Source organism: Homalodisca vitripennis, chromosome 5 (genome assembly GCF_021130785.1).
Source record: "Homalodisca vitripennis isolate AUS2020 chromosome 5, UT_GWSS_2.1, whole genome shotgun sequence".
Taxonomy (NCBI): domain Eukaryota; kingdom Metazoa; phylum Arthropoda; class Insecta; order Hemiptera; family Cicadellidae; genus Homalodisca; species Homalodisca vitripennis.
In genome coordinates, this window is record NC_060211.1 from 145,376,689 (window position 1) to 145,520,867 (window position 144,179).

Below are 144,179 nucleotides of genomic sequence, written 5' to 3' on the forward strand. Positions count from 1 at the left end.
GGATGAAACATGGAGATACCTTAAAATCAATATAAACCGGTCCCCATTGCCATGGTTTTCACCAAATATATGAGCACAATTTCGGTGACGAAGAAGCTTAAAGTGAAATTGTAGCATATTTTCGACATCTTAGACACATATAGTAGAAAACCAAGTGTATTCTAGTTGGAGATGTTCTCATTGCCTTATTAAGTATACAATTGAGAGCACTGTCATGTTTTAGACTCGATTACAAAGCAGGACGGAGCAACTTAGACTTCTACACATAACACATATTGGGAAGGGTTTATTCTATGCGAATGTGTTGACTTTATGTCCAGTACAACTGTCATTGTATATAACATTTGAAATTTGAAACTGTTTCCAGAACGTTGAATATTTGTGTAATCTGAAGATAATGCTCCTGTTTTAAGAGATAAAAAACAAATTATTGTTATTGACCTTGATCAAATGTAAGACGCTCACAATTAGCGGGAGAGAAGTTGAATCTGGAGCTTCACTTAAAGAAAACAAAGCTTAAAATGGGCTTAGTGTAATTTAAGTTATAATTATTCTACATATTAGTTTGATTTTAATTCCTTATTTTTGTTGGTTACTGTTTGCTTGTACATAATGTTCAACAGTCTTAATCTTAATATTGAAATTGGTCAGGAAAAATTAGACCCGATTTTATAATGATAAAAGCGCAGTCTTCTTGAAAAAGGTTATTTACATAGACCTTTATTGAGCATTCTAGAACATAGTTTAATTGTGTGCTTAATTTAAGGCATACATCCTGGCTTTTTTCTTTGAAGTCAGTAGTGACATTTACCCTAAAAAAGTAATAACTACGGGGGGGGGGGGGGGGGGGGGGGGGGGTGGGGGGGGGGGGGGGGCTGATGACTAATTTCTTTCTTAGAAACAAATTTTTTCTATTAAATTCAAGTAAGTAAAAACTTAGGTTATGTGCTTATTCAAAGCAAATTATCTCTCCGCCAGACTGCTAGTGTCGTGACTGGTGCATGTAAATGGTCAATGAGTGGCGGTAGTTCTGTGTGATCAGGCAAAAGGACAGTTAACCTATTTTTTTAAATTGGTGTAAGACTTGTGCTGTAGCCCAAGTATTTTAAATTTATGTTTTGAACTGTCCTGAGACGTAGAGGTGGTTATTGGGAAGATATTTGCACCTCTGGAAGTATAATGGTAATAATGGCAAGGGACCAGAGTAAATAAAATAAAAGAATTACATAATTATTAGTTTTGTAAGTTATCTTTGCAGCAGTAATCAAAATTTTTCTGGTTTTATCCATTAATAATGTTATATACGGTTTCATTACATCAGATGTATGAGACGGAAAACAGTTTAATTCTCCTTACACGTAAAACGAGGGGAACTGTTTGACAACGGAGTGTAGACGGATGATTCGCCAGGCTCACCCAACCACCATCGGTTGTATTTTTCCGTGCAAGGTACTTTTATTACTTATTTTTGTTATATACTAGGGCAAGAATTTTAATTGTATGATTAAACCTCGTTAAATATATCAATGCACATTATTATACGCACAAGGATAAAAAATATCTTATAAAAACGTAAACTTCTTGAGAATAGTGGTAGAAATTTATGATATGTTTTTTAATAAATTACATACGTAATACTAATTTCTGACAACCCTGTATAGAGGTAATGTATTCATAAACCTTACATATACGATGTTTCATTACTATATTAGATAAAACTCATGGTGGAATTAAAATATATTTATCGAGCAATAAAAGAAAAGATACTGAACACACCGGGTGTTCGTATAAGGAAAATGTCCCATATTGCATTTCAGCTGATACCAAATGGTAACCTAATCAATGCAAAAACATACTGTACACACCGGGTGTTACGTACAAGGAAAAAACTTGTCTATATAGCATTCAAGCTGACACCAAATGGTAACCTAATCAATGCAAACATACTGTACACACCGGGTGTTCGTACAAGGAGGAAAACTGTCTTTATAGCATTCAGCTGACACAAATGGTAACGCTTAATCATATGCAAACATACTGAACACAACCGGTGATGTTCGTACAAGGCAATTGTCTATTATAGCATTCAGCTGACACCAAATGGTAAACCTAATCAATGCAAACATAATGAACACTACCGGGTTGTTTCGTACAAGGAAACTGTCCAACCTGTATAGCAATTCAGATGACACATATGGTAACATAATCAATGCAAAACATACTGAACACACCGGGTGTTTCGTACAAGGATAACTGTCTATATAGCAATTCGAAGCTGACACAAATGGTAACCTAAATCAATACAAACATACTGAACACACACGGGTGTTTCGTACAAGGAAATCTGTCCATATAAGCATTCAGCTGACACAAATGGTTAACCTAATCCAATGCAAAACATAATTGAACACAACCGGGTGTTCGTACAAGGAAACTGTCCAAGTATAGCATTCAGCTGAACCAAATTGGTAACCTAATCAATGCAAACATACTGAAACACACCGGGTGTTCGTAACCAAGGGAAACTGGTCAATATAGCATTCAGCTGACACAAATGGTAACCCTAATCAATTTACAAAACATACTTGAAAAGCTGGGTGTTTCGTTACAAGGAAACTGCCCATGTATCGCATTAAGCTGACACAAAATGGTAACCTAATCAATGCAAACATTACTGAATCACACTGGGGTGTTTCGCACAAGGGGAAACTGTACATATAGCATTTCAGCTGACACAAATGGTAACCTAATCAATGCAAAACATACTGGAACACACTGGGGTGTTCGCAACAAGGAAACTGTACATATAGCATCAAGCTTGACACAAAATGGTAACCTAATCAATGCAAACATACTGAACACACCGGGGTCCGTACAAGGAAACTGTCCATATAGCATTCACCAGCTGACACCAAATGGGTAAACCATATATCAATGGAAAACATACTGAACACACCCGGGTGTTCGTACAAGGGAAAACTGTCCATATAGCATTCAGTCTGACACAAATGGTAAACCTAAATCAATGCAAAACATACTGAACACACAGGGTGTTCGTACAAGGAAACTGTCCCATATAGCATTCTGCTGACATACAAATGCGCAACCTAATCAATGCAAAACATACTGAACACACTTGGGTGTTGTGTACAATGGAAACATGGCCATTTAGCATTCAGCTGACACAAATGGTAACCCTAAATCAATGCAAACATACTGTACAACACCGGGTGTTCGTACAAGGAAAACTGTCCAGTATAGCATTCACAGCTGACACTTAATGGTAAACCTAATCAATGCAAACATACTGAACACACCGGGTATGACTGTCCGTACAAGGAAAAACTGGTCCATATGTGGCATTCAGCTGAACACCAAAAATTGGTTAACCTAAATGCCAATGCAAACATACTGAACACACAGCAACCACCGGTTGTTCTGCGTACAAGGAAAACTGTCCCACTTTATAGCATTCAGCTGACACATATTGGCAAACGCTTAATCAAATGCCAAACATACTGAAACACACCGGGTGTCCGTACAAGGAAACTGTCCATCATTAGCAATCAGACTGACACAAAATGGGTAACCTAATCAATGCAAACATTTACTGAACACAACCGGGTGTCCGGTACAAGGGAAACTGGTCCATTTATAGAATTCGAGCTGACACAAATTGCAACCTAATCAATGCAAAAACATACTGAACACGCTGGGATGTTCGTAAACAAGGAAACTGTCCATTTCTATAGCATTCAGCTGACACAAAATTTGGTAACCTAATCAATGCAAAACATACTGAACACCACCGGGTGTCCGTACAAGGAAACTGTCCATATAGTAACATTTCAGCTGACACAAAATGTGCATACCTAGATCATTGCAAAAACATACTGAAACACACCCGGGGTGTCCGTACAAGGAAACTGTCCATCATGGCATTCAGCTGACACAAATGGCAACCCCTAATCTATGCCAAACATTAATAAAAACGCTCGGTGTTTGTACAAGGAAACTGGTCCATATAGCATTCAGATGACACATATGGTTAACGCTAAATCAATGCTAAACATACCTGAACACAACCGGGGTGTTTCGTACCAGAAAACTGTCACATATAGCATTCATTGCTGACAACAAATGGCGACCTTAATCTATGCTGAACTATCTGAAGAGAGTCTTTTTGTTATTCTACTAGTAGCATTAATAAGTAGAAACATTTGATTCTAATTAAATTCTATGGTTTGAGTAATCCTTTATATATAAGTTGTAAACGTTCATCAATTAAAAACGAATAGTAAAAATTAGTATTATTTTCTCCCAACGGCTACTATTGGTTTATGTTTGAAAACTTATCATCACTGAGACTTTCATTTTTAATGTATTTTTGAAGCTATAAAATTATTTATAACATGTTATTTATACTCGTAATATATTCTAAACGGGGGCTATGTAGAAGAACGTAATCTACCTAAAAGTTGAGAAAGTTTTCTTCAGCTAAGGAAACCATACAAGATAAATTATTGTATTTCATTTAAAAATATTTAAAAATCTCTCATAATTTAGTTGTTACATAGGTAATATCTAAGTATACAGAAACATGTGTTAATTTTCACAACAATACATACTATATAGAGCTATATAGAAATTATGTGTTATGGGATCTGTCGTGTGAGGATACTTATAGTTATACTGAACACTGTCTTGATTTCAGTTTATTGCCGTCACTTTTGAGTTGTTAATAATAGCTCCTGATAAATGTCAGACAAATGGAACAAGTCGGTAGAAAGGTTTATAAAGATACTTCGGGCTTTTAAACTGCATTTCAAAGAGATAATTCTCCAGAACGTCGAAAGCTGGTCTTGATTTTACTTTCCGATAGAAGAAACGAAGTTAGGATTGACTAATCAATGCCATAAACAGACAAGTAAAAACTTCGTTATTCTTTAATACACTTTTCTAATGGCTCTAACTTCTTTATGCAGCACTTCAAATCTGTATTTTCTAACTAATGAATCTCTGATATTAAGAAGGAACCTTTAATTGCTTTATAGTAATCTAATGCATGTTAGAATAGGAGCCATTTATAAACTATATCGGGTTCCAACAAAGTAATATGATGTGTAGAATTGTTTAACGAACTAAAAGGTATCATCTTCCATCTATCAATCCATCGTTAAATTTTAATTATTTTTTAATCCACTAATTTTAAAAGTAAGAATAAATCTCAACGTTAATGAAATTTGACTTTGAGTTAGAATTTATCTCTAATAAAGCATAATACTCTTATCTACAGTTTTATCTGCAGAAGGTATTATAAAGCTTTAAAAATGTTTTAATTGTACTGATTTCTTTAATAAAATAATCCTTTACTGGAGTAACTATGGGGATGCAGTAACTGTTTTAATGAACTTTCCTAAACAGATGTACCATCACACTCTACTATTGACTCAGGTTCCAAGTGCAAACACATTTCACGGCAGTCCAATCTAAGATGTTGATATGTATAAAAACAAATTATATTATAATAAGAAAGACCAAGGACCCGATGGCACCTAAAAAAATGGGTAATGTTATTAATAATCGATAACAGAAGCTATAGGATGGGCAGTGTAATTCCAATTGTTAAAATACATTACATAAAAGCATGTCATATGTGGTACAAAATTTACTTTCAGGGACAGAATGGAAGTATTGTTATTCTAGCTATTGGAATTACCATTTCATCTATTAATGTTGTTTTGTTACTCTCGAGATAATTTCTACATTTTTACAGAAAAGTAAGAGTGCACATTATGGAAAAGGATGGTTGTATACGACGCCTACTACTATGGATTTATCGTACTATTTGGCATAGCCCCTTCTGACTCCCCCTCTGACAAGATACTTCACGGCTATAGGAATGAATTTTTATTTTTGGGCACAACTTTACAAGGACAAACTAGCCAAACTTGCCTATAATTGGACGACTCCTCTTCAGAAATATTTATGTAAGAGCTGACTGCAATTGTGTCCTTTTTATATTAGCGCCTACGGGCTTTCCTGTTTTGTAACTTCATGCTGGAGGGATAATCCTACACACAATTATCCTTCCATGATCTCTGAAGTCATAGTGTGAGAGAAGTTGAGTACACAAGGAACAATTAAGGAACCAGGAAGATTTTGTTTTTTATTTTTCTTCGTGGATGACGACGTTCCTTGCACTAATTACTAATCTGCTCACTTAGGAAAGTTTCTTGATATTCGGCTGTCTTTGGGATTATCAACTATACGGATTTTTATACTTCCCAATGACTCAGATGGTTGGTGTTATTTGACATTATTCACTACAAGATTCTCGGTTTTCTCAATGCAGCAGCTGTCAGGAAATCAGCCTGGAGTTAATGATAACATGCCACTTCATGATGTTATATCTAGACTGGACCTCCGTGTTCACGGACTTCAACACCCCAGCTGCACATCGCACCGTCTTGGGATCTCAACGCACACTACTGTCTGTACAATCAGTTCACTATCATCTACTAAGGTTTGGAAAACCGGCTGCTGTGTATTAAAATGCTTCAATACTTATGGGACCTTATCTGGACATAAGAACCTGGTTCTGTAGGTACCAAGTTGGATCCCTTGTATCTGGGGGAAATGATCACATTGCTATTCTAGATCGGCGTGTGGCCATGCTTGTGGCACAGCGAGGCCAGACCGAACTGCTTGTGCTCGCTCATCACATACATCCTTCGCCCTGACACTTCCCATCCAACTGTGGGAGCACGATCAGCCTCTTCTCTAGGACTCACCTTACAACCACAAAGTCCGCTTCTCTGGTCGGAGGGATCTTCACGCTGGGACCGGCTCTATCATCTCTAAATTGAGTGTGACTGCTCTGTCTTACCACATCATAGTGTACTGCTGAAAGAAGTAAGAGCACTTTACATTGGTGGTCAGTCGAAGAGTATTTAAACTATAACCTACAACAGTAACATAACAAGTCTACCATGGAACTACTCAGAGATCTACTATCAGCTTGGTGTACGCTTCATAACTGAAAATGTATTTTAGTTTTTATCTTCATTATCAAAATTTGTTTGTGGAAAATATCTTTATTCAGTAATTCCATAGCATAAATGTACGTTTTTAATACACTATTTACATGCAATCTAATTAATTACCTTTAAGAGATTTTATATTATCTGAAATAATTGAATTGAATAATGAACGCTAATTCATCTTTAAATCAGTATTATCTAAAACCCGTACTATCTGAAGTACATAATACGGGACACATTATTTACACACAGCAATTTTACACAGAGTGTGGTGCCCTCTGTTTTAAATTATGGACTAATACAGGATTATGACTGTATGTATTTTTATTTAAAAATATTATTATCTTTTTCTTCGATTACGCATTTAAAAACTAATATAACGATTGTTAGATACGTAATTAAATCGTCAGATAATGATATAGAGACAATAAAAATGGTGCTTCTTTGTATGACATGTATAGTATTAATGAAATAATTAATTAAGCTGATTATTTAATTTACTTACTAAAATTTTTATTAAAGATTTGTAATTTTGAGACAGAGCTTTGTAATTTATCATACAACTTTTGGACATAAGGCAAGTTGTTTATTACAGTCCTAATCTACCATTTAATAGAAATTCTTGGGTTGTTACCTAAAGACTCATAATTTAATTTTAGGTTTAATATGTATTTTTTCTACGTGTAATGTTCTAGAATATTATTCCTAAATAATTTTAAGAATAGTTGAATTATGAGTGTGAGAGAAAGTAAAGCTATTACAGAATTGATTGATCAACATTGTAACTAGCTTTTAGAGATAGTCAAACCTCTTACTGAGTTTTAATGAATTGTCAAAACAGGTTAATTTAATCCGCAAACCTACTGAATTTACGTAGTCAATATTTTATCTGTCTCTAAAGAGTAAATCCAATTTATTACTTCAATAATGGGTTTGAATATTAAATCAATATTAGGTACCATTCATCCGGCTAAATTTGGTTAGACGATGAAAATGTAATTTTTATTAGTTAAGGATTAGTAATGGAGCTGCTGTTATTCTTGCAAATAAGAAAAGACGTTACTCGCACTATAACAATATTGTAATGCTCATGTGTTTGTTTAGTGTTATTTGTTTTACCTCCACTTTTAACTTAACAATGAGGTTATATTTTTGCGCATCTGTTTCTAACGAATTTGGCAAATGTATCTGCTGTTACATAGATAGGCATACTGTGAAAACGTTACAAGCATACACAGCGTACGAAACCAATAACGTTCTGTCGAATCAGCATGCTTCGACAATCCTTTGTCCCTTAGCGAGAATATCAGTGCCATGTGCGGTCACACCCCCTTCTATAGTCTTCAGAATGGTATTCTTTCGTTATGTCTCGTCAATAATCACCGCGTCAAAATTTAACAGAAACTGTAAAGTGATTAATTACGGGTACATTACTGTATTGAATTTTTATTTAGTTTTGCCATGCATATTAGTTACATACAAATTATACAAGTTTTCTGTGTCATCCATTCAGCTTAAGTATTAAAAAACAAGTTATAACATCTCATTACAATCATTATGAAGTAGTGAATATTTTAAATATTAATAGTAAAGTTATAAATATTATATTCACTATTTTAAACTTATATTATTCAAATTTATCTACCTATTTTATGTATAATTTATAATTATATATTATCATTAATTAAAATGTTGATGCAAACTGACTTTTCATGTTTTTGTCACAAACTATACATTATTGTTAACTACTAATTTTGTCGTGTGCTATTGCCTGATACATTTTTGACTATACTATATATGTTGTGTCAGTCAGTTAGTAACGATACTTGACGTGTAGATATGTAATTACAATTTATTGGCAGTTTATGTTAAAACGTTTCATTTTATCATTTATAAAAGTCTGCTATCTTAAAGTTGAAATATGATAAAAAACAGATGTCGTTAACATGTTTGAACTGAAAAGCTAATCTGAAAATATGTGTCAAAAAACCACATTTACCTTTGAACTTTTAAGTCAGTTTCATCATTAAGGAGGTCAGTTTATAACAATGGCTTTCTTTCAGTGAAGAATGAAATACCAAGCAATAATCGGGGAATTTGTAGAAAAACAGTTTGGAAAATGAAAAGAAGTAGAGGAGGACATTTAAAACTCACCTTGTTTATAAAGTTTAAACCGAAATATACTAGTTTACCGTAGTATGCAGCTATATGAGAATAATAATCAATATGTACACATTGTATCAGCCATGTTTCAAGACCATAACATAACAAATCATAACTGATGGAGTATATGTAAAGATTATACCAAACAAGTGCATCAATGTTATGTTTCAAAGAAATACGAGACATTTATCACTATCAGGGAGTTTTATTACAGAATATCCAGACAGACAGCACACACACCGTCGCGACGCCCCCCGGAATTGAGTGGGAACCACATATCTCCTGTCCCAAGGCGCGCAGTATATCTGATAACTTATCAGAGCTACATTCTGGTTTTAAAAAGTTTTCAGTTCTTTTTTATGTTCATTACAGCTTTGAATCACAATGTCTGGTGAATAATGTTGCATTCTTCACACCCACAAATACGTGGTGTTTATATTAAGTTATTTTAATTATCTATGCGTGTGAAGCGCTTTTGAAAATATGCATTACACTATGAAATTTAGTTTTATATAATTCTAAAAATTGACCTAGAAAGGTCCCAAATTAATATATATCATCAATATTAAGCAGTTAATCATCAAAATACGGATAACTTTGTACACAAACAATTCAATAGTCAAATTTGCAAGATTGCTTTAATCTTGAAATAATACAGTACGTAGGTTAAAATAATTACTTCTAATTGACATCAAATTAATAATAAAGCAAACATTTAGGAAAATTTTGGTTGACCAGTCATGTAAGTAGCCAACAAGGTACTTTGTGGCTTTCATAAGTTATTATGATTTTGGAATCCTCTTTAACCCTCCGATGGTTTATTGCCGACGCGTCGGCAGCATTAAACGTAACTGCGGTGGTTCATTGCCGATGCGTCGTCAATTGTTTATTTTCAATATTTCATGTGTCCTTCTTTCTCTAAACATGTTGTATTTGGTATCGTTAAAAACAGCTGATTTCGCTCTTCATTTAGTGAACATTCTATGCTCCTGACGGTGACTAGACAAAAATATTACAATACAAAACCTACCAGCTGTTCGCGCCGTCGTTGTTTACATGCGCTCTCGCGGTCACGTTGACTAGTTGAGGTTAGTATTGTGTTCATAGTGATTGAAAATGGATAATTTACATACAAGTGAGATTGACAGAGAGTTAGATAATCATCTAATTGATTCGAGTGATGGTGAAAGTGACATTGGAGCTGAAGATGTGCCTTCGGACTTTGATTTACTGGATTTTTCGTCTGGAAGTGAAGAGGAGTACGTTCGGGATATTGATGAAATGGAAACTTCAGATAGGGAAGATGTGACTAATGATCCTCCAAGCCCTTTGATGCCTAGGCCTACTACCCCTCAAAACATTCCCGTTTTGACTCCTTGGTTACGAGCATATCCACCTGAGCCAGAATTAGATATAGGCCCAAATTTTAGAGTGAGACAACCAGGTCCTAGGCATACCTTACCCAGAAACAGACCACCCATCTCCTATGCATTGCTATTTTTTACTGCTAATTTTTGGATTACTGTTGTTGACCAAACTAATAAGTATGCTAATAAAATTATTGAAAGAAAAAGAAACTCTGGCACGATGAAACGGTTTAGTAGGATTAAAAAATGGTTTGATGTGTCACACACTGAAATGAAAAAGTTTTTTTCTCTGTTGATAAACATGGGTTTGAATGGTGACAGTACTAAGCCTAGGAGGGCTTTTTGGGACACAAGGCGTTCTCAACACAATTCCTTCTTTTCCAAAACAATGGATGTAAACAGATTTGAATTAATTTTGTCTAACTTTCACCTTACAGCTAGAGAAGGAGTTCGCAAAGGTGAGCCGGGCTATGATCCTTGGATCAAAGTAAGATTTTTCTTGGATCATTTCAACAGTATTTTTAAAAAATTATTTCATCCTTGGCAAAATGTTTGCATTGACGAAAGTCTTATAGGTATGAAAAACAGATGCCCATTTATTATGTACATGCCAAATAAAAAACACAAACAATATGGCATAAAAAAATTTGAGTGTTGCGACAGCCAAACAAATTATGTACATCACATTGAGCTTTATAGTGGAAAAGATTATTTAGCAACTGAGAATGACCAGCCTTTTACAGAAAGAGTTATATTTGAGGTCATGGAAAAAAGTGCATTGCTAGATAAAGGTCATCACTTATTTACTGATAACTTTTATACTAAAATACCACTAGCTCGCAAACTCATGGACAGAAATACCTACCTAACAGGAACTATAAATATTAGGTCTAAATATTTACCAGAAACTGTGAAAAAAGCCAAGTTACCTGCTAGGGAAAGTTTATATTTCAGGCAAGGAGATGTGTTAGTTGTAAACTTTAGACAAACAGCAACGCGAAAACCTGTCATTCTCATTTCTACGGCTACCCATGCTGAAGATAAAGTAGTGCAGAGTAAAAAAACTAATATTAGAGGGGTAAAGCCTATTGTTATTCACAATTACAATCAGTATATGGGTGGTGTGGATGCCAGTGATAAGGCAGTGTACCATAACTCCTGCAGCCGCCACACTACAAAATATTGGAAAAAGATTTTTTTCAACATCATTGACATTGCTCTCTTCAATGCGTACGTGCTTTACAAACTAAACACGGACAAGCCTATGCAACGCAGAGATTTTATAATTAGTGTAGTGGAATCTTTGGCAGCAATCGAAGAAGATCCTGTGCATGCTCCTGGTCCTGCTGGAGATGGAAGCCATAAACTTGATAAATTGCCCGGCAAGTCAGAGTGGACTTGTGTGGTTTGCAAACCACTGAAAAAAAGGGGGAGGTCCAGGTTCTGGTGTCCAGGTTGTAATTGTGGAGTCCACAGGGAGTGCTACCACCAACTACAACACTTCTGGAGACCCAAGAAGGGAGGTAGGAAAAGTGCAGCACCTGGCAGTGGGAGTTCGTCAGAATGAACGGTTTCCACAACGTGCACATATTTACTTTTTTGTACATATATTTTTTGTTTTTGTAAATAAGTTCATAAAAGTTGATATTTTCTTATTCAGTAATACACTGGTGTTAAACTGGCTATTTCAGAAATACTAAAAAGTGTTTAGTTTTTATTTTGTAAGAGTGAAAAGTAAAAAGTTTTTTTTACATTTTGCAATTCTTCTTCTTCTCTCCAGAAATGAACAATGACAAATACATGGTAAGTAATTTTTTACCATATTTTATAATTCTTTAAAATTTCCTGAACAAAATGATATATAATACTGCTTACCCAAATAAAAAAATATATTTTTTGGAATTTTTTTAAAAAACGTCTGCAGAATGCACAAAATAGGCTGAACCACCAGGTATAATACAGTGAACCATTGGAGGGTTAATTAAAAGCTTAAAGATGTGATCGACATCGATATTGTGGTAGGAGGGGAAAAACATGCAATACTTTAACTTATAGTTTACGGAGACAATGCAATTTTTCAATATGAAGTGTTGTATTTCAATACTCTTATGTTATTGGATTCAACAACCCTGTTTGATAAGCGGTAATGTAGCTTAAAGTCCATAATATACTTAAATTGTTTGACCTTGACAGCTATTGGAACTGATAATTAACTTCGGTTCATCTTCTTCTAATAATATAAAGTTATTGATATAAACATTAAAATTAAATTTAGCAATTATATTGTTTCATTCCTGCACAAATAAGGACTGTAAACTTTATTGGGGGTAATCGCTTTATTCCTATCAACTATAGAAGAACTGGATTAAATGGGTGGATTTTCCAGTCCTCAAACGATGTTTATTCCATATACAACACAATTAAACATAATTTTGCACGAATTTAATTTTTCGTTTAGATTAGCTTACTCTTCCTAATGTCCCGTTATTTTAACTAATGTTTCAAGAAGCGGAAGCTAAAAATGTTCTCATTGAAAAAAAATATTTTAAAAGAGAACGTTTTAGGTACGCAAGAGAGATATATTTGGGAAAGGAACAATAATGTCAAGGTTGTAATATTATCAGTAATATCATAAATAATAAAACGCTACCGTCCTTCTTCCAAGTTATAAACGTAGATAGTGATTGTCTCCCTCTTCTAATCTAACAGTTTTAGTGTAAACTAGCTTGATTACAGAATAAAACTAATAGGGCGTTTGTATTACACTATTTTTATAATAGATTGTTCTCTTGGAAATTATGTTTCATGCCGGAGTTAAGTACTATAAGTACTTATACGATGATGATTCGATATAATAATAGAATGTCTTACATTTGACATTGTTATATTGTACAAAAATAGGACACTTTCTTTCGAGGAATGAAGTCTCTCATTTTCACAGGAGTTAACTAATCTCATGAAATGTGGTTCAAAATATCCACACATAAAATAAAAATATAAACACCTACTTCTCCCGACCACCATCTTCCTGTTTTCTTTGTTTCATAAGAAGTGCCGTGATACAATAGTTGGTGCTGACATTGGTTTTCTACTTAGTCTTCTACTTTCCTTGTTGGGCGCGACATGAATTGTGTAATTGCTGGGATTATTCTCACCACTTTAGAGTTAAGCTATAGCTGAACTAGTGTGGTATACGCTTGATGTTTTGATGCACAACAGGTTCCGCTGTCAAATATAATATAGAGTGTGGAAAGTTCATCATCACAAATTTGAGTTTCAAATTTTTATGCGCATGTTTAACTTTATGTCTTAGGGATTTTTGATACCTAAGGAAGAAGATAGATTTAAATCCTCAAAACGAAGTGTTCATTTTTGTAGCATGTAACGATCCTACTATCCTTTTATACAAAATCTAATATGAAAGTTTTTTAATTAATTTAAATTCGGGTACGATCTAAGACATATTCTTGTTACTCTACGCACATATTACTGAGCATGTAATCCACCTCTTGGCTGATATATAGTGATCAGTTGATTTATTCTAAGATACGAAGTAAGAGTCCTGTTGCCTTTCTGGCAAGGGTGGTATAAGCTCTTCTAACTTAACAAATAACCAAAGAAAATATAATAGGTATAAAATATAACGATCACGGAAGTAAATCCCATGGAATGACATGTAAAAAATCGAATTCTACGTGTTAAATTTAGCTCCATGCACAATTTCAAGTCTATATGTCAGTTTGTGCTCGAGATATTGTGGGGACCGATGGACAGATAGGCAGACAGACATACAGAAGTTTTTCCAGCCCCCTACACTTTGCAGCAAAAGCTATCGTATTTGCGAAGATATTTCTCAGCCAATTAAAAAATATTATCACTATTTGAATCAATACTCAATCTTTGCCCCTGAGTTCTGTAGCAGAGTGCTACAAAAGCTTGTCCTTCGTCAGTAATTTTTTGTTTAGACCATCGAAGTTCTGACCATCGTATACTCTGACCCTTTTAACACAATCCTAGACAGACAAACTCATTGGTATATATATTTTGCAGGTCAAGTGGCCACCCTCACCTCATGGAATGAGGCCATCCCTAACAACCCATTTGGCCGGAAATGTGAATCAATACAGCCACGTACAATTAGTCTACAAGGTAGTGCCAGATTCGCATACAATTTCATTAGAGGCTATATTATTCGTATAATTAATATTAAATATTCAATAAGTATATTCAATTGCAATCCTCTTCTTTTATCTTTCATTAAATAAAACAAATTCAGATATAGTGGATCAAATATTCTATTCAATAAGCTGGTTCTCAGATAATACAATTGTCTATCAAGCTGTAAGGAAGTTTGGAATGTGAATTCAATATTGGAATATTATTTGTTCAAATAAACACTCGTCGTTATAAAGTTGATTTACAATTGGAGGAATGGCTTTTCAGTGTACTTCATTTTATTAAGTAGTTGAACCTTATAATAACGAAAACTTACCTTTTAAAAATCAATTACGAATGTTTGGACGAAATTAGTTTCTGTATGGATTTAAAAAATAGTTTTGTCTCCTAAATTTATCTGAGATTTGGATAAAAGGAGCATACACAAGGTTTATAATTTTCTTCACTATACATATAGGGTATTGTAATACATATTTTACAATACCCTTTTATGCAGCACACTTCTTTTTTGCAGGGAAACGTCTTTGTTAGCAATTATCCTGTCATCAGAATTCTGGAGAAATTTTACTTTGGTCTGTGCACTTGGCTGCAAAATATCTTGAGTTTGAACTTACATAAGTTTTGAAATTTTCATGAAGCTTCATTTCAATACAGACGATATAATGTTCGATGACGGTGCTTGTTCCTCTCGGACAATCTCGAGAACAGATTGAACTATAGACATAAAATTTCGTTATTGTTTTATCTCTAAGTACCCTTCCTTCTGCTTGTGTGTCTTTCTCATTTATATCTTGAAAATTAATTAATTACGGAATATTGCAAATATTTAATGCAACTTCAGCGAAGTTCTTACACGACCAGTGGTACTACTTTGTATAGTTAAATACTTTTATAAGTAAGCCTTGAGTTAGATATTCTATTAAGTTCAAAGTCTTTCGTGGGCTTCCTGTTTTCACTAATTCTTTGAGTTATACGTGTTGAATGACAAATGCCTCCTCTAATAAACTCTCTACGGCTGAGTTTTAGTAAAACAGAATCCATTATATATTGGTGCATATCACTTCATTGTATTTATTTATTTATCAGCGAAAATGATTAGTTGGCATTATGGCCAACCAAGATGACAACGAGAATATTGCATAGCAAATAAACTTGTAAACACTAAATACAATCGTCTCATGTTTTAGCATACACATACTAATACATTTAGACTAATGACAAGAGTTATAGACTTGAAATGTGTCATGAATCTCAGCTAATCCTCTTACACAACACGTTTTTTAATGGACCGTTATGTTTGGCAATTTTCAAAGCATTTTAGATGCAAAAATCGAAATATGTACACCCCTTTTGTGTCATAATAAAAATTAGTATCAAGCAAGTGGTTTATTTTTTAATTGGATCAAACAAATAACAATGTGTTTATTGGATTAAGATTTGATATAAAAGTTAAATGAAAGAAATATAAAAAATACAGGACACATAAAAGGTAATCCCTATCAAGGTTTACTCATATACCAAGAATACAAGAAATTTATGGAACTAGGAGGTTTCCCTAAAGATGACTTGAAAACTCTCAAGGCTAAAGAGCGAGGTAGTCACTTTTGGGCCTGATTTATATATTTAATATCAAATAATAATTACATATGTTAAAGAAATGTTAAGGGAAACAAACTTTTAGTATTAATGTAAAGAAAAATATTATAAAATTAAAGACATACAATTCTTGAAACAAGCGCTATCATTATTCATCATGGTGTAATAATCATAGGCCACATCATAGGTTAGAAAGCAGAATCATTGCAGTATTCAGTACCGCACAACGTACCAGAACGAGAATTGATCAGAGTTGACCTTGTTTCAGCTCGTTACCCCCCTGTTATTCCTTTGTTTTCCAGTATTTTTTGTCTTGATTCGGTATTGATGGACCAAATAAAGTTTAAGTTTTCATTTGCGACAATAATGGTTTGTCACTAATCTATTCTTACACCTACTATTGTAGGTTAAATTTTTATACTCTCCTATATGTCACTTAGGCTTCAACAAAATCCTAAAGGATTGTACATAATTGGCTGCTTAACAAATGATTTACAAATGAAATGTTTTATAATAATAACTTAATATTATTTTTCAGATCAGATTATGTCAAGAGATGACTTTGATTTAGGAAGGATCTTAGAAATTATATAATTAAGATATAATTAAATTATATTAATATATATATAACCAAGAGTAAAGACTCCGTAATTATGTATTTCAATTCAATGAATCGTAGGGGTTACTACTACTTCTTTACACGAATAATAGCTTATAAAAAAGTTGCATGCTATATAAATTAAAAGTTTAATGTCTATTCCTAATTAACATTCAGTAATGTATCAAAATAAATTTTCGTATATTTACGATCCATGGTGTTGTATTTAATCTTCTCTCGTTCCGAAAAAACTTGCCAACATATTTAAAACTGGAATAATTCACAACATAGAAATATTATAAATTTGGACGTTACGTATAATCGTAAAAAAATAATTATAAAATAAATATAATTATTACAAAATCAGTAAATAGTTGAATAAATTATCTCGTTGTTAGGAGACAATTATATAACATTCCAAAAAGTAACAGTCCTTAGTCTCGTCTTACTTATTTTTTGTTTGCTTATACTGTCTTGGATTAATCGACTACAATAGGTAATATTATTGTTTTGAGGTTTCATGTCCTTAGAAAGTGTGAACATTTTGTAATACATTTCCAACCGAGGAAATAATTTTCATTACATTATAAGTGAAAGTCATATTACACATTTAAAAATATTCAAATTATAAAAGCGAATGGAAAATAAATTGTACTATTCAGCAGAAACGACATATAGAAGATCAATCTGTTTGGTTTGCTATTCGTATCATGGATATTAATAGATAATTAAAATTTAGCAAAATAAATAGAGCAAGTTATTATAATTTCTACTGATAATAGAATTTATGTTTTCAACACAAAATATTTTAATTTTGAAACTTAAAGCTTTTCTGCATTAATTTTTTTGTTGAATTATTAATAATTGAATCCCATCATACCAATATAGTTTAGCTTTAATTAATATAGCAGATAAGGTCGCTTGTGGATTCTTACTATTTGCATATTTTCAAATTAAAAATTTAAATTCCAATTGATTTACAATTTAAAAAGATTGAAAATAAAATACTCTAAATGTGTCACTAAAGCTCCGGGTAATTTCTTATGTTTGATGTATGTAAAATATTTTACTGATTTCGTGTCAGATGTCCCTCTCGTTGTGAATGTTTTAATCCGCTGTTAATAGAATCTGATCAGAAGATACTGTCTACATTCAATAATTCTATTTTTAAGTAATAACTATAAATGAGTAAAAACAAATGTAATATAATGAAAACTAAAATAATAACTATGGTTGCGATCTAATGTAAATTCTTTTAGCTTAAAAATATAAATTTTTAAATTTAGAGACTTCCGAAGGTAAGAAAATATATTAAAAATAAACTAGGTGATTTGGAGTTTTATATACTTTTATGGATAAAACAGAAATAACTTTAATGAATAATTATTTGCCTATTCGCACATGTACTTTGAATATCATAATATGAGATATTTCACTTATTATATGTATTAGACAGGGAACAAACATTTTTATGTTCTAACATATTTGTTTGTATTAAATTTAACTGTGCCAAAATAACGTTTCTGGTCACTAAAACATAAAAGAAGACACGCAGAAGAGAGCAGACGTATGCTGACTGACTGTATATAAGTTGATGTCTACATATCTGTGAATAATATAAGTGAGCTGCTGATGATATTTTTGTTCAATAGTGTACATATTACGGCTATAAAATATAAATTAAGGTATTAAATTCCATACTTATATCGAATTATGTATATTCTCAAACATAACCTCACTTTTAGTAAGCCTAAAACCTATATACAACTCGAAATGGCTACAGTTTGTAGGAATTGCTTACAGACTCTTAAAATGTTAAGAAAAAAAAATTGAATTCGCTGATTGAAATGATTTTTTTACAGTAAATGTTTAAATATGTAAGTTGACAATCTTGCACATTTGAATGACCCACGTCAAGTTTTGCACTGTAATTTATGCTCTGTTGAGCGTAGAAAAAGCATAAGAGTTAAAAGTACTGATAATGTGAACTATCAGGATATTTTATAATTTATTCATTGAATTGAAAAGGTAAATTTAATAAAGTCGGTGAACCGGAACGTGAGTTTTTCTGTTTGGAAAATAGTAATGTATTTATGTAGGTGATATAAATTGCAACGTTTTGTCGGAAAGGAATAATTTATTTAATGAATCCACGCGTACTAACAATAGCAGTAAATGCAATTCATTTTATCTATGCTGCGCAGATTGTGCATTTAAATATTAATTACCATTCTTTAATTATGTCTTAACTTGAGGCGGAAGGAACTAAAAAAAATATATATAAAAGGAACTATATTTTCCAAAGCAATTAATATATCACACGTAATAATGTTTTTACATGTCAACATGGGCTAGGAAATGTATAGTTATTTAGGAAGTAAAAGACAAAATCATATCAACAGAATGAGAAATGAATGATATGTTAATGATTCGAAAGTTTGATTTCTCACGTGACTTATGTTAGCAACGAGTGCTGGTTTTACTATATCATAGACTAGTCGAACCAAGCCTGAGCTAATCGGTATCATATTTGTGTGACGTTTACATTTCAACTACGACATTGAATCCAATTTTCACATTGCAAAAATATATAATTATTACAAAAAAGCGCAAAATAAAATATTTGAGACCTCTATTTATTCCAATAACAATTCTCCTATTTAGGAAGTTGTATGTTTACAGAGTGTTCAAAATATTGTTTAATAAGGTGTTGCAAATCGTACGATGCAACAAAAAGATGTATAAACTGAGAAACGATCATTCCTTACCATTTCCAAGATCTTTATTTAACTCTTTTAAAACATTTTTATAGTTACAATGCTCCACGAATGAACTGTACAATGTTACGTGACATGTTTTTTCTTAAAAATGAATATATGTCAGGTTACTTGGGTAGAGTTAAGAGGTTAATGTAGAGCAATGATGATATTTTTAAAGTTTATTGAAGTCTCTAATTTAGTTGTTTTGTGTGTGTGTGTGCGTGTGTGTGTGTGTGTGTGTGTGTGTGTGTTTTGTTTGTTTATGATTAATGTTTATCAATTTGTACACGAAATGGTAATGTTCAAATAGTTTAATATTTTACGTTTAAGAAAAATCTTGTAACATTGCGTATCTAACTCGAGTATTGTATAAGATTGTGTGTACATGTATTAATATTAAAACCAAGTATGTAATAAAATGAATTAATGTGATGATAGTGTATGTTAATGTTATAGACATAAATAAATTTGCATCGATTCTGTATGTAGATTTTAGGATGTCAATACCTTGTGAAGAATGAAATTTTCTTTTGCAGTTACGTACGCGTTAGCAGCGATTATTGTATAATTTATTTAATATAAACTTTGTATATAGATGTAAATCGTCGTTGGGATCACTTTCATCTTTTTGATTAATATAATGAAGGTAACCCCCAGACGGGCTAAGCCTAGGTAGCCGATTATTTATCAAATAAAATAAAATAATGTGATTATAACTATTTCATTTGGTTTATAGTATTCCTGTTGGTAAATAAAGAATTATTAGAATTTTTATTACTTGATATCGTTAAGTTCGTATTCATACTGTACTGTTTTAAGGGTTTTAAAATAAATATGTTTGATTAGTTTGAATATTATCGATATTTTTGAACTAAAAAAAACGATGGATACTTTAATCAACAATATAACACTAGTTTTATAGACCAATGGACAAAGTACATTACGGATCTGAACTTCACAAAACACATAACAGCGGAATGCAGGTTTTGGAAGATTAAATACGAACAGATACAGTACAATATAAAGGTAAACACTTTATTTGATATTGAAAATAATGCACAGAGAAGTGCGGGTAAGAGAGGAGGCACACTTTGACAACATGGAACATCCAAATGCCGTAATCCAACTGAAATTGGACTTAAATAATTACTTCTTTGTTCCTCTTGGGGCACTTCCATTTCATTGTGATGCTGCGCATTTTGATTCCAATTTTAGTAATTTCCTCTGAAACAAAAACAGTCTAAAACATTATTTTACCATGTGGATAAACATCAAATCTAAGTTACTTACCATGTACTTCACTTATAAACACAATCTAATATTTGTGAAAATATCCCTTTTCTTGCTATTAATTGTAGCTGCTCCTCTTTATAGCAGGAATACAAAATTTTATAATCCGTTTTTAATTTTATTCCAAAATAGACTTACCCCAAATATATTACTTTTAAAGTCAACACTTATTGATTCAACATAAATGTTCATATGTTTTGAATACTTTCCATTCAATTTTTTATTCCTGATAGATGATTTGTCATATATGCTCTTGTTTCGACTTGTTATTTCACATAGTGACATAAGTAACTGGCTGTAACGGAATGATCTTGAGTTTCACCCCATAAGAATAATAACAAACCTGAGACAATTTAAGCCCTTTTTTGTCGTAGATTTATGGAAGATATTTCATTTAATGTCATGATTAATAAGCATTTGAACCCTACTTAGTAATCCTTGTGAAGTTAATATTTTCTGATTACTAAAACGATAAGATTAAATTTGATTATTTCTGAATAGTTAATAAAAACATAAAATGATTGAATTAGTATTAAATATATATTTTAAATCACTTTTAGCTCATAACGATCAATAATAAAGAAGTATGAGTGTTTAAGGGTAAAATTGTTCCTATAGGGCTAAAATAAAGATGGTTGCTGGTATAGCAGGCTCCTAATATAGAGGGGCATTTATTGTAGCTCCTAAGAAAAATTTCAAAAACTGTGGTATGTGAATAGAATAATGAAAAAATATACTTTTAAAGAAACTCACATCATGACTGGTTTTATATGAACCAGGTTTTGATGTATCACTCACATTTACAATCGCCTCATGTAATTTATTTTAATTACTAAATTTGTTATAAGGTGACAAAAAACACCCACAAAATATATTTTGCAAACAACAAAGTTTATTACAAATAACTTACTAAGTATCATGTAGCCTGAATAGAAAAACTAACATATACTATTTTCACGTTTAAACTACAGCACCAAATTTCCAATTCAATTCAAAAATATAACAGTCACAGCACCCATGGACGTGTACAGACACAGTTAAACAAATTTTAACTGCTTTAAGAAGCAATTCTTTATTTACAATTAACCACTTTTTACACAAGTTTGTCTACAAATTATCACAATTAGCCTTATAGTTCTAAGAGTTTAGAAATGACATTACAATTTATATACAGTAACAAATACTAGTACACTAAGTGCACTGCTGTACAATGAATTGCAACTTTTAACCCGTCTGAAAGCTGTAAATAAGTTTGTTACGAACCGTTTATAGACTAAAACAACTGTACATGTACCAGAATGTATTCCAAACAGAGAACAATTCACATAAAGAAATTATAAATTTTTTTCACTTAGTTGAATTATGCTGTCAAAAAAAATTAAAGGTCTTTGATTATGAATCAAATATCACAATACAATTATGTTATAACAACAAATGAGGACATTAAGTAACACAATAATACTATAAATAATTTAATACAACAATAAAAACTGTACTGTACAAGAATAAAATATTTTCACCTTAAGAAGTAACAGTATGTAGTTTTTAATGGTGCAATACACAACTACTGAAGCACCATTTACTACGTAAATTATAGTTCAGTACTGAAAAATGTTCCGAGACTGTTTTCAAAAATATTTCACACACACAGTATGATATTAAATGCTTTGAATAAAATAGAAAAAAAAAATAGCGATTTAATAGATTGGAGATTATTTACAGATGCGAGTGTAAAATAATTCCGTAAGTAGTTTATTTTGATGATATATGCTAAGTGAAAACTCTTAGAGGAAAGCGCAGCATACACATATGGTTATTCTTGTCTGTCAAAGAACACATAGTTAGCCCTTAGGGCTTATAGTAGACAGATCAATTTTTGACCGATTATTGTCATCCTGAGAGTTCAGTGCAGCACCAGACAAGGTACAGTAAAGGACTTTCGAACTATCCTGAGTGGGTCCTGTCCCTCCTCGGCCTCTGTCTTGTCTTTGTCCTGTCTGAGGGTGGAGGCCGAACGACGGACGGAGCTCTGTATTTTGAGCTGACACTCCTGGAAGATCTCGATGTCCTCGACGCGAGGTTCACGGGCCACAGGGGCGGATACCGGCTGGGGCTGTGTCACGGGTGGGGGTGGTGGTCGATGGTTGGCGAGGCAGGGTGGGGGCGGCTCACAGCACCTCTTCCGCTCCGAAGGCTCCAGAGAACTGACGGAGGTCCTGGCACTCCTGCGCCGGAAGCTGACCACGAGCGGACGCTTGCTAAGATCGGCCCCTGGATCCACGTAGCTGTTGCCGCTGCTCACACTGTTGTTGTTCCTGGAAGAACACCGGGAAATGGCGGCAAAGGGTGACCTACCTGCGCCCAAACTGCCACCCCCGCAGCTCGCCAAATCTCCTGAGTGTCGCAGACGGTCTCGACCAAGACACTTTGTCAGAGTACTCTGCCAAAACACAAACATGACACATTTATAGAATTCATCATTCAAGTTTCGTGATTTTTTAATGTAGGTATTTGGAAATAAAGGTTAACATTGTCAACAAATAATATTTTATTACTTTTTCGTAGAATTGAGCCGGTTCAATACCTATATCTCCCCGGCTCAATGTGTGTTTTTATATAGTGTATGGTGTGTGTGGTTTATTGGCTGCAGAGGCCACTGACCATTTGAAGGCGTTTGGCCTTTTCCGGGAGGGTGGCGTCAAGACTCCGAACCGTGGTGTTGTACAAGTTAGGAGTAGCTCCAGATTGAAATTTTTGTTTAATTAAGTTGTTTTGTTAGTTTTACTGAGCTGTTTTCCTTCTGACATGTGCGGCTAAGTTTACGGCCCTCACTGATGAGTAAGTTTTGCTTTCTTTTAAATTTTAGTGTTTTATTTTTATTTTTCAAACTGTGAAGGTTAAGAGCACATGGTTTTCCAAATTGTAGTTTTGCTTTTTATTAAATTTTTAGTACTTCTGGCTGTTAACTAAAATTTTTAAAATTGGCTTTCAAATTAATTCTCTTACACTTTTATTAGTTTTCACCCTTTCTTTTCGGCTTAAATTAATTTTCTGTCTCTCAGTGAGGACCAGTCCTAGGCTATATGTTACAGTTCATTTTTATTCTGCAGCCAATATTGTTTGTAATGTGTCACGTGTTATGTAGTTTTTGTAAACAAACCCAGAGAGACTGCTGAAGGTTCATTTTACTAAATTTTTTTTAAGCCTTTCTGAGAGATGTAACGTTTCTTCGTGTCTTTTAGCCCATAACTCCCCCTTATAGCCTACTTGGTTAATTTAAGGCCTTCTGCCATCAAATTTTAAATTTAGTTTCCTGTTAATAGGCTGCTACTTATGGCCATCAGTTTTTTTTTCTAATAATTAAATTTTTTTTTACCAAGAGTAAAACGCTTAAATTTTTGTTCTGTGACAGAGGGGATTTTCATACTAACTTTCTTTTGGGTTGTTGTTTTGAGTTGGGAATTTTATCTTAAGTGCAGGATGCCCTTCCCCTGCTTTTCACCAATTTTAGAGCCAATTCTGTCAATAAATGTCTGTTTTAAAAATGTTTTAACCAAATTGTTACTATTGGTAGGCTACTGCGTATACCTCAAATAAATTTCTTTATAACTTATTGTTTTAGTCTTTTAAATGGAATATCTTGTTTATTTATGGTTTTTCTAATGTTACCAGCTTCTATATTAAGGTTATTATTTAATTTTTATCAGTAATTGATTGGTCTGTGATATTTTGAAATTTTGGTAATTTAACTTAACTTAAAATTCTTGATAGATAACTTTTGGCAACTTTACTTTTATTAAAATCTATATTGTTTGGCAACTATTTATTATTTATTATTAACTTTAAAAGGGTACTAGGCTGAAACCTGGTTTCAGGGTCCAAGAGATGAGTTGATTTTCTCCTGTCATCTCTCCATCATGCGTGGTCGCAGAGAACCTTTCGCTTTTGCGCTCTGCTGAAGGACGGCCACCATGATGGACAATATCTTCTAGTCAACATCTGTGATACCCTGCTCATATATTTTTATTTATTTGTTATTGTTATTGTTGCCATTTATATAGTTTATATTTTTGTTATTTTAATTTTAAGTTAGTTTTTAGATATTATTTAGTTATTTCTTGGATTTCATTAGGAGCCCGCCCTTAGCCGAAGGATACCGGGTGGAATTGGCATTTCTTGTTTCAAATTATGGCTTTTCTAATTTTTTGTATGCAGGTGCACCTGACAAGGATTGTTTGAGGTATATACTACTGCAGGCACCTTTTTTTTTATTTTTTTATTTTTTATTTATAGCCTATATATTTATATTGACAGGAAGGTTCATTTTGGTGTGAAATTTGTTGAAAAATTTTGTTTTTCTCTCGCTGGATAGGCCTATGTTATGTCATAGTAAATGAACCTGAGTATACTGACCACGGTGTGTTCTTTATTTCACCTAGTTTAGTTTTGATCTGGCATCCCGTTCGCCACCATGGGGGCGCGCTTCCCTGATGGTTTGCTGTGGGTGTGCGAGCGGCGATGTAAGGTTTCAATGGTAGCAGAGCGTGGTTAGCTGCTCTCTCAGCTGTCTCTCAGTTGTTGTTTTGTTTGTTGGTGTAGGTTAGTGTATAATTGCAGGGTATCCTTCTATTAGGTAGCAGGTATTAAGTTCTTCACTTTGGACCTCGTCAGTGTAAGCCCTTAGTGAGTTGAGTCCACTTAGGTTACTAAGTAATTGTTGCGTACGCTTTGTTGTTTTATTCTTGTATTTATTTTGTCTTAATTGTTTGGTATGGCGTTTTCCCTGGTGCCTGAACATCTACGCAAGCCCGAGTTGGTTTTTGAGGTCCTGGCGAGAGGACAGAAAGCCCGAGGGAGATGTGAGGGCATTAAGAGCTCAATTACGGGCTTGTATAGCGTTGGACCGCAGCTGGAATGCAGAGTTCCACATTAATACAGAATTTGAGTTTTGTAAAACCCGAATGGAAGAATTAGAAGACGATATTAATTTTGAGTCACTTCCCATGTCCGGGTCAGCAAAGGCTAGATTGGCATCTCAGCTTTTACATTGGCGTGACAGAATAGTTTTACTTATGTCAGCTCCTAGTTTAGACTCTGATATTAAAAGTTGGGCTTTTTCGGCCATAACAAATTAAAACAAGCCTTAGATGGTTTGAGTGAGGTGCGCTCGGTGAAAGAGAAGGGGGGTACTATTTTACCGCTGTCACTCCAACGGAGGTTCCCACTACTATTACTTTTGCTAACCATCCACCGGCTCTTTCTTTCGAGCCTCCCAGAGTTAGGCTACTATGTCTCCGATGAGTAGTGGCCCTCCTGAAGCGGCTGGTGAGGCATAATCTATAGTTGTGCCTTCCTTTTCTAGCTTTGGCAAAACTGCCCCATCCTTTGGGGAGTGTTTTACAACACTTCCCCCAGAGTTGATGGGCTTGACACTAACTTACTTATCCATTTCCTTCTGGAAGTTTTTAAGCTAAGAGAATTTTCCTGGTATGACAGATGCCATGCTTATGCAGATTTTTAGCGCAGTTTTCCTTAAGGCCGCTTTTTGATCGCCTTCTAGACTGCCTTAAGAGAGGTGCCACTTTTGACCAGTTCCACGCCGAGATCTTGGAGTTCTTTGTACCTGCTCGGGTTAGGGAGAGCGTTTGCGGGTGGAACGCGTTTACCGTCCTCAGGCACCAGACGGTTGAGCCATTTTGTCGGGGAGATACGGGATGTAGCCCGGGTGTTGCGCTTGAGCTTGAGCGAAAACGGAGTTGGTGAGCCTTATTTTTGGAGGGCATTAAACCTGAAGAACGCTCCCCGTTTGATTTTTTGTAGCCGTCCCGCAATCTTTTGCGGATTTTGACCGCCTCTCCATCATCTCTAGAGGGGTTCAGGATGCGGATGATCAAAGGGAGGCCATGTTGGGCATCTTCCTCACTTGCCTCCGGGGGCCGGTCCTTGCTCCGGTGCAGTCTGAGCCAGCGGCTGCTCCTTCCCGTAGGCAACCTCCTACCTGTTATGGCTGCAAGCAAGTGGGGACATATTAGACCGTTTTGTACACTTAATAAAAAAAAAAACTAGTAAGCTTGCGGACGAGTAAGCCCGACTCGTGCCGTAAAGGTAATTTTGAGGGCAAATATGTACCTGATTTTGATGGTAAGGGGGTAGCTGGTTTAATACAGAACAGAAAGAAAGCAGAAAGAAATAGACTTGGGGACAGTTTATCATCGTTGGCCGAGAGGGGAGGTTGCTGCTTCTGGCTGCGCAGGGAGTAAGGGCTGCCCGCTCAACCTGCCCACAACTGGATGTGGCTTGTGGGGAATGTGGTGCAGAAGGCCCTGGTTGATTCTGGGTCAGCACGCAGCCTGATTTCTTTGTCGTTTTTTTGAAGATCTAAAATCCTCTGGGCTAATACGGCACAGGTTGAGCCTAGTTCACTTATCTGCTGGACTGCTTCACGCACATCCTTTACCTATATCTGTAGTGCCCAGATTCACATCAAAATTAATTATTTCTCTTGGGATTGGAGCTTTTTGGTGGCTAAGGACCTGACTTTTTCTTTCATCTTGGGAGCAGATTTTATCGGAAAAACTGGCATGATTTTGGATTTGGCCTCCAGTCATGTTTTCTTTGCTTTCGCCAGGCGGGTGCTCGTTCCCTTTTCAGATGTCGAGTCTCGTGGTGACTGCTGCCTTAGAGATGGAAGATAAGAGCTTGACTCCTCCTGACCAACTAGGACATCTTACGCCGAAAGAGGCTGAGGACATAAGGCAGATTTGTTCCAGTTTTCCTGAAGTCCTAACTGACAAACTGGGCACGACCAATCTCTTGGAATACGAGATTCGTCTTACAGACACCCGTCCTGTACGTTCCCATCCATATAAGCTTGCTCCGCCCAAGATGGAAATTCTGAGAAATATGATTGATGATTTACTTAAGAGTGGGGTAATCGAGCCGTCTTGCTCAAATTTTTCCAGTCCCCAGCGTTTCTAGTGCCGAAACCTAATGGGAAGTTCAGATTGTTCCTGGATTATCGAAAGCTCAATGCTCAGATAGAAACTGACTCCGTGCCTCTCCCCGATTTGCATTCTGCTTTCGACTGGTTTGGTAAGGCCAAGTAATTTCTCCATTTTTGATCTTAATCAGGCATACCATCAGATTCCTCTAAAACACGAGTCCTCGACCTCTCACTGCCTTTTGTGTGCCTTGGAATTTGTACCAGTTCACCCGAGTGCAATGGGCTTGGCTGTGGGGGCCCAAACACTCACCAGACTCCTGGATTCTATCTTTCATGATGTCAAATTTAAGTTCGTGTTCAACTATCTGGATGACCTGCTTGTGTTACAGTGAGAGTTATGAGGAGCACTTGACTCATCTAGAGGAAGTTCTAACTAGGCTGCGAGAGTCTGGCCTTACCGTCAATCCTGAAAAGGTGAGTTTTGCTCAGCCTGAAATATCGTTTCTGGGTCATCTTGTCTCTCTCGAGGTGTTTGTATTGATCCAGAGAGAACCCAGGCAATCAGGGAGTTTCCTCCTCCTAAGGATGCCAAGGGGATTGCCCGTTTTGTGGGAATGATAAATTTTTATCGTCGTTTCATCCCCAATGTTGCTGAAGTGGCGGCCCCTCTGAACTCTCTTAGGAAAAAGGGTGCCAAGCTTGAGTGGGGTGAAGCGCAACAGACTGCTTTTTGAGCAGCTGAAAGAGGCAGTGATGCAGCCTCCAGTCTTGGCTATGCCTGATTTCAGTCGTAAGCTCGTCTTGCAAACTGATGCTTCCTCCTTAGCCGTTGCTGCTGTTTTATCGCAAGAAGTAGATGGTATCCGGCAGCCCATAGCTTATGCTTCACGCACGTTAACCCCTTGTGAGAAGAAGAGTTGTTCTGTTTATGAGCTGGAATTTTTGGCTGTCGTGTTTGGAATTAACAAGTTCAGGCGTTACCTAGAACATAAAGAATTTTTGTTGGAAACCGACAACCAGGCACTTTCTTGGCTCCTTGCCCACCCCCGTCAGCTCGGGAAGATTGGTCGCTGGGTAGTCCAAATTTCTGCCCTTAAGTTCACAGTGCAGCACGTGCGAGGCACCCAAAATATCATAGCGGGGACACTCTGTCACGCATGTATCACTTACCCAACGACCACCAGAATTTTATCAGAGCCGCCCCATGTTGTGGCGTGCTCCTAGACTTTCCTCCTCTGGCATTTTCGGACATTGTTCCACACCAACTTAAGGATCCCGAGCTGACTGCTATCACCAATGAGCTTAAAAACAGAGGTGCCCACCCTCCTTATTTTCTGTACCTAGGTGCTCTATGCTGCCGTGACAAGCAGAGCGGAGAAAACCTAAGTTAGTGCTGCCAAGCTTTCTTGTAAACCGATGGGTCTTTCAGTATTTTCATTCTTCTTCCTGTGGGCGGACATCTAGGAATTCATAAGACCATCGCGAAGATTAGGGGATCAGTTCATCTGGAAAGGTATGGACCGGGATATTGCAGCTCGAGTACGTTCTTGTGAACTGTGCTCGCTAAGCAAACCCGCTCAAAATACCAAGTTGGGTCTTTTGTCATCTGAGGTGGGGGAAAAACCTTTGGAGAAGGTTTTCATTGACTATGTTGGGCCTCTCCCGAGTAGCAAGTCCGGAAATAAGTTCCTACTTGTTTGTGTGGATGCCTTCTCCAAGTTTTGTTTGGTTGTTCCCATTGCGGAGTGCTACCGCGCAGCTCACGGTGCAAGCACTTCGTAACCATTTTTTTCAACACTTTGAATCCCCGCCACCTTAGTTTCCGATAATGGTTCACAGTTTTGTCTCCAATATCTTTAAAAGAATGTGCTTTGGGCACGGAATCCGCCATGTGACTACTTCCCCTTTCTATCCTCAGCCTTATCACGCCGAACGGTTTAATTCGCAATCTTCGATCTGCTCTCATTGCCTTTCATGCGGAAAATCAGACCACCTGGGATCAACAAACTACCTTGGATCCAATTTGCCTTTAATACGGCCCAGCATGAAAGTCACATGGCGGTACCTTTCGAGTTATTATTTGGCTTTCCGCCAAACAACCCTTTGCGAACCTTTGGAAAATTGAGCGATCTTCTGCCACCTCCTGGTACTTCCCAATGTGAAAGCCACTTGGGAGGCAGCCCAGGCGGAATCTCATTCGGGCTAGGGAGTTAGTAAGGAGGAAGTACAACCGAGGTCGTATTGCCAATCCCTTCCAGGTGGAGAGGATCTAGTTTACTGCAAGGCTCACCCAGTCAGTTCGGCTGTGGATAAAAGAGCTGCTAAACTTTGCTAACAGGTGGACTGGTCCCCACCGCATCTTGAAGTTTCTGACTCCGGTGACTGCCCGACTGGGAGATCCTCAGTCCGGGAAGATTTTCAGAAAGGCGCACATATCCCATCTGAAGCCTTGCCGGAGTAATCCGTGATTTCTCTTTAGTCTGTGGGGGAGGGTTTTTAGGTCCAGAGGCCTGATCAACCTCTGCTCCTTCTTCCTGATCAAGGTTTCCTGTTTTCTTCTTTTGTACCCACGCAACTCTTGGAGGGATTTCTTGCCTCCAACTGGATTTTCTTGGTTTTCCTTTCTGCAGACTTCAGGGTTTCCGGTTTATAATTCTTCAACCATTGGGGGGAGAGGCATTTCGTTTGGTTCTTCATTTTGAAGAAATTAACAGAGGGGAGTTCTCCTTTTGGGGGGGGGGGGAGTCTGAGCCGGTTCAATAGCTCCAGATTGAAATTTTTGTTTAATTAAGTTGTTTTTGTTAGTTTTACTGAGCTGTTTTCCTTCTGACATGTGCGGCTAAGTTTACGGCCCTCACTGATGAGTAAGTTTTGCTTTCTTTTAAATTTTAGTGTTTATTTTTATTTTTTCAAACTGTGAAGGTTAAGAGCACATGGTTTTCCAAATTGTAGTTGTAATTGTAGTGCTTTTTATTAAATTTTTAGTACTTCTGGCTGTTAACTAAAATTTTTTAAATTGGCTTTCAAATTAATTCTCTTTACACTTTTATTAGTTTTCACCCTTTCTTTTCGGCTTAAATTAATTTTCTGTCTCTCAGTGAGGACCAGTCCTAGGCTATATGTTACAGTTCATTTTTATTCTGCAGCCCAATATTGTTTGTAATGTGTCACGTGTTATGTAGTTTTTGTAAACAAACCCAGAGAGACTGCTGAAGGTTCATTTTAACTAAATTTTTTTAAGCCTTTCTGAGAGATGTAACGTTCTTCGGGTTTTTTAGCCCATAACTCCCCCTTATAGCCTACTTGGTTAATTTAAGGCCTTCTGCCATCAAATTTTTAAATTTAGTTTCCTGTTAATAGGCTGCTACTTATGGCCATCAGTTTTTTTTCTAATAATTAAATTTTTTTTTACCAAGAGTAAAACGCTTAAATTTTTGTTCTGTGACAGAGGGGATTTTCATACTAACTTTCTTTTGGGTTGTTGTTTTGAGTTGGGAATTTTATCTTAAGTGCAGGATGCCCTTCCCCTGCTTTTCACCAATTTAGAGCCAATTCTGTCAATAAATGTCTGTTTTAAAAATGTTTTAACCAAATTGTTACTATGGTAGGCTACTGCGTATACCTCAAATAAATTTCTTTATAACTTATTGTTTTAGTCTTTAAATGGAATATCTTGTTTATTTATGGTTTTCTAATGTTACCAGCTTCTATATTAAGGTTTATTTTAATTTTTATCAGTAATTGATTGGTCTGTGATATTTTGAAATTTTGGTAATTTAACTTAACTTAAAATTCTTGATAGATAACTTTTGGCAACTTTACTTTTATTAAAATCTATATTGTTTGGCAACTATTTATTAATTATTATTAACTTTAAAAGGGTACTAGGCTGAAACCTGGTTTCAGGGTCCAAGAGATGAGTTGATTTTCTCCTGTCATCTCTCCATCATGCGTGGTCGCAGAGAACCTTCGCTTTTGCGCTCTGCTGAAGGACGGCCACCATGATGGACAATATCTTCTAGTCAACATCTGTGATACCCTGCTCTCATATATTTTATTTATTTGTTATTGTTATTGTTGCCATTTATATAGTTTATATTTTGTTATTTAATTTTAAGTTAGTTTTAGATATTATTAGTTATTTCTTGGATTTCATTAGGAGCCCGCCCTTAGCCGAAGGATACCGGGTGGAATTGGCATTTCTTGTTTCAAATTATGGCTTTTCTAATTTTTTGTATGCAGGTGCACCTGACAAGGATTGTTTTGAGGTATATACTACTGCAGGCACCTTTTTTTTATTTTTTTATTTTTTATTTATAGCCTATATATTTATATTGACAGGAAGGGTTCATTTTGGTGTGAAATTTGTTGAAAAAATTTTGTTTTTCTCTCGCTGGATAGGCCCTATGTTATGTCATAGTAAATGAACCTGAGTATACTGACCACGGTGTTCTTTATTTCACCTAGTTTAGTTTTGATCCGGCATCCCGTTCGCCACCATGGGGGCGCGCTTCCCTGATGGTTTGCTGTGGGTGTGCGAGCGGCGATGTAAGGTTTCAGAATACAAAATTTTAACTAGTTCCAATTCCAAAAAGATTTACTATCATAATTTATTTATTTTAACGAAAGTATTTAAGAAAAACGAAGAAATAAGTTTTGAATGACAAATACAAATAGAAAATGAATTGTAATTACTATAAAATACTATAAGCAGTGCTATCAATGACACAATTATTTGAGTGAAGCAGTAATAGAGAGCTTTTAACGCAAGAAATATGTATTAGCAAGAAATAATCTGTAATTTACGTAAAAAAATACACAAAAGTAGTAAATGTCGGAATGTGGCGGCAAAGACAATAAGGCAACGGCCAGCACAGAAATACAGGTCTCTGACCTGTGCGCAGATGTGTATGGAGCATCTAGAGATCACGCTCCTGGCTCTGGGACATGGGGATCATTCAGGAAGGCACTAGATACAAAAAATCCCGCTACAGAATCGATTCATGATTTGGTTCCTCCAGGAAAACCAACTACTGGCAACTCCGTGATCGACCAATTTGTGTGCAAAACGGATAGTGTTTGTCAGTGAATCCTACCGTACCAATACCAGCACAACTTGGGTATTTCACGGACAGGGAACTGCAGTTGTATGGTTTCCAGACAGTCACGGTGTTCAAGTCCCCAGTCATAGGTATCAGAATGGCCACGTCTAGAGGTTAGGATAGGTTAAGGCGTTCAGCGTGTACCGTTCCCCCAATTACCTCATCCGAGAGTACAAGGAGAAATTTTGAGGCAGAGAACAGTTTCCGTTTGTGTTATAGTGGCCCAGAGTTACTTTAAGGCAAGATCCGGTGAACGAGCATGTCCGTCTGTAACACCCTGATAAGACTTATTCAGGAGATGGCCTTGAAACTTGAAACCAGAAAATTGGGATTCAAAAGCGGACGTACGGAAGACCTGCTTTCGGTGAATGCATTCTAGACATTATGCAGGTTTTGAGCAATATAGGGCCAGTGCTGTTGGTTTTTGGGTGATTGGCGTGTACATTACCAATTTACTATTACACTACGAATTTATCTCCTTCCGTTTGAGAGACAAAGAGCGAGTGCGGCAAATGAGTATCCGAAACCCACTTTGTTGGAATACAGCCATAATTGGCTTGGGAATATTCGCCGACGAGCTAGGTTGACGTCTCGAAGCTTGTGTCAGTGTGCCTGAGTCCACAGACAGGGGGATGTGGTATCTCTTGTATATTCTCATATAGAACGTAATTGCTTCTTAGCAAGGAGAAAATAAGCGTAGGGAACCGCAAGGAGAGAAACCGAGCAGGGTTGGCAGCAAAGGTAGGACGAAGGTACTAACGGCCGCAGGACCTTTCATCTCAACAGAGACCTGAATGCCTGGATTAACTTCAGCCAATGCGAAATTAACTTCTACCGGTGTGAGTTCCTGACGGGGCACAACTACTTTAGTAAATACTTTCACTGAATGGGGAAGGTCGAATCCCTTGGGTGAGCGTACTTCGCGGAGTACGATAACGACGCTCATCATTCGTTCTTGGAGTGCGGGCTTTTCACCGAGCACTGACGAACGCTTGTCTCAACTATCGGTGATTATCCGGCCGACACTGTGGTAGGGTTAATGCTGCGAAGTTAAAACACGTGGAAGGCCGTTCCTGCGTTCGTCTACATTGCTTCTAATGGAATGGGAAGGACCAGTGTGGCCTGATTGAACAGTTTTTCTAGCAATGAATATGAAATTTAATTTTAAGTACAGGAATATATTTAATTACCCCAAAGGTAAATGCTTAACGGTGTTATAATAATTAACCTTATTCCATATATTTTTCAGTAACTCTATAAATATAACAAAACAATTTTAATCAGGATGAAGAACGTAAATACATACATACATTATGACGGGAATTGTATGTAAATGTTCAATATTAGATATATATTTATGTAAAAAAGAAATTCATTTCGCATATATCCTGCAGAGAGACAGGCAGACAATCAGGGAGAAACAAGTTTCTAGCAACCAGACAGACAAAAGAGAAACTTTGCTTTCCCCCTGAGTGAACTCATGGAACTCAATCTTGTGTATGTAGAATTAAGTTCCATAAAATGTATTGTATATAGACCAAATATTTATTGTGATAATTTGCGGATGGTAGGGCTAATCAAAAACTCAGGTAGATCTCTTAAAGAGTATGAAACATCATGAAATACTATATGGATGATAATGATTTTTATTCCTACGACCTTTTTCAATTTTACGTTTTGAGGATTACTTATAACTGAGCTGACCACGTTTCATGTAATATGGTTAGCTGATTATATATTAAAAATTAATATAGATACAATTATAGTGAGCTCAGTATTTTAAATTGTAAAACTATACATGTATATCCTTATTCTACTCTGCAGACGCATGTATTTACAAAAATACTTGTATTCTTCAAAATAGAATACAGCTTACAATACATATAATTTAGTCACTCCTAAATCTTAGCTGTCCTTACATTAAATGGCAGGACTATCTCCAGCATTAAATGGCAATATTGCTACTCAATAACTCCGGCTTCATCGGAAAACCCCAAATATCATTATCAACTAAGATAAATAATAACCAATTACCGTCCAGGTGTAGTAGACAAACAAAAATTAGTGCTCTAGTTCCTGCGCATGGTAGGACTGTAGTGTCTAATTCAGTGCCATATATGAGCTCTATTAAACTGTATAGTGCTAGTCTAATATTCTAATGTGCTAGTCTTGTTAATGATATCCTTTAAAAGTATTAAAATTTAAGTTCAGTGTTTGTTGGGATATTGGATGACTTTGGTATATTCTAGACGATAAATATTCCCGACATCAAATCGGTAAATTTGTCAGTATCCGTGTATTCCTGTGCAATATATAAAATAATTACTGCAAAAAAACACAATTTAACACTTCCGATTAAGTTTTTTCGGAATATACTTATAAAATGAAAACAATTAGGATATTATCGAACTAAAATTTTAAATACGAGTAATAGAATGTATAACGTATTTAACAACCATTGTGTTACAATCAATAAAGTACAAGGTGTTTGATAATCTAATACCCAATATTTATGTTGAGCTAAACAAGAAGTGTACAAAACCTTGACGAGATCTCACAAACAGATTGCTGGGAAGTGTCAACAAACATTCCTGCTAACATGCTACAAACCTCTGTAACAGATGTCCGGCGGCGGTTGCAGAAATTATGTATTGAAGTTGAATTATTTATAGGAAAGGAACCTTATGAATTAAGCTTCCTTTTATATAACCGTCAATAGTTTAACTATACAAATGAAATAAAAAAAATCTAATATGGGTATACATGTATCTAACACCCTGTATATAATCAAATCCAACAATGAAACATTACTTCACCAAATTTGGTATTTCCCATATTTTTAATTTATATTCTGCTATTACTACTACTACTATTGCATATATCAAGAACAAATTCAGATATAGGCTTAAAATATGCAGCAATACATGTTACTTAACACTCGTCTTGCTGCTATCCTTACAATTTTAAATGGTAACGTAAAATGAATTTCACGAAATTAACCAATTTAGTTCTGATCGATAAAACATTTGTCCGTACAAGGTTTGGTTCAGTCATTTTAGATATAGTGTTTTATGTATCAGAAGCTAATATAAAACAAGCGAAAGAGTGAAGAGCCAACATAGTAAATATTGGCGATTACATGTAGGAAATCCGGTGAACATTAACTTCCACAAGGTTTAATTTCGTTTATCCAAAATATTGTTTGTCGCATTTATTGTTTGTCCGGAAATGACAGTGATACGGGAATTCTTTACTCCGTCAAAAATACTGCTTCATAGTGTACCAAAGAGGGAGTTATTTCACTGACGGTCTTTTACTTCTCTATCAAATTTAATAATTATCACAAGTTAATACTTTGTACTATAAAAACAAACAAAAATCTATTTTTAGAAATTATGAGTGTTGACATCTTGTATAATCCTAATTATTACCGTACATTAAATGGGTAATTTAATAGAATCCTGGGATCAATATACTATTTAGAGACGGCAAAGGGAATTCAGTTTTGTTTAAACAATCTAAAATGTTAGTTAAATAATTTGATATTTTAGTAATATTTAATACAATTATACGATGTAATTTAAATATTTATCTAAAAATTCAGTGGTATGATTTCGTCAAAAACTTATTGAATAAGAGGTCTTGGACATTAAAAGTCAACGGTCTTTCTGACAAGGAAACTCTAAATTTTAAATAAAAATAAAAATAAAAATAAAAGTGAAAATGTATATTTTAGATGCTGTAGGTTACTGTTTTATTATTGTTACTACAGTAGGGATACATTAATTATTCGAGTTTGATGGGGTCAAGCTTATTTCGGTTAAGGCGAACTGCCATAAAATCTTCCTAGGAACTCGAAATAGTTTAGTCAGACTTCCATGCTGAATTAATGTATAAAAGGTTTAAATTGAGTGAATTTCAATTTCAATATAATTTTCACCCTATAACAGTTGGATTACGATAAAAATTGTATTACTTTAATGTCCTTGGATAACCTAAATTATGGGAATCGCTTCCCTAGTGTAACGCATATCGTGTTTGTCACTTAATTAATATGTAAAATATTTTATTTCTTGTATTTCATACAGAAAGTCTCATACATTAGAATTCAAAAATTTTTTATTTTAAGTTTTGAACTAGTTTTTATGTCGAAACGTCGTTTCTTGTCTTAAAGGTATAAATCTCATGTTAACAATTATAGTTTTACACGTATCATGTAATATATTTAAAGTAATATAATTATTGTATACATTTATTTAAAGACAAAATGGGTTTTGATATTATATGCTACAAAATTGATATTTTTAACCTAATACATCATTTCCGATATAACAAGAAACGATTAAAAGGATATATGAACAAAAATACAATGAAGTTCACTCTTATTTTCGGAAGGAAACGTTAGTACGTCTTACTGTAGAGAAGTTTTAATATCGAAGGTTATTGCTATCGAATAGTGTAGTTTCAGTGCCAATATTGGACTAGATTGTAAAGCAATACGATATTTTCTATGTTCGAACTTATTTGTAAAGTTTTAAGAGACCCACACTTAAAGTGTACTTTTCTTTTGAACTTTTCCGAAAATATTAACCGTATTTAAATACAGTTAAACTACCTTAGGAACGATATAATACGCATAATCTTATTTACATAAAATTGCTATTTAAATTAAATTGTTAAATACTTCTTGAAAAGTACAGAAACAAACTGTTAGGAATGATTTAGGAACAATATAATACAAAAACTAAACTCTACGTTTTGACGATTAAAATCTGCTCTCTTCTTGAGGTATTAAAAACCTATAACTTATGTTGTTATATTATCATATCATGTTGTTAAATTTATTTTATTGTATGGAATGTTCTTTGCCACACATTTTAGTTTCACATTTGTGTGCATGTAGGCCTATTAACTTATGTATCAGGATTTTTGCCAACTGAGGAAGAGTCAGTACTATTTGAAACGTAGTATTTTATATCTTGAGCATAATATAGCAACAGCTTATTATCTGAAATGTTATCATCTTTTCAAATCATCCAAATAACCAACTAAAGCATATTATTCTATTGAGGATTTACTTCTGTGCTTGTACATCTATTTTTGAGTTGTTTTTACAACTGTCTTTACAGTTTTAGTATTTTAAATCGTGTTATTTTGTTTACATTACTACAGTAAAAATGACTGCGTGGCGAATTTCAAAAGCCAGACTTTTAGTGGAAAGGTTTTGTACAATACATCAATGTTTCAAACTGTGTATGACTTTTTCATTTATTATTATATTGTTATACATTTATATAGTAAGGTTATTATTTGATAGGTGATGCTGTACTACTATGAGCTTAATCGTTTCTATTAAACGTTAAGTAATATCCAGTAAAATAAAATTTATCAAATTTACTTTAAAAATACTGTATACAACCCACTTTAATCGATGATGCAGTTGATGTATAAATAAGATTATGTGAGAGCGTGCATGGTACCATCACCTCCGCGAGTTGTGTATATTGCACATTCTCCGCCAGAATCGAGGAGAAACCGTTCTATTTTTAGATCAAGTACTTGTAATACAAATCACCACCAAGTGGTCTGGAAGCGCATCGTTTTGTCCTCGACTGTTGTTTATGGATACATTCCACTAAAGGAATTTCATAACACGATGTTTGGATATATTGATGTATCGGAGGAACTACTTTTCGTTGACCTTTTGCTTCTCTAACACAAATAAAATATTTTTCTTTAGTTAAAAACAAATTTATATGAATTTCTATTTCTCGTATATCTTGTAATTAATAGTTAGCCTATCTATAAATAAAGAAGGCAGTTCAACCTTAAAACAGAGTAAAGTTCATAATGTTTGTAACAAGTGCAGGGAATGACTTGAAATATCTGATTTAATATTTAAAATAATATTTGTGGTTGATCTTAGTCTGTATTACCTTTTCAGTACTGTAATAAATAGTGAATGTGTTTCATTTTTTAGTTAGGTGAAACCTAATTAAAATTTTAATTCTTTTGCTTTATCACGCAACCAATATGTTTCAGTGAAATTGTCCGAAGTGTGTAGATTGATTTTTTCTAAAGTGCAACTAACGAAATGTACATGAACAGGGAAACTAAAAGAAACCTTTTGTTCAATGTTGGTTTTTCAACAGTCGGATTTATCAGATTCTATTTTACTGGATCGGTAAGACCTAGATTAATCACAATTAGAGGGAGCAGAGCTCTTTCCTCTCTACTAAAATATCATACTTGCTGGGTCCGAGTTTAATCGTTTGGAGGCAACACGACTTTTTAGTTTTGTTGTGATTTGATAACCGGTAACAGGTGATAACTAAAAACACGCCAAGTGATTACCCATCACTTAAAACACGTGAGTATTTATCTTCATTAGTTCTTTCTACTCTCCTGAGGATTGAGGTCGGGTCCTCTTGTATGCTAACAATTGGATCAGTCGTAATTAATATAACAAACAAACTTTTTTGTGTATTACATGCTTACAAGAAATTAACCTGACGAAAAATAAAAAAATCACTAAAAATACGTGACAGAGCAATAGGGATATAGAAAAAATTGGAATTGGCAAGTGATGGGTGTAATGGAATTTGAAAATGTGCCCCCTCACTACACAAGTGCCCCACGCAATCTAGGTGTGATGGATGAGCAGAACAGCAAGCTATACATCACAAGGTGATGGAGTGTCTGAGTTTGGCATACGGGGAAATTTAAATGACTTCCTGATGGCAATAGACGTTGCGATTGATTATGTGTCTAACATGAATGTATGTTTGTAAAAGGAGGTAATCTGTAACCGTCGCCGTGCTACTATATACTTTATGTATTTTATGTACACCTTTACAATTACACTTTTATTTTTATTAATTATGTACAGCCTTATGATAAATAAACGTGAGTGCTACCAAATATGATTTGTAGTTGTCAAAGCCTACCTTGAAGGCCTGTCGGAACTTGAGCGACATGATGTTGTACAGGATGGGATTGATGGTGGTGGACAGATAGTAGAAGATCCCGCTGGCATAAGTCATCACCTTGTGGACCAGGTACGCTGTGTGGGTGGTGTCGTCGCCAGCGAACCCGAACACCGAGTGCAGTCGCTGCAAATGGAAAGGTGCCCAGCAGACGAAGAATGCCACCACCACGGCCACTGGAAACCATCAGATTTTATAAATAGTGTCTGTTTGTACGTTATTGTGACAACTAAAGTGAAACGACAAGCCCAACCCAGAAAATATTTTCCTCAGTAAATTACGGGCTCTAAGTGTTGCCAGTAGCCATTTAGCTTGCGTACATGAGCCTTGAACTATGTAACACTTTATTTAAAATTTGTATCAAATCCGACATGAAAAGGTCTAATTTCAAAAGTAGTTAAGTGTAGGCAAGATTAATTTTTTCTTGATACGAAAAAGCACACCTCCATTCTCTAGAATACTCTACACAATTTTATATTTATAATTATAAATATGTGATGTAAGTAGTCAGCTTTCATATTCTCTTAAATCATTCTCTCGTATTTTATTTTTTATATATAACTGAGAGTTAAAAAACCTATCATTCGTATGGCTGGACGAATTACATTTTCTCCTGTATGTGTGAAAGTCCGCGCGATATTTCGAGAATAAACTGCCCTACACAATTTTGATATGAAGGTTCATTTCATGATGCATAATGGTGCATGTCACTCATAGAGTTTGTCTGAGCGTCAACGAACATTTGTAATTGGTCTTGTGAGTAACTATGATAGCAACGAGAAAATTGCAGGATAAATAGATTTGTAAACACACTAAATAATCTCATATAATATTTATATCATGATGATGTGACATTGTAGCACAAGTAGCCTAGTGTTTTGTCTTCTCGTTGGTGACAATATTATACTGACACAGGCACACAGGTATGAATTAAATGTGATATAGATTTTAAACTATTCATGCAACCTCAACGAAACCTGTTACGCGACAGGTGGTGTAGCATACTCATATCTTGTTTTATTATTTAATAATTTTTCATATGGTTTACAAATCATATAAACGTGAATTAGGTTATAGTCAGTGCATTAAATTATATACATTTTATATTAGCTTTATGCAATTTTAAATGTTTAAACATTAGGGTATAACTACGTGTATAGACGGTATAATATTTGGCGATAGTTAATTATAAATTTATAATTTATATTCTTCTACAAATAGAAGCTGCAACAAGTTTCAAGATAGCCATCACACTCGCAGTTTCATCTGTTATAAACCTTTCTGACTACGAACTCACTCCTCGCAACCAGAAGTCATAATACAAATACAGTAAACCCATGGGTTGGATTGGAATAAGGTTTCCAGGAAACGGGTAGATTGGAAATGCCAAAGCAAAAAAGTTCAAAGATCAACTCATGCAGTAACAAAATTAACGGATAAGACAATGTATAATATAGTACTCTCAACTCTAACTGCAGAATTATCCATAAGTGAACTTACCAAGCATCTTGACGACCCGCTTGGTAGACTTGCTGTGAGGTCCGTTACGCTGACTGCCCCGCACCACCAGGGGCGCTTCCTTGTCACTGAGAAGAGCTCGCCGCCGCTGGGAACCGCCCTCCGTGATCTGGCTGGACCGATGGAGTCTCACCCCAATTAGCACGTACAACACGGTGATCAGCGTCATGGGCGTCAGGAAGAACACCACCGTTGACACGAAGAAGGAGTATGGAATAATCGAGTACTTCACTGTGCACGCGGAGTACTCTTCGGTCTCAATATTCCCATTGTCATCTAGCGGGTAAAATATTCCCATTTGGATAGCCTGTAATAATAATTTAGAGTTTTAGATTGTATCATACTAAACTCAATAAACTGTAGGAATCAAATGTACGTTGGGTATTCAAATTATAGATTATAAAAGCATATAAACAAATATTCTATAAATACATAAAATATAACTTTTGTAGCCTATTTTTTTCTTCGTTGAGAAAGTATAACGAATCAAATCACAAAAGTTTGTAATTAAAAACGCTTTTCTATAATTATGTGTGGATATTCAATGTTAATTTTGAAAATCTTAGTCCTGAGTATAAGCACAAATGATATATTATGATGCAGCCTTATGCAATTTTTCAAACGCAAGTATTTTTAACTTGGGGAATTATAGTGGGATTATACTTTCCAAGATCAGTTGCCAAGATCAGTTGATATTGTAGACACGTGTTTATTGGTATGGCGTTTATTATAGAGATAAACTTGGCATAGAATAGACACATATCTCATAAGTCTACCTCGACCAAAAAGCGTTTTATTCCAGCGGTTTCCATATACTTTTGGTCTAGTTGAGTTTGTTTTGTACTCCTGATGAACAAATTATAAATAGGGCTGAGAAGCCTAATTTTCCCAAAAGATGTTTACGTCCGGTCATATATATATGATACAGTTTGCATCAAGTACCCTATGTAAAATTATTCACATTTGTTCATGAAAGTTGGTTTTATAAGTGTTCACTTAGTATTTTCGATGCATTAGTTGTTCTGAATTTGTGAATGACGCAATATGGTGTGAAATTTAGATTGTAATGTTTTCTTTTTTGTGCCTATTAAACTACTGATCAAGTAATGTCACAAAATTCATTGTAAAGAAATGTTTCAGCTTGTTTCACTGACATTGGCTGAAAGTGTCAACAGATATTTGGTGTTCGTTAAATGTTGATCAAAAAAAACATAAATACTAAATATTTTTCCAAATTCTGAAATATTTCGGAACACTTTTCCGATCTTTTTATCATTTAAAATCTCCTCGAATTTCAACAAATATTTCACAAAAAGAATTAAAAAAATAATCCTGCCATTCTCGAAATTAGTGCTGAGAAACACATTTACCGTATACTTTTGATTTAAAAGAATATAAAAAGGATATTCTAGGTTGGGTTTCATTATCTGCCGTCAAAAAAGGTTTTCTTTGAAATTATGGCAAATCAGTCTGTATTATTATTTAGCTTCCTCAGGCATCCGTAATCAAGCCACCTACATCCTTAATGTACTATGCAACATGTACATCTTAAGAGATATGTTTTTCATCACCATCAACATGGGGAAACGCATGAGATACTGCCACAGCTAGTGCAGATGACTGGAAACAATGAATACTTCGTAATCTTGTATAAAATATCATATAGACAGTTAGTCTCGTTTTGCATTCTAAAGTATCGTTATATCAGTGTCTGATTTTGGTGCAAAGTAAGTTAAACTCATTATTGCATACATCAAACTAATTCCGATTGACTAGTAGTCGATAAATGTTTAGGACTACAGCTTTAATTTTTGTTCACATGAAATTGTGGTTTTAAAATCCTTCCCTTCACGAGTGTAAGTTGAGTAGTTATACCTGAGGCACTGCCAGACACAGGGACAGCACCCAGATGACCATGATGTACTTGACTGCGCGAGACAGCTTGCTGACGGTGTGAGAGAGGAAAGGATGACAGATGGCGACGTATCGCTCGATCGTGAAGGCGGTGATGGTGAGCACCGTTGCGTTCGTGGAGGTCTCGGATGCGAACCCAGTTAGCACGCAGAATGTCTCCCCGAAAACGTAGGGATAACTGGAACATAAAGTAGCTATGGTGGGAAGGGTTGAGTCAATGTGCTTGATGAGTTTAGTTCCATATCACCTTTATTGAACCTAAGGAGACATTGAGAACACTTTTTCAACTGTATTATTATACTGGTTGGCTACTGGGTAAACCAGAAAGGCTATTTTGTGACCTAGTTGTCTAAGATGACAAAACTATGTAAAGCGTTCGTTCATGGAATTCACGTCTATTTAAAGAGATACGTGGATTCCAGATTCCAAGACTCAAATCTGTAACAGGGACGGATTTCAGACTATACACTAAATGGAAGCTAAACTCAACATTCACATGGTACATTGGTACATTACATCGTACCTTCTTGCCTCTATACATTATACCATACATTATCAAATAAATGGTACCTATGGATCCAGAGAGGGACAACACACTATACTCATTTTATTCTTAGAGGATGTTCAATTTTATAAGTTAGGTTGTGAGCCTTAAAATCAGGGTCCTTCCTATTTTGATGTTGCTATAGTAACTAAATATACTGGGATTATATTGAATTAAATTAAATTTCTAATAAGACTATTGTATATATTATTAATACTAATATATGTTAAGAAAAGCATGAATTTACATGCAGAACTATTTTAATCCACACTAATCACTATACAGCGATTTGGTCAGTGGTATTTAGAAAAATGCAAGATTTTAAAACGTGTAGTTTAAATATTAATTGGTTAGTAGGCATAACTATATTTACTGATAATATTAATCCGCATATAGTCGGAAATAAATCTGTAGACTGTTTGAACTAATTTACACGAATATGATACTTACTGAAACAAATAACAAAAGTTCAAATTATCTACTAATTGCATTTTCGAGTCAGTGTACGTATATTAACGGTGGCTAGCTATCAAGAAATTTGTAACTAAATTTAAGTTATACGATATCAAGATAAAACAAAGCTAAGGACGACTGTGCTGTTTTCCTTACCAAAGTATAGTTGTCAAAGTTTAAGGTTGTGGGGAAAACTGAATTTAGCTCATTACTGTATAGCTCCAACTAATTCCGATTGACTACGGAGCCAATTCAGATTTTATGTTAGGATTCTGTCTACTTTCTTCAAACCAAGTTTACTTCAATAACAAAAAGTCTTAAACTTTAATCTTTAAAACTCAATCTAGTTATGTGTCATATATTCATGGTTAATGATTGTAGTAACGCTAATGTTAGTTTTTTACGTATGAAATATCAAAATTTTCTCTACAAATTTGAATTCTATACTAAAATTAGTCCTAATATCGGTAAAATTTCAAAAAAATAGTAGTAAAATCTGAACCGTAAATTTTATATATATCCAGATATATCATTATATTAAATTAATGAAGAAAACTGACTTGGACCAGATGTGATACATCTCCGTAGGCATGCCGGACACCAGCAGTAGCAAGTCCGATATGGCCAGGCTGAAGAGGTAGTAGTTGGTGGCGGTGTGCATGTGCTTGTTGCGGGCCACGACTACGCAGGTGCAAACATTGCCTACGACTCCACTGATGAAGATGATGACGTAATAGACAGTGACGGGCACTACCACCCACAGAGTGTCTCTCTTGGGCCCCCATAGCAGCAAGCTGTAGTCCACTTCACTCTGCTCGTCCTTGCTGCAAGGGTTGGTAACACTGGATTTATTAATCTCTTACAAATTTGACTAAAATTTTAGTTATCTAAACAAGTTATGGTGATAGTTGTTTTTTTAGTTTTCCCATAAATATAAAAAAGTAAAAATCTTACCAAAAGAACAAGGGAGAGACTGCATTATACAGCAAGAGTTGGCAATAGTGATTAAAACTGCTCCTGACGCAAAGATACTTGCATCATCTTCAAGCTAGACAAAGCTCGGCGGTTGGAGTTGGAGTTTTTTAGTATTGGAAAGGAAATATTTTACAAATAATTCGTCACCTCATGAAATGTTATATATTTAGAATTTGTTATTGATGATAGATGTTTTGAGAGGAAAAAAGGTATTAAACATTTAACACATGTAACATTTATAACAATGGCAAATTTCCGAAAACTTATTATCCTTTCACGCCAATATGATCCACTTAAACTACAATTAATAATTTTGCAGAATTTGACCAGTTTACAGACTGTTCTCTCATGAACTTCTAAATGAAGCTTTTTATTAAAATAAAACTACAGTGTACGAGAAACTCATGGGCTTCTGTGGCATAATAATAATAGTACAGTATATCTAGGGATATTGCCTTCTCTGGATCAGTTATTGGGCGTCAGGTATAGCATGACCGGCGGTCTCGAGATGCGCAGAACATAAAAAGTCGAAGAAAGTGGTGGAAGCGTGAAGCTACACAGTTGCCATGCTGTGTCTGGTGTACTTCGCTCTGCATCCTTGTATACGCGTCGCTCTAATAACACTATCTTGTGTAAATCCAAGTGTAGTGTTCATTATTTTCGTTGTTCTCTGGACATGATGTTTTATTAAAATGTCGTTATTGAAATTAATGTAAAGAGAAAACTAGAAGGTTGAAAGGTCATACACACTTGTAAAATTTCGACAGCGTGCTGGAATTTCAGAAAGCACTGTAAGACTTATTCTAAAGGAGGAAAAACAAATGTCAAGTTAGCACGACAGCAATGTATGGAAACGTAAACATATTAAAAGTTATCAGGAAAATTTTATTTGTGTGTAGTTTGGAAAAGAATAAATGATTTCCATCGACAGCATGAATGGGCTACATTTAAATTCTTTATTTAATGTGTTAAAAAAAATTGTTTAAAGGGGAGTAAGTGGGCATCGATAACATTTTACTGGGGTATTTCAGTAGTAACAAAAACATTTTAACTGATCTTTCGCTATCCGTGAATTGCGCATACCATGTTTAAAAAGTTTAGCTGAATACCGAAATGGTATGAGACAGAGATTGTACATGGATGAAACATATGTTCACTCTACACACAACAAACAAATGTTTGGACTTTTGGTAGAACTCTGGGACTAAAGACAGTTTTAAGAAGGATGACGCATTATAATGGTTCATACAGGAAGGGAAGATGCATAATGCTCTACTTACGTTCAAATAAAGAAAGAAGTCAGAAAACTAACACAATGATATGAACTATGACAAGTTCAAAAATATGTGAACACTAAATTTTTTCCCAAATCTAAAAAGATAATTTTGTTTGTGTGATAACACCCCCTAACATAACAAACACGACGGTCTGCACCAACATCAAATAGAATGGCCGAATGGCTACCTAATGGTACGATCAAATGGCCTTCCGAGCGTAACATTGCTCACTCACGCACATTGAACAAATCAGAGCTCTTATTAAAGCCTACTTGCAAAATATACAAAATGTATCAACATTTTTCTAAAAGTGATCACTTTTAGGTTCGTCTGTAAAAATAAATTAAATTACTGAAACTGTTCGGAAAATAAGTAATTTGTAGTAGACTAACTATTAGTATAATGATTGTTATATATTAATTTGTACTGAAAGCTAAATATATATATATATATATATATATATATATATATATATATATATATATATATATATCTTAATTTAACATACTTTTAAAATTCTATACAACTCAATTTTCTTCCTGTTACTATAGAATAAAGTTTATTTAATCTATATTAGTCTATATTACAATATTTTATAAGACTCTATTATATTCGCATAAACATAACTAACAAATCTTTAGCAAGTTTAACCTAACTATCGTGCAAGTATAAACAATAAACGTAATGTAGCTCAATACCAACAGACCACTGATTTTGACAGTACAACAAATAAAACGAGACGGTCGAGCCGGTCACGTTGCCCGCCACCGCTATTAGCCAGGAGCCGAAAACACTCAGCTGCGATAGTAGCATCTTATCCTCTCCCCAGCCCTGATTGTGTCTCCACGCGTTCACCTCCTTCACATCCTTTACGCATTTCACCGGACATGCTATACCTGATACACAGTACCAATAGGCTATATACGTCTCATACTCTCATATTAGGCCTAATTCATTTCAGTATTTAAAGATAGGTATCCAAGATATTCAGAATACATAGTAGATAACAAAATAGAGATCTGTGTTATTTGCCTTCATGAAATGGATTCTGCAGCCATCCTTTAAATCTCTTGAATAATTTAGTTTTTCAACTTTACAGACTTCAAGATCTAGTTAAGTCATGTCTCTTTAAATAATTACTCTAAGTAACAAAGTAAGGTCTTGCATTCTCTCTCTGTAGATTGTAATATGCTTGTTTGTAACTCTTAAGCGGTCAATGACTTGATTGTAATAACAAATTTTCCAGTCACAGGTAACACAACCAAACCACGTCATTCAAAATATAATGGAAAGTTTGAGAAATTCCAGCTGCACTATATAGGACCAGCATCAATCATGATTATAAAGGGAAACTTGTAGAACCAGTGATACATCTCCGCTTATAAAGATCAATGGAAGGGGTGGAGATAAATTATGATTGGCTGAAGCTCTAGCAACCCGTGATCAATATGACGAGTCATCATTTTCATTCTTGAGTACTTTTAAGGTTTTTTTATTTATATTTTGATAACAGTATAAAAGCACTCACTCTTTTAATTTATGTTTAGTTATATTGTGTGTGTGGTTTTATATTTTCTGTGTTCTTCCAGAGAGTTGCTGTGTCAGTTTGGTGATTTGATTTTTAATGTGTGTAATAATCTGAGTGATTATTACTTAATAATTATAACAAACCTATTTACCACACAAATAGCCGTGCCATAAAATGACCTTTGGCAAAAAAACATGTCTTTAATTTGCACGCCTGAACGATTTGCACATAGATGAGCTTGTGACACGGTGTGGTAGGAGGGGGAATGACTGATGAATATTCATAAGTGTGATAATATGTGGCTTGATAAGTTGGTTACCCAAGTGTCACCCAAAAACTAGTCACTTGTGTTACATAAAAACCATATAGATTTTCATGTTTAAATCATGTATAGTTTTATTAATAGAAGGTACCTTTTGGGAATGTAGAATATTTATGTTATAACTGGTAAGTAGGCTAAATGTATTTCTAAACAATTAAAATAACATAAAGAAAAATGTTTACAAAAATATGAACCCCTCTTTACTCAAACTAGGAAGTAACATCTTAAATTATCTCTGTACTCAAGAATATGCTGGTATGGATTGGATGATGGAATTGTAGGGATGATAGGTGCAACATGGAGCGTGAACAAAACCTTATGAAATATAATAAAGATAAAGGCCGAGGGTAAATTACCTTTTAGCAACTTCAGAGTTTTAAAAATATACGTATGCAGCGTGTCTATAGATTGATGTATAAAACTTTAGAATATGATTTTTCACGTCGAAATATACAAGAAGAGCCATATTCAATATAGTCATATCTTGCTAAATTTTCCATCTGTCTGGTTTTGTTTAGACAAACGTGTCGTTCAATTAAACCTTATTTTAAGCTGCATTAAAAAAGTTATTTGTTTTTTAAACAAGTAAAATATGTAAAAACTGTAAAAATAAAATAAAGATGTATCAATCACACAGTTGTATCAATGTTTCAATTGTTGCATTCTTTATGGAATGTCTTAATTAGAGCAAATATTTTCATAGATTGAATTGTATGCCTTTATTTAATCAAGATACATATTACAAAAAGCACGGGCAGCCAGTAAACTAAGATGGTTGTGTACATTATATGAGATGACTTCTTATTTATTTTTTGGCCAGGAAAGTTTTGGTTAAGTTTATTAGAATATAGTGAGGCCAATATATACTCTAAAATGATCGTATTCGTCCATAAAATAATTGGTAGCATACATTTTATAAAAAATCATTCTTAATCTTCAAGTAGTGTCAATAATGCACTTACGGTACGGAGTTCCTTTTTTGCATTTAAACAATTATTGTAAGGAATATACAGATTGCAAGTGAGTTTTCTCAGTAATGAACAATAAGTTTTTCTACCTCTGTTAAGTATCGGTAACGAATCAATATTATAAAGTAATACACAATTATACCTTTAAGAGAACATTAAAGTAAGACTGTTTATAAATATTTAATAACATTGCAATATAATTTTTTTGAATAGAGAATCAACTTGAATAGACTCATGTTTCATTTTAAGTATAAAATTGTGTACCTTTGATGAGTGGAGGTGCTGTTGAGCAGAAAGATGGTGGGGGTGGCCGCAGACATGATGAGATCTTGAGGTCGTATAAACTATCGCATCTCGTCCTCATGCCTGGATCTCTTCACTCCTCCTTCAACAACATAGGGCATAATGAAGGCATATAGTATTTTTATAATAATACAGAAAACTTTACGGGATAATGGCAACTCCGATAGCAGGCGAGGTAATTCTGCACTTAATATAAATAAATGCAATATTAATGTTACGATCTTACGGTAAGAAGGCTAAATTAAAAATATTTTTACTGTAACCCAATAGTTATGTTAAGATCATAGTTGAAAAAAATGACATTATACGTTAAACTACATATATAAGTAGGAGTTAAATGCCACTTATATGTGACTCTCGGGGTTTAATGGACAGATGGCAATGGTCGCTGCCCGAGCGCGTTGCCAAATATATCTGGAGGTCGCTCGGCAAACTCGTTCATCATCCACAATCCATATATTATTTATATAAGTGTTTTATACTAAGTGGAAACTTTACTTTTAAAATTAGATAATTAATAGCTCTTTCATATGTTTTTGTGACTAACACTGACATTTTTCCTTATATAGTTTTTAAATAATTTTCTACTTCATATTACGAAAATCGAGAAGGGAGAAAATAACAAACACGAAACAATTTCTTTCCAATTTATTCTCTGAATAAAGGACCACATTAAAAATGATATGGTTAAAGATACGTTTCCTAGACTGATTATTGGTTTCCCGTTTTCATGTGAGGTATGATACGTCATGGTTTTTATGTTCTTTTCAAGTTAAAGATGATCAGGTGTAACGAATCATTAGTCAGTAATTTATTGCAACTAAACAGGACAGGTGGTAACAGACTTTGTCAAAGTAATTTTAAATAAAAAAAGAAATTAGAGATCTAAACAATAATTTTGTAAAAATAAACCTAGTGTTAAGAGTTTTCACATTAATAAGCTATCAAGGTCCTAACTGTACAAAAAATATGTACTACACATATATACTAGTGCTGTAGAGATACAAGTAAAATATAATTCGCTCTTTTTTAAGTGTTTATAGTCGAAAATATATAGGAATCATATGAAAAATTTCATAATAAAATATGTAAATACAAAATTTACAATAGGACATAAACAATACATTTTGAGAAACAAGAAAGCTAGTTAACTTATAACAAAAAAATCTAGGTCATATCCATCTGAAAGTTAATAAAACAGGTTACACATTCATACAACTTACACAGATCTATTTCATACATATATGTTAAATTATTTGACTTTTCATCTACTTTTTCGACATAGTTTTTTTGTTGCCACCGCAAACATAGTGGATACATAAAAACTTAATGTACCAAATTAATCTATTGCTTTTTTTTTATTATAATCATATAATAATACATCATAATATCAATATTTATAAAGAAAATTCTTTATTTCATATCCGAAGTGAGCGTGCACGGAGATATTCTAATATTATTTTTTTATATTGAAATAGGCTCTTCTAGACTTATTCAAGACTAGCAAAAATCAGTTGAAAGGTAAGGTATATAACTTCATTCCTCTTGTCAACCTATACAAAGCTTTAAATTATAACAGTTCAGACAATGCGTGGATGTAAACACCTGCCTAGGCCTGTCCTTCAAACGAAACATCAAATACCGCAACAACCGATCAGATCTGTCCACTTTTCCTTGAGACTTCAGAGCAAACAGGCACTATAATCTACCTGGGGCTTAAGTTTGAGAATGCATACATCCGTAAGTGCTAGGCACAAATTATGGGTTACATGGTATTGTAATAGTCATAGGGGCATAAAATACCCGATGCTCGACGTAGAGGAATAGTATATTAGTAAGGAGTCAGGATTCACACATTATGGGGACACAGTGAAATACTGGACGTCGGGGATAGAGAAATACCGCAACAGCCGATCAGATCTGTCCACTTTTCCTTAAGACTTCAGAGCAAACAGGCACTATAATCTACCTGAGGCTTAAGTTTGAGAATGCATACATCCGTAAGTGCTAGGCACAAATTATGGGATACATGGTATTGTAATAGTCATAGGGACATAAAATACCCGATGCTCGACGTAGAGGAATAGTATATTACTAAGGAGCCAGGATTCACACATTATGGGGACACAGTGAAATACTGGATGTCGGGGATAGACAAATTATTCCATAGTTAGCTGATTCTGATTTACCATTTATTTACGTATCCGAAGGTTGGTTTTAAGTATTACAAGATTAGAAAAACTATCGGATATATTTTCTAAGTAAAAATAAAGTCTATTGCATAATTTAAAACCTTTATCTCATTTGGTTAACGAGATAACTAACGAGATAAAGCAGACAGACTATCAGATGGTAAATTTTATTAACTCCTTCAGTAATAGGCTTTACTAACGCTCAGTAATTTTGGCTATTGAAAGTTATAGACTAATTAATGCGTACTAAGAGTGCTTATATTAAAAATTTATATTAAAAATGAATTTTAGTGTCGATGCTGTAGACCTTGAGACCATTAGAGCCAGAAAAGTTTGTCGATCACCCAGCAGTATTCGATAAAATCCATAATAATTATTACACCATTCAATAACGCATAAGAATTATAAACTATTAGCAAATTGTTGATGTTTAGTGGAACTTTGAATTTACCATTTGAGTTTATGAAGAACAATGCACCACGACGCGTTAGCCTTCGAGTCCGTCCTATTTTGGTATTTATTTTGATGGAAGCATTTCCTCTATACTTATACTACAATATACAATATAATTCTACACTCCTGGAAACAACTTAATATAAGCTTATGTTATAGTTGTTCTCTTTGACAATTATTGATTAGTCTAATATAACTCCGTGCCTGTGAACTAATTAGGTTATAACATTTTCAAAATGCAGATGAAATAGAAAAATGTAGTAACTTTAATACTTTTCTGTATATATCTGTACATACAAAGTTCATCCTCAAACGTAGCTTAGCATTGTCTTAATATATTAACATTTAATGTATTTATCTGCAATGAGAAAGATATAAAAGTGTCACGTAACAGCCTATGCTGAGGTCTATGCAAAATCTCTGGCTTCTTTCATTATTGGCTGATAGAACGACATACCGGCAGTCGTAAATATCTTGTATGACAAAATAATTGTATGTTTTTCAGTTAGTTTGTTATCTAGCATATAGTCCATCTGTATTAATAAATCAGAGAAATGAAGATTCTCAAATGATAATACGTTTTCGTAATCTTTTGTGTCATTAAATAAATTCGTCATGGCCTTCAGGAAATATTCCCGGTCAAAACGAGCAGATGGTGACTTCCGTTTCCTCCCACTTCTCGCAAACCCGCCGTTTGTATGGTAATGTGGGCAGCTCATTTCCATATTCTAATGACGCCGGACAGTCTTCGCAAGTCAATCGGCCTGATGAATAAATGACTTTACTTTCATAAAGGAATTCTTTTTCATTAAAATTTATGGAAAACCCTGTTACTGCTACGTGTAAGGCAACTTTGAAGATGTATTTTATAAGGAGTATCTGTAACGATTGAAAAGATTAAATTAGTAATTACGGATAGGATAAAAGAAATACACCGTAAGAATAAGCAATTGTATAATTGTAATGGATTTAAGTTTGTATTAATATTAACTGTTTAATACACAAGGCAGGAGTACACCAGACATGTTAACGTAACAGGTTCCCGCTAAGTTTAGAGATACGGGCTTTATTTCAAAGACATCCTGTTCGGATATGGTTGTTTGAAAAGCTGCCTTGATGTAAATACCAAAACAAACTAAAAGATACCTGCAATCGCACTAGGAAAACTGCTGTCCACCGGACCGCAGCCCCCCACTACCCGACCAATATACGAAGGTAGTGCGCGTATCCTGGTATCCTGGCCAGGGACATTCCGGAAAGGACGTAGGCCTTACCTATATAGAACTCAATGTTTCAAACTTTTAACCTACATCCAAAGCAGTTTTCAGTACATCCCTCATCAAATCCCCTGAGTAATAGGTTTCACTAACGCCCAGTAAAATCCCATACACAGATAAATACCACTATTGAATCCGATCTTGCATGTATGTAATATATAGTGAATTCTCATGCAAAATTTCTAGGTTATAGCTTAGACAGTTTTAAAGTTCCTGCGGAAATTGTTTTTTTTTTTTTTTGACACCAAGTGTAGCGCGTTATTCTGTTTCTGTGCTCTCTCTCACTTAAACTCACTCCACAGAGCCTCAGAAATAAAGCTTCACACACAATTTCAGGAGTATAACACATTTTCGAGATATTCTGTGGGTGGGAAACAGACGGCAAATCGTCGAGGTTCAATAGCTCATTTGATAGTGATAGAACAACAAATACCGAAAAAGTGGTATATCTCCTGGCAAAAAATGTGTTAGCCTACTGAGTGATAAGCTTCAAATGACGTTCAGGAAAATTTAATGTTTGGACGTTCAACCTCATATATATCATTTTTGTCTATGTAAAAATTAAGTTTCATGCAACATTTCAAGTCTACATATGAAATCATACTCCACATATTCACATTCCACATTATTTATGTTCATAAAATTATGTCTTATATTAAATTTAAAAAAATAAAAGTTATTGTGAAATTACGTCGGATTTTTTGTAATAATTAGGCTACATATGTAATAAATAATATGTTAAAATATCTTATTAACATAATAAATTAGTTTATTCTACTATTTTCTCATTCCCATCATGGTTACCTATACGAATGTTAAAATAGTCGCTAACGCTCAATAGGATTCCATATAATGATTTGTAAAATCATCGAGCTCAATGTTTCTTATACATAAATGAAATTATATGCACAATAACATTATTTAGGATAATGTTTTTTCGAGATATCGTGCAGACAGACAGACAAAAATGAAATGTTTCAGTTTCAAGTGACAGGGATCACTGACGCTAAGCAAAATATGTGTAAACTTTAAAGCGTTTCTTAAAAATTAGGTCTCAGTTGATTTAAAAATGGTCGGAATATTTCTAAAGTTGTGGAGGGAGTGAAAACTATTGAACTAGATGACTTCTTTAATGGCCCAATAATGCTAAACATGTGCACTTCGTGCATTTGTGAGCTTCTAGCCAAAAGTTGTCGCATTTACGGGCTGCCACTTGTAATTTATAGTGGCTGTGTGTTGTCGCATTTATAGGACTTAACGGACTAAAGGCCTTAATGCCTTAGGAATATTGCCATATGACCAAAATCAATAGAGATTTTCCTATGACAAATAGGGACCAGCGACCAAGTTTCTAGGATATTCCAGTGGGTTATCCATGGATAGACAGACACACAATGAAACACATTTAAGAAGGTCCTGTCGAATTCCTATTGAGTTAGTAATTAATTAATATAAGACCTCGGTGTGAATGAAAAGAAGGTCATAAATCAATAAAAATGGTGACCTAAGTCATCAAATGGTCTTCTGATAATGAATTAAATTTTTCAACATTTTGTCATGCCACAACAAATTAAAAAACTTGAACATTTATTAATTTTATGTGTAAATTAATGTATTTTATTGCTTATTATATTTATCATATAATTATAATACGAATATAATTCATCATGTTCAGTTACATTCAAAGAATTACTTAAACTAACATGTAACTTAGATAAATACAGGGTAAACAAGATTTAAGACAAAGATAATTGTGTAATATTGAAATGTACAAGAGGGTTCAGGTCTCAGTAATACACTAAAACATTCTTACTAAGGTGTATCTTAAGTAAAATGAATTTTAATTAACTCATTTTTTATTCATTAAATTTAGGTAATTACTAATAAATACCGTACCTTTTTGGTTTAGTTTGATAGATAATATCGCTTTTACTGTTGATGCGGATTGAGTCCGGACTCTATGTTCAACTGATGGGTATTTTAATACTTCTCTATCTGGCTTTACACCAAATCTGTTGGGTAGTTGTAATACTATTATGAGCATTCCTTTTAAATATGGCAAATTTTGATTGTGTGTGTACGTGCGCGCGCCAACATTATGACTATGCGCCTAAATAAACGTTTTTAGTTTCAAATATTCAACGAGATCTACTCTTCAGGTAACTACTAATTTATCATTAATGTTATTTTTAAAATTGTTTACTCAATAATACAATACAATGTTTCATGTAAATATGTTAAATTGCCAAATGAAAAAAATATCATAATTTTGGTTTCAAAATGTATTCTGCGCGGCTCACTGAGTTTAGATACATGATTTGGGGCTGTTACCGGTCTAATTTTAGCCTTGAAAATGCCGAAGAGCACTCGATTTCTGCAAACAGAGTTCATTTTTGGCTCTGCCTAAATAAATTAGCTCTTTAATTTGAAACTGTGCTCAGAATCAAGCCTATGACACTTTCAAAGGTACAGACGGCAATATAATAGTTTGTTGGAAATGTTCATCTTTACAATCTTAAGGGAAAAAAAACAAATTTAGAAAGTTCCCAAGGATTATAATCTCATTATAAAGGGTACAATTATGCAAAAGAGGCTGTTAATGGGCTGATGAAGACTCCAGTCCTTTAAGTGCCAAGTTTTAAACGGTACCGTCACTCATTACTGCGGAGTTTATTTGCCGCAAAAAGGGTTGCTCCACAATCAACATACATGTAACGTGTTTCTTGTCCATTATGGTGAACTTCAGCAATATGCCCATTAACTAAACTGGAACCAGAATCTCTTGATTCCTAATGTATGGTCATGGTTAATATTGAGTCCAAATCCCATTCGCCACCCTTCTCAGAAAACTTACACACGGCTGAATTCAACAACCCATTTAAACAAATCTAAGAATGATAAAATGTCCTTATCATTATTACAAATATTTACTGTCATACCAATTGAATCACAATCAAAATAGAAAATAAAATAAACTACAGTGGCAACTTCAAAAACACAGTTTAAACAATAGAAATCAATACGGTTCTGTTTCTAACGTCCTGATATCATTTCACCTTCTGCTTTTATGCTTCTTCCATAGTTGACTGTCAGAGAATATTAGAATTAAACAACGCAACTGTCGATTCGTAGTAGTTCAAATCAACATTACTAGAGGCCTATGTTGCTTTGAACATCTTACAGCTGCCAGGTTTCATGTAGGAAAGCAGCGTGATAACGCGGGTAGCAGTTCAACGTAAAATGGGATCTCCCGTGTAAACAAGGTCGTTCAGTTAAGGGATTAGAAGCACACAGAACTGTCAATTCTTTAAATTATTAAAATAAGTTTTTGAGCTTTTATGAAATTTTGTTCTATAATAATTGAAAAATGTTTAATTTAAAATGTGAAAGATTAAACTTCCAACTGCAAGCTGTAATGTTGAACAATTTAATTTTTTATGTAGTTCTTGCAAAAGTTTGGTCATGGAAAATTGTCTTCATCTTTATAAATGACTATAAAATGAATATTGATTAACACAATAGTATTTATCGAGTTTTATAAAAAGAATATTTGATTGATATTTATACCCACATTAAAATTAAGCCGATAATCCGATAAAATTAGCAATAAAAGGTTTTTAATGCTTAATATTACACTGTGTAGCTATGGAAGGAATTATATTCCTATGATTATATTTCCTATGATCTCCTATTTAGGAGAAACATACAATAAATGTAACTGTAAAAACAAAATATCAAGTTAAGCAGAACCAAAGGTTTTTGCCCCAAAATAAATAGAGGTTAGAGTCCTTGTAATAGCCTCCTTATAATGAGGTGTCAAATATTGAAAATTCCTATTGAAAGAAGGTGGTTTCCAAGTCACCAGTTCATTGATATTTATGTTATTCAGCTCAACAGTTGCGTAAACGATCACATCAGTCCAATTGGAAGTAAAATTCCCTGTATTTTCGCTTGTGGATATTTATCTGGAATGAATTCTTTTTGAAGAAAAGTTGTTTTATTTTAAATTAATATCATTAATAAAATGTGAATACTGTAATTATAAGCTGTGACCGTACCTATTTGGAATAATTATTATGAAGTTAGGTAAGTTATAAAGTCAATACATATATCTTAATTCTTAAACACATTGAAAGTATTGTATTGTATATGTTATTTAACATATTTATTGCAATGAAACGTTCTCAAATGATCAGAAACGAACGATGGATAAAAGATAAAAGTCTCATCATGATTTATAGTACAGAGTATCTGTAGTTTTGTGTTCATAAAGGAGTTACAAATACATGTCACATAGTAAAAGTTGTTACATGTTTTGTTAGAGATAGATTCATGTTCATTCACAAATATTCGCTATGGTAAAAGAAAATTATACAAACAAAGGTGCTTACGCGAAATATAATATTTATGTTTTGACATGTGTTTGTACAGTACAAGCGAACACATTTCCCGACTAAGTAATTAACTCAAATTTGTCTGCAACTAATCAGCTGTTTTCGACCGTGTAAACGTGAAACAGCTGTTATTGACTGCCGCGTGGATTGTGACACATGTTAAATATGAAGGGAAAGAGAAAAGAGAAGGTAACACTATTACGTTATTCAGTTATGGATTGAATTTTTCAGGTGATAGATGGGTTAATATTTTAGGTTATTTCAAGTGATTTACTTCAATTAACTATGATACTAAATATATATTGCACGACTATATATTTTGCGCATGATTAATTAATTGGCCGAGCGTTTCAAAGACTGTCTATCAGTGTTGGAAGAACAAATTATCATAGTTTGTATAATAATTATTATTACTTACTGTAAACAATGTTTGAGTACATTATTTGGGGGTGATACTGCTCTAATTTGAATCGTAAAAATAATTTAAGAGCACTAGAGTTAAAATAGATCTTTAAGTGAAAAAAATGTGCAGAATCAGACATATGATACATATAAAGTTCTACTAAAACGTTGTCTGATAGTTGGCTCGAGAAGCTCAATAATTGTATTTGAGACCCTCTGTTTTTGTAAGTACGATATCTCGAAAGCACTGACTTGCAGGTTTCATATTTTTCATGAAAATTAATTTCTATATAGACAATAACGAATTTAATTATGGTGCACGTCACTGCACTGAATTTGGCTGAGCGTTATCGAAAATATTTACATTGGTCTTAAAGACTCAAAGCTAATAAAATTTTCAATAAACTTTAATTATATTTATATGATATTTTAACATGTAACATATTGTGACACATGTAGCTATAGACTTGAAATTTTTCATAAAACCTCAGCGAAGCCTGTTGCGCGATACATGTTGGTGTATTCCTAACATTGAATTAATAAGATTAATAATCAATTTTTAAATTAATTTCACTTGAAATAAACAGGTAAAGTGATATATTTCGCAGTCATATTATTTCAGAACATAAACTTACAACATGCATAATCAATTGCATAACTGCAAGAAATCGCGTAATATCATATTTTTTATTGTATTTAACGCAATATATTGTGTTGAGCAGTGTAGAGGTGTAAGAACTAATGGAAGTATCTCAGCTTATAATCTAATAAACGACTACTTCTCCACCTGGTCCTGCAGCTGGTGTTGTGTCTAAAAATCTGGCGAAATCCACCTAGCTGAATCCAGTATTATGAAAAATCTTATATTTAATGTTTGCTATTTATGTATATTAAAAGCATAAAAACATATAACTCAGTAGAAAAAAACACGCTATTTTGAATAACTTAAATTTAGAATGAATATACACATACATTTACTAGACACGAATAATAAATGGGTAGTGTAAATAAAAAAGAAACAGACTCCTTTTAAAATTCGTTGAACAGGTAGGGTCTTAAAAGTTTGTGGAGAGTATATTTATTTGAAGATTACAATTTGTTCATGAAATTCTCTTTACAGCTTTAAATATATTTTTTTCCAAAAGATGAGTATTGTGAAAATTGGTTAAGGGGTTGCTACTTGGCAACGTCACGTAACATGCAAACACTGAATGAGTGCTTCACATAAAGTCAAATGACACGGCAACGTCACTTCAGGACAAAAAAACTGTATGAACGCTTGACATAAAATAAAATGAAGGTAGTTACACGACAACGTCATATTACGTCCAGACATTTATGAAATGCTTGACATAATTTCAAATTAAGGTGGCTACACGACAACGTCACGTTATGTCCAGACATTTATGGAATGCTTGGCATAACTTAAATTAAGGTGGATACACAGCAAACGCCACGTTACGTCCAGACATTTATGGAATGCTTGACATAATTTCAAATTATGGTGGCCACACAGCAACGTCACGTGACGTCCAAATACTGATGGAATGCTTAAATATAAGTAATATGAGCAAAATATTGCACGACTTCAAATAATTATGCAAACAAATAATAAAAATTATAAAACTGTCAAAGTATTAGTAAATATTTTTATAACGGTTGCAGTAAATCAGGTTGTTATAAGTTTTACTGCAAAGATGTCGTTAGTTTGTATCAATAGATATGTTATATAATTTACTCCATATAAAAACATAACTAGATCATATGTTAATTTAAAGAAGATATTAAGTAATTGTTATACATTCTGATTGAGTTTATACATTGAATATTTAAGGTTATCTAGTTGAATTTTGTTGATTAAAGCCTTAGTTTGTAAAAAGGTTTTCTTAGTTTTCATTACAATTTAATCAACATTTTTGCTATACTAACTTCTATACTCTGTAATGGAAAAACTACTGAAACCTGAGAAATTTGCATGCAGCCCTGAAACAACAAATGCTTCTAAACAATGGAAACATTGGTTTCAAACGTTCAATACATTCATAGAAAAATGCTGAAGTTAAAGAAGATAAGAAACTTGGAGTACTAGTGAGCTTTCTAACCTATGAAAAACTATGAATTTATCAGTGAGTGTAAAGATTACAACTATGCTATACAAACTTTAGAAACATTATTCATACCTAAGAAAAATGTACTTTTTTGCTAGACACTTGCTTGCTAATCATAAACAACAAGAAGGAGAATCAATTAAATCACTATTTGCAAACGCTTAAATCTCTTTAGTAAGGAGTGTGATTTCGTAAATGTCGATGCTAAAACCTATAGTGATGAGTCTATCAGAGATGCCTTTATTAGTGGTTTAAATTCTTCTCGAATCAGACAACGTATTCTGGAACATAACGTTTTAACCTTGGAAAAAGTTGAAGAAATAGCTCGTTCCTTAGAGTCAGCTCAGAAACATGCGGACGCTTATTCCATGACTTCAGGTGTACCTCAATCATATTGTCACTACGTTGATACGAGTAGTAATTTAAAGATTCCTTCAGACAAACTAAAAACCTCAGGAAGACAATTCTACTGCTGCTGCTGTATCAGCACACCAGACTCCGACAGAAATGTTATTTTTGTGGAAGAGCAAGACATATTTCAAGAGATGACTGCCCTGCAAAAGATGCTATTTGTAAAGGTTGCTCGAAAACTGGTCATTTTCTCAGAGTTTGTTTATCTAAGAATCTTAAAAATGGTAAGGTAAATTCAGCCTCTTTAACAACATGTCCCATAATAACTTCAAGCAGTAACACTCAAAGTATTATCTAAAGCAATTGTAATCCGGAAATGTAAAACGGAATTTCTGCTAAGTTTTTAGTTGATACTGGAAGTTCTGATAGTTTTATTGATAGTAGTTTTGTAAAGGCTAACAACCTTAAAACATTTCCAGAAGTCAAACAGGTGTGTCGATGGCATCTACGTCACTCGTTTCACCAATTAAAGGGTATGTTAGGGTAGATCTGTATGTACAAGACAATGCTTACAAACAAATCAAAATGCTTGTAATTGAAAGGTTATGTACTGATTGTACTGATAGGACATGATATCATGAAACTACATACAAATGTTACTGTAGACTTTGGGGGACCAAGATCATCTTTCTCTGTTTGTAACGTTGCTGTGCTAATGTGGAACCACCATCATTATTTCAGCACATGACTAAAGATTGTCGACCTGTTGTGACTAAGACAAGGCGGTTTTTTTGGGGAAGATGAAAAATTTATACAATGTGAAATACAGTCTCTTCTGAAAGATGGTGTTATCGAGGAAAGTGTTTCTCCATGGCGAGCTCAAGTGCTCATTACCAAAAATGAAAACCACAAGAAAACGACTTGTAATAGATTATTCTCAGACAGTAAAATAAATTTACATTATTGGATGCTTATCCTTTGCCCGATATCGAATCACTTGTGTTAAAAATTGCTAAATTTGATACTTTCAGTTCATTGGATTTGTCTAGTGCTTATCATCAGATACCAATTCCAGAGCATAAAAAACAACTTACCGCTTTTGAAGCTAATGGGCAATTGTATCAGTTCAAACGCATTCCTTTTGGGAGTAACCAACGGCGGTGGCAGCTTTCCAAAGGACTATAAATAAGATTATTTCAGAAGAAGGACTCGAAAGGTATTTTCGTATATATTGATGATGTTACAATAGGAGGAATGGGTAAACAAGATCATGATAAAAATTTAGAAAAGTTTATGGCTGTGGCTAAGAAATACAATCTAACATTGAACCTGAAGAAATGTAAATTTGCTCAAGATACTATATCTATCCTTGGTTATCAAATCAAAAATAGAACTATACGTCCCGACCCAGAGAGATTACAACCACTTTTGGACATGCCTCTGCCTCATGATGCTGCTTCTCTTAAAAACGAACACTTGGATTGTTTATCATACTAACTCCAAATGGATACCAAGGTTTTCTGACAAAATTAGAAGTTTGGTAAGCTGTAAGAATTTTCCTATTGAACTCCATTGCCGCTAGTGATTTTCAAAACATTAAGAAGGATATAGAAAGATCATTTCTTGTGACTGTTGAACCGGAAATCAATTGATAGTCGAAACTGATGCTTCAGGAGTTGCAATAGCTGGTACACTAAGCCAAAATGGACGTCCTGTTGCCTTCTTTTCTAGGACTTTGTCTAGAAATGAAAAAGAACACTCAACAGTAGAAAGAGAAGCACAGGCCATCGTAGAATCTATTAAGAAATGGAGACATTTTTTTGTTAGGGAGACAATTTATTCTCTTAACTGATCAAAAAAGCTTTGTCATTTATTTTTGACCATAAAAATCATTCTAGCAGAATTAAAAACGACAAAAATCATGCGCTGGCGACTAGAGCTTTCTCCTTTCTCGTACGACATTCAATATCGACCTGGTAAAGAAAAACGTTTCTGCAGACGCACTCTCTCGGATCTGTAATGCATCTACGACTGACAACAAACTTTTTGAAATGCACCAGGCTCTTTGTCATCCAGGAATAACGCGTTTCTATCACTGGGTACGCAGCAAGAATTTGCCATATTCTTTGAATGAGATCAAATCAATGACTTTATCTTGTCCTATTTGTTCAGAGGTCAAACCTAGATTCCACAAAACAAACCAACACATTGATAAAGGCCACTTCACCTTTTGAAAGACTCTCAATATTGATTTTAAAGGACCACTACCATCGTCAAGTAGAAATCGATATATGTTAAATATTATTGACGAGTACTCTCGCTTCCCCTTCTCTTACCCCTGCAAAGAGATGACTTCGAGTACTGTGATAGAATGTTTGGAAAACTTTTTCTCTGTTTATGGGATACCAAATTACATCCATTTCTGATAGAGGCAAATCATTTTTGTCTGATGAAATAAGGGCATATCTTCATCAAAAGGGGATTGCTACAAGTTTAACCAGTCCATACAATCCTGCAGGAAATGGACAAGTTGAGAGGGTATAATGGAATTATATGGAAGACCGTTACACTGTCACTAAAATCCAAAGGACTGGGACCAACGATACTGGGAGTCTGTACTTCCAGAGTCTCTACATTCGATACGCTCTTTACTATGCACAGCAACAAACTGCACTCCACACGAGAGAATGTTCATACATCCACGCCGATCAACTAAAGGTACTTCACTACCAGCATGGTTACTGCAACCTGGTCCAGTACTAACTAGGCGAAATGTAAGAAGCAGCAAATACGAACCACTAGTTGATGAAGTTGAATTAGTAGAAGCAAATCCACAATACGCTCTAATTCGTTACCCCAATGGAAGAGAATCTACTGTTTCAATAAAACACTTAGCTCCCCGAGGTGATAAAAGTCTAATGGTGACAGACTTATCCAATTGGTCGGAAGTACAGGAGGTGGAGGATGAACATGAAGATGCATCACAAGGAAATAAGAAAGATTTTTCAAAAGACACTGAAGTTTGAATCTGAACAGTTCAATCAAGAAAATAAAATAGTTTCTCCTCGAAGAGGATCAAGAATAAGAAGGATCCCTGAACGTTTTCAATGACTACCTCTTAAATTCAGTGGGGGAGAATGTTATATAATTTACTCCATATAAACATAACTAGATCATATGTTAATTTAAAGAAGATATTAAGTAATTGTTATACATTCTGATTGAGTTTATACATTGAATATTTAAGGTTATCTAGTTGAATTTTGTTGATTAAAACCTTAGTTTGTAAAAAGGTTTTCTTAGTTTCATTACAAGATATAAGCAATATTTTTAATATTTCAGGACTATTTAGATTCTAATTATGGATAGGATTGATAGGGAAGAGGTTAGTGGTCAGAAGTAAACCTTCTTTGACCTGTTGGCTTAGACACCATTCAAACATTGCTAATATATTATCAACATAAATCTGTAAGTACACTTGGAAATAAGCCCTAGTTTTAAGATTAGTTAATTGAACTGACGGATCTCAACTATATTGTAATAAAGTAACATTATAAGAGAGAAAATAAAAAAAAATTATCATACTTTAAAACAGATATCAAAAACCTACATGTTTGTTCTTTAATAAATTATATAAAAATAATTTCTAATTAATTATATATGGAATTTCTTAATTGATTTGCTCGTATTAAACATTTGTTTTTAGATGCACAATATAATTAATAATACGAATAGAAATATTATGTTTAGAATTCACCTTTTAGTAATAGTACTCCAAAAATTATAAAAACCATTTACATCGGCCACCACTTAGGCTTCAGAATGATAAGATGTTTTATTAATATATTTTTTACTATCACAACACCCTAGTAGGTGTTTATTTACGTATATTACTGTTTCTGTCTCTTCACAATTTCCAATAAACTGTTCCTTAATTTACTTTTTTTACTTTTATAAAACTGAAAGATTGCAAAATTTACTATCACATATTTTACTTGGGACGCTTTGCACAGCTGATCGGCAACTTCAAGGCACACCAGGAATAACGGATATATTTTATCATTTATTACTTCTGAAATGCCAACAAATTCTACACTTCAGTTTGTGATGTACTTGTTATTAACATTTAGATTTTTTACTAAAAACTGCCAAATCTACTATAATTGCTTATTTTCACAACACAATTATTCATTTGAGTTTAAAGCTCTCAAATAAGTCCAAGCACAATATATAAATTTGTAAATAGTTGGCAATAGTGCCACTTTAATCTGGCAGCAACATTTTTTTAATCCGTCGTGCTAATATTTCATTTTTTATCTATAATATTTTTTTGTAGGTTTATTTGTATAATAATACTAAAAATTTATTCAAAAACAAGGGAAAAATAAAACATTACAACTAGCCTATATTTCCATTACAGAAGCTGTTTCAGGAGTAAAATTAAAAGCATATTAAAGTTTTTAAATGATGTTTTAAATAGTAACTTGCTGCTTAAATTATGAACAAACATTCCAATAATTCAGAAATGTTTATTTTTTTTATGCCTTTTGTGTTCAATGACTAAACTGTTCCAACAGTGTGGTATTAAAGAAATGTGAATAAATGCTTTTCCGTTAAATGATCAAACAGCCTTTTAGTTACGATGTTTATGTAAGCAAACATAATGACACAACAGCTTTATTTTCTTACATAAGGAACAAAAACAAAAAGGTACTACATTCTAAATATTTCCTTATTTATTATTACACTAATTACGAAATATAACATACATAAAACTAGCTCCGAAAGATTTATCTTTAAATAATATGTATCCCTAGTATGTTTAAAACAATGTAACAACATTTTAACATAAATTATGCAAGAAAAAACAGATGCAAAAGAGAAAGCGCGTGAGCGCGCACTGTCTTTAATGTACAGCTCAAGATTGTACTACGTTCGTTAGACGTTATCTGTCTGTATAGGTCGGCAACCAATAAGACTTCAGCATTCACTGAAAGCATTAAGCAATGTTATTCTTGGTTATTGTTTAATGCACTTTAGTGATAATGACACACAATGCTGTCGCCCTCCAGTGTGATTATTATCATGACACACCTTTTGAGAACCCTTCTCCTGAGTTAAAAAATATTTTTAGCGGATTGACTCAAACTGAATAAGCAGAAGATGATTTCTTCATTAATTAAAGAAAAGACAATTTCCCAGATATTCAAAGGAAGCAGACTAATATAAAAAAGTAAAGGTATATTCAAACTAATTGAGAGGAGAGCTTTAGTGAAAATGCCGTTCAAAAATTATTAAAATAATGGAAAAGTAGAGAAGAAGACCCTTTATACCACCATTTTATCTGGATAAGAAGGATGGTTTTATACATCATATGTTAATGTTAATTCAAACATGTTTGGGATATCCAAAATATTCTTCGTAATAATGTAAGTATGATTTATTTAATTATTATCAGAATCAGAATAAAGCAGAATATGCAATTATTATCTTGCACAATTTTTGTATTACATTATTTAATTTAACTATGCAAAATTCAAGGAAATGAAAATTAAACTATAAACTTTTAATGCACACTTACAGTGTAATATGTAGTTCATTTTCATCTTACGGATTTATTTACGACTTTTAAAAACTTGTTAGGGTATAAAATACCATGACATGTATGTGCGTTTATGGTTTTTACAACAGCTTTGATAAGATAATTTAAAAGTAGTGAATTCAATAAAAAATATATAAAAATACTTTTTTATTGAAACAATGTTTTGGTGAACTGCAAAAGATAAAACTTTCTGGAACAACCTTTTCGAAAGTAAATATTTCAAACTATTACATCACATTAGGTACAATGCCACATCTCTACCGGTTCTTGAGATATGTGAATTGTTCACAGCATCGTGTCTCGTGGTCGCTACAATGCATTAAACAATAAGAAAGAATATAATTGTGTCAGGCTTTTAGTGCATGCTCAATACCCATATTGGCTTCTGGACTAATAGAAAAATACTTTTTTGCGGCAAACAAAGTGGCCAAATCATAAGGAATAGCTACTGAATCTGTACTCGACCGTTTACAAAATATAATATTTAAAACTTAATTATTATAAATGTATGTTAAAAATGAAAGAATATAAGTTTCTGCTTTGGCATATTTGGAATATTCGCAATTGCCATTTCAGGTTAAGTAGAATCAGCTTGTGCCTTCATCGGCTGCAACGTTTGCTCACACAATCCATTCAATTAAAAACATTAGCACCATTCCTTCTTCAGCACCATGCATGCTTCAGATTTTCACGACTCTCTTCTCTGTTAATTCCTGGTATTTCAAGTGTTCCTTAAAGAAACACAGCGCCCTCAAGTTGTAACGTAGCCTACATACTCCATTGAGATAATTGGATGATGGAATTCACCTTCTTTACCTGAAACAATAGGCAAAAAGCTTCCGTAATAGTGATCACTCTTGATGTGACTAAGGAACCAGAAATAAATCGCCTCTTGTAAAACACAAATTTTTCAAGAATGTGTTTTTTAAAATTGTCTCTTTGCATATTGTTTATCAGCCTGCTAGTTTCTTCGCATACGTGCAGTATACTCACGGCGATTGATGGATATAAAAAAAGAATTTAGGGAAATATTATTTACAAAACTGCAAAACTGGGTTACTTTGGATATCTATCTAAGATTTGTGAACCTTATATCAAAATCATCAGTTATCTGCGGCTTTGAACGCGATTTCGTAGGCTTTGCACTGAAAATAAGTAATTCTACCTAGAGTGAATTATATTTATGACAGAAATGTTGATTTTACCTTGTGTAGTTGCCAAGATCAATAAAATATGTCTTTGGGCCTCAATGTTTTTTTTTTTGTGCCACTGTTTTTTATGCCTTTTTTCCCTGATCAAGGAAATACATTTTTACTAAATGTTTTAATTTACTTGTCTAGGTATTTTCTTACTCTGTGCTCAAAAGTTGTTGCAGAATAGGGTGAAATAAGAAGTGCTGTCACTACCAGCTTACTCTATGCTTTCAAGACTTTAAATGTAAAAAAATTGATTAAAAAGGGTTTAAATTAATTAATGGGTGTGCTGGCGTAAAACAATGTTTGTAAATGATCCTTTATTACATGTGACAGGGTATTTCAATCTATAATACTACATAAAATTATTTTTCTTTTTAAATTTACCTGATTATTTCCGAGAATTCAAGATTTGGTCTGCTATTTGAGGTGGACACGAATCCAACAAAACAGAGATCATTATAATCGGCAAAGCCATTCTTGAGTTATAAATAATGTAACTAACCTGAATGTTTTATGTATGATGGCATGGCATGTCATTTACTGCGTAGCTTTCGATACCGTTACGGGAAATTCACCATATTCGCTATTACTACGAAACCCTATATAATGTATGTAGATAGACCTCTAAATAGTAAAAATAAAATATCCTACCATTCCCATCGCACAGTTTCCTTTACAATCAGAAATTGTTTTACTATCAAAGTTTTTAATATTAGGACAATTTTGCGTTATCATGGATAAAAATCTAATCGAAAAACCAAAATGTATTTAACTTTATGACATTATCTACAAAAGATGTATAAAATATTTAGTTTACAGTTACAGAAACTACATTAGCTTACATTTCATAATTCAGTCAAAGTGAAAGTAATTTAACTTTCTTGCTCTTAAATCACATTATTCAAGAGGCAGTAAAAGTCATTTCACTTCCTCTCCTCGACTGTTCAAAAATACAGAGTGAACTGTAATGGTCATTTTAATGTTCAGTGCGTCATAATATGTACACATAGATGTTTTTAATTCGTAAGGTATGTTTTGGATACAAATATAAAGTTTATAAGAAAAAGAAAATAAAAATAAAGAAATAATATCTTTTTGAAAAAGTTTTTTTGTCATATAAAACACATAAAATCGACTTTATGTCATACCTCACTCACACAATAACATAGTTATAACTTTAGGTGAGAATGTTTGAGAAATTTGGAGTTATGGATGGCTTTTAAACTTACATGAAAGCTTCTTGACTTTAAGGACGCCTTCTGGGAAAGACAGTTGGTGTGTCCTTTCATATGTGGGAAATACTGCAAAAGTTCTGATTTATCTCCAAAACTGGAAAGTTACTATTTAACAAAATCACTTTCGGGCAGTGAAAATGTAGCACTTTCACTGTGTGTACTGATTTATTTTCGTTGCTTAATTTCTCACAAGGTAAATAAAAAAAATGTATATAAAAATACATACTTACAATAGTAAAACCAGTATAGGTTGCCAAATAAAAAATTCGGATGCATGTTTAAATGTTTTCATTAAAACTTTTACATACTCGGTTTAAAACATATAATTCGTCATACTTCATAAAAAAATCTGATATGTTAAACTACTTTTTACAGATATTAGAATTACATGCTTATTTTAATAATATTATTAGTTGATATTTACAATACTAATATTAAATCTATAATCTTAATTTTCTTTATATTATTTATGGATTATGGTGAAGCTTCTATTGCTTTCTGAGTGATTCTAATCGACTAAAACTGTCGGTAACTAGTTCCCAACTTTTTTGAAACACTAACTATAGTGAAACAAACACTATAATATCATAAATTCAATTAATAATGCTGGAAAAAGAAGTAATATGAAAAAATTCCAAAACTACCTCGGATCCAATATTTTATATAGGACATAGGATTTTGGATGTTTGCCATCGTCATATGTTACAAAATGTATAACACTACGTTTCGAGGACTGAAATTTAAACCCTACCTTAAGTGTAAATTACTTAATATGTAAATATGAATTTGAAACTTTTCACGGGCCTCAATGAACTGACACTAAAAGAGTGTTGTCAGGTTCCAATTTTACTTATGAAGATGTGTTGTTTTGTTTGCGTTTTTCACGTATTGCAGTGACAACGAAAGGGTTCATTTCTCCCTGTCTGGACTTCAGCTGGTATGACACTAATTATTTTTTATAGCGGAAAAACTTTGCCTACATTGCTTCACTTGTAGGTTTTAAGAACATGTTTATGCGTGGGGTTTTACACAAGGTTTTACATGGGCAAGATGGTAGATTTCTATACTCATAACGTAGTGTTATTATTTTTTTATCTTTCGTCAATATCAAACATAATATAAGGACATTTATAATCCCGAATTAGAAAATTGATCACAAAAAAACCAGTAGGCCTAGACGTACAATAACGAGTTTATTTACATTGTTTATAAACAAAAAGCAAAAGACAAATATGTCGATAAATCGGGAACTGGTTCTTAGCGTTTTTCAACCAACCTGCAAATTTGAAAATTCATAAATTAGGGACTTTAGAACACGTTAAGACTAAATTTAATACGCGATATATCCTAATGAATTCTGAGCGTTATGAGTACATTAAGGAATTTTGCAATTTACCATACCCTAACTATGGTAGGACGGATGGTTGAATTGAATGTTGAGTTTGATTCCAATTTACCTTCCTTTTATTGCAGCATCTGGTATTTGACGCTTTCTCAGACTTGACTTCTAGAATCTGGAGTCATGTTCGTCTGAAGAGATTCAAAAAAAGTCGACGACGACGAAGCTCAAAACGAAACATTTACATCGTTTCGATATCAGATACACCTATAAATAGATGAAGTGGTAGTCTCATTGTCTCATCAAGTACGTAATTACAATTATGTGACAAATTTGTTCGGGCAATGTTGGTATTAGGTTTTGGACTAACGTTACAAAATTTAGATTTTCTTAGCAAAAAGCTTTTGAGTAACGAACTTGCACTCTAAAAAACAATGATATTGCACTAAAAAGCCTATCAAGTTGTGCTAGAGGCAATATTCCAGAGCTATTGAGTTGTAGATGGATTAGAATACAGTTTTATACCTCAGTTGCATACACGAGACTAGACGTTTATGATATGTTTATAATCTATAAAGTCTGAGTATACGACATACTTTAACTGGTAGTTAATATGTGCGGAACGATCACGAAAATTGGTACAAACTTCCCAACAACCAATGGGGAGACGCCGTCATCTTCTGGATCATCTTGTAGTGTTTTTCAGTAACTTTATATCCATAAAAGTAATTAGTAGTGGTATACATCTGACAAAGATAATAATGATGTAGTTCTAGCTAATTGGGAAGTGATAATTAACTTATGTTGGTCCTATATATATAAACCAGGTTTTATCTTATAAACAAGTGGTTTAAATTAAAAAAAAATTATTTTTCAAAGACGTTTAAAATTAAGTTTAACATTACGGAACCCTCAAATATATTTTTCAGTTATGACCATTTAATTTTTAGTTCAAATCTATATAATTAAGGCCGTCGACAAATTGTAATAAATTAATTCATGTGAAATATCGCTTTAAAGGGTATTTATGGCAGATTAACAGTGTGTTAGCTCCATAGTTTCATTTTGTAATGTGTATTAGAAATAAAATATTACGTAAAACTCAAATTTTTATGTTTTGATGTGTGATTTTGAAACATTTAACATGTATGAAAACAAACCCCATTAAAATTTACCTCTTGAATATAAACTCTCAGAAATAATGAGATAAGAATATTTTTATAATGAAAACCGGAACGTCCAGTTATGGCCGAACTTTCCCTTAAACTGGATGATATTATTATAAGTATACTTTCTTGTATGTGAATTACCACCTTCACGACGATGCGGGTCAAGTTCCGAACTTAGACTGACGAATTAGTAGTAATGTGCATTCAACGAAGTCAATTTGTTATTGAGTTGCATTTAGTGTCTTTGCTTTAGCTAAACCGCTCCTCTAACATGTGATTAGTACCTACACCTCAGCTGGTCCATCTTTATATAATGTTGATGAAATAATTTTGTAATACTAGTGATAAACTCGAGGTCCTTGATTAGCTCTATGCACGGTTATAAACTATAATACGCAAAAACTCTATGTTTTAGTCTGTAATTATAAGTTATAATAAGCAAACACAAAATAAAATAATCTTTGTAAACTAAGTTATTTATTAGTAATCATAAACAATCACAAACCTAAGGCAATGTTACCACTTGTCTGAGATAGAGGAACCAGATGACCTCAATAGTAGATTCAATATACTCCAGCTACGGTAACCAATGTTTACACGGTAGCCTCGTGCCAGGGCTGTTCAAATAATCCGCCGAACACTCTGTACATTTGGTTTTCAGCAGCTCCAGTATTTTTAAATCTACCATCCAAAATTAACACACATTATTATGAGAAACCGCTCACTGTCAAGAAATCTCCAACTTCCATTGGTTTAATAAAATATTTCTAGGATTTTATTCTTCTACCTGACGTAGCAAAAGTAATTACAGCATTTAGAATTTTGCTTTGGTATCTATTTAAAGATATTTTATTACAATACATAGGTGCAATCTAATCATTGTAAGAGTATATTACAATATATACTTCATGGACTAAGATCTAGGATGTTAGGTTCCCTAGCCTTTAAGTAAAATCCCAATTGATATCTTAAATGTTAGGTACTTACTTCAAACTTTGTACGTTATATGATGGTTGTATAAATAATTATTCTATACTACCTAGATTTTTCTTGTCGACTATTGTTTTTGGTTGGTAGTATAATTCTTGTTTTTATTCATTATCATAAAACTTGTGTGGGTTAACTGACATAACAAAAATTATTACTATCTATTTTATTAGTACATTTCATTTTCCGTAGTAACTTTTACGTGACAAATTAAGGAAATATGCGGGAAATTCTTAACTCCAAATCTCAACTGACCCTTTTTTTAAGTTCAATGGTTCTCAGGTGTAGATACGAGTTTTTACGACCTCTGGAGTTATTGCTTTCACTACAGCTCAATAAATTATAGAAATATTCACACGTTTAAGATTATACTTTCTCTTCAAAATTGTCTTTTTATAAGATGGAATTTTTAGGTAATACAGAGTAAGTATTAAATGTAGTAATGTTAACAATTTTGAAGTCAGATATACATTAAACTCTTTAAAATAAGGTCGATGTTGTATAAAAAGTTACATGAATGAATCTAATATTTCTTTTAATTAAAATTTTATTTCCAAGTTCCTTGGATAATATCAGTTTAAAAACATTATATGAAGTTTTGTTTCATTTCTAGTGTTATTTTTAAGTTGTTTATTAAGATGTGTTATTAAGTTATTCGTTAGCTAAATGTAATAATTATTTAGCAGACTCGAGAAGACCATAAGACGTGCGAGTGTGTATCATATAAAACATAAAAAATTCATACCCAAAAAGATACGTATTGAACCTATAATGGACATCTACTTTTTCTTGAGTGTTATTTTAAGACTAACCAAAATTACCATCTTAAATGCTTTACTGAGTGCTCTTTGTTTAAATTTCATTGTTGAATATAGATGATTTGAAAGTATAGTAGGATTTCAGATATTTAACATCATTATATTTCACAAAAAGTATAACAGCCTAATCCACAATCAATTTAAAAAACCAAAAATGACACATATCAGTTAAACCGTTCAGTGGCAATCCATCGCCGTACTTTCTAGTTTTTAAAGCTTTTATGTAATTTTTACATATTGGGGTTTTGACGCCTAAAGAAAAAGTTAATTGATAATTCTAAAAAGGTAGTGCTTAACTTGTGTAACTTTTTAACTATCGAACATGTTCCAATTCCTACGATTACAACTGGTAGTCAGGTTTTTTGATTTTTTTTATTTAGTGAATGTATCTTCAAGGAAAAACTATGAATAGCTATTTAATTAAACCAATCACAATCAAATATCACCACGTCAATTCCGAACATTGGCCTTGACAAAACGTCAAACATCGAAAACAGACTGACCCTAATAACAGTCAGCACAAGTAGAGTTAAACTCACTGCCCTTCCTCCCACACAAACACAGTGCAGAGCGGATATCGGCAACACTCGCTCCAGATTTATGGGTACACTCTCACTTGACAGGGACCCGTGCTAGTTAAACTCACTGCCCTTCCTCCCACACAAACACAGTTCAGAGCGGATATTGGCAACACTCGCTCCAGATTTATGGGTACACTCTCACTTGACAGGGACCCGTGCTAGTTAAACTCACTGCCCTTCCTCCCACACAAACACAGTTCAGAGCGGATATTGGCAACACTCGCTCCAGATTTATGGGTACACTCTCACTTGACAGGGACCCGTGCTAGTTAAACTCACTGCCCTTCCTCCCACACAAACACAGTTCAGAGCGGATATTGGCAACACTCGCTCCAGATTTATGGGTACACTCTCACTTGACAGGGACCCGTGCTAGTTAAACTCACTGCCCTTCCTCCCACACAAACACAGTGCAGAGTGGATATCGGCAACACTCGCTCCAGATTTATGGGTACACTCTCACTTGACAGGGACCCGTGCTAGTTAAACTCACTGCCCTTCCTCCCACACAAACACAGTTCAGAGCGGATATTGGCAACACTCGCTCCAGATTTATGACACACTCTCACTTGACAGGGACCCGTGCTGAATGTCAGCTGCCGAGAATATCACCCAAGGCCACTTCTTTATAAAACTCTTCGTTCTTTAAATAGAGACTGTATAAATATATCAAGATGCTCGATTACATTAATGTTTTTACTGAATGTGTCAAGTTAAACACCACCATTTCAACCAGAACTTACAACTTCAAATTATGAACAAGCAAAGTATTACTTAAATCATAAATCATTTAGAAATGTCAAGGATTTTAAAATTTACAGTTATAATTCCATAATGTTTGATACTGTATTATTATTTTACTTTCTAGATTTAGTTTCTTGATATTTAACAAATCATCGGACAGGATGCTGCAATATTTACCACTATCCTTTGTATATTCGATATGTCAAATGTTTTATTTGAGGACTTTAATTTGTTACATGATTATTCTTATAAAAGGGCAATTGGGTAAATAACTCAAGTTTGAAAAATATCGTTAAGGCAATCTTATTGGTGCTTATTATTTGATTCCTGCTCAGTTAATTATCAACCATTTGTTTAAAACAATACGTGCCCCCATTTTTTGCACTCAAATCTGATTCATTACAAATTTTTTAAGGACCTTTTCGCATCCAAAATATTACGAACCTTCAAGATAAATACCTGCGGATTTATGAAAAGTAATTCATATAAACAGGCATGAAACATTACATGTAAATTATAAATATACCCCAAATTTTGCTAAATTAATGTCGAAATATAAATTAACAATTTCTAGCACAAAATAACATACTATTAATTTAACCTAAATCTATTTTATTAACCAGATGCCTGCTTGTTTGCCCAAGTGCTTGAATATAAATAGCTTGCTCATACATGACGCATCATTGTATCATTATATTATAGGCAGAGGTATGGATCCTATTTATCGCCAGCAGTAAGTGTACATAGCGTAGCAGGTTTTGATGTACGCCAGTATATTTACGCCACCTGGTACACAAAGGAGCGTGTTAAGAGGCTGTTACGTTACAACCACAAGTTTATGAGCCCTCACTCGGTAAAAAACAACACCTGGCACATATTTGTTCAGTTTAATTGGCTGATACCATCTTGGCGGTCTCCTTTATACGTAGTTATGTTCACTCAGGGTCAGATTTTTTAATCAGGGTCCTGGAGAATTATATTCTCAGCCCCATGTGCATTGTGATTGTTCTTATAGGTGTTTCAAATATACAAAATTAGTTCGTTGACTGTTCTTTGGAATAGTAAACAATCTTCAAAACACTTTACTATAAACGATCTGCTGTCTATAATTGAATATTGATAGTTCGATTATCCACCATCAATATAAATCCACTTTTAATTGTAATACGCCGATCCACTAGTAGACTCGTATTAAAGTTGTAGGAACTGCAGCGTAATGTTATGAACTGTTGATGAAATTCTTACTTACCTGGGTAAATAAGCTTGTAAGGACGTAAACCCGTCCTTATTGTAACAGACTTTAACGTTATTAAGCCTACACAAAGAATTTGCCAAGTTATCCACTCCAAAGAAGTAACAAAATGTGCTAAAGCAAAATTTGAGTTAGGTATTAATGTGGGCAAGGATATTTCCATCATTTTCCTTATTAGTACGGCAATAATATCTGCAGTATTTTGTTGCCATCATGGTTACCCATAAGACCAAGATAAAAAATTATGGTTGCCTGTAAAGTCGGTTTTACGGGCGAAGATTTTACGTGACAACGTCTTTTTCTCGGTAGAATATTTATTGATATGAATATTATTAAATTGCACAATAGGAACAAGGAATTGAATGAAAATAAGAATTGCACAAATTTTAACTATAGAAATATATTTTGTTTACTAAAACATTGTACATAATTTGAAATTAATTAAAATTTGTTATTGTAAATGGTAAAGTTGAATAAAACATTTACTAAAATTGGAATTTGAAATTCTTGCTAAACACAGTTAAATTCTAACTTCGCGCGTGGTGATTGGTCGGTTTAGTTCGTTTGTTTGGTCGCACTGTTATGACAGGTTAGAGGTTATAATTTGTTATTTTAAATGTTTGACTAGCAATACGCGCTGTTTCTTCTCAATCGACTGAATTACGATTGATTGCAGAGTGATTTAAACTAATAATTTACTTAACACTATCAATATTTGTCAATAGTATGACATAACCTATAAACTCAGTTTCTCAACTTTTGTGTCAATCTAACAATTAATCAATCAATCATAGTTTACGATAATGAAATATCAGTGTACAATTATTTACCTATATTGTTGTAGTTGTTGTAAATGACGAATCTAAGCACTCCACATTTTCACGAATAAACATAGTTATCTGCTTTATCCCGTGCGGCGGACCCACAGTTATCTGCTTTATCCCGTGCGGATCCCGTGCGGCGGACCCACTGGACGGGCATCGTAACGTTACCGGGCGTTACACTTTTTTCATGAGTGACTCCGAGCCGCAACCTAATTTAAGACGTTGTCACGTCAAAATATTCACTAACGCTCAGCTAAATCCCATGGGGTGACATTAACCATGGCCATTCATAGAAAAATTTCGTATGAAATTTCAAGACTATATGTTAGAGCGTTTTCGAGATATCGTGCGGACAGACGGACAGACAGGCAGACTCTAATGAGATTTTTTCTGCCCCCTTAGTGATAGTCTTTTTCCAGTTACTTGAGTTAGTTGTTATTTGATGTAGAAAACAACCATGTTTTGAGATATTATAAATAACTTGCTAAATTAAAATGAAATTAATGTTCTAATTCAACGAAAAGTGTGTAACAGATAATAGGAAAGTTCTTACATTTCTCTATTAGATGCTTTGTTGTTAATAGAAAATTTTAATGTAGTTTAACTATTTACGAGTGACACAGCAATCCCAATTTTAATACTCGTAGTTTGAGTTTGACGAGCCATAAATACTTTTATATTGACGTATTCTAACGACCAGACAATTCTGGTAAGTTTACGCGATATTATAGAGTATCGATAAGGTATTACTCGTGATAAACCACCTAGCCGTATCAGTCTGGCTATAAGTTATATCGTACAATCTATGCAGTGTTAAATAGCACGCCGCATGCCACAATTAAGACGATTTACATGACCTTGCATCTCCCTAAATACAATTTTTGCACAAACGCTCAATGTATTAAACCTTGTAGGGTAGCGATAAGGTAATGCTGACGATACAACACCTTGCTGTGTTGGTCTAACCATACGTTACACCGTATATTCTGTACAACGTACAATAGCACGGAACATGCCACGATGTTTGCGGTATACCACCTCGCCCGTCGGTCTGACCATTAATTACGCATACTGTTCTATACAGCGTACAATATTACATTGCATGCCACAGTGCTGGCGGTACACCACCTCACTGTATCAGTCTTACCATACGTTACACCTATACTCTGCACAACGTACAGTAGCATGCCACATGCCACAATTCTGGGGGTACACCAGCTATCCGTGTCGGCCTTACCATACGTTACACCGTATATCCTGTACAGTGTACAATAGCTCGTTACATGCCACAGTGCTAGCGGTACACCACCTATCGGTGTTGGCCCTAACCATACTTTACACCGTATATTCTGTAAAATGTGCAGTATCACGCCGTAATGCTGGCGGTACACCATCTATCCGTGTTGGCCTGACCATACTTTACACCGTATATTCTGTAAGACGTACAGTATCACGCCGTAATGCTGGTGGTACACCATCTATCCGTGTTGGCCTGACCATACTTTACACCGTATATTCTGTAAGACGTACAGTATCACGCCGTAATGCTGGCGGTACACCATCTATCCGTGTTGGCCTAACCATACTTTACACCGTATATTCTGTAAGACGTACAGTATCACGCCGTAATGCTGGCGGTACACCATCTATCCGTGTTGGTCTGACCATACTTTACACCGTATATTCTGTAAAACGTACAGTATCACGCCATAATGCTGGCGGTACACCATCTATCCGTGTTGGCATGACCATACTTTACACAGTATATTCTGTAAAACGTACAGTATCACGCCATAATGCTGGCGGTACACCATCTATCCGTGTTGGCATGACCATACTTTACACCGTATATTCTGTAAAACGTACAGTATCACGCCATAATGCTGGCGGTACACCATCTATCCGTGTTGGCATGACCATACTTTACACCGTATATTCTGTAAAACGTACAGTATCACGCCATAATACTGGCGGTACACCATCTATCCGTGTTAGCATGACCATACTTTACACCGTATATTCTGTAAAACGTACAGTATCACGCCATAATGCTGGCGGTACACCATCTATCCGTGTTGGCATGACCATACTTTACACCGTATATTCTGTAAAACGTACAGTATCACGCCATAATGCTGGCGGTACACCATCTATCCGTGTTGGCATGACCATACTTTACACAGTATATTCTGTAAAACGTACAGTATCACGCCATAATGCTGGCGGTACACCATCTATCCGTGTTGGCATGACCATACGTTACACCGCATATGCTGTACAGCGTACAAATAGCTCGCCAAAAGTCACATTGAAGATGATGACATTAATTCTCCGTAAATACACTATTTTCACTAAAGTTCGGTGATTTCCACCCCACAAGGTGTCAACTACTTTTCTAGAGGCAATTTTACATACCCTCATGTACAAGTACAAAACGTTATCCATTCAAAAATTTCATTATCATAAATATTAAATATTAAAAATATTATATTTATTATTTATAATATTTCAAACAGACCAGTTTGAATTAAGCCAAGTTCTGATCACTGTTCTCCTTTTCTTACTGAATATTCCCGTAATACGTCAATACTGTCTCCGTAAATATATATATATATATATATATATATATATATATATATATATATATATATATATATATATATATATATATATATATATATATATATATAATATATATATATATATATATATATATATATATATGTATATAGTTCCTCGACCTTCCGTTTTGTATGTTTGACTATGACTATTACAATGATATTTATCCATTATAGGTACATCCGCCTCCTTACGAATATACCGGGATGCTGAATAGTCTGGAAACGGTTTAATGTCATTTGAACTTGTAAACGTACAAACATTAAACCTTTTTGATACTATCAGTACTTCCTCAAAAGTTACCAATAGCTCTTATAAGGAGTCGTAGAAAATGTTTGATGCAAGCATAGGTTTATGTGTACTTCATTTAAAAGTCTATTCAAGCATAGAAAAATATCGCAGACCGCACTTAAAGAGCTTGCTCCGTTACAAAATAGTTCCCTATTAGGAATTACAGGCTCCAAGAAGATCCAAAGAAAGTTGGCGACGTTTTGAGCTTCGTCGTCGTCAACTTTCTTTGGATCTCTGCAGACGAACATGACTACAGATTCCAGGAGTCAACTCTTAGGCAGCGGGAGATACCAGAGGCTGCAATAAAAGGAGGTTGAACTTGAGCTAAACTCAAAATTAAAATTGTAAACATCATTATTAGAAAAGCAAAGTTGCATCAAATTGTACTTATAGATTCTTATTAAGGTTATGGATTTCCTTAAATGAATTTTATTATAAAATTTGAATTTCTATGACTAAATATTCCGTTTTACTATGCAAATTGTAGACACAATAGAATTATTTCATTACAATCCTGCTTTGCTGCTTTATAAACTATCATAAGTTGTTTTCGCATGATATACTCATAGTTTGGTTTTGTATTTAGTATGTAATGTTCAGTTATATTAACAATTCCAGCTCCTAGCTAAACATACACGTATAACTGAAACAGTACAGAAAATAAATCTCAAAGCTCTACAGAAATAGAGAAATAATTAACGTGAGATAATGCCAAGTGATTCCAGCATTAAATTATATAAAGTACAACTAGTTTTACGAGATAATTATACTTCTCACTGAGTTTTTGATTAACCTTTTAAAATGGAGTTTAATTTATTCAAAAAATAAATTTAGATAGTAAGTAACTAATCTGACCCTGAGCATATATTTAAATCGGTAATTTAACGACGCGTTTGCAAAATTTTACCCATATTGTTTACGATTCATCCTGTATATTTGTGTCGCCTAGACAGTTAATTACCCATATTAATAATTCAAATTAGTTATTAAAATGTTTATAATGGAAATTGCGTAATTTACTGAGCATTAACAAAGTCTATAACTCAAGTAGCTGGCAACATTTCTCTCCTGTCAGGTTTTGCAAGAGGCTTCGTTTTCTTTTAGGTTACACTGAGTTTAATTATACACCGTGTCCCAAAAAAAACTGAACAACTTTATTAGATTGTAATTATTTTAATAACACACATATAAAAGAATTTTTTGATTTAAAGTAACACGCATAATCTTAAGTTATTTTGGGTACAACCTTTATTTGTGAACCTCAACATGGTTTCCATTGTTGGCAAAAAGATAGTCGATTCGGCTATCTAACTCTGCCCACACTCGATGACGCATTTCCTCATTAATTTTGGAAAAGGCCGTGATAATCCTTAGTCTCAATTCTTGAATGTTTAACACTTTAGACTTGAAAACCTGGTCTTTTACAAATCCCCAGACAAAAAAATCACATGGTGTTATGTCTGGGGACCGTGGGGGCCAGGCTATGGAACCACCGCGCCCAATCCACCGACGAGGGAAAGTGTCATCAAGTGATTCTCTTACAAATAAGTTCCCAGTGCGGAGGGGCACCATCTTGTTGAAAAAAAACGTTGGGCTGTAGGTCTTCTAGCTGTGGGTAAGCGTAGTTTTCTAGCATGTCTAGATAAATGTTACCATTAATTGTTTTTTCATTGAAGAAAAACGGGCCAATAAGTCTGTCATAGGAAATAGCACACCACACATTTAACTTGGGACTGTCTCGAACATGTTCCCGAACTTGATATGGTCTTTCTGTACCCCAAATACGCACGTTATGTTTATTCACTTTTTCCACATACATGGAACGTGGCCTCATCAGAAAACACTACCTTCTTTAGAAAGTTCTCATCAGCAGTTAAACGATCAAGCACAGTAACTGCAAAGTGTTTACGTTTAAGTTTGTCATCTGGAGTAATTTGCTGCAAAATTTGCAGCTTATAAGGTTTCATTTTCAAATTTTTCTTTAAAATTCTTTGAACACTGGATTTTGATAAATTTAACTCACGTGCTGCAGTGCGAATAGATTTTTGAGGACTCCGTAGAAATGTTTGTTGCACGTTCTCAATAGCTTCATTTTGGCAGTTTAGGCCTACCATTGTTTTTTGAATGTTTTATGCTGCCAGTTAACATGAACTTATCATACCAGGCTCGAATGCTGTTCCTTGATGGTGGATGGCGACCATAGCGTGTTCTAAACCTTCTTTGCACTACAATATCTGATTTGGTTTCAATGTACCACTCAACACACTGCGCTTTCTCCTGTGCATTCATAGTGACTGCTTTATTGTAGGTTATGTTTTGGGGTTAAGCAGTTTGAGCAAACAACAATGAAACAGCTGATCTTTACAACTAACATTAAAAAAAACTTTATAAACTCTACCTTCATGTGGTCATGCTTATAATAATCTAAATTTAACTTTGCGGATTTTATTAGGCTTTAAAGTTGTTCAGTTTTTTTTGGGACGCACTGTAGTTAATGCAAGTCCCTCTGTAAAAAACCCTGAGCATTAACAAGCAGCATAATATTTCGCAAGAAAAACCCAGCTAAAGGCTAAAATTGTGTATGAATCATCATATCTACATGAGCAAAATAAAGTTCGGTAACGGTGTATGTCCAACCATGGGATTTGGCTGAGCGTTATGAAACCTACTAGTCCGCGGAATATCTAAGGTTTGAACCTTACATACATGTATGAGGTTTTCTAAGGCGTTAAAACTCTCAGAAGCCTAGAAACTTTTTGTTGCTCTTTATATCTGCCTGTCTGTATGCGTGACATTTCAATAGCAAAATTAATCTTTGTATTTGAATGTTTTATCTGACTAACATTTTATTTCTACATAGGCAATCTTGAGTTTGATGGCCTTCGTTTTAGACTTTAAGAAAGCTTTTACGCAACACTTGCTTTTGCTTACTTCTATGTTGATTAATTTCAAGACAATGAAAAAAAGTAGTCGCTTTGTGGGAGCTTGGATCAACATTACCTTATTTGTCACCAAAAATACACACCTAGACGGCTTATTTTAGGTTTATTTAAAATTTGATTGGAATTCATTTCATATCTAACACCCATATTTCACTACTCTAACATTTCAAAAGTAGAAACAAATTGGAAATATAAATACCCTTTATAGTCTATAAATCCTAAACTTGGTTTCAAATAATGTCTTTGTATTTTCATTCGATTGAACGCCTTGATAGATTTCGGTTACGCGTAAATTATTTCTAACCCTCATAATAACCCGCTTACAACAGTGATTAACGTTCTTCAATAAAGCATCGACTGCTTTAACAATGGAAGCACTGAGAGGCCATTCTAACGATTTATTCCAAGAACAAAACCTTTCTTGGGTGAAGTCCATTGTTTTCATTCACCTCAGTAAAAGTATTTCAAATCGATAGAACTGTCAAAGATTTTTAGTGATTTTAAATTTATATATTAACATATTAATTGTTATAATTTGCAATTATATTTTAAAAGTTTTAATTTGTAATAATTATAATCGGAACAACACATTTATATCCAAATGTAATTGAAAAACACGTATAAAAATTTAAAGCAAAAGATAAAAATTTTCTTATTTTATTACAAGTTTTTATTTAAAAAAACACGTGAAGTTAAATGACTAAAATTTTACATAACTCTTGGTTGTTATATACAGATTGATAAATAAGTTTTAGACGTAACATTTACTTTTTCAAATACATTTTCCAATTTATAACTAAACATCCACTTCTCAGTACAACAGTGGAGAAAAGCAAATCCTGAATCCCTTTAAATATGAAAAATTTATCAGCGTGAGAGTAGGTGGAGCGAGTGAAGCAAGAATTTATCTAAATTACTGTAACTAGCTTTACGAGATAATTATACTTCTCACTGAGCTTTTAATTAACTTTCAAAACAGAGTTGAATGCTTCCACAAACCTGCTTAATTGATATAATGCATATTTGATTTGATCCCGATTATCAATGTAAACCGTTATTTCAGTAATGAGTATAAAAAATTGAATCCATTTACAGTTCAACGAGTTTAATTTCTTTAAATTTTTTATATATTATAGTGCACATTTACCACTCATATTACACATTTAAATGTCTATTAAAGACAGACTCCTAATTTAATAAGCGTTAGCGAAGTATATTTCTCAAGGAGGAGATAAAATCTTTCTTTATTTAGTTTGTCTGTTGGCAGGTTTTGCATGATGAATCATTCTAAATTTTAGACACTATTGGAGTTGACCTTCAACGAATATTATTGGTTTCATGATGTCACCAAAGCAATATTCAGTTAAGGACTTAAATTTTATATGTAACTTTATGTCTACATGGCCAAAATAAAGTTTGATAATGACGTATGTCCAACAATGGGATTTGGCTGAGCATTAGGAAACTTTACCGAATGATATTTTGAAATAAACCTACAGTTGAGACGAGTACTGCGGGAAATATCATTTTAACTTGGGCAGTATTTAATTAAATGACGGTACTCGTCTCTCAATGTGGTTTTCCAGAGTTTTATATAAAGTTTTCCCCTAGAACTCTAGCAAAACCTTTTGTTCTCTTTTTGTAATAGATTGCATGTCCAAGTAGACAAATTGAACTATGTACTTGAATTTTGTATGGAAATTTATTTTCCCATATGCAATTTTGTTGTGTGATATGATGCACGCCTTTCTAGTGGATACCCTTCATTATTTATTTTGAGGACCCTGTTACGTAGTGATTTGTTTGCTGTACTTCTGTCGCATTTAATTTAGACACAATAAATAAGGCAGTAGCTTTGTCTCAACTTGTCTGACATCATAATCACGTTGGACTTACCTAATGTTTATAAATGTTATAGATGTATAGTAAAAATATCAAGAATATTAATACATATAAATTTTAATATATTCCCCATACTGGCCATACATTCAAAAAAATATTGTAATAAAATAGGTCCAGCCGTTTAGAACGCACATAAGAAATATACGTATGTATGTATATATATATATATATATATATATATATATATATATATTATATATATATATATATTGTAATTATAGTGACAATAGACTGCATATTTTTAAAATCACTCCAAATTAGATATTCATAATGTTCGCAACAATAAAATTAAAATACAACATTAAGGATTTTATAGATAATTGAATGTAATTAAGTGTCTTAACTATAATAGAATATAGTTATAAAGGTTGCCGTTTACAAGTATTGTACTTACCGGGGCCTAAGTACTATATTATTTCTTATACAAATGCAATTCAATTCAATACATGAAGATATCGGTATTTCAAAAACAAGTATATAGAGTTTACTTTTGTAATATGAATGAAAAATACTACATAGTAAGTGTATTTACATAAAGTTTTATTAAAACACGTCCTATTCTGTAAAAAAATATTAAAATATATCATGCAACTTGTGGACAGAAGGAAATTATTTTAAAAAGTCTTGATTTTCTATTTTGCATAATCGCACGAGTTGTTAAATATAGACACATAATATAGTTTTTATATATGATTTTAGAACAAGTACTTTTTCTATTTAATTTTAAATAGGGTTTTAATTAGAATATTCCAACTTTTTTATTAAATACACACGCCTAACTGTAATGGTCCATAGCATTAATTCCTGCATTAATATGAAAATATTGTAAGATTATCATTGTGAGATAAATTTGAGCTATTGCAGCATTAAATCGTCAAAAGTATATCTAGTTTTTCAAGATTAATTATACTTCCCACTGAGTTTTTAATTAACTGCCTAAAAAAAGTTTAACTAATTCCAAAAACCTGTCAAATTTAGATTGTCAATATTTAATCTGATCCTGAAGAATAAATCCGTAATTATTTCCACAATGGGTTTGAAAATGTAATCCATATCAGATGCAATTCATCCCGCTAAATATATTTAGACTTTTGGGTAGTTAGTGGAGCTTATTTATGATGGATGAGAATGTGCTTTCTATAAGTTATTGATTGACAACAAATACACTGTCTTCTTATAAAAATAAATATGAAATATTATTTCCACTGTGACAATATTTAAATACTTATTTCATATTTTAGTGCCATAAGGTTAATTGCATTTTTACCCGTGCAAATGAGTATCTATTTATAACGAATTTGATAAAGTTACACTCTTTTACTTATGTATGCATACTGTGAAAATCATAGAAAATTACAAAGTGTAAGAGTGAATAACGTTTCGTCAAATCAGTATGCTTCTACAATCCTTCAGTCCCTTAGCGAGAAATTCGGTCCTCTGTGAAGTCACGCCCCCTCTATAGTCCGCAGCGTGGTATTCTTTTCCTTTCATATAGGCGGAAATCACCACGTCCATGAAATCTCAAATATTTCTTGTCTATGTTTCACTGGAAACTGTGATCATAATCATGGATGAATTTATATATAAATTTATTGAAATTTATTGTTTTAGCTTGTATAATAAGTTTTACACGCAAAGCTCTGTATATTTCCGTGTTATCCCATTTGGTTTAAATAATTACCAACGAGTTCAATGATCCCCATTGCCCATTCTGAAACAGTTCTCTTTTTCACTCTTTTATTTACGTAGCTATATACAATGGAGTCTACTTTTGACTTTTGTAATTTTTTCCATTCCCACTTGCAGTACATCGCCCATTCATAATATACTCCAGTGTTACCGGGTATTACGTAACCTTAACGACACAAGAAAATTAACCTAATTTATTCTGATATTTACTAACAATATTTTAGAAACTCTAAAAAAAGGAGTATATTTTCAATATTATTGCCGAATTAAAAAACACACACATTTTATAGAGAGCGTCTTCAAGCATTCGAAGGAAAAATACTTAAAAATCAACAGCCATAAATATCACAGCTCAGCTACCCAGTGAATCAATTATTTCTACTAAACTGAAATTTATAATCAGACAATCAGATGTAGAAAAATTCGTGCACGTATAATCAATGATAATAATTTTTAAATCGTAGCATTTACAATTTAAACAATAGGACAAGGAAGCTTGCCACAAAATAGAACAAGGAATTTTTAAAGTTGATAAACAAATTTATATTGTTAGTATTAAATTAATTTAATCAAGTTACATTTCAAAAACAAACTTTATCAAATAAAGAGAGTTAATTTCCATTCACCACTGTAGCCCAAAAATCTTTAGATTTGAAATAGTTAAAGGCCACCGATCATTGTTAAGTAGTCAATACATTTTAATTAATAGTGACGACATCCAATATTGCACATTGCTTTTGGATCAATGTTTTTTTCAAACTGTAAATACGTGATTTTAGTCATAATCCTATGGCAGAATAAATAATATCCACAATATATGTATTATTAATTGTTCACAAGAAAGATAATGAGTTTAAGTAATCTGCTATGTATTATTGGTATAGAAATATCTGGTTTTATTTTAATTTTCTTACCGTTACATTTAAATATTATTAACATGGAAATTCCTTATTTTTGTTTACTATCATAATTTTTAGATACCCATCGTTCCGTTAAAGTGAAGGAAATTACTGGTCTTTTTAAAGCTATTGCATAGTATGATAACAGTAACTTTAACATAATAAACATATAAACATAATTAATTGATGTATTCAATAGTATGATGTTTGCGTCAATCGGTTAGTAACGATATTTGACGTGTGGAGGAAACCCTTTAAAAAAATTTTTGAAGTTTTTTTTCCACCTTTTAGTAAAATACAAGTACCATAGTATAAAATGAAAATCTATAAAAAAAAAAAAAAAAAAGATTGTAAACTGTGTTTTTTATTTAGAAGTTAATCTGATAATTATGTGTACAAATATCGTATTCACCTTATAAATTTTGGCTGAATTACAGTGAAAGAATAAAAGTACCAAGCAATAATCAGTGGATTTTAGAAAAAAGGTCTGAGAAGTTATAGGTGGAGAAAGACATTTTAAAACTCTCTAAATGTGAAATTTTCTATATAGAATCTATAAAATTACTGTGGTTCCAGCTATTATGAAAATATATATAAATACATACAACATGTGTATTTTGAAACAAAATAGTAAATATAATAAAAGACATAAGATAAGTTTTTAAATTTGTTCTTTTTTCATGGCCTTATGCCAAGATAAATTACAACCAAGTGCAGTAAATTTTGATGTTTTTCAGAGAAAGAGTTCGAATACGATACATTTATATTCACTATCAGAAAGTTTTTAACCGCAGAATATTCAGACAGCCAGCCACAGCCACCCAGAATCCCTGTGGAATCACATATCTCCCCGGTCCCCAGGCGGCCGTTATCCTGCTAACGTATCATGCTACTTCAGGTTCACATCTGACCCCAAGTTTTTAGTTTAACTTTTACGTCTATAAATATTTCAAATCACAACGTATTGTTTTTAATGTAAGTGGCAATATCGTCACATACCAAAAATACAATTCTTTAGTTCATTAAATTTTATGTTTTAACTGTAAGAGGGTGAAACTTTTATTAAATAACTAGTCATATAAAAAAATTATTTTCTTACATATTGAAATTACTTGACAATTTATTTTTACAAATAGCAACTATTTTAAAGTGCCACGATAGCTTTAACCTTGAACAATTTATTTAGGGTGACAGGAAAACTAATTTCTAAATAAATACACGTTTCCCAAGGGATTGGAATTCCAAGGGTTAGGACAACCAATAAAAAAAAATTCTTATCCGCATTTATATAAACCCACAATCGACAAATCAGTAAATACAGCCATGACACTATGGTCTAGGACAAAATATAGGGCTTCGCCTTTACCCCCTCCCTCTTCCTTACAATTGCCTTCCTGTCCCCGCTTGTTTCGAATGACACAACTGCGGTGCCCAAAGAAAGAGCCAAACCATCGATTTTCGTCATAGTTTCCCCTTTCAACCGTAGTTGGTATGAAGTGTGATTGTGTTTCTCGTACTTGGTGGCTTTGGCTTTGAATTTGCATACTGTGCAGTGACAACGGCCGGACTAGTACTCCAAGCAGCATTTAATATGATTGACTCTTCTCCACCCCTTCTTTATTTCTTTCTGGTCCTTTATTTTTTGTATGTATTAATACCTCTCCCACCAGGCGGAGACGATAGATCCCATTTCCCGAAAACGTTGTTTTTATACTTTATGTACCATAAAACGATGTCAAATGCCTGAAATCCTGTTAACCTGTCCAAATATTCAACAGTAAATAACAAACTTTGAAAAAAGAAAATTACGTTGATTACAAAAAGTTACATCAAATTACTCAAACTAGTTCAATAATTATGGAAATTATGGTAACTAGCCATAGTGATTAAGGTAAACAATCATACTAACGTAGATAAGATTACTCGACGCAAGTCATAATGTGTTGAAAGTCCGTTTACTGACAGCTTAAATAGGCCTGCTTCAAGATCTTAGGAAATGTTTTGTAAAAAGGTTTTCTTATTTCTAGAGGTTTTTGGGAGATTCAAGTTCTCTAGAACCACCTTCTATCCCTTCACCCCCCGCAAGCGAGCGAGCAAAAAAACAGCACCCTGCGCCATTCGGTCTGATAGTTTCCCGTATATTTAAGAGTTATCGGCCCGATAGGAAGCTAACTGCCCTAAAGATCCTTCTGGACTCAATGAATTCTGGCCTCCTGAAACTCCCGGCTTTTTGTACTGTCGGCCCATGAGAGTCCCTAAGTATCCTCGACCTACTTGAAGCTGTCCGGTCTCCAGTAACTTATTGACTATCACGTTTTCTGTATATCTACAGTTGTAGTAAATAGTGCAGCTTAAATTGACACTAAACAAAAGCTCATTGGTTTTCAATTTAATCCAGTACAACTAAGAGTAAAAGTCTTAAATCTCTAGAAAGTCCTGGAATTGTTGTAAAGAATAATTCCATTCCTATGTCTTTACCAGCCCTCCTCCCCCTTTCAGGTCTAAAAGTAAATAATAAACATTCTTTAGTTAACAATCGGCCCATACAGTTATATATATATATATATATATAATATATATATATATATATATATATATATATATCCAGATATACTATATATATATAATCTATGTGGCGCGTGTGTGTGTTTTATATAATTTTTATTAATTAAACAATGCATCATAGACCTTACTGCACACTACTTTTATGTTATCAACTCTTTCAGTGATTTTGTTTGCGTACTATTTTTTTTACTTATCGTAATGCATATATTTTCCAGACGAAACTGACAGGATGTTTAAACCATAAATGTAATATGTTAAGATATACAAATTCAAAATATGTGTCTTCTAAAGTTTGGATTGTTTAGATACCCTGAGCTGTAATGCACAAAAATTTAATTTTCTAGAAATTCAATACCAGTTTATTGAAACTTATTATGATTATCTATCATATCATAATGGTTTCCTAATTATTAAAAACATATATTGAATTACCTATTTTGAATATTTAAAAGTATTGATACAAAATCAATTAATCACACGAAGATTTACTACGCAAGATAACGTTTTTTTATCATGGTCCATCTGTAAATGTGATTGAATTAGTCACTACTTTTTACCCAAAGCAATATACAGTTACTAAAAAAATTAATATAAAATTTTTAAAATGAATGAAAAATTTAATTGTTGAAAACCCATATTATGAAGCACACCTCGTTGTGTAATATATATTTTTTTACCAAAATACAAAACAATAATACGAGTACCCTTGTAAATTATTTATTGTATTCTACTTGTTTTACGTTCCTGGATTTTATTAAAATAATCTCATCCCTTCACACGTGATGGAAGCATCTTTTAAATCCAATTAAGTCGTTGATATTAAAGGATTAGTTTTTATCACTTAATCAGTGCAACTCCTAATGTTTTGCCTGCATAAAAGTGCCATGAAAGAAAGAGTTATAAATTTCAAAGTATAAACACATAATGAACATCAGAGTATATACCCTCATAAACCGTTTATAGATGCTCTTTTGACACCAAGGTCACAAGTAGTTATATGGAACTGAAGTTTTCTCCGAAAAGAAGCTTAAAACCATTTAATTCTGGGTAAGCAAGATATTCAATGCATTAACATTACTGTTTTGGTAAATTACGCTGACCAAAGATTAGTCTTTGTTGCCTCGGCTGATGATATTATGTGATAGTCCCCAACACTAGAAATATTTGATTGTTTAATAAATCCCCAAAATGAATAACGAGTAATGGAAAGTGAATCCGTATATAATTATTGATGATGTGAAATGTACGGCAATATTTAAAAATGCGCTTTGAGCTGTCCATTGTCTGACTATGTGTCTTTTTGCAAGGCACATTCAATTTAAGGAAAGCCAAATGGTGGTATTTCCTAATTATCAGTGGGATATAAGTTCTTTGGCATAACTTTATGGTGGTATGAGTGAAGTTTTGTATAGTCAAGTGTAACTACCTATTACATGCAATAAAGGTGATCAGTTTCATATGTCATAGTTTTGAGTCTTAACCGTTGCCATCCAGATACTATACACGTAAAAACTAATTCTGTAACTATAAAACATTGCAACCCCCTTTGACCTGTTTGACTGAATGTAATAACACATTTTTTTTTTTTTTGTTTTTAATAATCTCCACAATTCCATCTGCTCTGGTTTTAGCACTTGAGACATAGTTTTCAACTACATGGATAAGAATTATTTCTGAAGACCACTCAACAGCTTTGCTAATCACCCTCAGTAGTTATCTGAAAAAATAAAAATATCGGAATCGAATTATCCTGATTCATTGATCATAAACAATTTCTGAGTAACTAATTTTTAAAGGGAACAAAACACATTTATGGTCAAATTGACTGTGCCAAAGTAAAGTTATTTTGAACAGTGCACCTTATGTGTTTGACATTAACAAAACAAGACAGGGGGGAGTGCGGTTTTAAAGAGGCAAAACGCCAATGTGGACTCCTTGCGCAAGGGTGGCAATAGGTCACCCTCATAAACACCGTTGATGTCCGAAGTTCTTTTACAGCGTACTATTATAATTCTGTATACTCAAGTTAGTTTGTATTTACTTTACTTAAAGAAAAAATTTAATTTTGTTTTTTTTTATTTTCCTTGATTAAGTGTAGTTAGTTTTCTTTTTCAACAACAAAACAGCTCAAACAGTCCTTAGAGAAGATTGCTATGATAGTTAACGAATTTAATCTTTACACCATAGTTTAACAAATTATTAAACATTCAAGTTATTACACAAGAAACATTAAACTCTGTTTCATTATTTACATTGTATAGAAGGATATTAATGGAATTGTTTTGTCCGTGGGTAATAATTATTAAACAAAACATTAATACCTAATTATTTTGAAATATGTAATTGCTTGGACAATGGAGTAGCTTGAAACGGAACATAACAGTGGACGTATAAAAATATCTTTTTGTGTTTTACCTAAATTTAATCTTAGATTTACAAAAGTAATGCCAACAAACGAATTGTGTTTAACAAAAACGGCGAAAGAAGTAAATGGCCCTGATATTAGATGTATCTATAAGCTATATAGCTTGAATATTATCCTTACATGCAACAAACACTCCTAAATATTATTATATTCCTCAAGTAAAAAACTTTTTCTTAAATCGAACATCTAGCTTGGCAGAACAATGTCCATGGAATTGACACATACAAAGTTGTAATAAAATTAACTGTAACCTGCTACAGAAAAAAATTAAAATATGTAATATATTAATACTAATAAAATAAAAATTACAAAATAATATACTGACCTGTTTAGATTTAAAAAATTATAGATTGCAAATGGTGCTAGAAAGTAGTTCGCATATTAAAATATTTTTACCCTTTGGTTTTTATAAGAATGTAAACATTATGCCATTGCCTTTTGACTCAGTTTTTAATGACAGTTCTGTTTTATGGTGGTTTTTTATAGATAATCATTCAATACTACCTAGATGTATATTGTCGACTTATTGTTTTTAGTGGATAATAACACTCTCGTTGATGTGACTCTCTTAAAACTGGTGTGGGTTAAATGACAGGACAAAAGTTATCAGATTCTACATTTATTAATTATGACACTATTCATTTTTGGGTAGTAACTTTTACGAGACCATTAGGGAAGTCTGCGGGAAATAACGTGTACTTCAAAATCTCAACTGAACCCTTGTTTTCAAATTCACAAGTTGGTTTATTAGGTTCAGCACAGACATCTAAGGGTTTTTATAAACCCTTAATTCATTGCCTTTTATAAAATAAAATAAATAACTAGAGCTGAAATAAATTATTAGAAATATATCCATACGTTTAATAATATTTTCTTTTCAGATTTTCTTTTATAAGAATCTAATTTTTAGGTAATACAGAAGAATATAACGTAATAAATGCAGTAATGAGTAAGAATTTTGAAGTCAAATTTACAATGAAACTCTCGAAAAGAAGCTTGGTGTTTGCATATATGAAAGTTACATAAATAAGTGCACATCTCTTTTAAATAAAACTGTATGAAATTTCCTTGGATCAATATCCCTTTAAAACATTTTATGAAGTTGTATTTCATTTTTTCTGTTATGTTTTGAGTTATTCCATTAAGAATTTCATTAAGTTTGTTTCATTATGTAAAATAATAACTATATTAAGCTACACGAGAAGACCTTAAGACGTGCTAGAATGTACAATAGTATTATATCAACATAACAATTAAAATAATTATGGGGACTCACAAAGATACCTATTGAACCTAAGGATAGCCCTCGTTTCATGAGGAGAGGATTATGCATTCTTAAATCGTTTCTGAGTGCACTTAGTATTTCCATTCTTGAATAAGGATAATTTTAAAGGATCGATGATTTCAAGATATATACCATCATAATATTTCTACAAAAATATAACAAGCTTTAATCGATCAACAATTTTATAAACCAAAAAGGTCACATATCAGTTAAACCGTTTAGTGGCAATCCATCGCCGTACTTTCTACTTTTTAAAGCTTTTATGTATTATGTTATGACGGTTTTTGACACCTAAAAAGAACGTTAATTGTTTTTCCATCACAACAACGTATTGCTAAACTTTTGTAAACTTTTTAACTGTAGAAGAATGTGCCTCACCTTCTACAATTATGATTAACTGGTGGTCAGATTTCAAAATATTCATTCCGTAATTTAGTTAATGTCTTTTAATGAAAAACCTGTGAATAGTTACTCAATAAAACACAATCACAACCCCAATATCACCACGCCATTGCGAACATTGCCTTGACAAAACGTCAACATCGATAACAGACTGACCCCCAATAACATCAGCAACAAGTATAGTTAACCACTCTGCCCATTGCCTCCCACACAAACACATGCAGATGTGGATAATCGTCAACACTCGCACCAAGATTTATGGGTACACACTCACTTGCCAGGGACCCGTGCTAGTTAAACTCACTGCCCTTCCTCGCCACACAAACACCACATTCAGAGCGGATAATGTGCAACACTCGCTCCAAGATTTATGTACACTCTCACTGACAGGGACCCGTGGCTAGTAAACTCACTGCCTTCCTCCCACACAAACTCCGTGCAGAGTGGATATCGGGCAAATACTCGCTACAGATTATGACACACTCTCCCTTGACAGGACCCGTGCAGAATTCCAGCTGCCGAGAACCATCACCCAAGGCCACTTCTTTATAAAACACTTCGTTCTTTAAATAGAGGAAAACTGCATCAATAAATCAGTCCCGGTGGAGCAAGTACTTATTATATATAATATATATATATATAATATATAATATAAATATATAGTATATAATATATATATATTTCCATCGACCTTTCGCCGTTTTGTGTGTTTGAATATTTACTAATCCGATAAACTTTATCCCTAATAAGTGGAGGTAAATCCTCCTCCATACGAATATACGGAATGCTGAATAGTCAGGGAAACGGGTTACATGTCTTTATTAACTTGTAAAAGTACAAAACATTAAAACTTTTTTTTGATACTATAAGTACTTCCACCACTCAATAGTTTTATTCAATAGCTCTTTTAAGGAGTCGTAGAAATTTTTAGACGCAAGCATAGGTTTTATGTGTACAAAATCATTTTAAATGCTACTCAGCTTGAAGTAAGTTTGCAGATCTTCGCCGGCACGTAAAGAGCTAGCTCCGTTACAAAATAGTCCCTAAGAATTACAGTAAGCAGCAAAAGAAAGTCGACACGACGAAGCTCAAAACGTCGCCTACTATCTTTGATCTCTGCAGAAGAATACGACTACAGATTCCAGGAATAAACTCCTTAGCGGTGAGATACCGAGAGGCGCAATAAAAAGAGGTTTTACTTGAGCTAAACTCAAATTAAATTGCAAACATCATTAATTAGAAAAGCAAGGTTGCATAAAATTGTACTTATAGATTTCTATTAAGGTAATGGATTGACTTTAAAAAGTTAATTATAAAATTTGAATTTTCTATGATTAAACTATTCCGTTGTACTATGCAACTGTAGACACAATATAATTAATTTGAATACAATCCTGCTGTGCTTGCATTATAAACTATCATAAGGTGTTTTCGAATGATAGTTACTCAGAGTTTTGGTTTTTGTATTTAGTATGTAATGTTTAGTTATATTAACAGTCTCCAGAATCCTATAGCTACCAATATCCTGTAAACATACATCTATAGACTGGAGAACAGAGCAAAACGTATCTCGAAATCTCTACAGCCAGTACATAAAATAATGGGGGAACATGAGAATATATGCAAAAGTGTATCCAGCATTAACAATTATGAAATCTAAAATCATAACTTTAACGAGAAAAAATAATTTCTCACTGAGTTTTTAATTAACAATCAAAACGGAGTTTAAATTATTCAACAAAGCTGCTAATTTCGATAGTAAGTAATTAATCTGACCTGAGCATAAATTTTAAATCGGTATTGTAACTACGCGTATGAAAATTTATTACCCATATTGTATTACAATTAAAGCATCTGATAATTTGTGTCGACAGACAATTAATTACCCCATATAATTAATTCAAATTAGTTTTTAAATTGTTTGTAATGAAACTGCGTAATTTACTGAGCTTTATTACAAAGTCTATAACTCAAGCAGCTGGCAAAATGTCTCTCCTGTCAGGTTTGCAAGAGGCTTCATTTTTTTCAGTTTACACTGAGTTTTAATTATTATCAAGTCCCTCTTAAAAACCCTAAATATGTAAGCAAACAGCACAATATTTTCGAAAACAACAACGCCAGCTAAATGGCTAAAATTGTGAATGAATCATCATATCTACATTAACAAGATAACTTTTCGGTAAACGTGTGTATGTCCAACCATGTGATTTGGTTGGCTGAGCGTTATGAAGCCTACTAGTCCCGGAATATCTAATGTATAACTTCACATATGAGATTTTCTAAGGCGTTCAAACTCACAGAACCTAGAATAGTTTCGTCGCTCTTAAATCTGCCTGTCTGTGTACGTGAAAATTGAAGATCATAAATTAAGGCTTTGCATTTGAATTTTGTATCTGACGAACATTTTAGTTTCTACATAGCCAATCTTGAGTTCGATGGCCTTCGTTTTAACATCAAGAAGACTTAAGCTACACTTCTTTTTGCTTCACTTCTATGTAGATTAATTTCAAGACAATGAACCAAAAAATAGTCCTTTTTGTGGAACATGGATCAACATTACCTTATTTGTCACCAAAAATACTCACCTAAACTGCTTATTTTATGTTTATTTTTAATTAGGGTTTGAGTTATATTATAATATACCACCCGTGTTTCACTACGTCTAACAATTCAAAAGTAGAAAAAAATTTGGGAATATAAATGCCCTTAATAGTCTCTAAATCCTAAACTTGGTTTCAATAATTTCTTTGTATTTTCATTCAGATTGAACGCCTTGTAATAGATTTAGGTTCGCGTAAATTATTTCTAGACTCATAATAACCCCTTACAAACAGTAATCTAACGTTCTTCAATAAAGCATCGACTGCTTTAAAACAATGAAAAGACCACAGAGAGGCCATTCTAACGATTTATTCCAAGAAAAAAAACCTTCTCTGCTGAAGTACATTGTTTTCATTCATCCTTAAGTAAAAGTAATTTAAAGCTATAGAACTGTCCCAAAGATTTTCAGTTTTATTAAATTTTATATATTATCCTATTACAATTTCTTACGATTGGCAATTATATTTTAAAAATGTTTTTAATTTGTAATAATTATAGTCGAACACACAATTTTTATAACCAAATGTAATTGACAAGTACGTTAATAAAAATTTAAAAAAGCCAAAAAGATCAAAAATGATTCTTTACATTATTAAAAATTTTATTTAATCACGTGGCAGTAAATCTCTATACAATTTCACATGTATCATGGTTTGTTATATATCAGATGATAATTAGTTTTAGAGTAATATTCATTTTTCAAATACATTTTCCTATATCTAACTAAACATTCACTTCTACTGCAACATAGGGAGAAAGGCACTTCCTGAATCCCTTTAAATAAGAAAAAATTATCAGCGGAGAGTAGGTTGGAGAGATTGCAGCATAAATTAATCTAAATTACTGTAACTAGCTTTACGAAGTTAATATACTTCTCACTGAGCTTTTTAATTAACTTTTCAAAACAGATATTGAATGCTTCCAACAAACCTGCTTAATTGATATAATGGCATATATGATTTGATCCCGAGTATTAAACTAAAACGTTATTTCAGTAATGAGTATTAAAAATTGAATCCGTTACAGTTCAAACGAGTTAATTCTGTTTAACTTTTTTTGATATATTATAGTGGCACATTTAACACTCGTAATTACAAATTTAAATTTCTATAAAGACAGAACTCCCTAATTTAATAAGCGTTAATGATGATTTTTCTCAAGTTTGGAGATAAAATCTTTCTTTCTTTAGATTGTACTGATAGCAGGTTTTGTCAATGATGAATTATTCTTAATTTAGAGACACATTGAGTTGACCTTCAACGAATAATTATTGGTTTTCATGATGTCAACAAAGAATATTCAGTTAATGACTTAAATTTTATATGTAACATTAGGTCACCATGGCCCAAAATAAAGTCTGATAATGACGTATGTCCAACAATGGGATTTGGCTGAGCATTAGAAACTTTACCGAATGATATTTTTAATAAACCTACATTTGAACGAGTCACTGCAAGAAATATCATTTAAACTTGGAACTATTTAATTAAATATTACGGTACTACGTCTCTCATGAGTTTTCCCATAGTCTTACATTAATTTTCCCCCTAAATTATACAAAACATTGTTTCACTTTTTGTAATAAGATTGGCATGCTCCACGTAGACAAATTGAACTATGTACTTGAATTTTGTATGGAAATTTATTTACTCATAAAATGCAATTTTGTTGATTGTGATATGATACACGCCTTATCTAGTAGATAACACTTCATTACGTATTTTGAGGATCCTGTTACGTAGTGATTTGTTTGCTTGTACTTCTGTCCGTATTTCATTTAAACACAATAAATAAGGCAGTACCTATTTCAGAACACGGACCCAGGTCACCTTATATGGCCAAGAACATCATAATCACTCTGGCCTACCTATAATTGTATTAATACATGAGTTAAGATGTATAAAAAATAGTCAATATAATTAAAACGTATATATATACGTATATATATATTTATACTTTACACAAAAAATAATATAGTTAAAAAGGGTCCAGCCTTTAAAAAAGTTCAGCTTCCACGATAACACGCACAAAAATGATACATATGGTATATGTATATAAATTTTACAATAATTTACAAAAAGGGTTTAATTTGACTTTCCCAATTTTTAATTAAATGTACACCCTTAACTGTAATGTTCAGCATTAAAATCCTGCACTAATATCAAAAATCGTAAATTATCATTGTGAGACAAATTTCAGCTATAATTGCAGTAATTAAAATCGTCAAAATTATATCCACTTTACAAGATAAATTATACTTCTCACTGAGTTTTTAATTAACTGTCAAAACAGCACAGACTTTAATTCATTTCACAAAAACCTTCCAATTGAGATAATCAATATTAAATCTGATCCTGAATAATAAATCCGTAATTAATTCTCCACAATAGGTTGAACATATAATCCATATCATATTACAATTTCATCCGCTGAATATGTTTATAATTTTGGGTAGTTAGTTGAGCTTATTTATGATGGTGAGAATTTACATTCCTATTAGTGTATAGATGGACAACGAATACCGCTGACATCTTAAAATGCTAAATATAAAATGTAATTTTTGCACTTTACGATTATTAGACGTGGCTCATGTCATTGTTTTGTGTCATAGAGATTAATTGCCATTTTTAAGCCTTGCAATGATCATCTATTTTTTGTAATACGTAACTAACAACATGAAGAAATGAACCTTAATTTAATCTGCTATTTTACATAATAATATTTACAGGAATTCCAAAAGAGAGTATATTTCAATATTAGTGAAAGGACCTAAAAAACTCACACGTATTTAGGCTTACTAGCAAATTTTGCATAGGCGTTGTAGCAAACATAATTATAAATAAACAACTATACATTACAGTACCAGTGAATCAGCATTTCTATTAAACTGATACTCATAATTGGATAATGAAGATATTAAGAACGTTGTGGCACGACCAACAATGATTGGATTTTTTAAGTCGTATCTTTATATGTAAGCATTTGACTAGGATGCGTGCAAAAACGAATGTGAACAAGGAAATTTAACCAAGGTGATCAACCAATTGAACATTACTCGTTTAAAAATTAACTTAAAAACGAAGTATTAAACAACTTTTATCAAAGAAAAATTAGGTTACATTTCAGCTAATTTGTCGCACTGAAATTTTGAAAAATAATTTTAAATAGTAAAAACCACCGATCAATTGTTACCGTAGTGGATATTTTAATAAATAATAACGAAATGAAATATTCAGATCAGTGATTCGGAACAAACGTTTTTCAACATGTAAATACAAAGATTTTAATAATAATCTATTCAAAAATTTTAATTTATTAATTGTTTACAAGGTAAGATGATTAATTAATAGGAAATAATATATCATAGAGTATAATAAATTTTTTTGGTTTATTTTAATTGCTAACCATTTATATAAATAATTTTAATAATGAAATCACTTAATTTTTTGATTACATTATGGGATTTTTAGATATCCACAATTCCGTTAAAATGTGGAAAGAATTTAACAGTCATCAGCTATTTCTTTAATACCCATATTATTTATTTATATATTATTTATATGATGACGTTAATTTTCAGAGTAATAAACTTGTGATAGATTAGTTTTTGATATAGTCAATAATATTTAATGTTGTTTCAATCAGTTCAGTAACGAATAATTGATGTATGGATTTCTATTACAAATTTAACTAAATCGATGTATAAAAAAATTTCTACTATCGAGTAAATGGAATACAAATAAAGAAAAGATGTGTGTACAAGTTTTACTTAATAAGTTAATCTGAAATTAAGTGTCATATTTTCATATCCACCTTATAAATTTTGCAGTTTTAATATGGCATTGGTTAGATACCTGTAATTACAGTGAAAGAATTAAATCACCGAGGCAATAATCTATGAATTTGAGGAAAATAATATGAAGAAATGATAACTACAGGAGGAGAAAGTTAGTTACAATAATCTTGAATGTAAAATTTTTTCAACATACTTTTATAAATTTACTGCAGTATCCGCTATTTGAAAATAAAAATAAAATACATACACATAAGTTTAAAACAATAGTTTAATAATACTACTAGACATGGAGATATTTTAAATTTGTTCTTTTTATAAAGACCACATGTAAATATTATACCATCCAAGTCCAGCAATGGTTAATGCTTCAGAGAAAGAGTTCAGAATAAGAAACATTTATCACTATCAAAAAGTTTTATCCGCAGAATATCCCAGACAGCCAGCCACAAGCGCCGCGACGCCCCCTGAATCCGTGGGAACCACATAACTCCCCCCGGACCCGGTCACACCAGGCGTGCGTATCTGCTAACTATCAGTGCTACAATTCTGGTTAGCCAACATGTTTTAAGTTTACTTTTACGCTTCATTACATCTAATCACAACGTATTGTTTGTGATAAGTTGCATTCACACACGAACACTTATTATTTATCTACATCGAATTTTATGTTTTATCTGTATAATGGTGAAACGTTTTAAAAATATTTATCGTGTTATGAAAATCAAATTTCTTTAATGCTTGAATATAATGCTGAAGAAAATGCCATTATCAAATAAATATAAGTTCAATAATTATCAGTGCATTATTAAAACAAAATTTTATTTTATACAAACTGTTCATTTTTGAACTTGTCAAAATAGTCTTTAATCTTGAAACAATAATAATACAGTAGTTACAAAATTTTATACATCAAATTTAACTTTAAAATTTGATAATATCAGTTAACATTATGGAAGTTAGGTTACCAGTCAAGATTTTAATAAACTCCTATACTAAGGTAAATAAGGTACTCCGTGCAAAATCATATGTTTTTAGAGTGGCCTATTCACTGAGAGGCTTAATAGTCCCGCTTCAAGACCTTTGGAAAGGTCATGATAAAGGTTCTCTATTCTTGTGGAATCTGGGAGATCAGATCCCTCAAACTGCGATTAGTAAAACCTCCTCACAACCTTCGCACTTTTCGGTTCCCTGCTATTTAAGAGGTTTAACCAGCGTAAATAGATACCTTGTTCAAGACATTATAGGTCAAAGATCTCCTGGCCTTTCAGACACTTAATGGAGATCACGGTATTCTAGTAGAACTAATGTTGCAGTAAATAATGCAGGTAGACTAAACACAAATCGTGCTATTATATTTATTCCAACAAAAATCCCAGTACCCTTTGGACGTCCATGCACATCGTATTCAAGTCGTCCCTAGGATTGTTGTATAGAAATAATTCTATCCTAGTTTTTACCTCTCCCCCTCTTTCAGGATCCAAAGTACTCATACACATTTCTTTAGTTAACACTCAGCAATATTTATAAACAATTATGGATTGAAATTAGTGATTCCAAGTCGTCCAACTGTCTTATTGGTGAGGAAGGACACACCTTTTTAGCTTACAGACGGCTGAACACTAATTTGTGTGTATAAAAAACAAAACATATTGTAATAAAAAAACTTTCTTTAAATAATTAGGAAAGTTGGTATTATTATATGGAACAATGATATTGCCTGTCAGGCTGCACTCAGTTTTGGCCCTAAAGGCAGTGTTAAGCCATACATTTAATTCCCTTGAATGTTATAACAGAATTTTGGTTTCTCGCAAGAACATCTAGAATACGTCTACAAACAGTATAATACCAAATACATAGACTATGGATATTAAACCTAGGAAAATGATATTGCCTCTCAGGCTGCGCTCAGTTGGTGCCCTAAAGTACAGTGTTTATTTTAAGCCACATTTAAATCCCTGAAATGTTTATAGACAAATTTGGTTTCAATCGGCCCAAGACATCTAGAATACGTCAAAAACAGTAATACTAACCAAAATACAATAACTATGGATAAGAAAGCCTAGGAAAATGATATATGCCTCTCCGGCTGCGCTCAGTTGGCCCTAAAAGGCCTGTATTTAAGCCAACATTTAATACCCTTGAATGTTTATAACAATTTTGGTTTTTCATCGCAAGACATCTAGAATACGTCTAAAAACATAATAACAAAAATACATAACTATGGTCTATGAAACCTAGGAAAATAAATTGCCTCTACAGGCTGCGCTCCGGCCCCCCCGCCCGCCCCCCGATCAGTTGGCCATAAAGGATGTGTTAAGCCAACATTAAAATTCCCTTGAATGTTATAACAATTTTGGTTTCATCGCAAGACATCAGAATACGTCTAAAAACAGTTAAACCAAAAGCACATAACAATGAGATATGAAACCTACGTCAACCTTTTAGATTAATTTTTTAATAAATATTTTTGTGTAATAAATATTGTGGGTATACATAGTCAAAACAAATATCATAAAATAATCAATATCTATCCTTCTAGTATAATTTTTAAGCAAAATTTTTTAAAGTTGATAGTATTTTTAAAATCTTTGACAAAGTTTACTATTTTGGTAATAGTTTTTAAGTTAACAACAATCTTAGAATTTCTGATCATTTGAGTCCTTTGAATATATTTTTATGTATAATAAATACTTACCTCAGTGAGTAAATAAAGTCCTAGTAGTCACAAATATATAACATGACAAAATAAGTTATATTTTGTAACAAATTTTATTAATCTAGAATGTATTTCAAATCTACATGATAAACCAGGAGATAGTATGGTTTCTTATATGATATTATCGCTTTTTTAATCTTTTGGCTTCACAGGAACAAATTCAGTCATGGCCATCGGAATTATTCCCCGGTAAAATCGAGCCAACTGTGACTTCCGGTACCTCCTAACACCTCGCAGACCCGCCGTTTATATGGAAATGTGGGCAGCACATTCCATATTCTAACGACGGTGGACACTCTATCTGCAAGTCAATCGGGCCCTGATGAATAAATTACTTACTATTCATAGAAGGAAATTCTTTTTCATTTAAAACAAATTTATGGAGAATCAGTTACTACTAACGTATCTGACAAACTTTTAAAAAGGCGTTTATGAGTTTCCAATGTTACTGAAAATATTTAATTTGTCACACGGATTCAATAAAAATTAATAATAGAGAATACATAATATACACCATACTATATACTTAACTAATTGTGTTTAGTTCGAATTAACGCTAAATGTTAAGTCTAGACTACGTTAGGTAACAAGCTTCACTATGTTTAGATATATCGGATTTATCTCACAACATCTTGATCGATATGGTTCTTATAACTTTGTTTCTAAAACGTAACCTTCATAAACATATTGCCAACAAATTACTAAAAGCTAACTTTTAATTCATTCTAGTACATATCCCTGGAGCCTAAAACCCTTTTGAAGAACATTATTGATTGATTAAGGTCCTTTATTATGGCAGCCGAAGTTAGAACCATATAGGTCCTTTCTTACACTTTAATCCTGGAAATAGGATGTATTTTTGACGTTAACACTGCCCCAATGCATCCACTGAAATGGACTTAAATTCTTGGTTATATAGGCACAACTTAGTATGTTTCAACCTCAAATCTATATCTAAAATCGTTAACAATATAAGTTCACAATCAGTAAAACACTCCCAACGACAACAATATTCCATTAGTCGGAAATAAAAATTGTATTCAAACTTAAAGTCTATGGCTCTATTTTTTTCGTGAGTTTATAATCTTACACGCCATACACAATTTACCCAACTCGTTTTTAACTAAGTAGAAACTAAATTTACGCCTAGAGTTCAGTTATACAAATCGATAATATATCCCCCTTGATTAATGGGTTTCACTAACGCTCAGAAGAATCCGCATGTATTACCACTATTTTAAGCCAATATTGCCTATATAAAAGTAAATATTCATGTAAAATACCAATCTGTGTCTCCATAAGATATGCTAGACATCCTAAAGGAAGTCGCCGTTTGCAGATATAAAATTTAAATGAAAAAATATCTTTAGTTTTGAGGTGCGCCCGAGTAGCGCGTTTATTACTGTTTCAACCCTCTCTACCACTAACCTGACTCCACAGAAGCCTAGAAATTAAGCTCATATACAACTTTCAGGTCCCTATGGCTCACTTTGTTAAATTTATGTGAGAGGAAACATATACACAGGCAGTTAAGACAGACATACGCAAAACTTTTATTAGCCCACTAAGTTGTAGGTGATTTTTATATATTTTTCGGAATTTTATGTTCGCTAATACCCTCGAGGAAAACCCAGAGTTGGCCTATACAGACAGATATAGTAGCAGTATAACCCACTCACGTGTCGCTTAACCAACCTCGTGAAATGTCACTTGTACATTTCAAGTCTATAAGTAATTTTTTAACTATTACATATAGTACAACAAGACAACCAAAAAAAAATTTGACATACCCCGCAAACAAAAAATGAGTCAATCTGCTGAGGACACGCTTCAACGTCACTCCATTTGAATCCATTGGGTTGGACATGAACATCAAAGAATCATATACTTGTCTATGTTAAAATGAAGTTTTCACCAAAGTTTAAGGCTACAGGTGAAATAAATTTCTTGAGATATTTTTGCCATTATATAACATTGCAAGTTTTGTTAGTTAGACACTGATAGTCTAAATAATGAAAAGTTAACACCACAGGTAGCAGTCACCATAAAATGATCGTCTGCAGTTGCAATAATAAGACTATAATCGTAATTCACGTGTTAAATAGTATTATGTGTATACTGAGTTTGTAAAAATTGTTATTTTACTAGAATATCGTTTCTTACATAATTAATTCTAAAAGCAATCTCGTTGTCGTTAGATATAGAATAGAAGACAGACAGACAGATACAAGTTAATCTTTTCCAACCCGATGTGGAGACTTTACTAAATTTTACCCAAAATATTTCCATAACGGGGTCTGGATTAGAACAGATAAATAAGATATTGTATTAGTTACACAATAATAACCCTAAATCCGCAAAATAACAATCACGGAAGCTATCGAATCGTCAGATTAATTATATAATTAGATGAAAATCCAATTCATCTGATTAATTTGCTAACCCTGTTATGTGAATCGTCCTCTATTGTCCCCAGATAACATACTCATCGGCTATTTCTATGTATACCCAACATATTTACTTTAGCAACAAATACATCGATTATGAGCATAGGTCAGTAAGTTTCAGTATAAAAGACAATGCCTATGACATAAAAAACTTGTTAAGGTATGGACTAAGATTTTATTATAAACCCTAATATTAAAAGTAATTTTTACTACTCACATAAGTAAATCATACTTGGAATTTTTTCATCACAATATTGTATGATGGTAACCAATTTAGGTAAAATTTAATAAGCATTAGCCAAACAGCCTAATGCACTTGGAGAACTCGATTTGTAGGTAACCCAACCATTAAGGACTGGGGTTGTGCGCGTGCGAAGAGCTTCTGGTCGGCGATAGTCTGTAATCCAGGGACTACGATCCAGTGGACAGACTAAATGAAAATACACAAACCCCATAATTGGATTATTTTTGAAAAGATTATTGGTTTAGTTTCATAATTTCTCGTAATTATATGTTAGGTAATGTGGCATTTCTTGAGATATTTTGCACGTAATACATTGAAAAAGTTTTGTTAATTACACAAGGATATTCTAAATAATAAAAGTCAACACACAGTCACCCCATAAAATGATCAATGCGTTGCTATAATAAGACTATTAGATCGTATGTCACATGTTAAATTGTATTATGTGTATATTCAGTTTGTTAAATCTATGTTATTTAATAGTTTATCGGTGCCTTCGTAATTACTCCTAAGAAAATTCGTGTGTGGATATGTATAGATAGACAGACAGACAGGACAGTATACAAAGTTAATCTTTCCAACCCGAGTGGTAGCTTGAAATATATTTTAACCAGATAAATATTTCTATACGGGTCTGGTTAGAACAGTCAATAGTTATTGTTTTTAGTTACACAATAATAATTATACTTCCTTAAATATCTATCACGGAAGCTCTAGTTCGTCTGTTTAATTATAATTAGATGAAATCCAATTCAACTGATAATTGTAACCTGTTATTTGGAACGTCACTATGTTGTCAGTTTCACACGCATCGGCCTATTTTCTATTTTACCAAAATTATTTCTTTAGCATCAATTTACATCCAATTATTGATCAGGCAACAAAGTCAATAAGTTTGGTTATAAAAGTCAATGCTATGAAAAAGTCGTGTCAATTTATTGGACTGATGATTTTATTATATTCTAAATATTAAAAGTCATTTTTACTACTATATAAGGAATTCATACTGGAATCTCTTACTTCATTTTTGTTTGAGATTACCAATTTGTAAATTTAGTAAGCATAAGCCTAACAGCCTAAAGCTATCGAGTAAATCGTTTGTTATGGGTAACCCAAACCATTAGGACTGGGTGTGTGCGATGCGAGAAACTTCTGGGTCGGCGAGAGTCTGTAATCCTTAAGGGACTTACAATCCCAATCGACAGAGTTTAGTAAACACACAAGCGCGGTAATTGGATTGTTTTTGAAAAGCTTATTGGTTTTAGTTCAGTAGTTTCTCGTGATTAGTCTGTTTAGGTATTTCTTTTAACCCTTTTTGACCCAAATAAAAATGGGTTAACCTTTCCACTAAAATAAAAAAATGATTACATACCAGTATTACATACCCTTGAAATTCAAAAATAAAACATCTCAAATATTAAGAAATTGCATTATAAACTAATTCAAAGAGCGACAAAACCTTGATAAAATGTTAAATGCTAATTAATTAAAAACGAAAACTTGTATAGTAACAAAATAAAAATATCCTGGTTAAATTTAGGTGTTAACAAATTTGACTGCTTTTCCCGCATTACCTTACGAAAAATCTATCGATACTTCTGTTAGTCTAACCAATAATTTCAACTGCATTTTAAAACAAAATTAATAAAATATAAAATTGTTCATAAATTTAAAATAATTTCCAAAAAAACAAAAAACAATACGGTATGGCCAGAAGAAGGACAAAAACGATTTCTGGAAATAAATACCTGTCTGCCCACAGACTAAGCATGTTTAAGTCGCCTCGTACTCTGTGATAGAAAGTGAATTTGAGGTTGGCCATTTTCCGCATCTTTAAGTCTTGTAAAATTCAAAATGCGTCAGAAATCTTCTCACTTGTTTATTACAGCCTCATTTGTTTCTCAGTAAATAATAATAATGTTTAAAAGATGTTAAAAAAGACATTTTGTTAACTTCCGGTCTACAGGATGCATTTTTGTGTCACTCCACGCTATTTTACGCACGATGTTTATCTGTAAGTCATGCTAGGGGCCAAACTACTAATGAAGCCCATTTTTATTTATTTTGAGGAAATAATAATAAGTTTTTCTACCATAATAAGGAAACAACCACTATGTGTGGAGCTGTAGAACATTTTTACAATTAAAACTATGTTATCTCGTATGTTCAGAACCACGGATATCCATAATGCAATATGGATTTAACAGTACATTAACCAATCTCGTCATCCTATGGTTGCATTGTTTTATTCAAATATGGCAGAACAGAACTGCTCTTAAATATCAGATTGGGTTTTACTCTTTTATTTTCCCCGATTTTCCTTTTAAAAGTGTAATAAAAATCTAAAAATTGTTTTTTCAGATCATGGTTTAATATTAAACTATATGTAAGAATATTTTAGTGCCTTACGTTTTATGTTTGAGGTCCAGATTATGTACTTTTTTACATCCAATGTCTTAGCTCCTTGGAGGAGAGAAAATAATGACGATTGGGTGATTATTATCTTTGGAAAATTTGTCTGTCAATATTTTTAGACATATATAAAACAGTTTGCCGCTACTTCAACACATTCTTCTTGTTCGGTAGGTTTACTGTTTTTACTATTTTATATTATCTTTATTAGTAACATGACTAAAAATAACAAATATGACATTTTAGTAGTTATTGCACTGATAACATATCGATACTTTAAATATTCTCGTGGTTTTTATTAATAGAATACAACATAAAATTCCAAGTTTGCAGCTAATAGTGATTTGTGAAATTTTTTGTAAGTATGCGAAATATTTGAGTTTATAAGTTTAAATTTTATTGTTGGAAAATTAATAAATCCATAAGTATAAAACTCTTCTCTCATTTTGTGGGTAGACAAAAGTTATATTATGTAGAGTAACTTCAAAATGTGGTATAAATAGCAATTTTTATTGAAATATAAAATGAAGAGTATTAATTCTCATTGACTGAGGCAGACGTCCAAGATTGTGCTATTGACGAGACTTATGCCGATTACTTGGTATAGACGAGCAGTAAATATGTCAAAACTTATTTTTACAATTGGAAATAGGTTCAAGAAATCTAGAAGGTCAACCCATCAACCTGGTTCTACTTTCAGACTTGGCTGAAGTAAGAACTGGAGTTTTATAGCGAAGAGAAATATCCTCGTTAAATTTAAGTGTTAACAAAATTTACTGCTTTTCCCTCGTCAATTTTACAACAAAAATCATTATTTTATCATGTTGGCCTAACTAATAACTTCAATTGTTTATGAAAAGGATAATTAACAAAATAGAAACCTTTTTCATAAATTAAAAAAAGTGCAAACAAAGAACAATGTGGTATAGCCATAAGTAAAACGGGATCGAATTCTGAAGATCTATACACGACTATCGACAGTCAGCGTGTAGTCCCGTCGTAGTATAGTTGCGACGCAGTCTGTGGTAGAAATTGAAAGTGAGGCTGCCCATTTCTCGTCCCTTCAAGACATGTGAAGGTAAAAATGGGCGGAGATCTTATCAGTGTTTATAACATCCATTTGGTTCAGTAGAGAATAATGACGTTTAAAAGGTGTTTACAAGGGAAACTGTTGTGCTGGGTTTTACAGGATGTACGAGTCTCGTATGTTTGTGTCACTTAACGCTATTTTACGCACAGCGTTTATCTACGTCCAAGGCTAGGGGCAAAACTAGTTATGTACACTAATTTTATTGATTTGAGTAGATAATAATAAGTATTGTGACCATGAATAATCTAGCAAGTATTATAAGTTGAACTGATAAAAGTATTTTGACAATATACTCTATATTATCACGTGTCCTCAGAGCCACGGGACGAGAGTATTGATTTAATTCACTTTAGCCACTACTGTATTTTATACTATAGTTCCATTGTTTTGTTCAACTCTGGTCCGATCTTTGTACATGAAAAACAATAGTGGTATTATTTATTTACTATAAAAGCCAGAATGGCTTTTAAGTATTAGATTGAGTTTTACTGATATTTTTTCCGGATGTTTCTTTTAGAACTATAAAAATAATCGAAACAATAATTTTTGGTTGATCATAATTCACTATTATACTATATATGTAACAATAATACAATGGCTTACGTTTCAATAAGGCCAAATTTATTTGTTTTGTGAATTCCTGCGATATTATTTCCTGGTAAGTGGAAAACAGTGACGAGTGGGTGAATTTCACTTACAAATTCTTTAAAAAGATCAAATACTTGAGGACTGTAATTGCAATCGGGCTAATCGCTATTTTCCTCGCCAGTTATCGTTACTTCAAAGAATGTTAGCAATAATTCCCAACATATATAATATTTAAATTGTAATATTAAAAAAAAATATATTAATGCTTTTTAGAATTAAAATTGTATATGCTTTTAAGATTTTCAGACAAGGAATACATTCATTTCTTCAATCCTAAGTAATTATAAATATTTGAACCATTAACAAAGCTTCAAATAAGCATTCTCTTTTAGAAGTCTCTAGTACAAAATTAAATTTTTTTTATTATTGCCCAAAAATTTAACCTTGTAAACTTGAAATTGTTCAGTATACTTTCTTGTATACTGTTCCCTTGTTTTTTCCTTCTAGATTAATCGAATTCTGAAATTCCCAATAGTAAAAATATTGCCTTTAAATTGTTATTGCAATGGTAAGATATCGATAATTTTTAACAAGCTCGTTTTTTAATAATAGAACTGTGAATTGTGTGATATTTAGTGTTAAGTATGTGAAATATTTGAGTCTATAATTATACATTTTATCTTTGGAAAATTAATAAATCTACAAAGGTAAACTCTTCATTCATTTGGTAAACGAACGATAATACTTTGTTGCAATACAAAATGAGTTTTCCTATAGCAACTTTAAAATGAGCGATTAAGAGCATTTTTGATTAAAATACAAAATTAACAATACAATCTCTGCATTAACCGCAGCAGACGTCTATGGATGTAATAAATGATGAGACTAATAGCATCTGAGTACAGGCCACTGCCGTACGGTTAATCGGTAGAGACTAGCAGTGAATATATCGAAACCTATTGTTAAAATTATTGTCAATGAATACAAGAAATGTGCAAATCAAATCATCAATCTGGTTCTAGTATTAAAGCAAAGAAAATTATCCTAAGAAACTTTTAGTGTTGTAAGAGAACAAACACTTTTAAGACCACCAGAATCAATAAAATTATTTGAGATAATTAACATAATGTTTTTGGGATGGGGGATAGTTGTCTTTAAAGTGAATAATTACAGAGTGACAATTTATTTACGCGCGAGCTAAGCCGATTGTAGGAAATGCCATCAAGTCCCGTAATAAAAAATTCTAGAAGAGTTATTGTACGATACTTTTCATTAAGATGAAAAAAAGCAATGGAAACCTTTTATAATATTATACCACATTATGTAAGCCTAATTCATTGTAGTATTAAAATCCGGTGTTTGAATCTGTGACGGAAAAAGAAATAACTGAATGAATTTACCAATTAATTGTCCTATTAAACAAAATTGACTGTTTTTCTCATCATTTTACACAATAATAATTAGTGCTCCTGTCGAACAATCCAAGATTTCAAATTATTTATACACGGAAATAGATGTTTATATAAGAAAAGTAATGTTTGGGAGAGGTAAAATCAGCTGAGTTAGCTAAAAGGGAAACGAGGACAGTCGCAGATTTCAGCTATATTGGAAATTAATCCATTACCGTACAGTGTGATAGCAAGAGTTTTACCCAACTTGAATCTTTTAGTAAGAAAAGTATTATATAAAATAAACATCACAACAGTTAAACGTTTTCTACATAAGCTTTACAAATTATATACAACATGTATAAAAAAATAAAAATACAAGATAGAAGGTTCTTAATTCTCAGAGAATGTTTGTATAAAATTTGCAATATTTATTTGACTTATGGTAAAACAATTTCTCGGCAAATAGTTACTTTTTATATAAAAACGATATGTTTTTGTAACTGTCTGATGGCTTCAAAGCTACATTTTTAGTTTTATGTTATAAATGAGTAATTGGTCTTTACTATTTACAATTAAAAAGTAAAGTTAGATTTCAAAACTGAACTGAAGTACTATACTGAAATTCTACTAATACTATGCCAGATTACTTTGTGTTGAATTTTCGTTAGCAGAACAGCTGTGTAATGGTTGAGCATTCTAAAAGACTTTTTAGAATAGATAATAAAACAAGTTCGTAGTATAACGAGAAACGATAAATGTTGTGATTAAAATTAGCTAAAAAATTCTTAGGAGTGAATTTACTTTTCCCTGTATACAATTATAATAAATATTGCGTTTGAATAAAACATAACTATTGAATTGTATATATGTGAAAATATAAACTTTTAAGATATATATTTATTTAAAGTAATCTAATTTGTCAACTAAAAATGGGTCTTCAGAAAGATGTCGAAATATTTTTAAAATTTACTTGTGTAAGCAACGTCTCGTGGCGGTGTGAACAAGGAAAACTTAGGTGGTACTCAAAACCTGCTTCAATATGTGTTGAACCTGACACTAGTGTTAGTTTAACATTCGGGTTTTAAAAGGATTCGTCCATGTGTTTGTTTGTTGTACGCTCGAGGTAAGTGCTTAGAAATCTGACGGTACTTTAGTTTTGATTAAATTTTGTGTAGATATAACCTGCGCATATTCAAACAATTTAAAAAATTATATTTAAAATCTTTCGTGTAAAAGTGTCTAACACTTGCATTATAAATATTGGCATACAATTTGCACTGAATTTGAGTCATGAACTTACAAATTTCAACTCATGTTTAAACCAAAGTATGGAATACATTAAATACTCAGTACTTTGTATGGAATTCACTGGTTAAAATACAATTAATTACGATAGGAACTAAAGACTAACCTTGACTTTGATAAAATATAGCATTTACACTGTGACATTACAGCAGTTTACTATTTTAATTTCTAGTTTTCTAAGTATTTTTGTTAAGATAAACCTCATGAAACAATTTAAATTATCACTTTACTACGTGTATTCCATTACACGCTTAGAATCCCCTCCCCCTTTATGGTAATTATACGTTATAATTAAATAACTTTAAATTTTAGGTATAAATTTTGGTGTAATATTAATAACATTGTATTTTGTAATATTAAATATTAGTTTTTAATATGTTATGTTACTTTTTGTAACTAGATATATATATATATTTATATATATATATATATATATACTCAGTAGTTAAAATATTATAAAAATCATCAAAATTAGAATAATATATCAAACCGTTCTGAAAAAGGCAAAGGCGGTATATTCACAGGTTTGTTGCATCACACAAAATCTCGTTTCACCTTCCGTGTGGGTTTCTGGTTAGACTGGTTCATTCTTAATACTGCTGTGAAACTGTTGTTGCAAGGTTCTCTTCAAAGCCAGTATAATCACCATGCTTCAATAACACAGGCTATATAAGATTGCTGCCAAAGCCGTTTTGTTAAAACCCGCTTTGATTCTGGGCAACAGGTTTGCCATTGACACTGTAGCGGGTCTATGTTGTTTTATTTAATGAACCCATTTTAAAGCAGACATGCCGTATTTGTCAAAGCTACATAATAATGTACTGAGAATTTTAGTGATATTGCCAAAAACGAGCATTTCTGGTTATTAATTTTTCACCAAATCTTTTACAAATTGTAAAGCAATTTTGACACGTCTATAGTAACGCGTTGTGAAAGGAAAAAGTGGTAGTAAGAGGTGACGCGTTTTGTTTGTTAAATATGCTAATTAATCAGTTTATTCTAATTATGCATCCCGTGATGATTCATTGTATTTTCCGTAAGGGCCCCTTAATTATACGTCATCATATTGTAATGGCAACCTAAAGCGGCAATATGTTATCCTTCTTGTCATAATGTATCGTTCTATTTCATACCACACTTCATAATGTGACAAAGACAGTTCACATTAAATCATAATGTTACTATTTTAGAAACGACTACTTTTATACCATATCAGAATATTAATCGTAGCGTTTCTGTATGTGATATATTTATTAATATAACTAATAAGAGTATTTTTTTAAGTAAAGAATTTCATATGAGATTTTTTTTATTTTCATACATTATACTTTTTTGTGTCTAATAATTGAAGAAATTATTTAGAGGTGTCCTTTTGAATAACAGTGAGCATTGCGTCTTGAAGCAATAGTGACCTTAGAAAATAAATAATGATTACATATTATGTAATTTCAGAGTAGTTATTATCAGAGCAATACTATCTTATATATTTATCAGGATTCAATTCAGTTATAGTTAAGAAAAGATGGTTTTAAAAGTATTAAAATACATTATATTTTTAAATAAAGTTTAACCGTAGTTCTTAAATTTGATGTTTTTTCTTATTTTAATTCTGAGTATTTTAGATTGTTGATTTCTTTTTCAATAACAATGCACATTATTAAGTGATGAATATTCATTAATTGTGGTTAGCTGATTTTACACTATGAAAAGAAACTTTGATGAATGTATAAATGCACTTGAAAATGTTCTCGAAAAATATATTAGCCTATAATGTTATGAAATCGAGTCCACAGCTCACCTTGTGTTCGCAGTACAAAGTACTCCATGCCACAAAAATATGGAAGGAACTTTATTACAGAACGCATAGTTTCTTGACGCCAGCCAGGAAACTTTAGAACAACTTTATGCGGCGTTATCACTGAAGAAACTACCCACTGAATATTTAAGGTGGATGCTTGGAAGGTTTTTACACACAAAAGAGTCCCTATCGCATCTGTAGTTAATGGAAGGACCAGATACCGAAGTCGAGCTTTACGAAAGCACGGAGAGTCACCGACACGAGATGTGCTTGCAGGAGCAGCGGCGCCGGCACTGAGGAGAAGGCGCCACGGCGAGCTGCGCATGCGCGTGGGACGCGAGTCGTTCACACTCATCAATTAGTCCCTCTTGAGCGGTCATCTGCCGGTGGTGATTAGCGAGCGATAATGGCTTGGTTGGTGATAATTAACTTCGGCCATTTGATAACTGAAACAAGGTAGAGCTCTTTCTTTTAAATGTAATTGGCCCTTAAAACTGTAAGATACGGCTTGATTGTGAACTCACGTGAGGTATATTTCTTTGGCTGTTAATTGTCTCATGATAAGTTAAAAAAAATGATTGCACTACTGCATCGGTTCATAAGAAAGGAGCTCATGGGATATAAATATTTATAAACCTAGTAATCGGTGTCACTTTTAATCACTGTAAATGTTTCAATTAATGTACTGTCCGAGCTAGCCCATAATCAAAACAAACAAAAATCGTAATAATAAATACATTTTCAAATATTGATCAATGTATATTTACAAAAAAAGCCTTAGTTTCAGGTTATAATTCTTTATTTGAAATTTATTTTTGACGGTGGAAGGATTGTGAAGGAAACAGTATTTTCTGGAGATTTTCTATCGTTCGAACATCAGTAATTTTCAAAAAATCAGCAACACAAACACAAAGGTTATAATGTCCCGAAATTAAGTTCATACAAATCTGTTTAAAAATTAAATATTACTACAGTCTATACGCCAATTCGACATAAAACGAGTTTGTATGGTTTGGGACAGTTAGACTACATGCGGTATTGTATCACATTTTAAAATCTATAATGTATTCGTTTATAACAATTATAACAATCGTAATTAGTGTTCTGCTTATAACAATTACTCTTCCTGCACAATTTCAAGTCCATGTGGCAGTTAATTTTCGTGATACGTGCGGAGAGACAGACCGATAAATGGACAGACAGCCGGGCGGACAGATAGACAGACGGAAATAAATGTTTCAGTCCCACGAGTGATTTTTCGCTGGCGCTCAGCCAATTACTATACAGTTTGAAAACGAAATGATCGTCTTGGATGTGCTTAAAAATAGAATAAGTTGAGTAATTGGTGAAGGCCATTATTTGTCGCTCTTATTATAACTAACAACAAGCTGTCAACCCGTCAATATTGACAGAGAATAATTTTAGTCTACATAAGTTTTAAATCAATTGCTGATTGTGTACGAGTTACTTTATTTTAAGTAGGAGACAGCAGTAAGCTTGTGTACGTAAATCATAAAATATCAAAACTAACCCATACACGAACGATAAGTTGTAAATATTTTGTAGAACCATCTAAATGTGAGAGATTGGAACACGTTTAGAGATTATAATATGTGAAAATCAGACAACTAGGTAAGGATTTTCTGTGTAGCAGTAGAATAAATCTGACCACAGAACACATTTTCAAAGATTAAAAGTTGTAATTATGGTACATGAAGTTTATTGTCATAAAAGAGTTTCGGACACACATTTCAATCTAAACTATATATTATATGGTCTGAAATTTTGCCCCTTCAAGATGGTTTTGAAAGTACTGTTTAATAATCGTTTAGGCAGCATTTCTTATAGACCTTTAGTTTTAAACTTAAAGTTGGTAAATTGTCTAATTCTTTCGAGTATTTATATTTTTGTTGTGCACAGAGAATTATCAAATTTGATAACATAATAACAGGTTATGTTTAATAAATTATATAATTTACTAGACAAATTAACTGTAAAGGCCTTACAATTTGCTGACGACCTGAAGATTTTCATCGCTGTGTCTACACCAGAAGACTCTCAAGAAATTCAAAATGGCCTTTCCGGAATTGAGGATTGGTGTGTCAGGAATAACATGTCTGTAAATCCCAGTAAGTGCTCTTGTATAACTTATCACCGCATCAAATCTCCAGTCATATACGTATACTCCATTTCTGGTACATCCATTCCACGGTCCCAGTGTATAAAAGACCTAGGCGTTATATTTGCCAGCGACATGGGATTTTCTGGACATATAGACCACATCAGTAGCAAAGCAAACAAGATGCTTGGTTTCATAGCAAGATTCTCCAGAGGCATCGACAATCCTTCTGCTTCTTCGCTCTCTGTATTGTTCCCTTGTGAGACAGCTTGTGGAATATGCAAGTCCCGTGTGGTCGCCTTACACTGTTGGCAATAGGACGAGACTGGAGGCTCTACAAAGGCGTTTTTCTTCGCTTGATTGGTGTCCGGCTGGGTTTTGCCTATCTTGATGTGCCTGTGGAGGAACTGTCCAGCAATCTGAACTTGTCACCTCTTGCCCTGCGACGTGACGTGGCTGATGTTGTCCTTCTCTGGAAGATAGTGAATGGTCGCATGAACTGTCCAGATCTCCTAGCTGAAATCGACCTCAGAGTTCCGGCAAACACAAGATCTCGAGATCTGCTGGGTCGAAGATACCACTCAACCAACTTCGACTTCAACAGTCCTTTCGCAAGGTTTATTCGCCTGGGAAATCGGGTTGCGTCTGGGTGTGACCTGTTCTTCGATGGACTTCAACCAGGTTCGCCGGCAGGCCTTCTCTCTTCTTTCTGCTGGGGTTGTACAGGCGCGGACCATCGCGCGGGGAGTGGAAGTTCTCACCAATTAAGCTACTGATTATACAGCAGTGGCCAGCTGTTCAGGAGGAAGGACACCTCACTTATCGCAGCTCAAGAGTGATTGGAAGCGCCTCTACGGAGTGTCGTGTTTTTGCAATTTTATATAATAATTTATTTCCTAGCTACTTATTAATTACTCATTTTTAATACTAATATATGGTATTCTTGTTATTGCTAAATTACATAGTTTATTAGCTGTTAATATTAGTTCTCATTGCTTTTATATATTTATTATATTTTATTTATTCCTGTTGTTGCACTTTTATATAGTTTATTATTGTTGGTATTTATTATTATATATATTGTATTGTTGTTAGTATCTGATTTTTGTTAATTAATTGCTGTATTTGCAGAACACATCTTGCAGTTTCATTGTTTATGTTTCAATAGTTTATATTTTGTTTACATCTTGTTGTTTATAAGCTTCATAATGTTATTGTATCGCATTCTCTCGATTTATACACTTATTCTTTTTTTGTATTTTTATTGCCTTATCGCTTGTATCAGCTATTGTGTAATTTATTGTAAAATGGTTTGTCCGTTAATAAATAAATAAATAAATAAATAAATAAATAAATAAATAAATAAATAAATAAATAATATAATATAATTATATAATAAATTTAATTAATAAATTACTTTGTAAATATTCCTTTCTGCTGCTGTGTAGCAGATATTTGAATACTCACTTCTCAGTGTGAGTGCTGGAGAGCAAAATAAATGACCGTAAAACGATCGATTTGGTTCGACCTTCCCCATTAGTTTCGCTTGACTTGACATTGTTTATTACATACTAGATTATGTGAACAGCAAACCTTACTCGAAATATCTTCAATATGGTCTATGGTATAAGGTCTGGACTGTAATGTAAGAATATTTTAATATCAAAGTAAAAGTTACGATATATTTTTTGATATTAAACATTTGTTTTAAACGTATGTATTTTTTTCAAAGATCGTAAGCTATGTTAAACTTTTTTGATATTTCCTAAGTGTTAACGAAGCGTATCACACGAAGAGCTGGAAACATTTCTTTTCTGTCTGTTTATCAGTTTGCCTGTACGCAAGATATCATCTAAGCGAACTGACCTATAGACTAGACTCTAATGTATATTAAAATTAATTTACATGTAAGCAAAATGAAGTTCGTTAATGGTGCATATTTCTCTGGAATTTGGCTAAGTGTTGGAGAACAATTTTATATTGGTGTTATAACAAGTAAATCGCAGTATAAATACATTTCTAGAAGAACTGAGTACAATCATATGACATTTTAACATATGAAATGGTAATATATCTGGGCTAATGAAAGAGCTATATCCTTAGAAAACAACAGCAAAGACTGTTACGTGGCATACTCCTACGAAGCTTTTTAATAACATGTAAACTTTCAGTCGTTAAGTCTTTAAAGGTCACGCTTGCTCTTAGAATATAATATAACAAATATTTGAAAGATTCTAAGTCAAAAACGTTTAAAATATGCAATGAATGATTTATATTCGATAAACCAGTGATAAGAACAAGTTTAAATAGCTACATCAGAAATTTAAAAAACTAAAATTTGTGTATTGAAAGGATTAAAAATAACTTTTAAAGTGGTAAAAAAGTGGCAAGACTGTGTCACTAACTCAAGTGAAATGCTCAATGTGAATGAAACATGTATGTTGCTCAGGTAAAGACAAATTGAACTTGTAAATCCACCTAACAATAATGTATCAGTCAATTTAAAGGTACATTTTTAATGTAATTTCTCGCGTTATATCACAACACATATCGTTAGTATTCTGTGAAAATCAACAGAACTTTCTTCGCTGACTCGTCAATATTCCAATTATAAATTGACCAAAATTGAATTTTTTACTGATTAATGAGATACTAAATGATAACACTTTCCTCATTCTTACCTTGTCTTATATCCGTCTGTCCATCCACAAAATATTTTGTAACAGATAGATCTGTATTCCTGAAATATTCTTTAAGCCTTTCTTTTACGTCAAAAAGACGATTTAGATAATAATACTTGTGCCTTCAAGGGATTCGACTGAATGTTAACAAATCCTATTACTCATGGAGGTATTTTTAAAAAACAGTAAGTTACAGAAACATAATCTTTCATGAACCTTAATATCTACAAATGCAATATCGAGTTCAAGGATGGTGAATGCCCGTCTTTAGACCTTGCCTGAGCGTGCAAATCCTAATATTACTGGAGATATCTCGAAAACGAATTGAGCTATAGCGATATTATTCATGACCTTTTATTTGGATACAGGAAAGATCGAATTCAATGGTGATACATGATAATTCTATTATTTTCAAACCATGTTACGTGACACATATTCTAGCCAAATCCTGCCATTTAATAATAAGGACAGTTCACTTATCCTCCGTGTAAAATGCTTACTTGAAATTCGGGTTAAAAGATGTACTTTACTTGAATTGAAGTTAAAGAACACGCTAATTAGAGAATTGTTGCTTTGGAATTATTCCTTTTATTTACTAAAACTTCTCTGTTGAATATAGCTATTCTGTAGTTTGATTAGATAGCCAATTATATTTTCTCCAACAAATCCAGTCGCAAAAGTTTAATCTAAAGTTGCTTCATCCAGAATGTATGCCTGTTGCGAAAGAACAGTTAACCTTTTCACTGAGAGTATGGATCTCTGAGGTTTTACCGACGAGTTTGACTTTGAAACTTTTCGATAGTTCTGTTATCTAAGATGTTTGAAGTACCCTCGATTTACACTGAAATACCATTAATTTTGGAAATATTGTGCTACATTTCATGTAACATTAAAATATAATGTTCAATGTTAAGAAAATGTAAAAAGAAATAATTTCTATCACAATTGGAGCCAAAATATTAATTAAAAATACTCAGTTTTAAGCTTTAATTCATGCTTCAATATAAGATCTCATGATTTCTTGCAATCAAAAATAAATTTATTTAATACACGCTTATCGTACTATTGTCTCATTTTTGTGTGTACATAAAGCGGAGAAGGACTACCTGACGACGTAAAAAGCCCATAATACAACAAAAACTATTGCATATTACTTTATTGTTTGTTTGTCGTTGTCTAAGCTTACTTTTGTAATTGCGTCGTATTTGAAGTTTTCAATATTGCATAAGGAAGCATTGTAAGAGCAATGATTAACCTGTAATAAGATTGAAAAGGATTTCAAAGTGTTGAATGCACCTCAGAAGTTTTCTTTAATTTCTAAACAAATAAAAGGAAAAGTCTTTACTTAAATGTACCCGAAAGGATTCGTGCGGCCTTGGACCAAACGCACAGTACACACTTCAACTGTCAGACGCAACACTCAAGCTGAACAAACAGACCTTGTTGAGAGCATTCAACTCCACTTGTGGACAAATATGTTGTTTAGTGTCTCTAAAGCATTTAACACTTCTTTAATTCGTTTTCTCCAAACTTTTTAATATACATATTTTTCGTGTTTTATATTAATTGTTAATAGTTGTTATTAATGTGTTTACGCGTAATAAAATATGTGCACATATGCCCAAAACCAAACCAGTAGTTATCAAATGCTTTTAATGTTTTTCACAAACATTTCAGTTATTATTTTAGAAGAAAAACTATGGTGGAAAATAAAAGCACAATTATTTAAAACTAACCACAACTCTTACTGAGGTTTGAACTATACAAATAATACATATTTCACGATTTGAGTACAATTTCAATATTTCCGTAAATTGATACAAATTTTTCCTGCATTGCATTAAATAATTTTTCCTAGGTATTAGTAAGGACCATTTTTATAAATAACACGGTTCCTGTCATATATAAAACAAAATCACATTTAGAAATTACATTAATTAATCCCTTATAACTAGGGTTTTTCGTATAGATATCTCGAATCGTGAGGGACGGAATTATCTTAAAATAGAAAACTTCAAATGGGTTTTCTCACTGGCATTGCCCTTCAGAACAATACAATTTAAAAACATTTATAGGTAGAAATTGTGCTAAGTTCCAAACTTCTGGCGTTTGATTGTCAAGTTTTTTAAATGTAAACATGTTTAATGTTATCCATAATATTGAAAGTTCTTGTAAGCAAGCAATTTTGTAAAACTTCAAGTTATTGTTATTCTTTTATTTTAAATGTAAACGCTTAGAACTGCTGTTAATCCATAATTTTTGGACATGCTAACAAAATGTTATGTTTTGTAAAAAAAAGACATTTTAAACCTTATTCTTAAATATTTTTCTAAATGCCTCACACATAATTTATCTTATGAGAAAACATGCCTTCAAACAAAAAAAAAAAAAAAACCTATTGTAAAGTTAGTTTTTCAATTAACTTTGAAAGGACTTTGCTTCAAATTATTACAAGGACAACTATGTTAAACAAATAAATAGTCGTTATACTAATTTGAACACTTGATGTACACAATTAAACCATTCCTCATTTCTTGGAAATGATAAAAATTGTGTCGTACACAAAACCCCAAGGTACTTAGCGGGAAAGGCTAATGTAAAACTATTTGTATAAAATTTGAGAAAAATGTAAGCTCTTTGTGATAGAAGAGCGTCACAAAGCAGACCACACACGTCCCACATATCACAGGAATATCACAGAATAACTTTATCAATAACCCTGGACCAAGTTGCGACAGACTACTTCATTTATACCAGATGTATCCCTTATTGTTATGTATCATGTACTGTTCTACAAGGATGTTACGTGCGCTCATCTGTATATTGGATACTAAACAATTGTGTATTACAGTCTGAGGTACAAAATAAGATGTTATACATGGCAACTGCCATACTGATTTCAATTAACACGTAACATACTTGTAAACGTTAATTACTTAAAGTTTCTCTTCGTTAAAGTTATGGCGCTTTCATGCGTTTTTAAATCACCACTTTAATAACAAGAACAAAATATATAAATACAACCAATAACTAAGAATATATGCACTATTTATTTTAATATTTCTTTACTGGAGTATCTCACAACCTGGTTTACCTTAAAGGAATTTTTTCAAAGAAAGAAATCTTTCGACAGCCACGCTAGTTTTGATGGAGATCGAAATGAGAGGTTATCGAAAGGGTTAATAATATGAAATTAAAACGTTTTCTCAAACCTAAATTTTTTTGTGCATTGATAAACTTAAAATCAAACCAGGCACATCGTATATAAATATTAAATCAACGCCAGTTAAGCACTTACTGCCTTGAAAGTGGTTTATTATTAATACGCTGAAAGTGACGAATGTCAATCTCTTCATCTATTTTTCTGAAGGTAATATAACAAATATATGTGTGATGGTAATGTGTGTCGAACTAGAAAAATATGATCTGTGAAAGATATATCATTTGATATTTTTAACTCTTTTGATACCCACTTATTTTGACATCCACCGAATTATGCGGAGAGTTTTAAGATCAATGGCTTTCGTAGGGGAAATTTCTCTATCAATGTTAAGAAAAACTAGATTATGTCATTACCAATACAAGTTGGTTCTCGTTCCTAGAGAACCCCCTGAGTCCAAAAATACAGTTTTATTTTAAAACTTCTAAACTGGTCACAAGATAGTAATGGTGTTACGAATGTTTGGGGACGACGTAAACCTGAAGACGTACAAACCAGTCAGTCATGGGTTATATCAGTCAATATTTGAATAATTTTGGATAGAATTATATATTATAATTGGTTTTAAATATAAAGAAATTCCCTGAAAATAAAACGTGGACAGCTTATTTAATTAATTGGATATTTCTTCCCTCATATCAGAAAAACCATTCAGTAGGTAAAGAAATAAGCGAACGCAGAGATCCAAGGTTCATCCTTGAAGCGAGTCTCTAGTTTTGATTATCTAAATCGCGTATAAGATTTGAGTTTCTATTGCAGTTCTTTTAAACTGTGACATCTAGATAACATATGTTGTTTCGCCGCAACTTTGTATATTTATAAGTTTCTACTGGTTTGCTTCGTTCGATACTTGTACTTTTATTTTGTAGATAATATCTTTGGCGTATAGAGGGGAGGTGATTCTATAGTGCAAGTAAATTAACTGCGGCGGACGCCTTATCCGTCGTTAACTATCAAGAGATAAGCTATCCCGGAGGCTACTCAGTGACAGAACCCAATATGAAGCCCTGCGGCTTACAGTTGGTCTTACGACCGACAACTAAACGACCAACTAAACCGCCACCGGTGGTACAGATTAATCTTATATTTAAAATTAATTCTCTAAACATACATTTCGAATATTTACTTTATTCCATCACCATTCTCTATTTAGTAAAACGAGAATAACTAAACACTTGTGATAAAAATCATCATTGGCAAGTTTGTACTTTTCTGAATCAGTTATATTTTAAATACTCAACAACTTTATACATAAAGTAATAATAATGCTCTGTTATTATACCAAAGTTACATTGCCTTGGTCGTCGATATGTAATGAGCAGCAGAAAGTCAGTAGCCATACACTTTAGCAATTTTAAATACACAAGAAAAATGTATTTCGAAAATTTTAACTGTATACAAATTTGTTTTTTTGAATCGTACAATCAATAACAGTAAGTAATTTTTTATTTTGTATATTTAAATATCAAAAATTATTTTAATACACAAATATTTCAACCACTACTACTTTTCAATAAGTAAACAAATAACTAGATTAGATGTGTTTATAAGTTTATTCAAGTGTTTACTATATAAATTAATAAGTTGTATATTAAGCACTGCTATTCAGTTCTGAACGTGGTTCCAAATTTCAAGAATCAGGTATTCTTATAGTTACTTTAAAATCGAAAGTTTATTTGTACTTAAGAGACTGACACGAAAGTAAGTTAATAGAAACTTTTGATATAACATACATGAGACCCAAGATTACCCCATTCCATCCCATTTTTTCGATAATCTTAGGCAATTTAACGCAGTAGAAAAGTTCTTAATCGTATAGATTGCTTGAGAGTGACAGGACAAATTAAGCTAAAATGTAAAACCAGAAACGAAACCAACAAATGCAGTAAAGTTACTTCATACGGTGTTGAAAAATTAATGAATAACAATGTCATATGTATGAATTTAAACATTTCTTTCTTTTCTCGCTAACATAAGGTCAATGTAACCGAAGTAACGTTTCAAGAGATTCCCATTGGACCGATATTTTAGAGGTAGTTCACACATAATTTCAACTTTTTCGGTGACAGTTTAAAAATTAGCGTACGTACAGACAGATAGTAATAGGATATTTTCCTTATCTTCTGGCAGAGGAGGATTTACCAATACCTCAGCCAACGACTACAATTCATTTTATTAATTAAAGAGAATTCTAGATATAAAACTGTATAATATTTTCAATTATATAGAAACGTAAATTTGTACGAATGTAATTATTAATAATATCACACAAGGTATTCTTCATAAATGTTGTTACTGGTCTTGTCGGTACTGCAGTCTGGTCGTTGGTTCATTTAAATACCTTTATTAAAATTCCGATAAAGCAAGCATAATTATCAATGTTTATGTAACACATTACATAGTTTCATGGAGACTTATGCGAACGTATCGTCCTACGGAAACGTATTTGTTTATTCTTTATCAGTAAAACACTTATCAGTAGGGTATATTTTACTTATTTTTTAACTATAACGTGACATTATGTCTACGAATAAAAATATTTTTGGAATCTAAAATTGTCGACGTCTACCTGCATTTTAAACGCACACATTCACTTTGTACCTGTTGAAAGGTGATAAAATCCATTAATTCATCGAATCATTATCGAATGTGGGTGTTTATTTCAGATAAAACTGCATTCAAAGATTAACAAAACTCTCATTTAAGCCCACCTCACCAATGTATTCCTCATATTAGTACTGTATTTGTAATAATGTGAATGTATCTCGTTTATTGATATTTCAATATTCTGTTTTCATTGGATAATACGAATTATTAACGGTTTTAAATAAAAGATTCCACACATGTAATGTAGTAACTTTTTCACATGGTTTAAATAATAATAGATCATGGGTTCAAGATAATAGTAAAGCATACATATGTGTTTGTGTAGACTAAATCATTTTAATGTTTCTCTATTAAATGCTGCTTTTACAGTGTGTTTAAAACAATTCTCTTAAAAAATAGAGGGCCCAATGATCTCATTTCAAAAATTTCATAGGGGAACATAAATTGTTGTACACCATGTTGTTGGTTTATTAATTAAATCCCTTTATAAAAATTCCGAAAAAGTAAGGTTAATTATCGAAGGTTATGTAACACATTACATAGTTTCATGGAGACTTGTGCGAACTTATTGTCCTACGGAAACATATTTGTTTATTCTTTATCAGTAGGGTATATTTTACTTATGTCTTTGTACACGAAAAAGTTTCGCGAAAAGTTTTGTTAACGCTGTTCGTTTCAACATTGCGGTTATAATATGCATGAAGGTTAGAAAACCGGATTCAGCTGTGCCTGGAAAAAGATGGCATTCTCTTTAAGCATCGTTTTATTTAGCAAAAACTTATGTCTATTTAAAATATGAGCAACAAAATTGGTGTCCTGGAACGGCACATCAATAACCGTAAAGTAATGGTCGAGATAATGGAGGAAAAAAGTGGTGAAAAGGTCTAATTTACTCCGGAGGATGACTCTTACAGTGGATGTGTTTCCTTTAATGTTAAAAGCTTTAACATATGTTAGAACTTCCCCTGCCCGATCAAACTGGGAAAGGCTGGATCAGAGCTAGCCTCCCCTTTTTTTGCCAATGTGATATAACTAGATTGTATTTCTTAACCCTCCAAATGGGATTTGAACAGGAGTTAGCACGTACGCCAACCTTAACTATCCTGATTAACCTATCAATCCGGAAGTAACTCTAGGATCCCTTAGGATTAATTGTATCCTAATTGAACAGACAACAGGACCTTTAGCTAACTTGTTCGTGTTCTTAGTGTGTGATAATGTATTATCACTATTAATTAAAATCATCATGTGGTAATCAATCTCTCTAATGTAATACATGTATCGCAGAACCTGAAAAATCCATACTCTTATTTTTAATTTCATAAGAGTAAACAGATCAATTTGACAATTTAAGCAGTCTTTGTGTTTCCTTTCTATTGTTGTGGAAGTATAATGAAATATAATAAGGAATATAGAATAAGATCAGTTGACTGACCATCTTACTACGTTGGAATATGAATTTCTTTTAAAGACCCGAAGAATATTTTCACGAATTGTAGTCTCAACGTGTAGAGCCATTTCACCGTAATGTAGAGGATTTGTAGGTATTGAAAAAATTCTTAACATCCATATCAACAGAACTAGTGAGGAGGTTCACATTGACTGCTATGACACACAGATAACTAGGTTATTGGTGTAAAGATTTCCCCAGAGAACACGCCTCCTTATCGCTATCTCCTGAAGGTGACGCCACACAACATATTATAAATACTCGTATGAGGGAAACAATATCTTAGTCGGTGAAAGAAGGCTACTCTTTCAGTCATGATCCAGATTTCTTTAACTATTCAAACATCAGCTTTAAAAGATCTTTCTCTTAAATTAACTCAGAATGAATATCATGTCCAGTGTTGATATTCTGTTCTTCTCCAACATCTGGTTGATTTTCTTATATCTATGTCTATATTTTTCTGTCATTGCGTATTATAATCACTAAGTAATTCTCTTGAATCTGTAATAATTGTTCTTATACACAAACTTTATATTCGTCTCATTTTTGTATTGAATACTAAAATGTAAATTATTAAAAAAATAACTTCGTTCAAGACATTTGTAAATAGAATGCATTGTTTGTATTTTTTTACACATTTATCTTTGCTTTAGTAACAAAATCAATTTTAAGACTATTAAATGGTAGTAATTATTTTGTTCGGTTTTCACTTGTATGTTTTATTACTTCTAAATACACCATATATATAATATTATATATTGATTTATTCTATTCGTATTCTTGCTTTTACTGTTGATATAATGTCAATATTATTTCATTTAACCTTTCACACTCCCAGTTTTATATCGATGCTTATTTTTTTATATAACAGTGTAATACTTTCATTATTCACTCTAGAGTATATATTTGACCTTGACTTGGTTATATAACGTTTTTGTCGTTGTTGATAGTCCATATTGCATTATTATTGAAACGATCTCTGATCATAAATAGAGTTAAAGTAAATGTAAACTATTTTTATTTGTACTTAGGGTTATAAGGTATATCAGAGGTATAATAAACCTGGATATTAATAAACGAGAGGAAGGTTATTTTTTTTACTATTAAAACATTGTTTGTAAACTCGTAATTCTTTGTAGGCGTTTGAGTGACTATAAATTACCTCAGGAGTGTTTAAAATGGCATGGTAAAAGAATACGTGAATTTAGTGTCCTGTTTTTAAAACAGGGAATCGCGTGCAAGCCAATAAAAATTCTAAATGATGCACCTGTATATAAAATTACATCGTCTAGCATATTTTTGATATTATTTTATTATTTAGACGTGTCACTTTACTTTAATTACAAAGATAAAATTTAGTAGCTATCCGTATTAATTCTTTATTATATGAGGATAATCCTAAAAACAGAAGATTTGTGGGAATAAAACTTATTATATTTTGTGTAAACATGCGTTTTTTAAAATCTTAATCACATATTTAAAAAGCTCAGTAGAGAATATATCATACAAATTCAATAATATTTTAGAATGTCTTTAAGTTTACTATCGATACAAGAAGGTATATCTCAACATATATTGAGCATCGAGTGTATTAATTATTAAGTACCCTATCCTCGTTGAAGAACTGTATGAATGCCACATGAATGAATATTCTGCACTGGTGAATGCGGAAAAGTTACCTCATTCTTGCATATGTTTAATATGTATTAGCACATTGCAGACTTTACTGCTCAGAAGTCACTGTATAAATTATGCAAATAGTTTTTCCTTACACAATCCATCCTACGTAAACCATTTATGTAGTTAGTCCTTTTCTGCAATTCACGGTTTAGGCATTTAATTAAGAAGCAATATACCAAAATATATAAGCATGAAGCATTAAAAGTTGTAGATAATATGAAAAATAAAAATAAAGTTTATCCGGAAGTAAAATGTTAAAATTCTAAAATTATTTATGTTTTCAACTGATAATATTAATAGTATCAACGCTTTTAACTAGAACAAAATTTTGATAAAAGAGTAAACCGCAGAAATTATCATTTATACTCAATCATTTTTTTCTTATTTAAAACATGAAGTGCAATCAATAAAACATGAATATAATGGCGATTAACTGATTCAATGGAGTATTAAAGGATCCGGCAGGGCATGCGCACAGAAGGAATAAGTTATCGTAGGGGACACAAACCGGTGGAATGTTTTAGTGGAGGAGAGGATGATCCCGTTTTATACCTTATTCTGTCCTTCCTCATGGGCTACTACTGGCCTATGCGAGGATCTTATCAAACAAAACAAGAAGGAGAGCCGATTCAATACAAGGTCGGTGATACTGATAAAATTGTGACGGTTACAAAATATGACCTGAACATTCACTATCTCAGTCAGAATCAAAATCCGACGTCTTAAGAGTGCTCAGCCATCGTTGCTCCCAAGAGCATCCAATTCCTGTCATAGATGTGCTGTAATGCTTAGGAACAATGCAATAAGTCTCTCTCCTCCACAATGTCTTACTTTCTGAGCTTATATGGTCATTTATTACTGTACTTTAATCCATATTGGTCCTTCAATAAATGCGAGGACATTTCTAGGAATGACAGACCCTTCATGTATTGTGCAGAATATTTAAAACAAAAAATCTCTTCACTTAAAAAAAAATCAAAAATCTTGAAATCATTTATTGAAAAAACTTTGCGAAACATAGAGGGCTCCAGAAAATTGAAAATACACAAGTACTAGTAATATACTAGCGCTGTAGTTAGCAAAATATGTCATTCAAATCTAAAGAATTTATTATTAAAGTTTTTTAATAAATGTAAAATCTAAATTTAATTTAAAAAGGAAGTGATATAAATTAGAGGAACTTATAGATTGACATAGTTTATGTAACCTTATAACAGTAATAATAAAACCGCAAATATAAAGTACTATTCATATAGAAAATATAAAATATTTATTATTTTATTGATTAAATTCTGTTATTAAATAAGTGTCCAAGTTACAATATAAATAATATGTTTATTAAATAATCAAATAAACATGATCGTATGAGAAATAATATAAATAAATCGATTCTATTTATGAGAACTAGCAAATCATCCCTGGCTACAAAGTAAAATACAGATTTCGTTTATTGAATCTGCTAAAACACATTTGTGGTTTCAGTGAGTTCAATGACCGAAGTGTTTACTCAGACGAGAATTGAAACAAAGATTCAGATAGAAATTATCCAAAACTATGGAGGAAACTCGATCAATAACTTACAATATTATTGCTAATTGTTTTTATTTTTATTATTACACCTGTCTAATATAACGATACAAATATTGTAGGTTTAAGAAATGGAGATTTATGCGTACTTTCTTTTCGATGAGGAATTATTTCTTTCATTGGTTTACACAATCCATCTATTATTTTATTTTTAAGAACCGCGGCCTGTTTATAGAAGTTAACCTCACCAATAGAACACTAAAATAAAACTTAATACAGTATTCCTACTCAAAATATTTCAATTTTTCAAATTATGATTTAAATTTGGAGACAGACATATTTAATAACTAGCTTAATAATATAAAATCTAATTTTACTTTCTCTTTATACAAAATCGCGACTCTTTCTTTTGGAGTAAGCTTTTTAGATTACAATTATACACCTTATAGATCACAACAATTTATAATTAATGTGCCTTCCCAAATTTATTTTTGGTCTAGGCATTTATATCAATTTTTTATATACCTCACCAATATCGCATGCCTCTCATTGAGAAACGCATATTGGAGCGATGACCCCCGACGATTTTGCCACAGAAATGTTTATATAGGTTCTGATGTATTTCTTTTTCGTTTCATTTTCGTTCAAGGATTCACTGCGCTAGTTTGGGTTTCCTAAAATTGTAGTCCTGGAGCGAATGGTTCGTTAATTTATATTGTTAGTGTTCGATCCTTCTGTTTCGTTCCTTTAGCTGCAATAAAGATATCGTCTCAACCCCCCCCCCCCCACCCCCCCCCCCCCCCACCCCCCCCCCCCCCCACCCCCCCCCCCCCCCACCCCCCCCCCCCCCCACCCCCCCCCCCCCCCACCCCCCAAAATTTTTTTGAAATTTAATTAAAAGCTCAGTCAAAAGTATAATATTATCTCGTAAATTAAAAGTTACAGTAAATTAAATCATGAAATTATCTAGATGCACTCGCTCGACCACCTACTCTCAACGCTGATAAATATTTCATATTTAAAAGCGTTTTTCAGGAATTGCCTTTCTCCACCGTTGCAGTGAGAAGTGAAATGGTTAGTTAGACATTTAGAAAATGTATTTGAAAAATTAAATATTACATCTAAAACTTTATTTATCAAATCTGTATATAACAACCAAAGATAACATGTGAAATTTTAAGACATTTAACTCCACGTGTTTGAAATAAAAACTTGTAATAAAGTAAGAACAATTTATGATATTATTCTTTATAAATTTTTATACATGTTTTTCAATTTACATTTGGATATAAATGTGTTTTATTTTTTCCGATTAATAATTATTGCAAATTTATAATATTATAAAAAACAAATTTATAATTGTAAATTATAACAAAATAAAATGTTTAATATATAAATTAATAATTATAATTAACATTAAACAAGGTAGAATACAACAAAAATTTACAAGGTTTACTTTTTTTGTATTTAGCAAAATATTATTAAACAACGAGGTGTGGTTCATAATATAGGTTTCAAAAAATTAAATTTTTTCATACATTTAAATTTTATATATTCATGTTGTTTTTCTAATACACTATATATTGTTTTGGGTAAAAGTACTGACTAAGTCAAACACATTACAGTGGACCTTTGATAAAAAAACGTATTCATTGCGTTAGTAATCTTCGTGTTTTTGTTAATTTTAATTTTGTATTCAAGTACTGTTATAAATTATTCAAAATAGGTAAATCAATATATGTTTATTTTCAAAGTTAGGAACCATTTTATGAATACATAATCATAATAAGTTTCAATAAACAGGTATGGCATTTATATAGAAAAATAAATAACATTTTGTGCATTAACAGCTCAGGGTAATCTAAAACAATCAAAACTTTTAGAAAGGGACACTATTTATGAAATTGTATCATCTTAAATATTTAACATTTAATGGTTTTAAACTCCTGTCAGTTTCGGTTTGAAATACTATGTTATTACGATAAGTAAAAAAAATAGTAACGCAAACACAAAATACATCTGAAATAAGTTAATAACATTAAAGTAGTGGTGAGTAAGGTGAATGATGCATTGATTTAATTAATAAAAATTGTATATATATATACAGCAATCACACACCCACACAGCACACAACACACACAACACACATATATATATAATGATATATATAATATATATATATTTATATATATATATATACTATCAAACTGTATAGGCCGATTGATTTAACTGAAAGAATGCGTTGTATTATAGTACTTTTAGAACCTGAAAGGGCAGAGGGGGTAAGGACATAGGAATGGAAATTATTTCTTTACAACTATTTTAGGACTTTCTAGAGATTTAAGACTTTTAAATCTTAGTTGTACTGGAATAAAATGAAAACCAAGAGTTTTGTTTAGTGTCAATTTAAGCTGCACTATTTACTACAACAGTAGATATACCAGAAACCGTGATCGTCTATAAGTTCCTGGAGACTGTACGCTTCAAGAAGGTCGAGGTCACTAGGGACTCTCATCAGGCCGACAGCACCAAAAAGCCGGGAGTTTCAGGAGGCCAGGAATTCTTTGAGTCCAGAAGGATCTAGAGGCAGGTAGCTCCTATCGGCCGATAAATCTTAAATATCCGGGAACTAGCAGAAACCGAATGTCGCAGGTTGCGGGAGGTTCTAGATACTGGAATCTCCCAAAACCTCCTAGAAATAAGAAAACCTTTACATGACATTTCCAAAGATCTTGAAGCAGAGGCCTATTTAAGCTGTCAGTAAAACGGTCTTTCAACACATTATGACTTGCCACGGAGTAATCTTGTCAACGTTAGTATGATTGTTTACCTTAATCTTATGGCTAGTTAACCATAATTTCCATAATTATTTAACTAGTTTGAAGTAAATTGATGTAACTTTTGTAATCAACGTAATATTCTTTTTTCAAAGTTTGTTATTTACAATGGAAAATTTGACAGGATAACAGAATTTCAGACATTTCACATCGTTATATGGTACATAAGGTGTAAAACAACGTTTCGGGAAATGGAATCTATCGTCTTCGCCAAGTGGGAGAGGTATTAATACATACAAAAATAAAGACCAGAAAGAAATAAAGAAGGGGAGGAGAAGATGTTCAAACGTAAAATGCTGCATTGGAGTTCCAGTCCGGCGTTGTCACTGCACAGTATGCAAATCCAGAGCACAAGTCACCAGTACGAGAAACACAATCACACTTCATACCAACACGGATGTCGTACGATGTCGGCTCTTTCTTTGGCACCGCGTTGTGTCATTCCAAAACAATGGGACAGAAAGGCAATTGTCAGGAGGAGGGAGGGGTAAAGGCAAGCCCTTTATTTTGGTCCTAGACCATAGTGTTATGGTGTGTTTTTTGATTTTTGTCGATTGTGGTTTATTTAAAATGGGATAAGATTTTTTTTATATTAGTGTCCTACCCCTGACGAATAGGATTGATTCCAATCCTTGAAACGTTTATTTATTTAGAAATCCTGTTTTCCTGTCACCCTAATAGATTGTTTTCAAGGTTAAAGCTATCGTGGCACTTTAAAAAATCAGTTGTATTTGTAAAAAATGTCAAGTAATTTCAATATGTAAGAAAATAATTTTCATACCACGCTGCGGACTATAGAGGGGGCGTGACTTCACAGAGGACTGATTTTCCTCGCTAAGGGACTGAAGGATTGTCGAAGCATACTGATTTGACGAAACGTTATTCACTCTTACACTTTGTAATTTTCTATGATTTTCACAGTATACATACATAAGTAAAAGAGGGTAACTTTATCAAATTCTTTATAAATAGATACTCATTTGCACGGCTAAAAATGCAATTAACCTTATGACACTAAAATATAAAATAAGTATTTAAATATAGTTACAGTGCAAATAATATTTCATATTTATTTTTTAAGTAAGACAGTGTATTCGTTGTCAATCAATAACTAATAGAAAGTAAATTCTCACTATCATAAATAAGCTCAACTAACTACCCAAAAGTATAAACATATTGAGCGGGATGAATTGTATCTGATATGGATTATATTTCAAACCCATTGTTAGAAATAGTTTACGGAATTTATTCTTCAGGATCAGATTAAATATTGACAATATAAATTTGACATGTTTGTGGAATTAATTAAACTCTTTTTAGACAGTTAATTAAAAACTGAGAGTGAAATCATAATTTATCTTGTAAATTGCTGGATATAAGTTTGACGATTTTATGCTGCATTAGCTCGAATTTGTCAGACAAACAATAATCTTAAAATTTTCATAATAATTCAGGAATTAATGCTACGGACCATTACAGTTTGGGCGTGTGTGTATTTAATAAAAAAACGACATATTTTAATTAAAAAACCCTATTTTAAAACTAAATGGAAAAGTACTTATTCTAAAATTATATCTAGAAATTATATTATGTGTCTATATTATTTAACAACTCGTTGCGATTATATAAAATAGCAAATCAAGAGTGATTGAAAATAATTTCCTAGTGTCCACAAATATTGTAATATTTTTTTCACAGAATAGGACGTTTTTCAATAAAACTTTAAGTAAATAAACTTACTATGTATTATTTTAAATTCATATTATACAAGTAAACTCTTATACTTGTTTTTTAAATACTGATATCTTCATGTATTGAATTTAATTGCATTAGTGAAAGAAATAATACAGTACTTAGGCACCGATAAGTATAATACTTGTAAACAGGAACCTTTATAACTGTATTCTATTAGAGTTTAAGACACATAAATTACATTCCATTATCTTCAAATCCTTAATGTTGTATTTTAAGTTTATTATGTTGAACTTAGGTATATCAGAAACATACAACATTGAATTATTGATTTTGGAGTGATTTAAACAATGTTTAATGTAAGTATAAGTGCAATACATACATACGTATATTTCATGCGCGCGCGCGCAGCGTGTGTGTGTGTCAGACTGAAATAAATTCTCCTAAACGGCTGTACCGTACCTTTATTAATAAAATATCTTTTGTGTAAATGTATATATATATATATATATATATATATATATATATATAATATACATACATAACATACATACACATATATATTATTAATCTTGAAATTTTTTATATACATCTTGATACATTTTATAATCAAAACTATGTAACATTTATAAACAAAGGTAAGTCCATGACTGATTGGAATGTTTAAGGGGCCATTTATAAGGTGACCCTGGTAGAGAGGTGATCCGAGGTTCAGACAAAGCTACTGCCCTGGTATTTATTGTGTTTGATATTAAATACGACAGAATACACCAAAAACAAAGCAGCAGTTATAAAAATACATAATAAACAGTATCAACTAGAGAGGCATGCATCATTATCATCCATAATAATTGCATATGTGGAAAAAAATTTCCATTACAATAACAAGTACATAGTTCAATTTATATAAGCGGACATGCAATCTACTACAAAAAGAGAATTCAAAATGTTTTGGCTAGAATTCTAGGAGAAAACGTTTAGTAAAGACTCTCTGGAAAAACCACATTGAGAGACGTCTACCGTAATTTCAATTAAATACTGCCCAAGTTTAAAATGATATTTCCTGCAGTTACTCGTCTCAACTTTAGGTTTATTTCATAATTTCATTCGGTAAAGTTTCCTAATGCTGAGCCAAATCCCATTGTTTGGACATACGTCATTATCAAACTTTATTTTGGCCATGTAGGACCTAAAGTTACATATAAAATTAGAGTCCTTAACTAAATATTGCTTTGGTGACATCATGAAACCAATAATATTCGTTGAAGGTCAACTCCAATAGTGTCTAAAATTAAGAATGATTCATCATGCAAAACCTGCTAACAGACAAACTAAAGAAAGAAAGATTTTATCTCCTCCTTGAGAAATATACTTCGCTAACGCTTATTAAATTAGGAGTCTGCCTTTAATAGACATTTAAATGTGTAATACGAGTGGTAAATGTACACTATAATTTATCCAAAAGTTAAAAGAAATTAACTCGTTGAACTGTAAACGGATTCAATTTTCATACTCATTACTGAAATAACGTTTTATTTTAATACTCGGGATCAAATCAAATATGCATTATATCAATTAAGCAGGTTTGTGGAAGCATTAAGCTCTGTTTTGAAAGTTAATTAAAAGCTCAGTGAGAAGTATAATTATCTCGTAAAGCTAGTTACAGTAATTTAGATAATTTCTTGCTGCACTCGCTCCACCTACTCTCCCGCTGATAAATTCTTTCATATTTAAAGGGATTCAGGAATTGCTTTTCTCCACTGTTGCAGTGAGAAGTGAATGTTTAGTTAGATATTGGAAAATGTATTGAAAAATTAAATATTACATCTAAAACTTAATTATCAATCTGTATATAACAACCATGAGATGTGTGAAATTTTAGAGATTTAACTGCACGTGATTAAATAAAAACTTTTAATAAAATAAGAACATTTTTTATCTTTTGCTTTTAAATTTTTATACACGTTTTTCAATTACATTTGGATATAAATGTGTTGTTCCGACTATAATTATTACAAATTAAAACTTTTAAAATATAATTGCAAATTGTAACAAATAATATGTTAATATATAAATTTAATAATCACTGAAAATCTTTCGACATTTCTATAGCTTTAAAATACTTTTACTGAGGTGAATGAAAACAATGTACTTCACCCAAGAAAGGTTTTTTGTTCTTGGAATAAATCGTTAGAATGGCCTCTCAGTGCTTCCATTGTTAAAGCAGTCGATGCTTTATTGAAGAACGTTAATCACTGTTGTAAGCAGGTTATTAATGAGGGTTAGAAATAATTTACGCGTAACCTAAATCTATCAAGGCGTTCAATCGAATGAAAATACAAAGACATTATTTGAAACCAAGTTTAGGATTTATAGACTATTAAGGGTATTTATATTTCCAATTTGTTTCTACTTTTGAAATGTTAGAGTAGTGAAACACGGGTGGTATATATAAATAAACTTCAACCAAATTATAAATAAACATAAAATAAGCAATATAGGTGAGTATTTTTGGTGACAAATAAGGTAATGTTGATCCAAGTTCCCACAAAAAGACTATTTTTTGTTCATTGTCTTGAAATTAATCAACATAGAAGTAAGCAAAAGCAAGTGTAGCTTAAAAGTCTTCTTGAAGTTTAAAACGAAGGCCATCGAACTCAAGATTGGCTATGTAGAAATAAAATGTTCGTCAGACACAAAATTCAAATGCAAAGCTTAATTTTGCTCTTGAAATGTCACGCACACAGACAGGCAGATATAAAGAGCGACGAAACTTTTCTAGGCTCCTGTGAGTTTTAACGCCTTAGAAAATCTCATATGTGAAGTTTTACCTTAGATATTCCGCGGACTAGTAGGTTTCATAACGCTCAGCCGCCAAATCCCATGGTTGGACATACACCGTTACCGAACTTTATCTTGCTCATGTAGATCTGATGATTCATACACAATTTTAGCTTTTAGGTGGGTTTTGCTTTCGAAATATTGTGCTGCTTGCTAATGATCAGGAGCTTTTTACAGAGGGACTTAACTATAATTAAACTCAGTGTAACCTGAAATAAAAAACAAAGCCTCTTGCAAAACCTGACAGGAGAGACATTTTGCCAGCTGCTTGAGTTATAGACTTTGTTAATAGGCGTTGACTAATGTTTCGTTTTCTGCTCTGTTCCAGTATAGATGTATGTTTACAGGAATTGGTAGCTATAGGAACTGGAACTGTTAATATAACTGAAAATTACATATTAAATACAAAACCAAAACTATGAGTATATCATGCGAAAACAACTAAGTTATGATAGTTTATAAAGCAGCAAAGCAGGATTGTATTCAAATAATTCTATTGTGTCTACAAGTTGCATAGTACAAACGGAATATTTAGTCGTAGAAATTTAAATTTTATAATAAACTTATTAAAGTAAATCCATTACCTTGATAAGAATCTATAAGTACAATTTTATGCAACCTTGCTTTTCTAATAACGATGTTTGCAATTTAAATTTTGAGTTTAGCTCAAGTAAAACCTCTTTTTATTGCAGCCTCTGGTATCTCACGCTAAGAGTTTATTCCTGGAATCTGTAGTCATATACTTCTGCAGAGATCCAAAGAAAGTAGGCGACGTTTTGAGCTTCGTCGTGTCGACTTTCTTTGCAGCCTTACTGTAATTCCTAATAAGGGACTATTTTGTAACGGAGCAAGCTCTTTAAGTGCGATCTGCAAAACTTTTCAATGCTTGAGTAGCATTTAAATGATGTACACATAAACCTATGCTTGCGTCTAAAAATTTCTACGACTCCTTAAAAGAGCTATTGATAACTATTGAGGAAGTACTTATAGTATCAAAAAAGTTTAATGTTTGTACTTTTACAAGTTAAAAAGACATTAACCCGTTTCCAGACTATTCAGCATTCCCGTATATTCGTAAGGGAGGCGGATTTACCTCACTATAGGGATAAAGATTACGATAGTCATATTCAAACACACAAAACGTAAGGTCGAGGAACTATATATATATATTTCAATAAACATTGAATCGCATAAAGTACTTGCTCCGCCGGGACTGATTTATTGATGCAGTCTCTATTTAAAGAACGAAGTGTTTTATAAAGAAGTGGCCTTGGGTGATATTCTCGGCAGCTGACATTCAGCACGGGTCCCTGTCAAGTGAGAGTGTGTCATATATCTGTAGCGAGTGTTGCCTATATCCACTCTGCACTGTGTTTGTGTGGGAGGAAGGGCAGTGAGTTTAACTCTACTTGTGCTGACTGTTATTGGGGTCAGTCTGTTCTCGATGTTTGACGTTTTGTCAAGGCCAATGTTCGCAATTGGCGTGGTGATATTGGGTTGTGATTGGTTTTATTGAGTAACTATTCACAGGTTTTTCATTAAAGATACATTCACTAAATACGGAATGAATTTTTTTGAAAATCTGACCACCTGTTAATCATAATCGTAGAAGGTGAGACATTTTCGACAGTTAAAAAGTTACAAAAGTTTAGCACTACGTTTTAAGGAATAAACAATTAACTTCTTTTTCAGGTGTCAAAAACCGTCATACATAATACATAAAAGCTTTAAAAAGTAGAAAGTACGGCGATGGATTGCCACTAAACGGTTTAACTGATATGTGACCTTTTTGGTTTATAAAATTGTTGATCGATTAAGCTGTTATAATTTTTGTAAAATATAATGATGGTATATATCTGAAATCATACGATCCTTTCAAATTATCCTTATTCAAGAATGAAATACTAAGTGCACTCAGAAACGCATTTAAGATTGCAATAATCCTCATGAAACGAGGCTATCCTTAGGTTCAATAGGTATCTTTGTGAGTTTGAATTATTTTTAATTTTTATGTTTGATATAATACATATTTACATACTCGCACGTCTTAAGGTCTTCTCGTGTCGCTTAAATAGTTATTAATTTTACCTAATGAAAAAACTTAAAGAAAATCTTAATGAATAACTCAAAACATAACACTAAAAATGAAATACAACTTCATAAAATGTTTTTAAACGGGATATTGTCCAAGGAAATTTCATACAGTTTTTATTTAAAAGAGATGTGCACTTATTTTATGTAACTTTCATATATGCAAACACCAAGCTTCTTTTCAAGAGTTTCATGTAAATTTGACTTCAAAATTCTTATCATTACTGCATTTAATACGTAATATTCTTCTGTATTACCTAAAAATTAGATTCTTATAAAAAGAAAAATCTGAAAAGAAAATATTATTAAACGTATGGATATATTTCTATAATTTATTTAGCTCTAGTTATTTATTTATTTTATAAAAGCAATAACTCAAGGGTTTATAAAAACCCTTAGCTGTCTGTCTGAACCTAATAACAAGTGAATTTGAAACAAGGGTCAGTTGAGATTTGGAGTACAAGTATTTCCCGCAGACTTCCCTAATTTGTCTCGTAAAAGTTACTCCCAAAAATGAATACGTGTCATAATAATAAATTAGATAGGAATAACTTTTGTCCTGTCATTTAACCCACACCAGTTTTAAGATAGTCACATAAACGAGAGTTATTTTATCCACCAAAAAACAATAGTCGACAATATACATCTAGGTAGTATAGAATGATTATCTATAAAAACCACCATAAAACAGAACTGTCATAAAACTGAGTCAAAAGCCAAATGGCATAAAGTTTTACATTCTTAATAAAAACCAAAGGGTAAAAATATTTTAATATGCGAACTACATAGTAGCCATTTGCAATCTAAATTTTTTAAATCTAAACAGGTCAAGTATATTATTTTGTAATTTTTATATTATTAGTATTAATATATTACTATTTTAATTTTTTTTCTGTAGCCAGGTTACAGTTAATTTTATTACAACTTGTATGTGTCAATTCCTTGGACATAGTTCTGCCAAGCTAAGATGTTCGATTTAAAGAAAAAAGTTTTTACTTGAGGAATATAATAATATTAGGAGTGTTTGTTGCATGTAAGGATATATCAAGCCTATTTTAGCTTATAGATACATCTAATATCAGGCATTTACCTCCTTTGCCGTTTTTGTTAAACACAATTCGTTTGTTGGCATTACTTTTGTAAATCTAAGATTTAAATTTTAGGTAAAACACAAAAGATATTTTTATACGTCACTGTTATGTTCCGTTCAACTACTCCATTGTCAGCAATACATATTTCAAAATAATTAGGTATAATGTTTTGTTAATAATTATTACAGGACAAAACCAATTCCATTAATATCCTTCTTACAATGTAAATAAGAAACAGAGTTTACATGTTTCTTGTGTAATAATCTTGATGATAATAATTTGTAAACTCTAGTTAAAGATTAAATTCGTTAACTATCATAGCAATCTTCTCTAAGACTGTTGACGCTGTTTTGTTGTTGAAAAGAAAACAAACAACACTTAATAAGGAAATTAAATTTTTTCTTTAAGTAAAGCTACATACAAACTAACTTGAGTATACCGAATTATAATAGTACGCTGTAAAAGAACTCGGACATCAACCGGTGTTTATGAGGGTGACCTACTTGCCACCCTTGCGCAAGGAGTCACAATTGGCGTTATTGCCTCTTTAAACCGCTGTCTTGTTTTTGTAATGTCAAACACATAAGGTGACTTTCAAATAACTTTATTGCACAGTCAATTTGACCTAAATGTGTTTTGTTCCCTTTAAAATTAGTTACTCAGAAATTGTTTATAGATTCAAGAATCAGGATAATTCTATTTCGATATTATTATTTTTTCCGATATTACTAGGGTGATTAGCAAAGCTGTTGAGTGGTCCTTCAGAAATAATTCTTATCCATGTAGTTGAAAAACTATGTCTCAAGTGCTAAAACCCGAGCAGATGGAATTGTTGGAGATTATAAATGTGTTATTACATTCAGTCAACAGGTCAGTTGCAATTTTTTATAGTTACAGAATTAGTTTTTCTACGTGTATAGTATCTGGATGGCAACGGTTAAGACTCAAACTATGACCTATGAACTGATCACCTTTATTGCATGTAATAGGTAGTTACACTTTGACTATACAAAAACTTCACTCATACCACCATAAAGTTCTGCCAAATAACTTATCCCACTGATAATTAGGAAATCCACCATTTGGCTTTCCTTAATGAATGTGCTTGCAAAAAGACCATACGTCAGACAATGGACAGCTCAAGCGCATTTTTAAATATCCGTACAAATCATCATCAATAATTATATACGGATTCACTTCCATTTACTCGTAATTCTTTTGGGTTTAAACAATCAAATATTTCTAGCTTGGGACTATCACATAAAATCATCAGCCGAGGCCAACAAAGACTAATCTTCTGGTCAGCGTAATTTTACCAATACAGTCCTGTTAATGCAATGAATATCTTAGCTTACCCAGAATTAAATGGTAAGCTTCTTTCTCGAGAAACTTCAGTTCCATATTACTGTGACCTTGGTGTCAAAGAGCTCTAATAACGGTTTTAGGTTATATACTCTGATGTTCATTATTGTTTATACTTTGAAATTTATAACTCTTTCTTCATGCACTTATATGCAGGCAAACATTAGAGTGCACTGATTAAGTGATAAAAACTAATCCTTTAATATCAACGACTTTAATTGGATTTAAAAGAGCTTCCATCACGTGAAGGGATGAGATTATTTTAATAAAATCCAGGAACGTAAACAAGTAGAATACAATAATAATTTACAAGGGTACTCGTATTATTTTTTTGTATTTAGCAAAATATTATTACACAACGAGGTGTGCTTCATAATATGGGTTTCAAAATTAAATTTTTCATTCATTTAAATTTTATATTAATTTGTTTAGTAACTGTATATTGTTTTGGGTAAAAGTAGTGACTAAGTCAACACATTACAGTGGACCATTGATAAAAAACGTATCTTTGCGTAAGTAATCTTCGTGTTTTAATTTAATTTTGTACCAATACTGTTATAAATATTCAAAATAGGTAATCAATATATGTTTTTAAAATTAGGAACCATTATGATAGATAATCATAATAAGTTTCAATAACTGGTATGACATTTCTAGAAACATTACATTTTGTGCATTACAGCTCAGGTATCTAAACAATCCAAACTTTAGAAGACACTATTTTGAATTTGTATATCTTAAATATTACATTTATGGTTTAAACTCCTGTCAGTTTCGTTGAATATATGTATTACGATAAGTAAAAAAAATAGTACGCAAACAAAATCACTGAATGAGTTGATAACATAAAGTAGTGTGAGTAAGGTCAATGATGCATGATTAATTAATAAAAATTATATAAACACACACGCGCACATATATTATATATATATATATAAGTATATATATATATATATATATATATATATATATATATATATATATATATATAAACTGTATAGGCCGATTGTTAACTAAAGAATGTTTATTATTACTTTTAGACCTGAAAGGGGAGAGGGGGTAAAGACATAGGAATGGAATTATTTCTTTACAACAATTCCAGGACTTTCTAGAGATTTAAGACTTTTAACTCTTAGTTGTACTGGAATAAATGAAAACCAAGAGTTTTGTTTAGTGTCAATTTAAGCTGCACTATTTACTACAACAGTAGATATACCAGAAACCGTGATCGTCAATAAGTTCCTGGAGACCGGACGCTTCAAGAAGGTCGAGGATACTAGGGACTCTCATGGGCCGACAGTACCAAAAAGCCGGGAGTTTCAGGAGGCCAGGAATTCATTGAGTCCAGAAGGATCTTTAGGCAGTTAGCTCCTATCGGCCGATAACTCTTAAATATCCGGGAACTATCAGAAACCGAATGTCGCAGGTTGCGGGAGGTTCTAGAGACTGGAATCTCCCAAAACCACCTAGAATAAGAAAACCTTTACAAAACATTTCCTAAGATCTTGAAGCAGGCCTATTTAAGCTGTCAGTAAAACGGACTTTCAACACATTATGACTTGCGACGGAGTATCTTATCTACGTTAGTATGATTGTTTACCTTAATCTTATGGCTAGTTAACCATAATTTCCATAATTATTTAACTACTTCGAAGTAAATTGATGTAACTTTTGTAATCAACGTAATATTCTTTTTTCAAAGTTTGTTATTTACTGTTGAATATTTGACAGGATAACAGGATTTCAGGCATTTGACATCGTTATATGGTACATAAGGTATAAAACAACGTTTCGGGAAATGGAATCTATCGTCTTCGCCAGGTGGGAGAGGTATTAATACATACAAAAATAAAGACCAGAAAGAAATAAAGAAGGGGAGGAGAAGAGTTCAATCATATTCAAATGCTGCTTGGAGTCTAGTCCGGCGTTGTCACTGCACAGTATGCAAATTCAGAGCACAAGCCACCAGTACGAGAAACACAATCACACTTCATACCAACACGGATGAAAGGGGAATACTATGACGAAAATCGATGTTTGGCTCTTTCTTTGGCACCGCGTTGTGTCATTCGAAACAATGGGACAGGAAGGCAATTGTCAGGAAGAGGGAGGGGTAAAGGCAAGCCCTATATTTTGGTCCTAGACCATAGTGTCATGGTGTGTTTACTGATTTTGTCGATTGTGGTTTATTTAAATGGGATAAGAATTTTTTATATTGGTGTCCTACCCCTGATTCCAATCCTTGAAACGTTTATTTATTTAGAAATTTAGTTTTCCTGTCACCCTAATAAATTGTTTCAAGGTTAAAGCTATCGTGGCACTTTAAAAAATCAGTTGTATTTGTAAAAAATGTCAAGTAATTTCAATATGTAAGAAAATAATTTTCATAATATGACAGATATTTAATAAAAGTTTCACCCATCTTACAGATAAAAACATAAAATTTAATGCACATAAAGAATATGTATTATTGGTGTGACGAATGCCACTTACAATAAAACAATACGTTGTGATTGAAATATTTAATAGACGTAAAAGTAAACTAAAAACTTGGTGTGACCAGAATGTAGCACTGATACGTTAGCAGATACGCGCGCCCTGGGGACCGGGAGATATGTGATTCCCACGGGATTCTGGGTGCTGTGGCTGGCTGTCTGAATATTCTGCGGTAAAACTTTCTGATAGTGATAAATGTCTCGTATTTCGAACTCTTTCTCTGAAACATACAATTACTGCACTTGGTTGGTATAATCTTGGCATAAGGCCTTGAAAATGAACAAATTTAAACATTATCTTATGTCTTTTATTATATTTAACTATTATAG

The 144,179-nt window shown here is 32.7% G+C and overlaps 1 protein-coding gene across 3 annotated transcripts; it reads right to left on the reverse strand.

Annotated features, from left to right (window-relative positions):
• Positions 1–20,711: 20,711 nt before the first annotated feature.
• LOC124362983 (pyrokinin-1 receptor-like) lies at positions 20,712–114,460 on the reverse strand. 3 transcript variants are annotated; one of them, XM_046817911.1, is made up of 8 exons: positions 114,157–114,437; positions 49,787–49,907; positions 45,013–45,276; positions 43,417–43,633; positions 41,524–41,848; positions 39,985–40,199; positions 23,348–23,432; positions 20,712–20,926 (listed from the first exon to the last, which is right to left on the reverse strand). In XM_046817911.1, the coding sequence occupies exons 2-8, from the start codon at positions 49,840–49,842 to the stop codon at positions 20,841–20,843; spliced, it is 1,248 nt and encodes a 415-aa protein (XP_046673867.1). In that variant the 5' UTR covers positions 49,843–49,907; positions 114,157–114,437; the 3' UTR covers positions 20,712–20,840. The 3 variants fall into 3 exon arrangements, with proteins under 3 accessions (XP_046673867.1, XP_046673866.1, XP_046673865.1); XM_046817910.1 differs by lacking the exon at positions 20,712–20,926 and having other exon boundaries at positions 21,863–23,432; positions 114,333–114,460; XM_046817909.1 differs by lacking the exon at positions 20,712–20,926 and having other exon boundaries at positions 21,863–23,432.
• Positions 114,461–144,179: the final 29,719 nt, after the last annotated feature.

Coding starts and splice junctions, on each gene's coding strand:
- LOC124362983 (XM_046817910.1), bottom strand. CDS start 49,842: ATGTCTGCGGCCACCCCCACCATCTTTCTGCTCAACAGCACCTCCACT. Junction 43,634..45,012: donor ATGTATCACATCTGGTCCAA/GTCAGTTTTCTT, acceptor TTTATGTTCCAG/TTATCCCTACGTTTTCGGGG. Junction 41,849..43,416: donor TGTGTCTGGCAGTGCCTCAG/GTATAACTACTC, acceptor TTATTATTACAG/GCTATCCAAATGGGAATATT.